The sequence below is a fragment of the Pantherophis guttatus genome, chromosome 4, assembly GCF_059756535.1.
Source record: "Pantherophis guttatus breed Tessera chromosome 4, ASM5975653v1, whole genome shotgun sequence".
Lineage (NCBI taxonomy): Eukaryota > Metazoa > Chordata > Lepidosauria > Squamata > Colubridae > Pantherophis > Pantherophis guttatus.
The window spans coordinates 138,858,455-139,002,633 of record NC_142066.1 but is presented as its reverse complement, the minus strand read 5'-3'; the positions used below and the strand labels follow the sequence as shown (position 1 = coordinate 139,002,633).

Sequence of the window (144,179 nt, the reverse complement as noted above, 5' to 3'; positions counted from 1 at the left end):
GCTGATGTAAATGCAAACCAGTGGCTTATGGGCCAAATTCCAATCACATAACTGGCGGGTATGACAGTTGCAACTTCAAAGACAAAGCAAATTGAATGACTTTTCCTCTCTCACACCAACTCTCCTCACAGGGTGGTTTTTGGGAAAATAGGAAGAGGAAGGTATAGTACAAATATTTGCCACCTTCAATTATTTAAAAATAACAAAGGTGGGATATAAATAAAATAAATAAATTGTAAATCAGTTTTTCTCTGGCACGCTGCTTGGAAGAATCCAAGAGCGTGGGTAATATCCCTCAGCTTGCCTGAAAACACTGAGTGCATGTCACTTTAAATTATTTGTTGACTCCTCCCCTAGGGACTGGCTGAGGCTCAGTTCCTTTCACTCAGTGCAGCCTGAATGAGTGTTTTTTGAGATTTCCTCCTTCCTTGCAATCCAATTCTGTATATTTTATTTTTAATTATTTTCATTTATTTTCCTGCCTCCTCCCACCTTCAAAACTCTGAGTTTTTTACTGCACTCCAACTTCCTCAATTTGTAAGGCAGCATCGTTCTGAAGGCTCTGGCCTTCCGACGCCCCTCCTGGGCTTCTCCCTGCCGCAGGGCTCTGCTTGCCACCTCGGCATCCCTGTGAGCTTGCTGCCTTGCCCTATATAGCCCTCGCCACCGAGCTCTGCCTCCAATTGGCATCTCTGCGTGCTTTACCAGCTGGGCGATCGGGAGACGTGATTACTTGCCGCGGCCTGATTCATCTGTCGCCCCCGCACTCTAGCTTCGCCTGATCGCAGGCACCTTTTGGCAGCACTTCGGGAGGCGTTAGGAGCGCTCGTTAGCGTTCACATGCAACGGGAGATCGCTTTCCGCGGCCCGATTTATCTGCCGCCACCCCGCTCTAGCTTCGTCTGATCGTGAGCACCTTTGGCAGCACTTCAGGAGGCGTTTGGAGTGCTCATTAGCGCTCACACGCAATGGGACGCCTTCTTCGAGCGCGGAGGCGATCCAGCAGTCCCGCAGCCTCTGACAACAACAGGGAGGCCTCCTTTACTGGAATTTTCGAAAGCAACGCTCTGCAGGATGTTTTTTCCCGCGCGGCTGCCATTTTGTGATCGCCGCCATTTTGTTTTCCTCAGAGCCGAGTCTCAGCGGCGCTCCTGGACGGTTCTGACATCATACCTCCATCTAAGTAGGAGCCGGCTGTTTTCTTGGGGCCTTCCTTTTGGGGCGAGACTTCTTTAAACTACTCTCGAGTAGCCCCTTTACTTACCTTGGATCCTCTGACTGCTCCTTCCTTCCCAATCGGTTCCTACCCTTGGAGGACTTTTTGTGCGTGGGGGTTGTAAAATAAAAATAAAAATTTTTCCTTACCATGGGGGATCCAGATCTTTCTTCCGACCTGGAACAAGGCCAATCTTCACCTCGGCCCAGGGACTCGGATCGGCCTTCGGAGAAGGCACCAAAGAAGGCGTAAAAAAAGTCATCACGTTCTTCAAAATCTGACTCCTCTAGAGGTCACAAACCTTCCTCGGCTGAGGTTAAGGCTGCTAAACGTCGCCATGATGCTCTTGAGCGTCAATTTCAACAGGCGTAACGCAAGGCTCCTACTTCCGCGCCACAAGTCAATATTCCTACGGAGGGACTTGCATCGCCACCTCACATCGATCCTTTGCCTCCTCCGGTTCCTTCTCAAGGGATGGCGACAGGAGTCGACCTAGCGACGCAGGGGTCCATCTATTCCCAACAGACTGAACCCCCTGCTATTCCTTCAACTTCAGCGGCAGTCTACCAGCCTTCTCATCTTCCTCGTGCGCCTGAGGCTATGTTCACACCCACCGCGGCAGGCCTCCGCCCCCTAGAAGGTGCCCAACCATCTTATTATGATATTCAGGCAATGATTACGGCTACAGTATCCAGAATGATGGCGGGAGGTTTTCCTCAGACTTTACCACCACAAGCCGCTTACCTCCAGGGGTCTTCTCAGCCATACATACCTGACCAACCTAGACCGGCCGCTCACCACCCCGAGGTCGACCCTGGGGACTATTCTATGCATGAGTCGGGCCATAGTGACGACTCTCAGTTTGACTGTGATGAGGCAGGGGATATGGAGCTCTTGGAGGACGAGGACGAACCACCTGAGAAGCCCTCGTTGGCGGGGCTCTTCCGGCCTTCTCTCTTCAAGGCTCTGCTCCGCAAGGCCATTGCTACAACACAATTGGCATCTCCCATGGCCTTGCCAGAGACTGAGGGGCCCTCTAACCCCCATGAAGCCCTCTTTGCCATTCCACAAACCGACCAGGAGTTCAATCCCTGTCCGCAACTGTTTTCTGAAACCGTCCAACGACCATGGGCCCAGCCGGGAGCGCTCGCAGCGCCCAATGGCATTGACAAAAAGCTGTTCTGCTCAGTACCCAGTTTTCAGGTATTACTTGAACTCCCATCGGTCGACGCCCCCATTGCCGCCCTGACGTCCTCCATGGTGTTATCCAACGACATCACGGACGGATTGCGCTCTGAGGACAAAAGGGCCGAACTAGTGTTCCGCAAGGCCCATCAGACTGCGGCTTGGGCCATACGCGCCACCACGTCGGCGTCTTTTTTCAACCGGGCCGCCCGCCGGATGATAGGCGCCTCCACCAGGACGTTAACAAATTGGTGGCGGCCACAGAATACTCCGCGGATGCGGCTCTTGCAGCGGCCAGGTTCGCCTCGCGGTCTCTGGCATCGGCCATTACCTCCCGCCGCCTCCTATGGCTCCGACATTGGCGTGCGGATGTAAAATCCAAATGGAAACTTGCCTCTGCCCCATATAAGGGATCTTGATTGTTCGGGGAGGCGCTAGATCCTATCCTCATAGAGGATAAGGACAAAAGGAAGATCATGTCCTCTTATCGCAGAGCGGATCATCGCTACTTACCATACAACCAACACCCTTCCTTTCGGGCAGAACCTGGTCCAAGTAGCGCCTCCACCTATCGCCCCTCGTCCTTTTCTTATGACCGCTCGTCTGACAGACAGTCCTTTCGGGACTGCACCAAGCGACAACAGTCTTCAAAACGCCCCTTTCGTGGAGGCACATCTCGTCCCTTCAGGAGAGGGAAATGACTGCTCCGAGACCTACCCTATCGGCGGCCGCCTCAACCATTTTTTCCACCAATGGTCCCTCACAACGACGGACGAATGGGTCCTCCAAACTATTCGTCTGGGTCTCACCCTGGAGTTCTCCTGCCCCCCTCATCGTTTCATCCGATGCCCGGTCTCCAGGAACCCCGAAAAGAGATGCCTAATGTCCTCCAAAATTCTCCATCTCTTGGACATTCGCGCTATAGAGCCCGTTCCCACAGAACATCGTGGGACCGGTTTCTATTCAATATTTTTCCTGGTTCCAAAGAACTCCGGGGGCTGGAGGAGGATCCTGGATTTAAAGGAGTTAAACAAATTGATCGCCTATCACAAATTCAAAATGCAGTCCCTTCATTCAATTTTGGCCGCCGTCAGTCAAGCCGACTATATGACTTCCATCGATCTCAAGGAGGCCTACCTCCATATCCCGGTCAGACCCTCCCATCGGCGCTTCCTCCGCTTCTCTTATGACAATCAGGACTTCCAGTACAGGGCCATGCCGTTCGGCCTCTCGTCTGCTCCCAGGACCTTCACGAAGGTCCTCGCAGTAGTGGCAGCTTCTCTTCGGCTCATCCCCATCAGAATCCTCTGCTACCTGGACGATATCCTTATCCTGTCCGACTCTTACCAAAAGGCTCTCAGGGACCTGGAAGCAGTTCGAAACACCCTACAATGGCACGGCTTCTCCCTAAATCTGGAGAAGAGCCACCTTCAGCCCACCGATCATATTCAGCACCTCGGAGCCATCATCGATTCGGCCTCGTGTCACGTTTTCCTGGCCCCGGATCGTCGTCTCAGCATTGCCACGGCAATTGCCCAGATTCAGGCTTCCTGGACAGTTTCTATCCTACAATTGTCACAGCTCCTCGGGAAACTAATCTCATGCATCAACATCGTACCTTGGGCTCGACTCCATTCTCGCACCCTCCAGTGGTTCCTTCTGCCTTATCAGAAGTCCCTGGGCAGCAATTCCAACTCGAGGGTCAGGCTCCCTGGTCCAATCCTTCGATCCCTGCGTTGGTGGACTTCCCCCACGATCTCGAGGGGGTGCTTCTTTCAGGAGCCAGAAAGAATAACTGTGACAACAGATGCGAGCCTACTGGGATGGGGTGCCCATCTGTCCGCCAAGATGGCCCAAGGTCTTTGGTCGCCCAAGTACCTACAACACGATATCAATTGGCTGGAGCTGAGGGCCATTCACTTAGCCCTCCGGCATTTTCAACCCGACATCCAAGGTCAACATGTGCTGGTCTTGACCGACAACACCACGGCCAAGGCACATCTGAATCGAGAGGGCGGCATGCACTCCAAACTGCTACTGGACGAGGCGATCTCCCTCCTTTCCTGGGCGGAGGGGAACATCTCGGCTCAACACATCTCCGGGACAAACAATACTCGGGCGGGCTGGTTGAGCCGATCTCAGATCGATCATGCAGAGTGGTGCTTGGACCCAGCTCTCTTCCGGCTTCTGTCAACCAGATTCGGCCGTCCTGTTCTGGACTTGTTTGCGAGCCCCTGCAACACGCAGCTTCCTCAATTTTTTTCCAGATTTCCCAGCCCGGGGTCCGAAGGGACGGATGCCCTGCGATGCCCATGGCCCTCCGGCCTGCTGTACGCTTTCCCTCCGATCCCTCTCATTCCGAAGGTGGTGCGCAAGATCCTGTCAGAGGGCGCGGAGGTCCTCCTGGTCGCCCCGCACTGGCCACGGCAACCGTGGTACGCGGATCTGCTGGAACTCTCGATATCCCGGCCCTGGAGGATCCCCCAGGACAGGGTCTCTCTCAGCCAGGGGGCCATCATGCACCCGGAACCGGAGTGGCTCCAACTGGCCGTCTGGCATTTGAGAGGGCCCTCCTGAGGAAGGACAACCTGTCGGGGCGGGTCATTACCACCATGCAAGCCTCCCACCGAGCCTCGACTGTCCGGATTTACAAGGCTACCTGGCAAGCCTTTCGCCGCTGGTGTCGCAAGAACAACATAGACCCGGCCGGAGCCTCTGTTCCTGTTCTCCTCGAATTCCTCCAGGACGGATTGGACAGCGGCCTAGCCCCAAATACCCTGAGACGACAGGTAGCTGCCTTGAACTCGGTTTTGTCAAAGTCAGCAGACCGCCCACTGTCCTTGGATCGGAGAGTCCGAACCTTTCTTCGAGGGGGCCACCAACCTGCGTCTGCCAGTAGTACACAGGTATCCGTCCTGGGATCTGCCACTGTTGCTCCAGGTCCTGATGTCTCCTCCCTTTGAGCCCCTGTCTTCTATTTCTCTTCGCTTCCTGACTCTAAAAGTCATCTTTCTCGTGGCGATCACGTCGGCAAGGAGGGTCTCTGAGTTTGCAGCTCTGTCTATCTGCTCAGACCTTTGCATCTTTCATTCAGATAGAGTAATTCTCCGACTTGACCCCGCTTTCGTGCCCAAAATTAATTCGCTCTATCATCGAGCTCAAGAGCTAGTTCTGCCGGATTTTTGTCCGCAGCCTCGCCATCACAGAGAAGCCCAATGGCATAACCTCGACGTCCGGCACGCTCTCCGGCACTACATCAAGCGGTCTTCCCCATTCCGGAAATCGGAAGCGCTCTTTGTATCTTTTCTGCCAGCTTTGATGGGGCACAAGGTCACGTCGTCCACCATTGGGCGGTGGTTCAAAGCTTGCATTTCTACGGCATACACCCTTCGCAACAAGGCTCCACCTGGACGCGTCTTGCCGCATTCAACAAGGAGCGCCTCGACTTCGGCTGCGTGGGCTACACAGGCATCCATCCTGGACATTTGTCGAGCAGCCACCTGGACTTCACTCACGCCTTTTGTGCAACATTATAAAGTTGACTCCTTTGCCTCGGCTGAGGCGTCCTTCGGACAGCGGGTTCTGCAATCTGTCATCTCTGCTACAGCCAACCGGGAGCATTCAGCCTCCTCTCCCATCTAATACTTGCTTGGGTACATCCCACACTCTTGGATTCTTCCAAGCAGCGCGCCAGAGAATGGATGCATCCTTTCTGGGCGCGCTGCTGAAGAATCCAACCCGCCCTATACGGCTTCTGCTTCTTGTTCCCGGATGGACTTGACTCTTCGTTAGGACATTTTCGTGAAAGAAACTGAGCCTCAGCCAGTCCCTAGGGGAGGAGTCAACAAATAATTTAAAGTGACATGCACTCAGTGTTTTCAGGCAAGCTGAGGGATATTACCCACGCTCTTGGATTCTTCAGCAGCGCGCCCAGAAAGGATGTTCAGGTAAGCAACATCCATTCCAAGGCTGTTGTAACTTCAAGCTGTCATTAAACGAACATTTGTAAGTGGAGGACTACTTATCTTATTTCAGCTGATATGTTCCATTTTAATTTACGTTATTACATCATTGTGGTTCTCCTAACTTATGTCCTAAGTGTCTTTGATTAGCAGTGGATACAACAATATCCAGAGTGCTGAAGTGCCTGGTATCTGACAATGTCTACATTTTGTATATAAAATAATCCAAAGTGGTTTTTTAGAAATAGATTTTTCTCATTGGATATAGCATGAAAGGCTATTCTTAAATTTTTTTTTTGTTGAGAGTATTTGGCCTATTACTACAAAATATTGTCATAGCCCAGAGAATGAATCTCTAGACACATAAACTATACCAACATTGTGTTCATACTAGTGATAGTGAAAATTATTAATCTGTACAAAGGGATTCCTTTGTTCTCTGTTTTTTGGGGAAAATTAACATTTCGGTAGCTTGGATGGAATGACCCAAGTTTGTTGATGGCTTTGATGTTTATTTTAATGAGAAAGTAATTGCCTGAGTCCAAGAGCACAGGTATCTGTGCAGCTTCTCATAAGTGAGTTGTGGGGTTTTTTTTAAGCACTGTGGAATCCTCTATGCATGCAAATATGGACAATGTGGTGCTTTGGATCATATACTTATAGCATCCAGAGGTTTGAATAAATGACAGAGACAATAAAGTCAGTTTTGCTAACTATGAAATTGACTGTTTTACAAGCCTCAGCAAATTGTATTGCATGGTTCTTGATAATTGTTTTTTTATATACTAAGTACAAATACCTGTATTGTATTTTTGCTGTTTTATCATTGTAAAACAATGTTAAACTTTTTATACTGCTGGATTCAGAGCAATACTTGAAGTTGTCATCGATTTCACTTAAACTGATAATGTGCCTGACATACAACTCTTTCACCAGAAAACAATAAATTATTGATAAAGTTTACTCAAGAAAGTTTTGGTTCTTAAAACACAACATCTTATTTTCCTGGTTTTCAAGTCATTTCACTTAATAAAACTATAAAAGTAAAATAAAATTTCTATTAGCTACTCCCCTATAAAATAATTATAAAAGATTAAATACCTAAATTTAAGCCACAGTTCTCTGGGAAGGAAAAGAAATGTATTAATCGACACCCACACGAGTCAATGCTACACTCATTAAAACTTCAATCTGTGATTTTATAATTAAAAGTTGAGACTAATTTTCTAAATAATGTATTGTTTTCCTATAATTCATATTCGAAGATGGGTCCAAAATTAAGAATCTAATTAGGAACAAGCAGTGTCTATTCCCACTGTGAATAAGTGCTTTTTCCTGCAGTTTCTAAGAATACTAATTGGTTTTGGTTGTGTTCTGTAAAAAGGGGTCACCTGCAAAGGCTTCTTGTCTAGTACTAGAGCAATGATGGCGAACCTTTTCAGCACCGAGTGCCAAAAAGGGAGTGTGTGCGCATGCATGCGCCAGAGCCACAACCTGGAAGAGGAGCTGCCCAGGGCACATGCGGATGCATGAAAATGAACTTACGGTTTCCAATGCACACATGTGCACCGGGCAGCTAGTCTTCTAGGTTTCTATCGCGCATTTGCACGCAACAACCAGGTGGCTGGTGTGCATGCTCATGCAGGAAAATGGAAGACCAGCTCTTCCAGTTTCTGGCACTGCTGCACGCAAAGAGGCCACCTGATTGTCACACGCGCATGCGCGCCAGAAACCCAGAAGAGGAACGGGCAATGCCATGTATGCCAGGCAACATAGCTCCGCATGCCACTTCGGCACACATGCAATAGGTTTGCCATCACGATACTAGAGTATAGTATTTTTATGTGCTGCGCTACAATAAAATATGCCTTTACATCAGCCAGGTATCATGGCTTTCTACCTATTTTCTTTGAATAGGTAGAGTAATACCCCCAATTTGAGATTACCTTTATTGTTAACCAGCTAGGAAATTCAGGTCACACATATATTACTCCATTTCCCATTTAAGGTGCATGTCCTTTGTGGTAGATTGCCGTTTAATCAAAGACTGATTTAACAATGTCCTTTGTTAATCAACCATTGCAAGAGATCAGATGAGAATTATTGTATTTCGCTGCTAGATGTATGGCCAAATTCTGTCCCATTTATGGTATGGTTCTTAAGAGATTCTTGGTAGTGTTTTCAAACCTGAATTTTGTATACAGCAATATTTTTAGAAATCACTTAATCTTGGGCACTTTTTAATTTTTGTACATTTTCTATAACTCTCCTACAGTACACACGAACAGCACAATGTGATTGCGGGGGCCCCCAACAGACTATCCAACATATAGTGAGGGAATGCTTTAACAAGGTATCCAGGAGATTTTAGGGACTTCCTCTGCGTAACAATGACAGCTACTGACTGGATCTCCAAACTCGACATTAAACTCTGAAATGTTATTTCTGTTTTCCTCTTAGGTTTTCTTACTGCTCTTTTTTTAATTGTTTTAATTGTTTTAACCTGTAAAAATGAAGTGTTTTAATATTGTGTGTGACCAGCCATACGCTAAATAAATAAATAAATAGTACACACACACACACAGTTTTTCCTATCATGTCCAACTTGAGGGTACTGTGCTCATCTCCGTTTCTTGGGCAAGGGAGCCAGTGTTGTCTGAAGACAATTTCTGTGGTCATATGGCCCAACATGGCTATTTGCCAAAGGACACGGAAGGCTGTTACCTTCCAACCAAAGTGGTACCTATTAACCTATTTGCATTTGCATGCTTCATATTTTTGGTTCTTGACTTCAAATCAAGTTGAGTTAGCCTGGCAAAGATACATATTATTCACAAGTAAAACGTTTAACAGAGCTTGGGAAACATAATAATATTTCCAAAGACACTGCATTTTCTTATGTTATTAAAACTGATGGAATTTGACAGAACCCAGGCAAAATATTTCTACTCCAAACTCAAAATGAAATTTGGGCAGCCTTTAAGGCAAATGTTTTTATCTTTTTTCTTTTAACAGGGACCTTGTATTATATATAGCATTGGCCAAATACAATGAAATATAAACCTTTGAGGAATTGTATTAGAAATAGGCAAAACATCAGCATGCTTAATTCTGCTTAGAGCTCATCTAAAGGAATCATACAATTTTAAGTTATTTTTTTGTAGCACTGAAGCGGAACAGTAAAGAAGGGCTGCCGAGTTAAATGTGCAGTCATGTGAAAGGAGTGTAGGAATGGAAGGATTTGGTTTAAGAGTTAGAAATGCATTTAATTATATATTTCCAGTGATATCTGGGATAGAAGTAATTTGTTCTAGTGGTTAAGGTATCAGACTGGAAAGTAGAAGACCATAATTGTAGTCTTGCCTTAGCCATGAGAGCCAGTTGGATAACCTTGGACCATTTCCTTCCCTTGCAGATTGGTGGTTGTAGGAAAATTAAGAAGAAGAAGGTGTGTTGGGATATGTTCGCAGCCTTGGGTTATTTGTAAAAATAATAAAGGTGGAATACAAAAATAAATAAATGTCCTGCCTGAACTATCTTGCAAATTTGATATGAGGTCATACTATCATGTGAAAAAGAAAGTGCATCCTCTTTTAATTCTATGGTTTTACGTATTAGGACATAGTAAAAATCATCTGGTCCCTAGCAGTTATTAAAAGTAGGTAAATACAATCTCAGATGAATGACAACACATGACATATTACACTATATCATTTGTTTTACAAAAAGAAAGCCAAAATGGAGAGGCCATTTTTCCCCCATATCACTCTTGCATCTTGTTATTTTAAATCCACTTTCAAATCAGTTCCACTCCTATCCGGAAAAATTGTATCTCTTCCTCTAACATCTTAAAAGCCATCTATCTTTAATGGTAGACACCTTTAAAATTAATTTCTGATCCATTGCTCACAAATATCCTCAAATATGTCCAATGTTAAAGTATTCCATTCTCTTAGTCCATTCTCTTCCATTCCATTCTCTTAGTCAAATTTAAGTGTTCTTGTGCTTTAATTATAATCTTTAGTCCTTTAGGTTCCCTTTAGTGTCCAGTGTTCAAATTCCCTTGCTATCGTGCTTTCTTCCAAGAATACAAAACAACAGAATTTTTCCATGGAAAAAATTCCCATCATAAATTTCCAAAATCAAAATCTTATTTCAAATCCATTTGGACCTCTAGTCCATTTTTAATTTTCCAAAATCAATGCTGATCACCCTTTTGTTGCTTATTTTAGAAAATTATGTAATTCAACTTATCTTTTTTTTTTTTTTTTTTTTTTTGGTTAAGGATTAGAGGAAGTTTACCATGTTCATCTTATAAATCTTGTTAATCAAGATGTTCTTTATAGTTGAAAAGCAATTAATAAGCTATTTCCAAAAGTGATTAAGAAATGAGGCTCAGCAGCACAGTGTATCCTCAAGGCTATGTTATACTGAGTTTGGTGGATATCCCTTGACTTCCAGCCATTCAATTCACAAATTGGCTATAGAAACTTCAGATCCCACAGTTTACTTACAAGGAGAAGCTGTCTGGAATGCAAGTGGGGATTTCACAATCTCTCCTTTATCCAGAGAGATTTGGTTGGCCAGAAAATGACAATTGGCCATCAATCACCCCTACACCATCTCCACTCCCTCAGAGACATCTAATTTACCATGACTCCTCACCAAATGTCCAAAGTACAATAATATTTTAATTCAGTGAACTAACATTTTTCTATTTGGATTGCTTATACCTTACCCATCCAATTTTTTTCTTCACTTTTCATTTCACAGCCATGGATTTTTTCCCCAACCATTTTCATGCTTCTCAGAAACCATTCCAAGTTGACTGATGGTTGATCTCTCTTTTTGTAAACTGCTATTTTCTGCCTGCCTTCCCACCTTCATCATGATGGTCTTCAATCTGCAAGAGCTAGTAGAAGATAAACTTGTCCCTTTGCAAATAGATGCAACTCGCTTTGTGCATTTCAGTTTTAAAAGGGGAGGAGGAACATTACCTGTTGTGTCGTGACTTCATGCAATTTCTTCTTTAAAGAAAACACATCTGCTAATATCCAAAGTAATTAAAACATCAATGCATCCTATTCTGGTTGGAATCTCTGAACAGTAACCATATTTAATTTATTGTCCCAAATATTGTTTCTAATTTAGCAGTCATTCTGTATTTATTCACCCATATGCATGCATACATCCACACACCCTTTACAAATCTAATAAAACATATTGCTAGTTGACAGTATGTCCAAAACAGCCTAGCAGACACATGCTAACTAAATATACTGAGCAAAGCTGACAGAAGTTTGGCCCAAGGAATGCTCCAAGCTTTATTCCTGTAACTATTTAAAAATAAGTGTCTGTGTCAGACACGGCCCTGATGTCACCTGAAAGAACATTTTGAGCTTGCAAAACTGACACTGAAATCCTCTGCAGTTGGAAAAAATTCTCTGTGGCTAGATCAACATTGCTGTAAATCTCAAAAGCTGTTTTGTGGAATGCAAGCAAGATGTAGTCAGAAAGGGAAAGTACACCTTATCCAGAGTGAGAACACAAATGTCCTGGTTTATTTGGAAAAGAACAGAGGAAAATATTAAAATAGCTGCTTCAACTGTACTTGGTAGGTTTGCTTTCTCTCCTTCCCTCACATAGAAGTTTATACTGCATTTTTTCTCAAGAGATAAGCCTGGAATTCTTACTTGAGTCTGCCTACTTTACAAAAATGTCCCATTTTTAGCTTGGCCATGCCAACTTTTGGCATATAACACTTTTCACTGCCGACTTGCAGAATCCAGAAAAGTGTTCATCTCTTACTTAACAAAACATGTCATTTGCCCTTCTGATCTTCACTTACTCTTGCTTTCCCTTTTTCATACCAAAACTAGATCAACCAAGTATGTTTTCATACTCTTGGCATACAATAAACAAAGTAGCTCCTTCGTGATCGTGTCTTGAGATGCAATCTTGTACTGCCAGCCTGTTGATCCATTGATCATTAATAAGATGCTACACTAGAAATGAGGAGCCTGAGCTCGGAAGCTCATTAATGACTTTGAGCCCGTTTTTCCCTCTCAGCCCAATCACAAGACACCAATTGTGGGTGAAATAGGAAAAGCACTGTACATCATTGAGTTGTTCAAAATACAGTACATAAATATAATAAATTGGTGCTGATACTTTCAAAGTCCGGAAAGCCATATCTCTCGACTGAGAAACGGTTGAGGTGGAAGATGATTCTGGTAGAATCCCATGCTAGGCCCAGGATTAAATGTAACTCTTCTATCTCCTTGTTTGGGAGCATAATGACAAGAATTAAGAACCAAAGCATGGAATATCCCAGCTGGAGAGTAAAAACAATGGGCACTAAGTCCCAGGGATGTTCTCCAAATGCTTTAAACTGTTCACTGTTTGCTTGTTTTTTTCCAGAAACTGAGCAAACTCCCAGTTATGTCCGCCAGACTGGACTTAGTTGCTGTATGTGCTCTGATACCAACCAATGTCTTATTCTATTCTTGTTATTTGTGTGTGCTTTGCTACCTTCAAGTTTTTTTGTTCTTGTTACTCTTGAATGATGGTAGTGATGGGAGTAAACATTTTAACCATTAATTAATGAGTAACATCTAAAATTTTGCAAAAATTAAACTTTTAAGGTGATGGGTACATTGTTGGAAGACCTAAAAGACCAGTTTTGTGAGACATCATCATGAAAAAAAAATTATATGTGGTTGCTAAAACGTTGATACCAAATTAATGGCACATAATCAGCAATTAATTTTTTGCTGATTATGGATTTTTTTTAATGTGTTCTATCATTGCTTTTAAATAATGACAAAGAAGTGAAAACACCCTCCCACAACGATGAAAAAAATGCATTGTCAAAGAAAAAAAATATAGTGTTTTTATTTTTAAAAAAGTGAAAAAATGTAACAAAAGAAAAAAGATATATAATTTTAACTAAAATTATAGTAATATAAATAATATAGTAATATAGTAATTCTATATTACTTATTTAAGGCAATTATTCAAGTACTTGCATATTTCGATTTGTATAACTCATATTTCTAACCTACTGTATTTTGTATAAATGAATCCCATATTTCATTATATTTACGCATACAAAGTCTATATCTCTAGATTATCCGATCATAGATCTTTAATCCATTGAGTGAAAATATGCATACCTCTATTTTTCCTGCTAGCCCCATCTTTTACCAATAGAAAGGGCACAGAACATTCATTTATAGTGTTCCGTTTCAAATGCCAAGTACTAGGTATGTGGTTCATCTGAAACTTCTAGCATTTGTTGCACAATTATAGATATAGAATCCAATACTTTCTCCCAAAACTTGGTAAACGTAAGACATTGTAAAAATATATGTTTTAAAGAAGTATTAATTTTATTACACCTCCAATAAAATGCTTCTTTTGATGGTCCTTTTTTCTACATAAACATAAGAAAGAGTCAAATAAAGTCTAAATATAAGTCATGGTTTTAGGTCCATTGACATTCTTGTTATAGAAGTTAAAATACTCTCCTATTGTCTAGGTAATATAAAAGGAAATTTTGATTCTTTATTGCATTCAGTTCTTAACAGCTCCAGATAAAATTGATTTATTGATAATAAATATCTATAGAAACTAATAGTAGTTTTTTAGTTTTAATAATTTAACTAATTGTTCTAATATCTCAGGTGCTAGAAAATGCTGCTGTTCCAAATGACGTTACTAACTAATGTTGTAATGGTAAATATTGCCATTTGTCTCCTAATGCATATCATGTTAAGAATTTATCTTCATCTATTGATTGTGTTACTATCCATACTTCCCTCCAATTTTTCCATATCACAATCAATTTGCCAATTTTTAAAGCTGGGTTTCCCTGTGCAGTCAATTAATATGGAGAAAGGGGTTGAATCTTTATTAGACATCCCATTGTTTTCTAATGATGTGATTGTTTCCAGAGATACTAGAGTTGTAGTATGTTATACTGTAATACTGTCCATTCAACCAAAGGTGCTATATGTATATTCCAAGGTTGCTCAAATCAGAAAATTAAGACCAACTGTTGGGTTCCAGATCAGTAATCAAGGTTTTTAATCATTTTGCTTATTAACTTTGGCAAAAAACTTTGTTACTTTTGGCACCCGAATTACTGCTTTGTAAAACAGGTCTAAAATTTCTGGATTAAAATAGTAGCCTGACATTAGAGGAACAAGTAGTTTTAAACAAAACATACTCTTTTTACTTTCTTCACTATGTGTGGAAGGAGAGGCACGTGTTTGTTTTCAGCAGTCTTCATCTTAATTCCCTAAGACACTTATGAAAATCCCTTAAAACCAATGTTGATATGAACCTGCACTATATTATAACCTCACACATTTTAAATGCAAGTAAAAACAGAATGAGTTTCTTGTAGAAATGTATGCAAAGTAAAATAAAATATACACCATGTTGAAAGAGTTCTGTAAGAAAGGATGTTAAATCAGGTTGTGCATGCTTCAGAAATGATTTAGCATGACTACAGCACATTTCTGCTATTAATTAAAGCATCTATATCTTATTTCTGTGTGAGCCTGAAAGAAGAGGCACAGTTTTATTTAGAGTTGCATTAATTTTCCCAAGTTAATTCCTTAAAGTAGTAGCATTTTTCCCCAAGACTTATGCTGAAGCCTAGGATAGATTGGGCTGCTTTAACTAAAAATAGAAAGATGTGTGTCTATCAAAGCATTTTGAAGCAGTCCTAATCAGGGGTGGGTTTTAATTACCTTTACTACTGGTTCGCATTGTGCCCACACGTGCATGTTCATTTTGCTTGTGCGTGCGCTCTCTCTTCTGCGCAGATCATTTCTGATGACATCCGGGTCAGTGGGCGGAGCCTCCTGCCAGGTTTACTACCAGTTCTATAGAACCGGTCCAAACCAGGGGCAACCCATCACTGTCCTAATATTTATTATAAATAGTCCTATTGTTATCATTGCAATGAGACTACCCATCATGATCATAACTGATTTACTCATTTTACAAACTTTTTCAGCAGATGTTGCCCGAATCACCCTGGTGGTTGGGTGACTCTGCAGTCATTAAGGACCACTTCATAGGTGTATTCACATTATTTGATTTTCCTCCTCTTCCTCCTGTTGAGCAAGTTTTATGGAATTCCTTGAAACATCCCTCCATATCTAGCAATTGGAATTCAAACTCAGTGAATTCTTCCCAAATTCATAGTTTTATTATTTCATGTATGACAACTTGGATAAAAATTAAACAAACCATGGTTAGCTTGATCATTTAAGCATGTCAGAAAAGCACGGTCTCAAATCATTTCAGTGTCCTAACATACCTTGTATTTTTAATACAATTAGGAACAAGTGTCTATTTGCTCCACATCGAATACATTATTTATATGTGTTCCATTTTTTGTAAAGTACATTCTCTTTCCATACCGATGAAAGCTTAATTTGATGTTCCTCATATAAAAAGGATAATTTTACTATCTGGCAAAAATACATTAAGCCAGTTTTACTATTAAACCTCCAATGCCATCATTTCAAGCAATTCAGAGTAAATAATTTTCTGGACCTGGTTATATGACTTCTCGGAACACCAGAAATAAACACTGAATAAATTCATATCCACATCTTCACTGCATTGCTGAGCACCCAGTGAAACAAGTCTAGGAGCAAATTACTAGGGCTCTGTAAACTCTTCAATTAAAAAAAAAAAAAAACACCATTAGATCTGGTTCTTTCAACAATAAAACAAGTAGCTGCCAAACCTGGAAGGCGTTGGCTCCTTCAGCATGGTAGCATGGCTCCAGTTAAAAAACTTGATTTATATGAGTTTTACCAGAAAAGGAAATGGGGGGGAGTAAATATACTCATATGGACAATTGGAATATCCATGGCAGAAACTTTAAAAAAAAATAACAGAAAGTTGGCTGAATGAGGAGTATCAGAATGTACACTATGCAGGGAGACACGTATTGTAACACTAAGTTCTGCTTTGGTTAAACAGTAAAAGAAACCATGTTGATAAAAGGATAACTTTTGTCCTGTAATTTGGCTAACTACTTGAGATAGATGTAAAGTAATGTGTAGCCTCATTTTTAATTTCCTTCTCTAACAGTGTACATCTGTCATCCAAAGCTGAGCGTGTTAGTATGGGGGCAGGGAGAATATGTATCCCTTTACTTTAAAATAATATTTCTTTCTGTTTTGCTTGACTGCTGACATAATATGATCAGGATGGTGATGGAAACCAGATACAACTGCAATAGATTTTTCCCCTCTCAGTAGCTGAACTTCATTTAACCAAGCTGCATTCAGTCCAATTTATTTTAGAACCTGTTTTCTTAGAGAAAATAAAGGTTGATTTTGTCATCACTGGCTGTGGTTGCACAACTACAGTTTCTGTTCCAGGTCAAGCAGTATTCAAAACATGCTCTTAAACCTCATCATATTTCTATTTATTACAAGTGGATCAGATATTTAGATTTAAAAGTCATTGGAGCTGGGGCTTTTTCCTCTTTCCCCATTTTTTTATTAAGTAAAATTTCTTGCCTATTTTCCTTACACGAGTTCTTCCCTCGCTTGCCATTTCTCAAGGAATACTTTGAACCATCTTTATCACATCACAGTGAAGTGATATAATGCATCGCTTCATTATCATTATTGTTATATTGGCACAACAATCGTTTATGTATTTGTTTGGTAAATTTGTGTAGCAGCCTATTTTACATATGGGATTCTGAGTCAGCTCCAAAGTTGTTGCTTTTTAAAAAAAAAACATCAAAAACAATATAACCAAATAACCAAAAAGTAACCACACAAATCATTAAAAATATTAATCTGTGAGGTAGCACACTCATATGTGGCTCATGGCTAAGACACTGAGCTTGTCCATCAGAAAGGTCGGCAGTTCGGAGGTTCAAATCCCTAGAACAGGTCTGGGTGAGCAGGGGGTAGGACTAGATGACCTCCAAGATCCCTTCCGACTCTGTTACTTTTACTTATTTTTCCTAGTAATACAGCTGTTTTATAGGTGTCACATCCCTGTTCCCAAATCCCCAGGCAGATAGCTAAGCCACTGTTCAGCAAGATTGGGACCAATTTGACACCAAGGGGGAATCTTATTGTTTTATTAAATATATATGCCACCAGTCTCATTGTTGAAGCAACTCTGAGTGGCTGTATAATTATATTCTACAGAGTGAATGCAGTAGAAAGGCTTTCATCCTGGTCCCCACAAATGACATTTCTTCATGGACAGAATCCACAACATGTCCTTTCTTTCAGATCTGACTTTTCCAATTGATGAGTAGAAAGAGCTAAAGATTACAAGCGGGGAGAACAAGCCATGCATTCTTTTAATGGCGTATGAGAATGATCTTGAGGGACAAAGGGAGGAGATGTTGCCTAGGAAACCATCAGACAAAAAAGAGAGGACTTAATGGCGGGAGGAAAAAATTCAGGAAGGACCACCCTAGTTGATTGGGTGGTTAAAAGGGATGATGGTAAATTTGTAATTTCAACTTGCAAGATTCTGTTAACGTAGCCTTACAAATAAAGGAGAATTAGCTATAAAACAAATTGTGAATGCCCAGTTTGGTTAACTGATCTATTTAGCAAAAATCTCTGTGAACTTCTACTAGTTATACATTCTACATTTTAAGTTCTCCAAAAGAAACAATATATTAAGAGGACCAGACCATTGTAAGGTTTTTGAGTGGAGCTCAGAATCTGATAAATCCAATGAAACTCTGAACACGAGGCAACTGATAATCAGTTTTATTTTTGATCAGAAAGCAAAACTGGGCAGCCTTTAATCTCCCACCTTAAATAGCAAAGCAGAGAGAAAAGCAGGCATGCGCGCTAACTAAAACTTTTTTCCTTTTTATATTCTACACATATTGTTTGCATAGATCCGTGATGGCAAATCTATGGCACATGTGCCACAGGTGGCACGTGGAGCCATATCTGTGGGCACACAAGCATTGCCATCGTGTGCCAAAAGCGGGGGGAGCGGGGGGGGTCTCATGTGCATGCGTAGGGGGCAGGGCGCATTGAATTATGGGTGTGGGCATGCGCGCACGACCCTTCCACACTTCCCCTGCTTTTGTCATGCAACGGCAAAAAGGTTAGACATCACTGACATAGATCGTCATTGCTATAGAAACATTATTTCATATCCATGGTTCATGCAAACCTCATGATTTTCTTAGTGCTCTGAAAACAATGGACCTCAGAAAGGGGAAGGATACATTTTCTGGCATATAGCCCAGAGCTTTGTTAGGGGTTGCTATCTCACATTAGGTTGCTCACAATACACATTTTAAGTTACAAGCAATACCCCCCTATTTGGCAATTAGCCTTTATCTAAAAGGCTTTATCTTTGCAGGTAGTACACTATGGAACTCAGCTCTTCAGGGAATTAAAAATTGAGTTAGGTACACTCTGTATATGCTCTAATCTTTTCACCATAATGCTGAAAAGAGATTCGTAGATTGTTTTTACAAAGGTGACCATACTGATTTTAATACCACCACTATAAGGCATGTTTCTATAGGTCATCATTCCATCAAGGACAGAAATGAATCTTCTTCAGCCATAATTTCCTCATTTGATCTTGTTTGTCACTCTCCTTTATAAAAGAGTTGCTGAAGTGATCTGTTTTATGAAGTCAATAGAGCCACAGAGCTGAGAAGCTGGAAAACAAGCACAAGATGCTCTTCTGATTTAATCTCCTTCTCTTTTACTGGTTAAGTTCTTCTAAATCACATTAAATCTTGGACACTGCATTGCCATGCATTCCCATCTGGAACCCATTTCTCCAAGTGTCCTGCAAAATCTCCTGCTCTGTCATGCAGAAGAGAAGCAACTGCCTGAGTATTAATAAATCCTTGATTTATTATCCCCCCAAAAGTATGTCTCACTTCAAGCAGGCCTTTTTTTCCCCTTGCAGATTGTTGAAGGCATCATCCCTTGGCTAGACAACTTGCTCAGAAAATCACATACTTTCCCCATGTCACACTAAATCCTACCGAAAAAACTTTTTTTCCCCACTGCAACCAACTTAATTCACAACTGAGACCATTTGTGTTTTGGTGTTCTGTCTTTCAAACTGCCATCCCAAACTGACTGTTCTTGGATGAGGTGGGAGTTCAACTCCTAGAATTTCCATCCAACAGAAGCCAAAGAATTTTCAGCAGATCCAACAGGTCAGGAATCCCACAGATTGAGAAATAGAGCCTTAAAATATTTGGGTCTGTTTGGTTCTTTGCTTTATTAAGGACCACAATAGTAACATCTGCCTATTTCTGAGAGATGCTGCTATAGGCCTAATTTTATAAAGATAAAATTAACTAAAGCTGACAAATGCATTCTTTTCTACCATATTTAGAAAATGTTTAGGATTAAATTAATTCAGCTTCCTAGTTAGTCAATTCCTGAGAATGGGCAGACCCAACTGATTCATTACTGAGTCTTCTCTGGTGTTTTTGAAACTAGCAAAGTGAGTGATTTCTAAAGAACTGCTATGACTCTACACAGTTTGAGGGCAACTTTCTTTCTTCTTGGAGGAGTCATTGCTTCAGTGTGCCTCTTAATGTCTTAATGTCTGATTTTAACTTTTTATGTTTAAACTTATATGTAACTGTAAGCCACCCAGAGTTACTCTATGGTAAAGTGGGCAGCCAATAAAATTTATAAATAAATAAACGAACAAACAAATAAATAGTCCCAGTCACCATCTTGACTTTTTTTTTTTTTTGCCTCCTCGTGAATGCCCTGAGGAATTCAGAGTGATAGGATTTTTGTTAAAACAGGGCTGGCACTAGCTCAGACATCTTCCATCTTCTATTTATAAAAGCTACGAAACACAGATTTGTTCCTGGCAGTCATTTTGAAGTCAATAAAGTTAAAATTAATAACAGGTCAATTTTAAATGCTTTATGAGGGGCTGAGATGGGAAAGTCCGTCCAGGTGGTTTTGAAGCATCCCAAGTCTGATGATCCACCAAAATCAAATAATTGAGCTTATTTCATGAGATGGTCATCCTGTGCATGTATAATACAATAAAATTCCTTCTGTGAAAGTAATTAATAACATTAAACCAGGCATGACATAATTCTTAATTAATTTAGGTAGTAGTCAGCTTATTATTGGTCATTTTATCAAAGTTACAACACCTGCAGAAGAGATGTTTTACAGCACTCTTGCCATGGTAAATGGCTGTGCTGATGATCATGGAATCGCATGTTGGGCAGGTGAGCGTTATGACTGGTTGCAGAGTTCCCCTGCCATGCGACTGTGATTTGTGATGCTTTTTGCTGGTTTCTGGCATTTTGTGTCAGTTTACAGCAAAAAAACCTCATTCAAATGAATTGGTGCTCTCTTGACAATTGCAACATTTGCTTGACAGCCACCACTGAAAGTGTGAGAAAATTATTTCCATCATGTGGGTTCCTTGATGTATGATCACGACTTAAGACTACATTTCCAGTCCCAATTCTGGTTGAAAGTTGAGGCCTACCTAATTGCATTTAGGCAATTGGCTGTTGCCAGATTTGGTTACAGCTAATGAATTAAAAAGTTAAAAAGATGAGAAGATAATAGTAATACAGTCCTACTACGTGCCTAAGGATATTTACCTATGTACTAGGGCTATATTACTATCATCCTTCTCATCTTTCCTATTACCTTCTCATATTGGTATCTTATGATTATATCACTTTGTTGTTTCTATATGTACACTGAGAGCTTATGCCCCTGGGAAAAATTCCTTGTGTGTTCAATCACATTTGTAAGCATCCAAGGTTATTTAGATACGTGAACCTTTTTGTCCAATCTAACAGCTTCATTTCATAAATGTGCTCTGATACGATTCTTCCTTGAAAGTGCTTTAAAAACAGCAACACTAAACCTAGTTTACTTAGGGTGTAACAGAATAAGCTTTAGGTTCATAATTATCTATATATGTACAGTTTTCCAAGAATGAAATATGTATGTAATACTACCACCTCATATATCAATTTAATTAAGATATTCTTTTATGACTGTTATTTTTGTAAGTGGGATTGAAATCTTTATATCAAATAAAACTAGGATCTGAGCATCTTGTAGTTTGATTAATTGTCTTGGGATCACATTTTCCCCAAAGCAGATTTACAAGTGGTTGATCTCCAAGTTGAGAGAGCTAAGATGGAGGACAGGCAGCAACGGCTGTAAAGAGCTCTTCCAAAAGTAAATCAGGTCTCTGTTTTTCTTTTATATATATACAAGTATTTTTATATTTTAAACTAATTTTTAATCTATTTTTAATCTATACTGGACTTTTTACAAAAGCACATATATTGTGGCTACCTTTTGTTTTATATACATTTTAACAATACTACAAGCCAGGATTTTTAAGAATGGGGAAAAGGAGAAAGAGACAGCAGAGAGTTCATCCAAGCCATTGAAGCAGCAGAAAATGGAAGGTTATACTGCAAACAGACAGTCTGTTCCAGTAAGTAACTCATCTACAGTCGCCTTATCAGATAAATTTAATTTATGTGACTCATTGGAATGGAACTTACAAAACGAACTTGAAAGCAAACAACATGTAGAACTATCTTCCTCTCTCTCAGAAAATGGTTCCCCTCCTTGGAACTCAGCAGCAGCTTTCCCTGCACAAGAGGGAGATATAATAAATTTAAAGGAGGGAAATGTGACAGATTTCCTCTCTAGACAATGTTTGTTTACAGCTCAAACTGTAAACTCAATCTATGAACTTTTATCACCTGTCATAAACAAGGTTGACTGCCTGAAAGAATCTTTTGCAAATTTATTAAGAGCCACCCAAATACTGCAGGATTTAGGAGGACAACCAGGGATAGATATGGGATGGTTAATTCAGGAAATGAAACTGGAAAGGCCCTTGTCTTCCTTCCAAAAATGTGAACACTCATAAAGAAAACGCTCAATCAAGTAAAGGCCTAAGAGGTGACCAATATAACTACAGTCTGCAGACTAACCAGGTTACCTTGCAAATTTATGACAACAAAATGAATAGAGGGCATTGGAGTGATAGAGAAGCTGTTAGGCTGTCCCTGAGCCAGCTGCTCCACTGTGAATTCCCTCTGATAGATCTACTACACACAGAGTGGCTGCCATTGAGAAGGCAATATAAGAGAATTCTCCTATCGTTCAAGCAGCCCACAATTCCCTCTATGGTCTTTAGAATGAAGCCCTTTCTGAGCAGCTTTTCAATATTTCCAATATTGGTTAAAGCTATAAAGAATAAAAGCATTAAAAATTATAAAATACTAAACTTTGATTGGAATATATATATATATATATATATATATATATATATATATATATATATATATATATATATATATATACATACACATACATACATATATACATATACAGTACATATATATATATATATAAAACATTCTATGAAGTACTGTAAAGATACTATCAGATTTATTGCAGTAAGCATTGAAATTATTGGTATAGTATTCTAAATGCTTCTATTTCATGTTGATAAATTACTTAAATAGGCTCTTAAAACACTTTTTTATTTAAAAAAAAAAACTTATGAAGCCACAATAACATTCTTGGTCATATTTCCAAGGTTTACATTATGGTTGTGCAGGTATTAGAAAATGTTTTGGACTGACCATTGTATACTACTAGAAAATGTTTATTGTTTATTACATTTATTGTTTCGTTGTTGACATTGATTCACATAGTACTGTATATTTTATATCTACCAGTATTGCATTTAGTTCTAAGCCCATACTAAATAACATTACTACTACTATGAACATGATTCTTCTGATATTAAATTCTATTGCTAATAACCTGATCTAATCCTATATTACTGTTATATCATGGATAAATGTTATGTTCTGATATTTATTTTTATTCTAGGGTGGGGAGGTTGGCAAAGTTGCTCTATTTTGGAAAAGTTAGCTATTAAGGGATCAATGTTTATATTTAAAGTTTAATATTATACGCTGCCCAGAGATGTTCTGAATGGTGTCATAGAAATATTACAACATAAATGTAATAGAAACATCTGAGCAACTGAAATTTCAGAAGCATCCCATGACCCATAAGCTCAGTAGCAGTCAAATAAATACTCAACAAGCCATAGAAATGTCAAGCAATGAACCAAATCTTAAATTTATCTTTAGATTTGGTGTTCCTTCTTTTATCAGTGTCATCTAATTGGGAACCAGTTAGCAAATCACAATCATCTGAGAAATCAAAAACTGCCTTCATCACTGGGTATTTTATTTCTTTGTCATTTTATCTTAAGCTAGCTGATAATGCAAAAATGTTTTAGATTTCAATTGTCATTGTTTTAGAGTGCTGCTTATTTATTTATCTATTTTTAAGGCTGACAAATGCATAACATTATTTTCTAGCTACGGCTTTCACTATGTACAATGTGCAGGCTGAGAAAAAGAAACCTGACTAATAACAGAATGGCTGCTTTTCTGGCAGAATATAATTTTCTTCTGATTATTTTGTCTTAAGGATTCCTGGGAGTACAGGGCCAATCAGCCTTGCTAACTGAGCATATTTGGGTAAACACATTGTAGGAGATCAGAATGAGGCAGAGAACTTAAATCTAGGCTGGTTTCAGGATGAGACTCCATGGAGCTCTTTGCTGTAGAGTGAGATGAAAAGCGATGAAGAGCAATATACTCGTATAAGGCTTTCAAGGTCATCATGAGTCAAGCAGTGATGAGCTTTATGCTGAGTGGCCCTTGTCTAGTTTTTTTGTGTCCTGATGTTTCAGTGGCATTTATGGCTGGCATCTTTTTATAAAGCAGAAATATATTATTTCAGACTTTTAAAATTGGAGTTAAAAAATTATAAATCTGAAGCACAATATTTTAAATTTTTTCTAAAGGAAATAAGCATATAAATATAGGCAGGCTGCTGTGTGAATTACATTTCTTCATCTTTATTCTATCTATCTATCTATCTATCTATCTATCTATCTATCTATCTATCTATCATCTATCTTCTATCTCTCTCATCTATCTATCTATTTGTAAAATTTATTGGCTGCCCATTTTACCACAGGGTAACTGTGGGTAATTTACAATCTTAAACAAGCTTTTTCTAACAAGCTGATTTACATACAGGCATTTGTAGCATTTGCTACCCTAGATGAATCAAAGAAAACTATAGCGGCCACCTCTGTTCTGAGTTTACAGCTTCCAAGAATTATTTTACTTACAAATAGATATAAATACTTGTACCTAATGAAGAATTTAAGAACTGTCATCTCTGCATTTTCTTATAACATTAGGCTTCAATTCTTCTGAATTCAGCCCTGTCCTTTGTGCAAGTAAATTAAATGCCAATCACTTTCTTATCAGAATGCAATAAGTCCTAAAACATATTTAAGTGGATTTCCATGCTTTTAAAGAAACTGGGAGGATTCATTTATCATCAGATGTAATGCAAGAGTTATTCAGTTATACAGAATTGCGCAAGATCTCCGACCTCCATGTATTTCGTTTTGCCCTCAAGACCCTGCTCTTCCGCCAGGCTGGGCTAGCAATGTAAATGATTTTAAATTGGGTGTTTTAAATTTTTGGGTTTTAATTTGGGCCGAAATTATTTAATAATTTTAATTATTTTTTAATTGATGTCTGTATATTTTTGTGTTTTTAATAGGCTGTACACCGCCCTGAGTCCTTCGGGAGAAGGGCGGTATAGAAATAAAATAATAATAATAATTCATAGGCAAAGCTTCCTTTTATGAAACTCTACTAGAGAAAAAAAGTGGGTAAGGTAATATATTTATATAAAAGAATTGGCAGCCTAGGCTATTTAACAACTTTATACTGCTCTATTTTTTTATTTAATTTTAGATCATATTCCAGTACAGCTAAATATAAATTATTGTATTTAGAAATCTGGGAAAAGAATGTAGATGGATTTTTGGGACATAAATCTCCTTCTGATTCCACATCATTCTTCCATATAAAACTTAGCAATGTATATATAGTCCTATATCAGCAGAAAGCTTCATTATTTTTATTTATTTATATATTTATATTTAGCTTAATTGTATTCATGTCAAAGTTCTATAAGGTTACTGTTATTTTGGCTGCAACAAACCTCGTATGATAGCTACTACTCTGAGGAACTAATTCTAATAATCATGGAAAGAATTTTCAAGGAAAAAAATAACTGCTTATTTTTGGGTAATGCAAATATAAATTATATATATAATTTATAATCACACCTAAAATTTCTTTAAAAAGCTACTGCAAGATTTAGAGCATTTGTAGATATAATAAAAGCTGTCATGTTATTGATTACTTTTAATTTAAACTAAATTTGTATATCAGTGATTGCGTAACCTCTGTAGATGCCATGAGCTAAATAAATAAATAAATGGTTAGTTTGAATGTATATGATACAAATATGAAATATAGCAAAATAAATTCAGTTTATTTTTTTCAATGAATACACTTTGAAGTTTGCTCATATTTTTTAAAAAAGAAAACAGTCTTGACTAAATTAGGCCCATTGTTGGGGCTCAAAAAAGTGTTCATTTTAGAATTACACTGTATTTTGTTGAGTACAGTTTAAAAAAGAAAAAAATATATTTAACTTGATAAGGATTGTTAATGAAATACAGAGAACTAACAAATATATGACAGAAAATGCTCTCATATAAGTACTTCTTTCAGTAAAATTAATTTATAAGGCAGTATTAAATATAGCAGATTTGTAAAATAGTTAATTGGAAATCATATTCCTTTGGCAATCCTATAAACATATTTAAGCTTTTTTAGAAAAGTAGATAGGATTTAAAAAGTTATAAATTTCATCCTGCCCCATATTAATGTTAATTTAAAATTATAATTTAAGTAGCATGTGTAATTTACAGTTCGAAAACAGTTATATAACAATTATATAATTGACTTATCTTGGGACATAAAAGACCATAGAAATATATCTTTTATTTTATCTTATTCTTTCCCATCTTTTTAAATTTAAAGCAGTTGTTTTCTAATTGGTTTGTATGTGTTTAGTCTGCTTTATTTTGTATGCCGCACAGAGTTACGAAGAGCCAAGCTCCTACTAATACTGTAGGACTGCCCGAATTAATCCTAGTTCTTTTTTCGACATGCTGCTTTTTAAAATATTTTGCATTGCAACGCCCCTGGCTCTTGTCCATTTGATATGCTGACCGGGGATCATGGGAAGTGCATTCCGTCTCACGCAGCCTCTGGCTTGCTGGCAGCCATGCCATTCGTTTGACGAAGTCACTGAAATAGAAGATAACAATAAATGTCAGTTAGGAAATCTGCAAAACAAGACAAAAAAACAACAAAAAAAACCCCTGCGTGAGCGTGCATGTAAAGGCGAGAGGGAGATGATTGACAGCTCAAACAGTCGGTTAAGGAAGAAAGGAAATATGATGGAGCCAGACAGTCCCGAAGGCGGCGGATCCTCGTCTGGGTAGAATCCAAAACAACCAATGAACGCCGGGGAAGAACTCCGGCACGAGACAAAGGGGACGGTCCAGCCTACCACGCGCGTTGTTTACTACAGGAGAAAGCTCCTAGCAACCGAAGAACTAACGTCCCCATGGCAACCAGCGGCGCTAGCTCTGCAACAGAAAGAGTGGGGGACTAGGCCGTATCTTCCTAGATTCTAACAATTACGGAGCGAACCGGCAATCGGCTCAGTCTGGTAAGCAGCTGCGAACAAGTAGGTGTACTGTATATTCAACATAACACACTTTGGTCTGCAATGTTTCTTTTCTTGTTTTTAGCATCTTTCTGCCAAGACTCTGGGATGCTCAAAAGCCATGGGAGTAGCCTTGACTAGAGCAGCTCAGTGGACCGCGGCTGGATCTGGAACGGGCACCTTAGAAATTACTCCCCTGAACGAATCTCTTTTGAATGAAATTATCAAGTTCACAGAAACGTTTAGTAGCAAGCATCCCCAGGAAGCAGCTTTTGTCTTTAAAGAACCTCTTGAATGGCAAACAAAACTAGAACCATCTGCATTTGAGGCAGGCTATGAAGTCAGGTAAGACTGTTGGCCAGATCACTCTTCTCAGAATGTACAGTATAAGAACAAAATAAGTCTTCAAGATACCTATAAAGATTTTTTTTATCGGTGCAGATTTTGTTTCCCCCATTTCCTAATGGAAATATTAGGATGCGATTTGGATCTTTTTGTCCTGTGATGTCTTAATAGATGTGCCTAACTTTGCATCTGCAAATCTTCAGATTAGCAACCTGTTTTATTGGTCAAGATAATTTGAAGGGATGTAAGGAACATAATTATAATAATAGGTGGAGTTTGACAAAGAGACAGTTTGATATAATGACTAAAATGCTGAGCTAGAAATCAGAAAACAGCGAGTTCTAGTTCTCCTATAGGCATGAAAGCTGACTGAATGGCTTTGAGCCAATCATGCACTCTCAGTCCAACCCATCTAAGAGGGTGGCTTCAGGAGATAGAAAGAGATAGGAGACAAGAGATAGAAACATTAAGTATGAATGCTACAGCTAGTCCTAATGTTACAATGGAAATTAACGTCAGGATTGCCATCACTAAGCGATGCATCATACAGTGTCACATCACATGACTGTGTTGCTTAGTAATAGTAATACTGGCAATCTCCATTGCGTTATAACCCCAGAATCATCCAAGTCAAATGGGAAGAGGTAAGGAGTGGGTGGATGCCATGGATGGGAAGGCAACAGCAACAGACAGGTACAGGGAATTTTGTGTGTGTGTGTGTTGTGGGAGGGAAGAGTTTCGCAACAGAGGATAAGAACCCTGGGATCTTCTATTCCATAGTGGAAGAAAAAGCAGCAGGAGCAACTTGTGATCTTCCCTTCAGTCTCCCACTGACTTTGCTTGTGGGAAGCTTTACTTTAGAATGAATGAGCTGGAAGGGACCTTGGAGATCTTCTAGTCCAGCCCCTGCTCAAGCAGGAGAACCTATATTATTTCAGATAAGTGACTGTCTAGACTCTTCTTAAAAACATCCAGTGATGGAGCGCCCACGATTTCTGGAGGCAAGGTGTTCCACTGTTTAATTGTCCTCACTGTTAAGAAGTTTCTCCTTGATTCCAAGTTGTTTCTCTCTTTGATTAGTTTCTAACCATTGTTTCTTGTCCTGCCCACTGGTGCTTTGGAGAATAATTTGACCCCCTCTCCTTTGCGGCAGCCCCTCAAGTACTGGAATATTGCTATCATGTCCCCCCCTAATTCTTCTTTTCTTTAGACTAGCCAAACCCAAATCCTGCAGGTGTTCTTCATATGTTTTAGCCTCCAGGCCTTTGATCATCTTAGTTGCTCTTCTCTGAACTTTTTCCAAAGTCTCAACATTGTGAGCAAAATTGGTTGCAGTATTTCAGGGGTGATCTTACTAGAGTTTTATAAAGCGGTACTAATACTTCACGTGATCTTGCTTCTATGACTCTGTTTATACAACCCAGGATTGTATTAGCTTTTTTGGCTGCTGCTGCACACTGCTGGCTCATATTCAAGTGATCATCCACTAAGACTCCAAGGTCCCTCTCACAGTTACTGTTTTTGAGCCAGATCTCTCCTAATCTATACTTAAACCTTGGATTTTTCCTGCCTAAATGTAAAACTTTGCTTTTCTCCGCATTGAAATTCATATTGTTGGATAGGGCCCACTGTTCAAATTTGTCAAGATCTTTTTGTATCTTGAGCTTGTCTTCTGGGTTGTTGGCTACTCCTGCCAGTTTAGTGTCATCTGCAAAGCTGGTAGGGAAGGTTGCGAATAGCAATTACATGGCCACAATGCATTGCAATGTTATAATCACAAGGTGGGCCCAGGCACCCTGATCACAATTGTGACTGTGGAAACACTATGTTGTAATTTGTGGACCAATCACAAGTCCCCCTCATTCAGCATCATAGTGATTTTGAATTGTTGCTGAACAAGTGGTCATAAGTCAAGGACTACCTGAAAAAATAAAGTGGGATAAAAATCTAAAAAGAAATAAATTTTAACTTTGGCTACATATGCCTACGATGCATTTCTGTGTACCATGTATACATATTGAAGAGTTCCTAAATTAAAAGAGACTTATTGCCTACAATGAACTGTCATAAAATATTGCCAAGAAGGGGACTTCCGGTTGGCGATTTGCTGTGACAGGGTGTGAGTGAGTGCTTACTGCTCCTCAACACCCTTTAGCATCGCGTTTTGGGGATCCCCTCGGGGGACGCGGGACCCGGAGAGCCCTGCGGGCAAAAGAGGAAGCCGGACGAGCGGGAGGTGGGTGCGATCACCTCTCGCTGGACCAGGCGGCTCTGCCTAGCCAACGCGGTGAGCGGCCATTCATGGCGGGCACGAAGCAGCAATAACCAACAAAGACGGGAAGCTTAGAAGAAGATCGGAGGTGCGGTGACGGATTTAAGCCTATTCCCCTATACCTGAGATCGTGCGGTAAAGAGGAGGTCGGTGGAGCTGGGAGAGGAGCGCTCAGAGCGGCGAGAGGCAGTGACAGAGAGGACAGAGCAGCCTGTACTCCCGGCGATCTGATCTGATAAGCTGAAGAGCAGACGAGGGAGTGGATCGTATCTGTAAGGAGTTTTGGAAGGTGCGGTGTGGCGAGGGAGCAAAGGAGAAAAGAAAGTCCATTGCTGGGACTGGCTTTTTATATCGGGATCGAGTGGAAGAGAGCAGGAGCAATACAGTGACTGGCTGTTTGAGGCTCCTATCAAACAGGAAGTACGTCCATTAATCCGGAAGAGTGGAAGAGCAGTGGTTGAACAAGAAGACGTTCTGGCAGAGACTAATATCATAGAGTTTGGCTGGATCCCAGCAAAGCGGGAAATTGAAGAAACTGAAGACCTCCTATTTATACCCCATAACTCCGTAAAATAACACACTTATACCCACATTTCCATATATGTTAACATTTTCTTTATCCTTCTCTTGAATATCTGGGATAGTAATAATTGAACTCTGTTTCTCTTTTCAAATTGATAAATATTAAAAATTAGATTTGTTAAGCTATCTTATAGATATAAACAAAAGGGAAAAATTACAGATATATATATATATATATATTTAATATAAAAAAAAGGGGGGGGGTTGATTATATATGAGAATTCAGACCTCTATAAGTATTACTAGATAAAAAAAAAAAAATAGGGTCTGATCATATACAAGAATCGGGAATTGTATCCTACTAATTAATTATTATATAGTGTTTATATTCATAGTACAGTATTATATAGTATTTCATATTTATTTATATTTATTGTAATCTATTCCTATTTATATTTATCATATTTATCTATATTCAATTTTTATTAAGACCTGAACTCAGACTTCATTAACTTATTGTATTTACCTACACCAATACTCTTTACTAGGATTAGAACCTAGAATTTATTAACTTAAAATAATTATTTGTACAATCTATTTATATTACTTATTTTATATTTTTATTTTTTATTTTTATTTTATATTGGATTTCTATACCGCCCTTCTCCCTGAGGACTCAGGGCGGTGTACAGCCAGATTAAAAAACATGCAGAACAAATATTAAAAACAATTAAAAGATATATAAATTTGGCCCAATTAAAACTCATTTACCAATTAAAAACGTTTAAAACATTTAAAAACAGTTAAAAATTTCATCTTAAGCCAGCCCGGCTTGTTTAAATAAATGGGTTTTAAGGGTGCGACAGAAGGCACTGAGGTCTTGGATTCTCCTTATCTCTGGGGGGAGCTGATTCCAGAGGGTGGGAGCCCCCACAGAGAAGGCTCTCCCCCTGGGGGTCACCAGCCTACATTTCTGGCTGATGGCACCCCGAGGAGGCCCTCTCTGTGGGAGCGCACGGGTTGATGGGAGGTCGTTGGTAGCAGCAGGCGGTCTCGAAGATAGCTAGGCCCTATGCCATGGAGCGCTTTAAAGATGATAACCAACACCTTGAAGCGCACCCGGAAGACAACTGGGAGCCAGTGCAGCTCGCGCAGGAGCGGTGTTACATGGGAGCACCATTCTGCTCCCGTCACTACCCGCGCTGCTGCGTTCTGGACCAGCTGGAGCCACCGGGTGCTCCTCAAGGGGAGCCCCATGTAGAGAGCGTTGCAATAGTCAAGGCGAGAGGTGACGAGGGCGTGAGTGACTGTGCACAGGGAATCCCGATCAAGAAAGGGCCGCAACTGGCGAATCAGGCGAACCTGACAAAAGGTCCCCCTGGTTACAGCCGTCAGATGTTCCTCCAAGGACAGCTGCATATCCAGGAGGACTCCCAGATTGCGAGCCCTCTCTGTGGGGGCCAATGATTCGCCCCCAATAGTCAGTGATGGAGTCAACTGACTATATCGGGATGCCGGGAGCCACAGCCACTCAGTCTTGGAAGGGTTGAGCTTGAGCCTGTTCCTCCCCATCCAGATCCGTACAGCCTCCAGGCACTGGGACATCACTTCAAGGGCATCGTTGGGGTGGCCTGGGGTGGAGATGTACAGCTGGGTGTCATCAGCGTACTGGTGGTATCTCACCCCAAAGCCACGGATGATCTCACCCAGCGGCTTCACATAAATGTTGAACAGGAGAGGCGAGAGGACCGATCCCTGCGGCACTCCACAAATGAGAGGCCTCGAGGTCGACCTCTGCCCCCCTGCCAACACAAACTGCGACCGGTCGGAGAGAAAGGAGGAGAACCACCGCAACACGGTGCCTCCCACCCCCAACTCTTCCAGCCGGTGCAGCATGGTACCATGGTCGATGGTATCAAAAGCCGCTGAGAGGTCTAACAGGACCAGAACAGAGGAACAACCCCTGTCCCGAGCCCTCCAGAGATCATCAACCAACGCGACCAATGCCGTTTCTGTGCTGTGCCCAGACCTGAAACCCGACTGGAACGGATCTAGATAAGATGTTTCCTCCAGGAATTGCGGAAACTGTCGTGCGACCACACTCTCAACAACCTTCGCCATAAAGCGAAGGTTGGAGACAGGACAATAGTTGGCCAATATTGCCGGATCCAGGGACGGCTTCTTGAGGAGAGGCCTCACCACCGCCTCTTTCAAGGCGGTGGGGAAGTAACCCTCACTCAACGAAGCGTTGATAACACCCTGGAGCCAGCCTCGTGTAACCTCCCGGGAAGCCAGTACCAACCAGGAGGGACACGGGTCCAGTAAACATGTGGCCGCACTAAGTCTCCCCAAAATCCTGTCCACATCATCAGGAGTCACAGCATCAAACTCCTCCCAGATAACATTCTCAAGACTATTCCTCGTCACCCTGCCCTGATCTACCCAGTCAGAGTCCAAATCCCCCCGGATCTGGGCGATTTTGTCATACAGGTATTGTCCGAAATCCTCCGCCCTGCCTTCTAAGGGATCCTCCCGCACTCCCGGATGGAGCAGGGCGCGGGTCACCCTAAACAGGGCGGCCAGACGATTCCCTGATGACGCAATAGAGGCGGAAAAGTAGTTAGACTTTGCCGTCTCTATCGCCACTAGGTAGGCCTTAATATGCGACCTTACCAGTGTTCGATCAGATTCAGCGAGACTGGCCCTCCAACCGCTCTCCAGGCGTCTTTTCCGGCGCTTCATTTCCCTCAGCTCCTCAGTAAACCAAGGAGCCGCACGGGATCGGCATCGGGTCAGAGGCCGCAAAGGCACAACTCGGTCCAAGGCCCCACCAGCCGCCCGATCCCAGGCGGCTACCAGGTCCTCGGCCGAGTCATGTGCTAGATCCTCAGGAAATGGCCCAAGCTCCGTCTGGAACCTATCAGGATCCATCAGGCACTTGGGGTGGATCCATCTAATTGGATCCGCCTCCCTGCGGCGAGGGGTCGCGGTTCGAAGATCTAGGCGAAGGAGTGAGTGGTCAGACCGTGACAAGGGTTCCATGTCTATATCCCCTATAACAAGACCACTCAACCACTGGCCAGAGACAAAAATCAGATCCAGAGTGTGACCTCCCCTGTGAGTAGGGCCATGAACTAACTGGGTCAGGTCCATGGCCGTCATGGAAGCCATGAACTCCCGAGCCACCTCAGACGCTTCACCGACGGATGGCAAGTTGAAATCACCCATGACTAGAAGCCTGGGTGTATCTACTGCCACCGTGGCTATCACGTCGAGTAGCTCAGGTAGGGCTGTTGCCACGCGGCAGGGAGCCAGGTACGTAAGCAACAAGCCCATCTGAACCCCACGGCCCCACCTCACAAGGAGGGACTCACATCCGGCTATCTGAGGCACAGCGGTCTCCCTCGGATCCAGATCCTCGTTAATAATAACCGCCACCCCCCCGCCCCTCCCCTGAGCCCTCGGCTGAGGGTTAAGAGTGAATTTAGACCTTTATAAGTGATTAATTGATTAGGATTGATATTCTGTTTAATCTATTTAGAGGAGAACTATATAATTTTAATTACATAATTATATAATTAGTGACTGTTAATCGCTGGAAAGTGTATAGTAGTCTACCACAGTAACTTAGAAACTTAGAACTTACTATTAAGTGGGAATTATTGAGAGTGTAGGGAGGACCAACAAAGGAGTGAAATAAAGATATAAGAAAGCTCCTCAGAGAAAAAGTGGCTAGGGCCACTGGATGAGAATCTGGAGAAAGATAGAGGAGATATTAAAAGACCAAAAATCGGTCCTGAAAGATATGGCAAGTTTGACCTCCACAATTGCGAAAACCGGTAAAAAAGCGACATCTATACCTACCCTAGCAATGTCTTCCCCAGCTACCCAGAAATCAGTGGAAGGTCTTCAGAAACTAGACAAACCCCCTGCAACTCCTACATTGCAAACGGTGCAAACATCCCTTCAGTCAATCCAAGAAACAATGCTTGCGATGCAAGAAAAACTCTTGAATAGCCACTCTGAACTAAAATCAGATATCCATGCTCTTGATTTTAAAATGAACGAAATCCAAAATGCTATTGCTAGTAACGAAAACAGAATTCTAAAAGCAGAACAAAGAATTGAAAAAAACGAGAAAAAACTGGACACAGTGGACCAAACCTTGTCGGCACAAAATAAAGAAACAGAAGATGCGCTGATCCAACTTGAGATGGATAAGGCCTCGTTTTACTTGCGTTTCCAGAACATCTCGGAGGAAAAAGAGGAGGACTTAGGTGATAAGATGGCGGAATTGATTGCAGAAACTCTGCAGCAAGATAAGCAGGAAATAATTCGTGAGATTGACGAGGTGTACAGAGTCCAGACGAATTACGTAAGAAGGAACAGACTCCCCAGGGAGGTCCATGTGCGTTTTGCTAGGAAAAAAGTTAGGGACATCCTGTATAACATAGCCCGGGAGGAAAAAATTACCTATGGAGGAAAAGAAATTAATATTCTGAAACAAATTCCGAGAAGAGTGAGGGAAAGGAGGAAAAATTATAGGTTCTTGACAAACCATCTAAACAGGAGGAATATAATTTTCAGGTGGCTTTTGCCAGAAGGATTGCAAATTTCCTGGCAAGGGAGGAAAATAAGAATTGACTGTCTAAGTGATGCTCAGGACTTTTTAGAACAACTAAGGGGAGGAGAGGAGGAACAAACTAGTAAGGAGGATAACGAGATAGTAAATACGGAAGAAGAGATATCCCAAGAGCAAATTACTAGAGAAGATATAGAAGAGGAGAAGAAAAAGGAGGATACTGAGGAAAGAGGAAAAAAATCAAGACCAGTGAGAGCCGTAACTTTAAAAGGCAAATAAGAACAAGAGACTAGAAATTAATTTTAGAAATGAACGATACTAAGATCATATCGGTAAACGCGAACGGTTTAAACGATTACAAAAAAAGAAGGATAATATTGTCAAAATTGGCGAAACAAAACCCTGATATTATCTGCATCCAAGAAGTTCATATAAAAAAAGATGAGGCTGATTATCTAAATTATTGTAAATTTGGTAAAGTATTCTCCTCATTAGCTGAGAAAAGAAAAAGTGGGGTCGCCATCTATGTTAAGAAAGGAATAATGGCAGAATGCAAATATAAAGATGGAAAAGGGAGAATACTTATAGTTGAAATAACGAGAGGCAATGCTAGGCTGTTATTGGTAGGGGTTTATGCACCGAATAAAAGACAAGGGAAATTCTACAGGAAATTGCAGGAACAGTTGGCAAATTGGGCACATCTTGAAATATGTATGCTAGGGGATTTTAATGGAATTGTGGATCCAAAGCTTGACTATAAGAGCGATACAACAAAAAAGAATAAAAGATCTCCCCTACCAAAGACTTTCTTGACTTAATAGATGAGATAAATTTAATTGACATGTGGCGTACCTTACATCCCCAGGACAGACAATTTACATTTTATTCCATCCCACAGAACTCCTGGTCCCGAATTGATATGGTTTGGGCTACCAGAAAATTGGCTTTAGAAATTAAGAAAGTTAATATAGGCTCTAATACTTGGGCAGATCATAAGCTCCTAGAAATCAGTTGGTCCCACGATATGAAGAAAATACAACAGAGATGGAGTTTAAGGACCAATCTCTTAAACGAAAAAGAGTTTACACTAAAATTGAATGAAGAAATCAAACGCTTCTTCTTAGAAAATGGGAATCGAGAGACAGCCAAAGAAGTGGTGTGGGACACTATGAAGGCGTATGTCAGGGGAATAGCTATTTCATACACTGCCTTTAAAAATAAGGAAAAAAGAAAGAGTAGAGAAGAACTTACTCAAAAATTATTACAAACTGAGGCCGAATTACAGCAACGACCGGGAGACGAGGCGACGAAACAACAGTGGTTGATGTTGAGACACCGATTGAATTTATTGGACCAGGAGGAGATGGCTCAAAAAATAAGAAGATCTAAGCATTATTGTTTCGAGAATGCTAACAAGTCGGGGAGATGGTTGGCGTATAAATTAAAAAAAGAGAAGGAAAAAAACCAAATACTAGCTTTAGAAGACCCGCAGGGCATCTTGTTGACAAAGGAAGAAGATAAATTAGAAAGTATAAGAAAATTTTATGAGTGTCTTTACAAAAACGAAGGAATTGAGCTAAATAAGGTTGAACAGTATTTGTTGGAAGCCAACCTCCCTCAAATTTCGGAAGAAGAAAAGGAAATGTTAAACGAAAAGATCACCATAGAGGAGTTAAGATCTGCCTTATCTAAAACAAAGAAGAATAAACCCCAGGCCCTGACGGTCTCCCTGGGGAACTATATCAAAAATTTGATGATGCCCTGAAATTGGAACTGCTAGAAATTTTAAATGATGTTATTGCTGGTATAACAATCCCAGACTCCTGGAGGGAAGCCTATCTGACGATCATTCTGAAAGAAGGTGCCGACCCGAAACAGATTTCCAACTATAGACCCATCTCACTGCTCAACGCAGATTATAAATTATTTATGACTATAATTGCGGAGAGATTTAAGAAAATTCTAAACCGATGGATACACAAGGATCAAAATGGTTTTCTCCCTGGGAGACAGATTAGAGACAACTTGAGAACAGTCTTAAATACTATTGAATACTATGAACAACACCCTGGAAAACAGATGGCTTTAATGTTTGTTGATGCCCAAAAGGCATTCGACAATTTAAACTGGACCTTCATGATAAATCAAATAGATTTAATGGGATTTGGGACTAACTTTAGGAGGATGATAAAGAATATCTATCATAATCAGAGGGCAAACATACTAGTGAATGGAGACAGAACTCGGACATTTCAGATCCAAAGAGGAGTCAGGCAGGGATGTCCCTTATCCCCCTTACTTTACATTCTAGCACTAGAGGTCCTGCTTAGAAAGATTAGAGCAAATGAAGATATCAAAGGCCTAAAGATTAGGAAGGAAATATTTAAAACCCAGGCTTTTGCGGACGACGTCGCCTTTATAATTGAAGACCCATTAGACACCGGCTCAAAATTAATGCAGGAAGTCCAGAACTATGGAGAAGTCGCGGGCCTTAAACTTAATAAGAACAAAACTAAAATAATCGTGAAAAATATGACAAACCTACAAATGAAAGAATTAGAAGATCTATTAGGCCTCCAGGTAGTTAAGAAAATAAAATATTTGGGAATATGGATTACCGCAAGACTATCTTCATTAAAAGATGATAATTATATTCCCCTATTGCAGAAAATCAATCAAGACCTTGATAGGTGGAGGAGACTTAAATTGTCCCTGACTGGGAAAATTGCGGCGATCAAAATGAATATTTTACCAAAATTTCTATTCCTATTTCAAAATATACCGGTATCATTGGATAAAAAATTCTTCCTAGATTTGAACAAATATATCAGGAATTTCCTGTGGGAGGGTAAGAAATCAAGGATCTCTCTTAAGACACTTCAAGGGAAAAGAAATTTGGGAGGGTTTGGGCTCCCTGATTGGGAATTATACCAAAAGGCGGCAAAAATAATTTGGATAAAGGAGTGGATTAAATTACAAGAAGGGAGAACTCTGACACTAGAAGGACATGACCTCCATGAAGGATGGCACGCTTACCTCTGGGATATAAAGGATAGGAGGAAAACGTATTTTCATAAACATAAAATAAGAGAGACATTGATTTGTACGTGGCTGGAAATTAGACAGAAGATATATACCAAGGTTCCTAGTTGGTTGTCGATTATAGAAGCTCTAGTGGCCCCAAATAGGAGAGGAAACTATAAACTGGGCACATATAAGGATATCTTGGACGAAGAAGGGAAGCTCAAACCTTTGGAAGCATTGAGGGACCAGGGGTTCAATCTGGATTGGTGGAACTATCTCCAAATTAAATCTAGATTTCAAGAAGATAGAGATAGAAGGGGTATTGAAATGAAATATGGATATTTTGACAAAATTATTTGGGGTCCAGAAAAGAAAATGCTATCCAAAATTTATAACTTTATATTAGATGAGGATAGAGTGGAGACGATAGCCAAAAAACAGTTAAGCATTTGGGAGAAAAACTTAGGATATGCCCTCAATTTCAATGACTGGGAGACAGCTTGGAACAGGAATCTCAAAATAACAAAATCAGCAACATTCAGGGAAAACCACTACAAAATGCTGCATAGGTGGTATCTAGCCCCGGACAGGCTGGCTAAAATATTCCCAAACTCTTCTGCTTTATGCTGGAAATGTGGAAAAACGGTCGGCACCTTTTATCATCTTTGGTGGACCTGTCCTGAGACCAAAAAGTTTTGGTTAAAGATCCGACTCTGGCTCTCTGAAATAATGGGACAGGAGATAGTCCTGGCCCCGGAATCTTTTCTCTTAGGTATGACGGAAGATGGTCTCAACAATAATAAAACCCATTTGGCAATCCAAATTATTACTGCGGCTAGAATAGCCTTTGCGAAACTTTGGAAATCTAAATCTACCCCCTCTGAGGAAACATTAATAAATAAAATCCTAGAGTGCGCAGAGATGGCTAAACTGACAAACGAGCTAAAAAATGAAGAAAATTCAAAGCACTATGAAGTATGGGGAATTTGGTATAACTGGTTAAAGAATAGGATAAAAGTATGATAATAGGCTATAGTTGCTTAAACACCAGAAATGGACTCAATTGTATAGAAATGTAGAGAATTATATAGTATTGTATAATATAATGTATAGTGATAGTTATGGATGGAATCCATCCAATATTTGACTTATGAAATGTGTATACACCGTACCCCGGATCAAGATTGAGATTGTATTTTGTCTTTTTAAATACTAGAAAACTCAATAAAGTATATTAAAAAATAAATAAATAAATAAATTATCTTTCAACTGAAGAAGGAGTTGGAAAAGTGCACATGAATGTGACAGAATAAATAATATTTTGGAATAAAAAAAAATATATATTGCCAAGAAATACTGATCAAGGATCATGAGAATTATCATCCAAAATTCTGAAGAACCCAGCATTAGAAAAGCTGATCCGGTATATTCCTTTTGAAAAACCAATAAATGCTATGTAATTTCTAGATTCTGTATAAGAATTAATGGGATATTCAATGTTTTGTTTAATGAATCTTGCAATATTTCCTGTTCAGAAATAATCATCATTCAAGGCTGTTGACACTGACAATAATAAAAAATACAGAAATGCAAAATACAAAAAAGAGCAAATTGAGGCAATTTATGTTTTATTATTATAAAACATAATAATGGATAATCTCTTAGTTTAAGAATGCATAATTTTATTGCATAACCTATTCTTAGCAAACTTAATAGCATTTAACATGATCAAAGCAAAGAAAATAAAAATCTAGTATGTAAAAAATAATGAATTTAAAAAGTTAACAATAAACATGATGGGTATTCATTCAAAACTAAGCAAACTAAATTAAGGGCCAATACACACACACTGGAATAAGATTGATATATTTATGAAATGTTAGCAAAATCAAAGTCATCTGTACCTCTGTGCGGACCTTGTTCCACAAAGTGGAAGTAGCTACTAAAAAGAATTGTCAATCCTTGCCCCATGGACCACATGAGGAACATGAACCTAAGTAGGCCTATTTTTTATTTTTCTCCTACAACAGGAGAGAATTCCATTCTGGCAAGTTGCTGCCTGATATATCCCATGATGTTTTTTAAAGATAATGACCAGTATTTTAAATTGAATATTCAAAATTTGAATATTCAAATTGAGTATATTGAGTATTTGAATCTCAGACGCCAACTGGCAACTTAAGCAGTGACCTCAAATTAGATTTTATTCTAGCCTGATGAAATTGACCCCTAAGGAGTAAAGCTTATGTATTTTGTTCCTGCTGTAGTTTCCACGTTGTATTGTGGGGAAAATATTTCGACTTCAAACATGTATATTCCAATAAGTAAATAGGCACTAAGAATTTTCTTTGTGAAGAAATATTTGGAGAGAGAATGTAAAGGCAAAGGGCAACCAATTTAGAATATGCTGTAAGGAAATGTTACTTCCCCTGGAGTATATAAAATAAAGATGTTCAGATGTTGATTCTGGTTTAATTTGCTACAAAAATATCCCTTATTAAATTAATGTAATCCAAGCTATTAAAAGACAGCTCACAATATTTAATAGATTAATTCTGTTAAGTTAATAAAAGAATTAACATTCAAACCTAACACTATTTTATTGGAAGGCAAGATCCTACTGTTAGATGGATTAAAATCAGTTTGAGAAAATGATTTACAAATGGCCATTGAGAAAGAGGATTTGGATTTATGTTTCAGTTTCCAAGATTTCAGTTTTACATCCTCTGCCCAAATTAGAAAAAAATTACATCAAAAACACTATAATGTATATGACTGATGAAACTGGTATATATGGCTAAAAATTGGAATAACTGCAATGAAAAATAAGCTATGTTTATTTATTAAGAATCACTGCATTATAAATTATTACTTTATTCTTTCAGTGAAAAAACTGCTCAGTCTCAAGAAAAAGACAAAAATGGACAGCCACTTCTCCTCCTTAAAGGATCAACTATTAGTGTTCGCAGTTTTGGGCAGCTGTCTCATTTACTTTCTTTTGCTGGGAAAAAAAGACTAAAAGAAGCACAGGCATGTCTTGAAGGTATTCTGTATACTCTTTCTCTGGATATTTCTGAATTACATGATAATTAAGATGCCTGTTCCCAGTTCTTGCCTTGTTTGGCCTTGTTCTATTTCAATAATTAGTTCAGAAGGAGAATTTGTTGCTACTCAAACCTAGGCGAGGTAATTTATCATGATTCAAAATCAGAAATAGGCTAAATAATGCTAAAATTAGGTGTTTTACAACTAATGGGATAATGTTCCATTCAAATTCATATTTATTTGTAATTAACCAAGACCTTCAATAACTCAATCTGAGTTTTTTATGTAATGTGAATTACTTATAGCCAATAGAGATCCTATTGTGAAAATTCTTGGCCCTGGATATGGAACAATTGAAGGAGAGGATTTGTCCATGCTTCGTTTACTAGACAAAATTAAAAAGGATGATACATCAGACAATGAAATTAAAATGAAAATTTCCCTACTACTTCAGCAATTGGATATGCAGTTGCTCAACAGCTCGCTGAAACAGATATCACAGTGAGTCTATTTCAGATAGTATTTGTTTATCTAAAATGAATTATGCCCTCTCAGAGGGCAAATCTTATATTTTTACATTTTTAAAAATAAGATTTATTTTTGCATTTACAGTATTAACTGAAAATTCAAATAATTTCCAATAATTTGAAAAGGAAATGTAATAGAAAATAATTTTGAATTTGGAGCTTCTGCACTTTACTCTTCAAATATTGTCACATACAGGCTTTCATCTGAGAATAAATTAAGAAAGTACATATAAAGATTTCTGTCTTGCCCCTTTGCCTTCCTCACAAGTAATTTGGGGACATTGGGTGCTATCATAGACAATTAGTCAGAGGAAAAATGGAAGGTTGTCAGAAAACAGGAAATCGTTTTTCCAAAATGTCATATGTTAACCTGAAGTCTAAGCCTAATTTTTGGTAGTTTCCTCTTTGCCCAACAGCCTTGCCTATTCTTTCCCAAACCAAATGGTCCAGTTTTATGTATGAGAATTTCTGCCTTAAAGCTAATTAGCCAAGCAGTTAATACTCTTTCTGTGGAATATGGAATTGCTTTGAAAAAGAAACCCAGCATATTCTTTGATTGAATCTTTAAATATTGTTAGAATGTAATTAATTTATTCTAATTACAGAGAAGTGAGATTAACACCAGCTGCTGTGAAAAATGAAGTAGAATTGCTTAAGCATTTCTGTGGACCAATGGAAGATGCAGTCCTTGAATCACTAGACTATATATCAGGTTCAAATTGTGTTTTTTTTATTCTTACCATTTTTTAAAAATTGTATATTAAATATATATATATATATATATATATATATATATATATATATATATATATATATATATATATATATATATATATATATATATATATATATATATATAAGCGAAACCCACTCATGCATTAATCACGAAATCTCCAGAACCGTAAAGCCTACAAACTTGAAATTTGCCACGTATGTTCCTCTTGGCTTCTAGGTGCTCACTAAGAAAGGATTTTTCAAAATGACCATCAGAGCATTAGTATTTCCTATATTATTATAACACATTCTGGTGCTAATTAGTTAGATGTTCTACTCCCCTTCCCAACTTGAAAATAACTCTGGAGAGAATAGGATAGCATAGGACAGGCTTCTGTGGAGAGAAGGGGTTAGAAAGCCTGAGGAAGAGAAGGGTATAGGAGAGGAGAGGATCTATGGGGCCAAGCCTGAGGGAAAGAAGGGGAGAGGCTTCTATGGGCAAGCCTGAGGGAGAGAAGGGAAGAGGAGAGTATCTATGGGACCAAGCCTGAGGGAGAGAAGGGGAGAGGAGACTATCTATGGGGCCAGCCTGAGGGAGAGAAGGGGAGAGGAGAGGGTCTCTGGGGCCAGCCTGAGGGAGAGAAGGGGAGAGATCTATTGGCCCAGCCTGAGGGAGAGAAGGGGATAGGAGAGGATCTATGGGGACAGCCTGAGGGAGAGAAGGAGAGAGGAGAGGATCTATGGGGACAGCCTGAGGGAGAGAAGGGGATACGAGAGGATCTATGGGGCCAGCCTGAGGGAGAGAAGGGGAGAGGAGAGGGTCTATGGGTCCAGCCTGAGAGAGAGAAGGGGAGAGGAGCACTGGTGGGTCTGCCCGGTTCCGCCGAGCCGGTAGCCATGACGATATGATGTCACTGAACCGGCTCTGCCCCACCGCCCTCCCACCCCCCGTGTTATTCTTACCTTTTATTTGGCCCCACCCCCAATCTGTTGCTGCCTCCTGAGTCCCAGCTGATGGGCTATAAGGAAAAAAATTGTTTAAATTCTTGCCGTGGGGCTTCAAAGGGCCGCTCTACAGCTGATCAGTGGTAAAAGGCAGTTTGGTGGTAGACTGGTGCCTCCAAAAACAAATGAGTAGACCAGTGCCTGCAAAAATAAATGGGTAAACCAGTGCCTGCAAAAATACATGAGTAGATCAGTGCCTGCAAAAATAAATGGGTAGACCAGTGCCTGCAAAAATACATGAGTAGACCAGTGCCTGTAAAAATAAATGGGTAGACTGGTACAGCTCTGCAAGCAGTTAAAAGCCTGGTAGACTTCAAAACAGCTGCATTTCCCTTACCTCTGCTAAATCCTAAAGAATTGTCACATTACCATCAAGCCATGCCCACAAAATAAGCCATGCCCACAGAACCGATAATAAAAAATTTTAGAACGAGTTTTAAATTTTAGCTCACTTAGGGCTGTAAAGCACTGTGAAGCAGTATGTAAATCTAACTGCTGTTGTTATTGCTATAATCCATAATATAAACTAGGAAAACTTTACAGACAATGTAAATGTAAATTTAATGGGCTCTATATTTCCATGGATCCCCGGGCCTGACAACTTCACCCAGTATCTTTTATATGGTTAATGTTAAATAGGAGCAGACAGAATACCAAGCCTGGTGGCATGTCACATAGTAGGGGTAAGGGAATAATCTGTCATTGCCAATAAATACTGACTGGAACCTGCCTCAAAGGAAGAGAAGCAACATAATACGGTGCTGCCCACTTCCAGCTCCCAAGGCTGCTTGAGATAGATACCATGATTGATATATCAAAAGCTGCTGAGAGGTCATCCTTGAGCAAGGATAGATGCATGACCTCTATCTTGTTCTCATTAGAGGTCATCAAAAAATACAATTAATACTGTCTCTGACCCATGCCCAGTTCTGAAACCTAATTGAAAGGGCTGAAATAATTAGCCTCATCCAGAATTCTCTGAAACTTTTGTGCCACCATCTTCTCAGCAACCTTCCCTAAAATAAGAACATTGGATACTGGACGAAGGTTGTTCAGTATGGTGGAATCTAATCATGGCTTCTTGAGGAGAGGACGAGCTAACACCTCTTTGAGGGTCGGAGGAACAACTACCTGTCTTAAAGAAGAATTCACCATCTCCAACCACAATTCATTAGCTTAGCAGCCTTATCCAGTCAGGAAGTATATAGATCTAATGAGCAGGTAGTTGAGCTCACAACAAATGTAAATCTAATAAATAATTAGTTCTCCCTTTTTTACTTGTAAACTTAGTCTCATTTTTTTCATTCTTTTTCTTAACATCCTTGAAAAGAACTTGCAGATTCATTATATTTTCAGTTATCAATACAGTTTCATCAGTATAGCACAGTTTATTAAATGTTTCTTCCTTCAGTATTAAAACCACCCTCATATCTTCCCTAATATGGCACCAGACCTAGAGATAGTGCTGGCATACCAACTGCCTCATTCAGCAACCATTTAAAGTTACAATAAAAATAACTTTATGACCATTACCCTCATTTATGACTTTTGAAGCATTTCTCAGGCACATGACCACCATTACAGTCAGTATGCACTGTTCTGTGCCTGATATATTGTTTTTCTTGTGATTCCCTCTTTGCAGAATAGAGAGATTGGAGAGGAAGGGATAACAAAAGAATAACACAATGGGGAATACACCAGTCTGTTTGAATAGAGTGTGCTGCTCATGGCTGCTGGTACCAGCACTTGATTTCATTGTGCATTCCCTATTGTATGCCTGCTTAATCTCTTGTAATCTCTTCCTCTCCAATGAATCCAAATGGTACAATCATTAATTCCTTTCTTGTTAATTTTCCCAGGGCCAGAGTGAGCATTCTAAAGGTTGGGGGAGTGGGGAGGAAAGTACAATTACATTCACTGGATTTCCCCCTTAGTGACAATTTTGGTCAACGATGAAGTTGCTGGTCCCAATTGTAGTCTCTAAGTGAGGATTATCTATAGATGCTTCATGCTCAGGCTTGGTATATTACCTATTTTACTTGATATTGTTAATTTTTATTCTGCAGGGTCTTAAATTGTTGATGACTTTTTTACCATTTTTTAACATGTATCTTAGAATCAGTGTTAACTTTTGACAACTGCCTAGACAACTCACTGCAGTTGCAACTCACTCACTTGCAACTTTTTGCAAGATTTCAGAAGTTGTTTGCCATTGCTTCCTTCCTAGAGTTGACTGAGAGTGATTGGCCAAAGTCATCAAGTTGATTTAGTGCCTAAGGTGGAACTGGAATTCATAGTCTTATAGTTTCTATCCTACTGCCTTAACCACTACATCAAATTGGCTCTTTTTTACTAATCTGCACTGACTGAATATGAAATGTTTCATTTGCACTAACATCACAGTGGAAGTTGATTTACTACCTTTTTTCCCTCTGTCGGGTAAATTAAAGTGGACTAAAACATTGCTCTTGTTTTTTCAGACTATGAATTCTTCAATGGATGTCGCGCCCCACCTTGGAGACAAGTACATGGGGAAATTTGTTATTTGTCAATTAAACCACGTGACACAGATGTTATGTTTGTTACTTGTAGCACAGCAGGAATATTCTTAAATGGAGTAAGTAATTAAAGCAAAGCATCGTGGTATTTATTTCAGAGATTGGGTCTATGATCTAAATAAATGTTTGCTTGCTTACTGATTAAAACTGTTGGGCTAATTGGAAGTCAATAACATAAATACTTTTCTTTTAATAAGATATTCAAATGCATAATTATCTTAATCTTCAATTTTTGCACCCAAATAATTTTCTGGTGGTCCTGTGCACCTACATTCTTTTTTTTTTTTTTTTTATATACTTTATTGATTTTTTTTTTTTTAAGGCAAATAAAATATAATAGCAATTTTGTTTGACATCGGATTCGCAGTGTTTATACATATATACATGAAAAAAATATCTGGTGTCATTTATACTATACATTTCTAATTAATTTCCGCACCTTTAACTCCTTCCTTGATTCTATCATTTATCCATTCGTACCATCTTCCCCATATCATATCGTAATCTGAGTTTTCATCATCACTTATCTCGTATGTTAATTTACTTGTCTCTGCACACTCTAATATTTTGCTAATTATAAGGTCATCTGGTGGTAGGTCTTTCTTTTTCCAGTATTGAGCGTACGCCAGTCTGGCAGCTGTAGTTATGTGTATTAGGAGGTGGACCTTTTCCTTTCCATGCCCTTTCTTTACCATTCCCAGGAGAAATATTTCTGGGTTCAAATCAATTTCTTCTTTGAGTATGTCTTTCAACCATCTCTGAATTTTGCTCCAGTATCTTTTGGCTTCGGGGCATGTCCACCACATATGAAAGAAGGTGCCCTGACCATGACCGCATTTCCAACAACTTGGGTGTACATTGGGGAACATCTGTGCTAATCTTGCAGGTGCTAAGTGCCACCTATGAAGCATTTTGTAATGATTTTCCTTGTACGTGGCTGCTCTAGTTAATTTATAGTTTTTATTCCACGCCTCTTCCCATTCGTTGAAGTTCAAACTATGTCCGATATTTCTCTCCCACGCTCTCAATTGGTTTCTGATTATGTCCTCATCTCTATCCTCATCTAATAAGTAATTATACAGCTTGGCCAACGCTTTTTTTCCTGGTCCCATCAGAATTTTGTCTAATCCGTTGTATCCTAATTCTAAACCAAATTCATCCTTGTCTTTCTGGTATCTTGATTTTATTTGCATGTAAGTCCACCAATCTAGAATTATGTCTTGGTCTCTCAGGACATCATTTGATTTAAGGTTTCCCCCTCCGTCGAGGATGTCTTTGTATCTGCACAGTTTCTCCATTCCCCACCTGTTGGGATAAATCAATGCCTCTACCGTAGAGAGCCAATTTGGGACTTTTGTATAATATCTCTGTCTAATCCCCGCCCACGTTTGTATTAGGGAGTCCCTGATTTTATGCCTGTGGAAGTAGGTTTTCTTTTTCTTATCTTTATCCCATAAATACGCACCTACATTCTATTCCTGCTGTTCCTTTATATACTGATATATGTAATTTTTTTTTTTTTTTTTTTTTTTTTTTTTTTTTTAATTTGATTTATATGCCGCCCTTCTCCGGAGACTCAGGGCGGCTTACAATGCGTTAAGCAATAGCCTTCATTCTTTTGTATATTTTTATACAAAGTCAGCTTATTGCCCCCACAAACTGGGTCCTCATTTCACCTACCTTAGAAAGGATGGAAGGCTGAGTCAACCTTGAGCCTTGGAGAGATTCGAACCAGCAGAAATTGCAGGCAGCTGTGTTAATGACAGGGTGCACTAAACCACTGTACTATCAAGGCTCTTATTCATTTTAATTATGAATTAGAATACAAATTGTTTTCTTTTATTGTAGAATAAAAGTCATTGTGAACTGGATCACCATTATGCATATAGAGAAATAACACAAGACATTTTTAATATAATGAGCTATAATGCTGCTGAAAGAAATAAGGATTATAATTATATAATAGTATTGAAACAGAAGAAAATAAATAATAAATAAATTTATTGAAATATAAATAATATTGAAATCAATGTGATAGCTTCACTCACTCTAAATTTTAAGAGATGTTTCAAAATAGAATGGATTGAACCAACTTAAATCATGCCAGAGGTGAAGATTGCAATATGTAAACCACCTGGAAATAAATTCCATTAAACTCCGTATGACTTACCTAGAAATGAGTATAGCTCTGTGTTTCTGAGAAATGTGTGGAACAGTTGAAAATTATATAAAACTTGGTTTTCTTATAGGGAAGGAGCAATGAGAGAGATGAAATTGATTATGAGAGGAAGAGTGACATATATAAAGATCTTGTCACATTTTTAAGAGAACGATCAGCAGCATTTGTAGATAATATGGTTAAACAGGTATGCATTTCTTGTTATTATACTTCTAGTTCTCATCTATACTTGAAAGCTCACATATCTAAGTTATTTTTATGTGATTTTGTATCTTATTTTGGTTTGGTCTGTTTATGCAATATATATTTATACATGCACACATACTGTACAATCACACATTGGACAAGTTCACACATATTAAGTCACAGTCTGTTGGTTTATTATGTTGTGTGAATGTTGGATTAAATGCAGGAAGACTTAGGTTATAGTCTATCCTCATCAATGGAACTCACAGAGTGACTTTAGGTCAGTGATTCTTTCTCAGACCTCATATAAGGTTGTGGGGAAAATCTCTGTTGAGAGATTAGAATAGAATAGAATAACAGAGTTGTAAGGGATCTTGGAAGTCTTCTAGTCCAATCCCCTGCTCAGGCAGGAAACTCTATATCATTTCAGACAAATGGTTGTCCAATCTCTTCTTTAAAACTTTCAGTATTGGAGAATTCACAATTTCTGGAAGCAAGTTGTTCCACTGGTTAATTGTTCTAACTGTCAGGAAATTTCTTCTTAGTTCTAGGTTGCTTCTCTCTTTGATTAATTTCCATCCATTGCTTCTTGTCCTGCCCTCAGGTGCTTTGAGAATAGTTTGACTCCTTCTTCTTTGTGGCAACCCCAGAGATATTGGAACACTGTTATCAGATCACCCCTAGTCTTTCTTTTCATTAAACTAGACATACCCAATTCCAGCCGTTTATATGTTGTTTATATGTTTTAGCCACCAGTACCTAATCATCTTTGTTGCTCTTCTCTGCACTCTTTCTAGAGTCTCAACATCTTTTTTATATCGTGGTGATCAAAACTGTATGCAGTATTTCAAGTGTAGCCTTACCAAGGCATTATAAAGTGGTATCAACACACTTCATATGATCTTGTTCTATCCTTCTGTTAATGCAGCATAGAACTGTGTTGGCTCTTTTGGTAGCTGTAGCACACTGCTGGCTTATATTTAAGTGATTGTCCACTAGGACTCCAAGATCTCTCTCACAGTTCCTACTATTGAGCGAGCTCCCGCCTATACTGTACCTGTATGCATTTGGTTTTTCTTGCCTAAATGTAGAACCTTATTTTTTACCATTGAATTTAATTTTGTTAGGTAGTGCCTAATGTTCAAGTCTGTCAAGATCCTTCTGAATCTTAAGCCTATCTTCTGGAGTGTTGGCTATTCCTGCAAATTTAATGAGTTCCCCATCTATCCCCTCATCCAAATCATTGATGAAGATGTTGAAGAGTACTGAGCCTAAAACAAAGCCTTAGGGTACTCCACTGCATACTTCCCTCCATGTAGGTGCAGTTTCATTGAGGACTACTTGTTGAGTACGGTTGAGAGCCAGTTACAAATCCATCTGGCAGTGATGTTGTCTAACCCACATTTTTATGTTATCAAGTAGTAGATTGTGGTCTACTTTATCAAATGCCTGGCTGAAATCCAAATAAATTATATCCACAGCATTCCTCTGGTTCACTAATTTTGTCACCTTGTCAAAGAATGCAATAAGATTTGTCTGGCATGATCTGTTTTTGACGAATCCATGTTGGCTTTTTGGTTATGACTTTGTTTGCCTCTAGGTGCTCATTGATTCATTGTTTGATAATCTTTTTCAGAATCTTCCCAGGTATTGAAGTCAGGCTGATAGGGCTGTAGTTTCCTGGATCTATTTCCCTCCCCTCCCTTGTTTTTTTGAAAATGAGAACTATATCAGCTCTTTTCCAGTCATCTGGTAGTCCCTGGAGTTCCAGGGAACTGTGTGTACTTGGATTCAGTACCCCCCAAAATGGCATGTAAATTCAATAAAGCATTGTTAAACAACTATGGCTCAATGCAACATGTAAGTCCACCGACAGGTTCTTTGACTAAGTTCTTTTGGTGATTTACAGTATATATGAAGACAAATTTTAATTATATCAGGAGCATTGCCCAGAATTGTTAGATCTGGCTGATACTTATATTCTGCTAAAGAAATATACCTTTTTAATGGTTTGAATCATTGTTATATTATAGACTGCCTTATTTGTGCTTTCCTAAACATGAACGCACTGATCAAAAATTATATTTCAAAATTTATTTAGATGATCTAATGCTGAACTAAGTCACTTAGAAGTGAGAATAGAGCAGATAATATAAGATATTCTGAAAAGCTTTATAGAAAATTGGAACTTTTTTGATGATGAAAATCATTGGTAAATACAATCCTCATTTCACTGTCAATAGCCAAATGTAACAAAGTATTTCGAATGAAATTATTAGGAATCAGTTTTTAAATATTTTATCTATAATTTTTTTTCATTTGTGCATGAACCATAAAAAATATATATGGCTGGTTCAGGAATTTATCTATAAGTCTGGAATTTTGCCAGTAAATTTATTTCCTAGATCCTTAACACACTTATTTGGAAGCTGTTTTGATTTTAATGGAACTTATTTCCAAGCTTAGGACTGCAGCAGTTGGCAAAAAGTCTCTGCTCATCTTTCTACACATGTTTTTCCTTTAAGCAGTAGTATAATTTTAAAGCAGGAAAATATCATATTTTAACAAAAAAGGTCAACTGTCTTTGACAATGCTTTAAATAATCAGAACCATTCCTCTTTCTAACTTCATCTCTTATTATTTGAATAAAAAGAATATTCATTGTTTTTCAGTTTTCTTTTGATTTCAACATTAGGGGTACTTCAAACTGACACAGCACGTATGGCTGTTGCAATGTTGCAGCTCTAGGATTTTAATATTGCTGGCAAATCAGAATAATATTTTTAATAAAATATAGCAGCTATATGGCATTTATGGCAAATCATTCTCGCAGAAGGCTGCGGAGTGGGTCAGGAGTGGGATGATCCAGTTGGTCTGGCCAGTCATTGAGTCGAATAGTTTTGGCCACGCCTCCTCGTGCCTCCGTCGCCTCCAGTTTTATTTGACTCAGTGATCTGACCAGACAGAATTTTGAGTCTTCTCACTCCTGACACACTGTCAACATTAATTTTTCTTAAAATTGAAGATTGAGGTTTCTGCGCTGTGCGAGCTGGCCACTTCAGTTTTAGGCTGAAAACGCCACCGCTGCTGCTGCTGCCCGCCCGCTCCACAGCTGATTGGCGCTAGTGCTCCCATCGCTTCGCCGCTTGCATTAAGTGACGGCTATTTTTGCAGCACCAGCAGGCGATTCGTTTCCTCAGCGGTTCCCTCAGCCGATAGCTGCTGGAATCTCACCAGCGGTGGCCATTATCGCGCCTCCTATATCGCGCCAACGGTCGCCATTTTGAATTGATGTTTTCGGCGGCCATTTCTTTGTAGCGCAATCTCGAAGGCTGTCACACTCCTACAAAGGAGTTCAACCCATATCAAGGGGTTCTTACCTTGCTGTTGTTGGCGGCCAACGTAGCCTTTCGAGCTGGGAGGTCAAGCCTTATTCCGGAGTGGCCATTTCAAGGCACGGTGAGTAGAATCACCGTGGGCGGCCACCTTGCTTCCTTTGGGGCGGCCATTTTGTTACCACATCTCCATCTCAGGCAGCCATTTTAAACAAAAAAAAATTAAATTGCAATTCTGCCACTGCAGTTTGCTTTCGGGCATTCATCAGCCCCTCTGGTACAGGTGTGTCCAGATACCTGGAGAAGCCGTCAGTTGTTCATCAGGAGCACAGGCTTTTGTCCTCGCCCTTTTAGCCAGCATCTCAATGGTGGAATGGTCATCTGCTAACAATACTGAGACCAGCCGCAAGGCCACATCAAAGTCTACTTCCAGCAAAAAATCTCAATCGCAGACTGAAATTAAAGACCTCCAATGTTGCCAAAGGGCACTGGAACAACAATATTTGCAAGCAGAAAGGGATAGAGCTGATCTTGAAACTTCCACTGCAAGTGCCCGCTTTGGTTCTATTGACCCGGACGCTGATGATAACCTTGACCTCTCCAGAGCTTTGTCCCCAGAGAGAACTGACCAGCAATGTTCTGATTCTCCACCTTCCAAGAACCAGAATAAAGGGGACCTCTTCGCTTGCGCAATTACCCCTCAGGAACCACCGGCACCACCGCCTGCCCAGCGTTCTAACTCGCTGGAATTGCAAGATCTGCCGGAGGCGGTCCAAAATCTGATTGCCAGGGCCATCTCACATGGCATTGCTGCGGGCATCCAGGAACACTGCTCAGTTTCTGCGGTTTTGGAAAGCCTTCATTCACAACACACCCGAGTTTCGCCTTCTGCCAGGCTCACTGGATCCCCTGATAGGTCCCCAACGAGATCTAGCGGCAGCGCTGACCTCGGCCTGGATGAGGAGCCACAGAGAGATAATGATCTCTCTGATGACGAAGGTGCTTCCCTGGATGTTCCGGCCTTCACGGGCCTTTTTCCTCAGGGACTCTTCAAGTCACTGCTGCACAAGGTAAAGGTCACTTCAGGCCTATTGGATCCCATTACTGATTCTGCTTCAACTTCAACCGGCCACAGAATCTTCTCCGAACCAGTTGCCAAACAACTTTTCATCCCGGCACCCAAACTGTTTATGGACATGGTCCGAAACCAATGGGCCAATCCGTCATCTCTTCCTATGCCCAGCGGCACTGACTGTCGCAATTACAATATGGAGCCTTCGCTGACACCATTCTACAGGTATCCTCTGTGGATGGCCCTGTGGCTGCCCTTTCCTCTCCTTCCCCCTATATCTTGGATGACACGTCTGAGGGCCTTAAGCCTGAGGACAGGAAATTTGAACTGTCCTTTAAGAAGTCACATCAGGCTTCAGCCTGGGCAATACAGGCCGCGACTGCAGGCTCTTTCTTCACCCGTTCCTCACTACTATGGCTGCAACAACTGCAATCACGTTTACCCACCCAAGAGGTCCGAGTCCACCAGGACCTTAACAAGATCATTGCAGCCACTCAATTTGCATCCGATGCCATTCTCAATGCTGCCAAATACGCATCAAGAGCGATGGCATCATCAGTCACCTCGCGACACCTATTATGGCTACGCCAATGGCCAGCTGACCTAAAAGCATCAGCCCTGTTCACGGGTGTCTAAGTTATTTGGTGACTCCCTCGAACCTTTATTAGTTGAGGACAAGGACAGAAAGAAGGTTTTGCCTTCCGCCATTAGGAGGGCGGATCGCAGGGCAACCCCATACTACCGCAGGCAGTCTGCCCGATACTTTCCCCAGGAGGGCTCTAGCCAATGCCCTTATTCCCAGGGCTCCTTTTGCCAACAGGACGGGTTCCTTTCGGGACAAGCCAAAGTCATACGGCTCTTCAAAACAGCTATTTCGCGGGACTGGCAACTGCCAGTTCCGTTGTCAGAAATGACTCACCTCCCTCTCCCCCCATAGGAGGCAGGCTGAGCCTCTTTGTAGACAGGTGGGCTCACATCACGACCGACTAATGGGTCCTCCATACCATCAAATTTGGACTTCCATTAGAATTCCTTTCCAGCCCCCCGAACCGCTTCGTACCATGCCCTGTCTCCAACTCCCTTCACAAGCACAGACTCATGGAGCTTGCTATCCAACATCTCTTAGACATCAAGGCCGTGGAGGAGGTCCCCCCAGACCAATGGAGGCAGGGATATTACTCAATCCTTTTCATGATGTCGAAGTCCACAGGGGACTGGATAATAATAATAATAATAATAATAATAATAATAATAATAATAATAATAATAATAATAATAATAATAATTTTATTTCTATACCGCCCTTCTCCCGAAGGACTCAGGGTGGTGTACAGCCAATTTAAAAACACAGGACACAACAATGATTAAAAATTAAAATAATTAAATAGATTTGGCCGATTTAAAACCCCAAAAATTTAAAATACCCCAATTTAAAATTATTATGTTGACAGCCCTGCTGTCTGGAGAGCGATACTCAACTTAAAATCACTAAATACCCACCTTGTCTACAGGAGATTCAAAATGAACACTCTGAAGTCCATTCTAGAGGGGATCAGGCCAGGAGACTTCCTAGCTTCTGTAGACCTTTCCGAAGCCTACCTACATATTCCTATCTCACCGGTCCACTGGCGTTATCTCAGATTCTGCTACTCAGGGTGACACCTGCAATATCGTGCCCTCCCATTCGGCCTGGCATCGGCACCGTACAGCTTCACAAAGGTCCTAGCGGCCCTGGTGGCGCACTTACGCTCCGTCCCGGTACGCTTCAAGCCTACCTGGATGACTTATTAGTTCAGGCCCACACTCTTCCAAGGGCGCTAGCCGACCTACAACTAACCTTGCAGGTCCTACGAGAACACAGGTTCCTAGTCAACTTACTCAAGAGCCAATTGCAACCCCGAACCCGCTTAACACACCTCGGGGCAATAATCGATACCCAGGCGGGACAAGTGTTCCTCTCTCACGAGAGGAGAGATAATCTCAGACTACTCATCCGTCAAATCCTCCTGGAGCCAACGGTGTCCAAACTCACCCTCTCAAAACTGTTAGGGAAACTGGCATCTTGCATAAATATTGTGCCTTGGGCCCGGCTCCATGCACACAGTCTCCAATGGCTCCTGCTACCGTATCAACGGAACAAGACTGCTGCTTCTCATACCAAACTGAAGGTGTCTCTGTCGGTTCGCCGGTCATTACGCTGGTGGATATCCCTAGCCCTGGACAGGGGATGTGTATTCACAGACATTCGCCCGATAGTCATTGCGACAGATGCCAGCCTCTAGGGATGGGGAACGCATCTGGACAAGCAAGTAGCTCAGGGTCGTTGGTCCTCCAACGAGATGCAGTACAACATCAATCTACTAGAGCTTCGAGCAATTTACATGGCCCTTCAGACCTTCCAACCGACCATATAGGGACACCATATTTTAATATTTACCGACAACATGGCGGCGAAAGCCCACATAAATCACCAAGGAGGGACGAGATCCAGGTCACTCATGCTGGAGGCTCTCAAGGCTCTCGCTCAGGGTGGATCACATTGCCAGCAAGGACAACCTCCAAGCGGACTTCCTCAGTTGTAATATGGTGGAACCATCGGAGTGGCGTCTCCACCCCGGTCTCTTCCAAGAGGTTTGTTACCGATTCGGACAACCCCACGTGGATCTGTTCACTACATCAGCGAACACTCAGTTTCCACGCTTTATCACTCGTTACCCATCGTTGGGAGTGGAGGACACGGATGCTCTCCATTGCCCCGGACACTGGGGCTCCTCTATGCGTTTCCGCCTCTAGCATTAATTCCTCAAGTGATACCCAAGATACTAGCGGAGGAAGCAGACATAATTCTCATTACCCTCCACTGGCCGAGGAGGCCTTGGTTCTTGGACCTTGTGGCCCTCTCCATAGCGCGCCCTTGGTGGTTTCCAACCGAGAAGGTGTCTCTCAGCCAGGGGGCAGTCAACCACCCGGAGCCCCAATGGCTCAATCTCACCGCCTGGCGATTGAGAGGCTCCTTCTGAGACAGCCACTCTATTCCGAGGACGTTATTCATGTCATGCAGGCAGACAGGAGACAGTCCACCATCAGATTCTACAATATCACCTGGAAGGTATTTATTTCTTGGTGCTCTGCACGCGAGATTAATTCCCTTTCAGCTTCTGTTCCTCAGGTCCTGGAGTTCCTCCACGATGGCTTCCGTAAGGAACTGGCGCTCAACACACTTAAACGCCATCTTGCTGCGCTTTCCATGGTACTGTTGCACAGGGATGGAGCGCCGCTGTCTCATCATCCGTCCATTCACAGGTTTTTACTGGGGTTCGGAATATTCATCCCCCAGTAGGTCAATGGTATCCCTCCTGGGACTTACCACGGGTACTAAAGGTCCTCACCGAACCACCATTCGAGCCTTTACACACATCGAGTCTCAGGTACCTTTCTCTAAAGGTAGCCTTCTTGGTGGCAATTACTTCCGCCTGCCACATTTCGGAGCTGGCGGCCCTCTCTATCTGGCCTGACCTATGTATCATCCACACGGACAGAGTGGTCCTCCGACTGGACCTGTCCTTTGTTCCTAAAATTAATTCATGATTCCATCGGGGACAGGAAATTATTCTTCCAAATTTCTGCCCCAGACCAGCTCACCCACTGGAACACAAATGTCTGCAGAGCTATTAAGATCTACATCTGGACTACTGCAACGCTCTCTACATGGGGCTCCCCTTGAAGAGCACCCGGAGGCTCCAACTGGTCCAGAATGTGGCCGCACGGGTAGTCACGGGAGCCGCATGGCGCTCCCATACAACACCTCTCCTGTATGAGCTGCACTGGCTCCCAGTGGTCTTCCGGGTGCGCTCCATGGCATAGGACCTAGTTATCTTTGAGACCGCCTGCTGCTACCGACAGCCTCCCATCGAACTGTGCACTCCCACAGAGAGGGCCTCCTCAGGGTGCCATCAGCCAAACAATGTAGGCTGGTGATCCCCAGGGGGAGGGCCTTCTCTGTGGGGGCACCTACCCTCTGGAATCAGCTGCCCCCATTGATAAGGAGAATCCAAGACCTCAGTGCCTTCCGCTGTGCCATTAAAACCTTCTTTTTCCAGGAAGCCGGGCTGGCCTAACACTTTTAAAAATGTTTTTAATTGTTTGTTATTGTTTTTAATCATGGGGCCAAATTTATATATATCTTTTTAATTGTATTTTAATGTTTGTAGTTTATGCTTTTACTTGGCTGTTCACCACCCTGAGTCCTTAGGGAGAAGGGTGGTATACAAATCTATAAAAAATAAATAAATAAATAAATAAATAAATAAATAAATAAATAAATAAATAAATAAATAAAAAATCTCACGCACGGCCACTTCCAGGCGCTCTGAGGCGCTATTTGTATAATTTCAACCTGCCTCACTGAGATCTAAGGTATCTTCGGCCACCATAGGTCGCTGGCTTCGGGCTTGCATTGCCTGGGCATATGAAGCACAGTCTATCCCTCCTCCGAGGCGTGTCACTGCTCACTTCACTCGCAGTGCAGCTACCACCGCTGCTTGGGCCACGCAGGCCTTCCTCGAGGAAATTTGCCGGGCAGCTACCTGGACTACTCCTGTTACATTCATTAAGCACTATTGTTTGGATGTCTTCGCATCTGCGGAGGCTTCTTTCGGCAGAAGGGTCCTCCAACAGGTACACCGGGCCTCGAAGCCTCCTAGTTCGCAGGCTTCCCACCCGTAGGGCTGACGAGCTTGGGTATGTCCCACTCCTGACCCACTCTGCAGCCTTCTGGGAGAAGAGGCGGAGGACTTACCGTGAACACCATTTCTCCGGGGGCTGCGGAGTGGGTCAGCCCTTCCCGCCTGCAACTCTTCCACAACTTCTTGCTAACTCTTGGCAGAGGCTGTCTTTTAGAACTCGCTTCGTTGAACAAAACTGGAGGCGACGGAGGCACGAGGAGGTGTGGCCAAAACTATTCGACTCAATGACTGGCCAGACCAACTGGATCATCCCACTCCTGACCCACTCCGCAGCCCCTGGAGAAACAGCGTTCACGGTAAGTCCAACGCTTCTTTTCTTCATATTTTTAGATGTCGCATTTTCAGAGGAACATTCATTGCAAGTAAACTAAAAATGGTTAGGTTTTGAGGCAAGGGAATAAAATGCTAATTCTCATAATCCATAGAGAAATAATGACATCAACAAATAAAAATCTAAAATAAACCTGCACACTGACTGGAAGGCAACAATTTATTCAAAGAGAACTGACTCAGCTAAAAAGAAAGGGGTGTTTCATAGAGCATGGAAATCCTGCCAAGAGTGTTTTGGATAACAATAAGAAAAACAAAATACAGTAATAAGAATTTGTTGTAGACCTCCTGAAAAAGTAGAAAGTAGGGATGAGGTGTGTTGTGTCAAATGACTAAACATTTAAAGGGGCTCATAATTGTAACAATGGGAGATTTGAACTTTCCTGACATCTGCTAGAAATATAACTCTGCCAAAAGTCAGAAGTCCAACACATTTCTGCCCTTTCTTGCTGACAACTTCATTTGTTAGAAGATGGAAGAAGGAACAAGGATTTACTATCCCAAATCTAATTTTTACTAATAGATAGAAATTTTTTGAATAACTGAGGAATCTGGGGTTGCTGTCTTTGATTTCATGATAGCAAGGGGAGGAAGAAGAGTCTTGTATGCTGGGCTTCAAAATAATAAATTTAAACAGATAAACAGTAAATTTAAACACATGGTAGTCCAGTTTCGATGTCTTTACATCCTGAAAAAATAATGTGTTAGGGAGGGATGAGAGATCCTCCAAAATATGATATTGCAGTATAGGTTTATCTGCAAACAATTCCTATTTAAAAGAAAAATGGAAGATATTTATTGGGACCATTCTGAATATACATAGTACTTTCCAAATTGATGCAAAGAAATCGACTTGTATAGCAAATGGCCAGGGGGTGTTTATTCTATAAAGGACACAAAGCAGTTGTCAGGTTCGATAGGGGCTGAATCAAAAAAATGTAAAGTGAAGAAATGTCCCAAAGAACTCAGAAAACATTTTCAGAAACATCAGAAAGAAATGATTGGTAACAGGTAATGACAAGAAGGAAGCATTCTTAACTTGTCTTTTATGTCTGCTCTAAGAAGGGAAACAAATCTTTAGTTGGTCTCACTTCCAATAGAGGAACTCAGGCTAATCAAGGAAAAGGTAAAATATCACCTAGATAATTCAATGAATTTATGTCTCCAGGGTCAAATGAATTGCATCCTATCATACTGAAAGAACTAGGAGAAGGGATTTCAGAAGTACTAATTTTATTTTTCGGAAGTCCCGGAGAAACATAGAAGACTGAAGGAGAATAAATGTTAACCCAGTTTTCAGAAAAAGGAAAGCAGGGTTTTTACAGGTTGATAACTATTCTGGCCAAGGTCCTCCAGGAGATAATTAAACAGCTTATTTGTGAGCACTTAAATAGGAGTGCAACAATTAGGAAGTTAGCTAAAGGTAAACAAATTAACCTTGTCTCATTTTTGACAAAGTTATTAAGTTGCTTAAATTGGGTGAATGTTGTGTGCCTTGTTCTTACCAAGAAACACCAAGGTAATAAACTAGGCGGGGAAGAAAAAAATAGTCTCATTAATAAAATGGTGAAAAATGGCTAAGTGAATAATTTAAATAGCTCCTTGTTGGATTGGGAGGTAGAATTGAATCAGCTATGTCTTGGGCATGTTCCAACATTTTATTAGTGACAAGAGTAAGGGGATGATAATCAGATTTGAAGATAATATAGTATTAAAAGGTATAACTACTCCTTTGGAAAAGAAAATAAAGATTCAAAGAAATGAGCTGGGACAATGAAATAAACAATATGAAATTCAGCAGGGATAAATGTAATGTCTTTCATCTGGGGTGAAAAAAATGAATGGTAGAAATATAGAATGGCAGAGATCTGATTTGGTAGTAGTACTTGTGAAAAGGATCTGGGTATTCCAATAGATTGCATTAACTATGAGCTAAAAGATTATGAACTGAAAAGTAGGTAATGTTCTGAGATTTCTTGACAGGAAAATATTTAAATAGAGACTGAACAGTCATTGTTTAAAATCAGATTATGCACCAAATTCAGAGTTTGCTTAGACAATCTCAGGAATTCTTTCCAGCTTTATGATTTTATAAGTATGTTCGCCACCTTAGGGAGGGAGGGAAGGAAGGAGACAGACAGACAGACAGATAGACAGACAGACATTAACTTTGTCTCAGTTTTTGACAATTTGGTTGAATGCTATGTGCCTTATTATTATATATTAAAAACACCATGCATTATTATATTTAATATATCAAATATTGATATCAAAATATAAAAGAAGAACATATATTTAAAATAGTTATATATAACTTAGTTCATTATTAATATTTCAGAAAAATGCAACATTTGCAATCTCAGTTTTTATGAGGTTTAAAATAGCTTCCTTGCTAGCCTTAAGTATCCTATAGAAAATACCAACTTCCACTTGTTTCATAGACAAGGAAATTGAGATTTTCTTGGTAGGTAAATAATACATTCAATATTGCAATATTGCAAATATTGAATGTTGCATATTCTAGTAAAATCCTTAGCAATATTTAGTGCAGTTTTTATTTTCAATAAGTGGCTCACATTTGTTTCTATTACAGATTTTTCCTACAGTTCAATCTTTTTCTTTTGAAGACTTAAGATTTTAGTAGCAAAGTGATTATCTACATAAATATCTGCTATGTAGTTCATACAGCAAAAGTTATTTAATATATTCATTTTCAGACCATTAAATAGGATTTTAGCTAATAATTGTGTTTTTTAAAATACAGAATTAAGTATACATTTTTAATCAAAATTTTAGTTTCCTTATGGCTTTCTTTTTTAAAATCAAGAATTGTGATTGACAACTTTTATATGCTAAGAAAATCAAACTACCTAGCTATCCTCTGATTTACTAATTTCTTAGCATGTTTTACTCATTTGGAAATATGACTTTTTCCTAAACATTTTCGTCTCTTATTAGAAATATACATTTTTTGATGAACCAAAGTATGAAAAGCATTATCAACATATGGAAGCAGTTGAGGGAGATGAATATGGCCAAGCCCCAAAATTTTACGACTATGCGGAAAAGAATGTATTTGAAAAGCCTAAGAGTCCTCTTGTAAAAAGTAAAACTCCTGACAGCAAGAAATTAGAACCATCTCTTAAGTGGAAGGCTACAACAGGCACTCGAGAGTATGTAATTCTTTTAGATTTTCTGACAAATATAATTAATTAACCTGAATTTTTGCAATGTAATATTGTTGTCATTATTTTTTTTTTTAAAAAAAATTGAATTTAAATTTGCTTTAATTTAAAAGCTTTATTTAAATAAATTGTCCTTTCCAAAATGTTATTTTTCCTTATTTTGTGACTTCCCAGCAACTAGAAAAGTTTGTATTCAAATCATATTTCTTCAATTTAAGTATATGCCTCATAAACAGGCACAGGATTTACAAATGTAGGTAGAAACAACTGTATCTGTATGATTTAGAACGGAGCATTTAGGATCCAAGAGGTAAGCTTGTGGCTCCAAATTTTCACATTTGATAAGCAACTTAATGATACCTTGAAATTGTAATGCTTTGTATTTGGCCAGTATAGCTAGTTGTTTCATTTATATCATATTTTCTTTTGACAATACAAGGCAGAATATGTGTTTGTTTCTTTCCCTCTAAGACGTGAGGGCAAGATGGAGAAGAATAACTGGACAAGACAATAATTATTTTAACTTTGCTTCTGAGAATCTGAAATTCTAATGATTATACCAGAACAGGTTCTTTACCAATTACCATTTCACAAAGAGAACAAGATATGTGCAGATAATAGAGGCAGTATTTTGCTCAAACAGCAAGACTAATGTTGATAATTGGTGACTTGGCTATTCACAAGCTAGGTTGAGGTTCCACCCAGAACCAATCAAAGTAGAAGACAGGAGGAACTAGTGGCTTGGGCTACAAGCTCAAAAAAGAACCTCTGAATCAGAGCCACTGGGAGTTGAGCAGCATACACATTTAATACATTATTTGTAGTTGGTTACACAGATGATGATAACTTAGATATGTGCCATTTTTTCTCTGGATCTCTAAGATGTTTTAATTCCATTTGATTGGTAATATATACAGCATAGAGAAAAAACCAAATCTAGAAGCCCAGTAAACAGTAAAATTCAAATGTATTGCTATTGATTGTATATGTTAGCAGGTAATTAAGCAAATATACTGTATCTTCATTGTGGTTACTCTTATACAAAGTATTATTTTATTGGTCCTTTTGAAACTAAACGTTTAACAAATTCAATATTCTAGGACTATATGAAGATTGATATATCATAAAGAATTCAGGTAGAGGAGAGAAACAAGTGCCTCTCAAGATCTCTTGGGCTCCAGTAACTCTAAAGTCTGCATATCTATGGTCTTGGGAGTGAAAGGAGGTTTTAAGGACCTCAGTTCTTCCAGCTCAAGCTTGTATATCTTTGAAAAAAGGAATTGAGAGGATTAATAAAGCAAGTCTTCTGCTAAAAAAGCACCATTCAGAGGCTTTAGAACAACCACATTTTGTCTATGATATCCAATTGGCTTGCTTAGTGGAAAAAGGATTCTGTATGCACTGCACTTAAAAAAGTAGAGGTAGTTGTTGATTTACAACCGCAACTGAGCCCAAAATTTCTGTTGCTAAGCAAGACAATTATTAAGTGAGTTTTGCTCCATTTTATGACTTTTCTCACCAAGTTATTAAGTGAATCACCGCAGTTGTTAAGTTAGTAATATGATTGTTAACTAAAAGTTAATCTTGCTTCCCCATTGACTTCGCTTGCCCGAAGGTTGCAAAAGATGATCACATGGCCTTGGGACACAGTAGCTGTCATAAATATGAACCAGTTGCCAAGCATACAAACTTTGATTACATGACCATGGGGATGCTGCAATGGTTGTGTAAAAACGGTCATAAATCTATTTTTTCAATGCTTTTGCAATTTCAAACAATTACTAAATGAATGGTTGTAAATTGAGGACTACCTGTATTACAACATTTAATTATGTGTGCAATCTAGATTTTCACTGTGACAGTATATTCAGCATCAGTGATCATTAGTTGTAATGGCCCATCAGCTAAATTCAAGAAAGATCAGAGAAAGGATTATAGGAGGTGCTTATGCAGGGCCGGATTTAGATGAAAAGAGGCCCTAGGCTATTCCACTTATGAGGCCCTTTCACCTATAGTGAAAGTGTAATTTTAATTTTGCTAACAATTTGAATGTAGGGAATGTAGGCCCCTCTTGATCTTGAGGCCCTAGGCTGAAGCCTAGTTAGCCTATAGGAAAATCCGGCCCTGTGCTTATGATTCTTATCAGAGATATATTATTTATTGCAAGAATTGCAATAGTTATCCATACAAGTTGTGAATTGCATCATGAACTGAAATGCATTACAGTATTAGAACATTAATATTTTCATTGTAGCTCTTGCTCAGCTTCACACAAATGTCTGTTAAAAGTAATTTTGAAAAGTCAAATCAATAGCTGCAGTAAAAAAAAAGTTTAAAGAAGAAAAAAGTCTGAGTCTGCTTTTAATATCAAAATGCCATAACCGCAATCCAAGAGAGAATTAACTGTGCTTAGGTCCATTGAAATCATTAGGTTTATTCTTTGCTGCACTTAACTGAGCTGAATTATGGCCCATTTATAATTCTAGATTCAGCAAATTTTGCTGATAATTTGTGATGACATCAGTTCTTTATGCTTCTTTAACACATTATTCAATCTAAATGGTATGACATTAATCAGTTTTAGCCTTTAATGGACTTAGTTCAGAAATTAAAACGTTTTTTATATATTCATTATATCCTTAATTGTCAAAGAACAAATGTTAAATCTTTTTAGAGGCAAAGCAGCAAGAAAATCCGATGAAAAAGAAATCAAGCATGCCACTCCAGAAAGCAAGAAAAGATCCAGTGGAACACCAACTGCTTCTCTTAAAAGGTACAGAGTCTTAATAATGCATAATTTTCTTTTGCTTGAATTAAAATCACAATTTTCCAACATGAACAAGATAACAACAAGTAATTCCAGCATCGCATATGAGCAAACTGAAATGATTGAATTGTATTTGATGGATTTATTTTAAGGTTGTTTTTTTTTTTTACTATTTTTATGTACAGGAGTCTGTAAAATCAGTGTTAGTCTCAGATACGAATCATACTTATTAAGTTTTCAAATGGAAAATTTTCTGGTGTTCCCACTTCTCTGCATGATCAAACAGGGAACTCCCAAGCTGAAAATATAAACCTGTTGGTTCTGGCAGAATTGTGTTATATTTGCATCTGCTACCATTTTTCCAATCACAGACAGAGAAATGATGATTGCTTGGCTTATTGTTCTAGTAACTTGGCTCTTAATAGACATTTCCTTAGCTCACATTTCTTAAGCAGTGTACAGCAACAGATCTCAGTTTTGAACAGTGTGCCCTGAAATTTAAATACCTGTTTGGAGAGGTTTTTGTATTGTTTCGTTTTTATTTTTAGTAATCTTGCTTTCTCTCTTCTTCAGTGTTCTGGAACCAAGTTAGTATCAAAATTTGAAAAGCAAACAAATACATCCATTCCAACAACTTTCATAATCACATTGTTTCTCCAATTTCACAGAATTCCATCAGCAAAAAATCATGCAGGTTCAAACAAATGATTTTAATTTTTTTTCAACTCTCTGTCACTTTAGTGGATTATGTAAACATGATGTAATTCAGTTCATTATAAAACTTAGCTAATTTGTTTATAATTAGATAAGAATTGATATCTATTAATGAGGATATTAATACACAGTTTTGCATGCTAATTTTATAAAATAATAGCATAATACAGTGAGAACATATTACATATGATACATAGGACACATATAATGTCTTCTGATCATTTTTTAATTATTACTATGTTGCAAAAGATTGTTCCAAATATAATTGAAACCACAAAGGTTGCTTCATCCTTCTTCTTTTACAAGCTGTTTTTATACTGAAAGTTGCACATATATTAATTCTTCAGTTGTTGTTCCACATGAAGAAGAAAGCATACATTTAGCTTCAGAGATAAGGTGCTTGCTTAGCTTTGAAAAATTGTTCAAAAGGGAGAAAAAAAATACCTTTGGAAAAGGACTCAACCCATTTCCCAAATTCTTCAATCTACAACTATACTAAAAACAAAAAATCAAAATTGGAAATGTTTTAACATTTAGTTTGTTCATATGAGATGATAAACCAGTCTCTGTAATTTCATCTCACCATGTGGAACGGGGTAATAATATTGATCTATCTTATACTTTCTTAACAGTGTTTTAGTTGAATAATTTCAGGAAAATTATTTTACTTTATTGTTCAATTTCTATAACATATTACTCTGGGCAGCTAACAGGAAATAAAAACAAGATATATACCTTGGTGTTCAGGAGGAAATGATTCAACGGCATAAGTGTTTTCTGATTAAATAGATGCTATTTATTCTTTATGAATTGTATGCAATTAAAAATGATTTGTGAAATATGAGAGCAGGTGCATAGCTTTTCTTTAAAACAGTGGTTTTTTCCCAGCATCAAAATCATATGTGACTATTTTAATGAAATGTTTTAAAAACACAATTATATTAATAAATTGGGTCATTAAAGAGATGCATCTTGTATCTTGTATTCTGACTTGGAAAACTGAAAAAAAAAAGACTGTTTTAAAAGATGCTGCAATCATCAGTGGAGCAACTCGTCTCCAAAACTGGTGGATGCTCCAACACTGGAAGTTTTTAAGAAGAGATTGGACAACCATTTGTCTGCAATGATATAGGGTTTCCTGCTTGAGCAGGGGGTTGGACTAGAAGATCTCCAAGGTCCCTTCCACCTCTGTTATTCTGTTACTCATATTGTCAACTGTTATGGAGCACATTTCCAATATTTTTCAATACATGCATAGGTGATCTTAGTGTGGCTTGCATTAAATTTTTGTCTCTTAATAATTTCAAATTCATATACTTATGTATTCTGCTTTTGGTTTAATGTAGTTATCATTTCTAGCTTATTCATTGTCCCTTTCTTGCTCCACTTTTCCTTCTTTTTTTGTTTAGTAAACTTCCACCGAAAAGTGAAGATGTAAGTGAAAGTTCTTCTGAGAGTGAAGAAGAGGATGAACAGCCTGAACGCCATCAGGAAATTAACACTGATTTGCCATCAGAATATTGGCAGATTCAAAAGTTAGTGAAATATATAAAGGTAAAAAAATTAATTTTGAGGAAAGACTGCAAAGGATCACATTGCTTCTCTTCTGATTAAATTATAAATTCAAAATTATTATTCCACAATCTCTTCATTTTGTTTTTATTTCACTAATCAGTCTGCATCCTACAATCTTTTTGAACCTTTTGAACCTCTGTTGTAGTAGATCTATAGAATACAATTTAGTTTAGTCATAACAATACCCTTTCAGCCCAATGTATTGCAAAACAGACAGGTAATCCAGTGCAATTTATTATAAAGTGGCAAAATATTAAATATTCTAAATTCCATGTTACTTATTTATTGAATTTATATAGACATCCATCTCAACGAAATGTCTCAAGCATCCTTCAAAGTTGTGACATAAAAAAAAAAAAGAGAGTAAAAACTTGACCTAAAAGTAACCATATCATGTCTCTGTGCATGATCGCCTGGTCAATTTTATTTTATTTTATTTTCACTTTGTTGGGATTTATTTATTGATAGGTCTATAAATTTAAGAGATCATTTATGGCTTTTGTTTTTATACACAGTTCCCTGCTGGGTTATTATGTTTGTGCATATGAACCATGTTATAGAATATAGTACATAGAACAGAATTGGAAGGGACCTTGGAAGTCTTCTAGTCCAACCTCCTGTTTGTGTAAGAGACCCTATACTATTCCAGACAAGTGGCTGTCCAGTCTCTTCTTAAAAGTCTCCAGTGATAGGGCCCCTACAACTTCTGAAGGCAATGCATTAATTGTTCTCTCACAGTTAGGAAATTTCTCCTTAGTTCTAGGTTGCTTCTTTCCTTACTTAGTTTCCATCATTGTTTCTGTTCTTGCCTTCTGATACTTTGAAAAATAGGTTATAATTTTGAAAATAATTTTATAATTATAATTTTGAAAATAGATTATAATTTTGAAATTATCATATTTATGCAATAATATAATTTCAAAAGACTAATTCTGAAAGATTTAATCCTACTCAAATACCCCAAAGAAGCAGCTTGATTCTAATAGTTCTTGCTTCTGAAGTGGCTCTTCCAGTAACTACAGGGATTCATATAGCCACATTAGGTACAAAAAACTTCATTCATTTATTATATAATAACATATAAAAGCAAAAAGAATATTTCCATAAAAATAAAGTTTCACATCACATCAATTTAATTGCTCTAATGGAAACCAAAAGAATGTTTAAAAAAATAGCAAATCCTTTATTTGTTTCATTTTACTGAATTGTCCACAAGTTGCTTATGAAAATGCTATAGAATAATTTCTATTAAATTTAAATAATATGACATATTTGGAAGACTAGAAAAAAACAGTAGACTTGTTTTCTCTTTGTGTTTATATAATTAATTCCAGAACACTTCTGCTTGAATATGAGAAATGTATTAAAATAGCATTGGATTTTGAGTAAAACATTATCTTGTATTAATAAGCTAGCAAATAACATACTGTGTACCCATGGGTGGTCATTTCATCCTTTAATTTTTTTTAAATGAACCTTAATGCTTTTGCTTAATGCTTGAATATTGTTTTAGATTGTTTTTATTTAGATTGTTTTTGGCTGTTCCATTGTAAATCACTCTGGGCACCATCAGAAGGAAAATTAGTATACCATTATTATCTTCACAACAATGTAAAATCACGACTGCCAATTCTGTAGCTAGTGTTGGCTTTCCTACACACTGAGTTCTTCTCAAGAACCTAGGGTATCATAATGTATCAGCATAGCATATGTAATCATCCAAGTAGTGTGGTCTTTTGCAATTGACAGATGGAAACGCACAAATTTTTCCAAATGCTGTCTAAGATGTTTTGATATAGCAATTAAAACAATAATATTATTATTAACAATCTCATATAAACTGAGAGACAAATTAATAATCTGCAAATGGACACAAATAAAAATGTACATTAAAAATGTACATTATGAAGAAAGATCATCTCCTTTTCCTCTATAAATGCAATGCAATATATGTAATGATTTATTAGCTCCAAGAGAAAAATGGCAATAGTTATGTTGTAAGGTCTTTGGAGTTATTCAGTGTTTCTAATTAGGTGATGTATCACTGAAGCTTTCCAAAATAAATATTTGCCCCTTTTTATCTATTTGGATGAAGAACTTCACAATCAAGAAGTAGAAGTGAATTGCTTTAGATTGGCTTACAAAAAAAATTTAAAATAAAACATCAGACATCTCTTATATGCGCCCATAAATGTCAACAGTTACAAAAGGCTTTTTAATTTGTTTCATACTTTTGTTGGATGAACTTTTTGAAATAATGTTGCTGGATCAAATTAGTTATTCAGATAACAGCTGGAAAAGTGACTTATGGAAGGGTTGTATTAGAAAGAGTTCTTTTTATGATCTATTAACGATAGAAAATAAGTATCATTGATCGTGAAAACTGTACAGGAAAAGAAAAACAAACTTGGAGACAAAAAAGGGCTGCTGGAAGGGAAAAATACATATGAGAAAAGAAAAGGGATATATGATAAGTAAATATAATTAATAATACACCAGCTGAACTATACACCTAACCAAGCAACTGTAGCCATGTTGACCAAAAACCTAAACTTTCGGCACAGATATAACCTTACCCTTCCTTTGAACCATCACAATTCTCCTATGCATACAAGAAACTAACTTACTCATAGCTTCCCTATCATCGGCAGCAGTAGCATGTTTCTGTGATGAGAGGCTATAGAAAGGAAGGCCACCTGTTACAAAACAAAACATCCAAATGCATCATCTGTTTGTTGCATATAAAAAATTTCAAGAGTGAAGTGATAATATACCAACAAATTGCAATCACATATAAGGCTGGCAGTATAAATAATATAAATAGAAGTAGGATGGTGAATTTCTACCATGGCAGGAAAAAGTTGGAGAGAGAGAACCCAGGAGCTGGAGGGAGAGAAGGATTACTTGCAAAGCTACAGTATTTCAAAGGAATATCAGCTTTCTTCAGATTCAAATAAACCTCAACAGACTGAGAAAAAAAATAAAAATTGGCCATCAAAAAGCCAGGCAACATCATGTGATCAGCTCCAAATTGCTGTAAAACCTTCATACCCAGAAGTCTGATATGGTTACTATTAGGTCAAGATGTTACTTTGCTGTTCTCGCTGTCACAACTTCGAAGGTGCTGGAGACATTGGCTTAGTTCATCAATAGAAGAACTAGAATAGAGAGCTTGCCTTAGGTAATAAAAAGATGTAGTTTTTGAGGTACCGGTGCAGACTGGTGCTTATATTCTATTTATGCAGCTGGTGGTGAAGGGGACTTCACAGTCTTACCCCCCTGCCCCCTGTGTTTGAAAGACAAACTATTAAGCAGCAGATGCCAACTAACCAAAGTATTACCATTTCCCTGGACAGACCAAAAACCACATAAATTACAACCCATAAAGTAGTAGCTCGATATCTTTATCTATAGGTCTGCATTATGGACTCAGTCTTTTATTTAACACTTACCTGCTAGTCACTCCAAAGCCTGCATGCTGTCTTTTAGAAATTATTCACCTTGCTGGAATGTATGAATAACACCCATTCTGTGAATTTAAGACATTTGCTTGCTGATCTTGTTTATTCTCTGAAAGCATTGCTCCCCTCATATTTGAATGCTCTGTTCATATGGTTTAGTTTTTCTTTGGAAAATCTGTTGGCTTTACTGCAACTCAATTGCCCAACTTTTTATTCAAGCTCAGCTGCTTGTTGTTTTCTTGACAGTCTGAAACAGTGATGGGTCTTCCCAGATTAGTCTTGTTAAATGTCTTTTGCAGACATTATTTCAGGCCCAGCCATGACCCCACACCCACTTGTAGCAGCTGCAACTCTTGCCAGATACTAAGAGCAGAACTTCCCCAGATTCCACTCTATTATCTGCTCTATTTTGAGAAGAATTCAGCACTTTCCTCTGGTGTTTGACATCAAGCAGAAACACGGCCAGGAAATGATGTGCCTTCCATACGTTCTGGTCCTGGAGAGGGAGGGAAGGTGGAAGAAAAGAGGTTACTGTTAAAGATCTATTCAGTGTAGCAGCCATGCTGACTGGTGCAGTTTCTATATGCCATGTCCTACAAGTTATGGGTAATGTATACTTTAATTGTTCCTGTAAAATGAAGACAGGCAATGTGGATATTTACCTCCTTTCTAATACTCTGTGATGACAAAGAAGAGAGTGGAAAAAACAAACTGAAACAAAGGAGAAAGCAGCATAATTTTGTGTTTTGCTTTTCCTCAAAGTCCATTGTGTCTTTTGAATGTTGATCCCTTCTCACTTAAAAAACAATATGGAATTGATGGATGGGCATAGTGAGGCTAACTTTACTTATTTATAGTAGCTCTCATTTTTTAAAAACCAGGCTGAATGAGTTTGTGGCTTTCTTGATAAATAAAATCATTTTTATTCACTCTGGGCTGGATGTTAATTTGGTAGAGCCCGTGGGGTGAGTGGGACAGCATTTTATGATGTAATTTACATTTTTTTTTGCACAAGTATAAGAGTTCTCTGTAATTTGAATGTTGCTATCTGTTGGCTAGACCCCACCTCTCCTCCCCTTCAAGGTGTTTAACAGGGTATGACCAGCTAACTCTAAGAGGTAATCAATGTGGTGGGTTTTTTTTTTTTTTGGAGGAAGAGAGCTATTCAGCTTTGTTTGAAGGAGGAAGTAATCTTCTTAAAAAGGTAATTCCTTAAGACAGCTGTGTTTGCCTAGTCTCTAACTCTTCCCTTTGAAGCAGGTTTGGTATGAAGGCATTGGGAACCAGTTACAGAAGATTACAGAGGAAACAAATTACCTACATGATTTTCAGTCAGGATTCAGGCCAAATCATGGGACATAAACAGAATTTGTCATTCTAGTACAGGGGTGTCAAACTCATGTGGTCACATTGGTGTCACGTGACATATGGGAACTTTTTTCCTCTTGGCTAAACTGGGCATGGGCATGGCCAGCTCGTGATGCATCCAGTCCATGGGCTGGGAGTTTGGCAGCCCTGCTCTATTAGCTGACTTAGATAGGGGAATACATTTTTTGATCCTGTGAGACCTTTCAACTGGGAGTATCCTGGATCACCTACAAGGGTTGGCAGTAGTGAACACTGTTTTACAATGATTCTGTGGTTCCTTGTTCATATATCCTGGAGGAAAGTGTTTGAGATCATGAGAGGCCTGCAAAGAGTTTGACAGGCATCAGAACTCTTTCCCGTGTTGTTTTAATGACTTGTAAAACTACTGGGAAAGATCATCTATCAGATCAAGGTGATACGTTATTAGTATTACTAGACTGATGATACTTACTTACATGTTGCTACCTTGGGCCAAACCAGCAATGCTCTGGAAGCTCAGAACTGGTGTCTGGAGGTTATAAGGATCTGAATTGGACAAAACCATTTCAGATTAAACCACATCAAAACAGAGTTACTTGTTTTTAGCAAGCAACTAGTAACATTGGATTATGTGCTAGATGACACTCTTTTTCTGTAGAGGCCGATACTGTATGGAACTCTGTCTTCTCTTTTCACAGAACTATATTTTGATACCTTTGAGCCCTTGGCTCCTGGTGGTCCCAGTGGTATTATTCACCCTTTGTATTTAACTTTTGGATTTTAGCATTACATATTTTTATTTCGTATGTGGCTGTATGTGTGTGCCTAAAGACATCAGAGATTGGGCAGATCATAAGCATTGTAAACATTGTACCAAAAAACAGGGAAATAATGATTCAAAAAAGAAATAGCAATTAGGAACAAGATAGATCATGTGTCAAATGCTCCAACAGCAACATGGGTCAGTATTCCAATGGGATGTAGACTCAGATTTTGCCTATATAAATACATTTGCAGCTTTACAAAACTAAGAGGTCAGAAAGTCAGGATGTAAAGAAAATGCCTGAGAGAAGTTTGAGCAATAGTGCAAACGTACACTCTGAACCAAGTCTGGAATTTTTTCCCCTGTATCATGCAATTTTGTTTTCATTCTTCATTAAAAAAAAAAACTGGTGATGGTTTTAATTTGAAGTTTGCTCCATGTATTCCTTTGTTACTGAGACATACCAGGCTTGACGGTGTCAGTGCTTAATTAGCTCTTAAACAATACTTATTTTCCACGCATTACAGACATGTAATGTGAACATTATGGAATCTGTGATTTTTATCATGGTTATGATTTTCCACTGGCCCTGGTTATTTTAATCTCTGTGTTTCATTCACTGCCAGGCTATAACCCAAGAACTGCAGAGGATTCAGGAAATGGGACAAGAAGTTATTCCATAACTCTGTAATACTCCTCTATAACTCATCACTAACAAGTTGCAGCTTGACCTGTGTTGTGTAAAACAAAATGAAAAGTTGGATCAGACAATGAATATTTAATAAGATATTATTCCTATTAAAAAATGCACCATAAAACCATAGCTGAAGTAATTGTGCCTTTATTCTAGCAAGTAACAGAAGCATATCCAATAAAGGAGACTAGATCATCACAAGCATATCCACCTGCTTAAATCAAAGTTATGTAGGACAACTAAATGAGAAACCAATATGCTCATAATTTTAATACAATATATTCGACTTAATAGTGTATTTTGTTTCAATATAATGAATGGAAACTGAATTAAGCTACCTACAAAAATTCATTTGTAGACAACAGGTAGTCACAAGTTAGATTTCAAGCAATAATCTAGATTTTTCAGATTCATTTGTAAGTTTAGCTTAAGACAACTTGACATTAAAATTGAAAAAATCTGGTAGTACTGTAATAGGACTGCTTGGGAGGTTAGAATGTGAATGAACTGAAACAGTAGAATTATCTGCCAGGTTTTCTTGGCTTTAGTCCCCAATTGAGTCAAATACCAAGGAACAGAGGAATATCTGTTTCTTTCTTGGGCTTTTAAAAAATGGCAGATATTGTAAGGATAAACCAATGGTTTGTAATGTATTCCTGCAAACATTTTGTATGTTTGATGCCCCCTTTTAATAGTCTTTGCCTGGCAAAAGTAAAATATGACTAATTATGGAACTTGTTTTGTACTAGGGGTAGAAAGCTGAGGGCAATGTGGTTGAAAACAAGACATTTAATTTCTTTTTTGGATGGGATTTGGATGTTAGATAATACCCTAAACAGAATTCTGCAGGAGCCATATGGACTCCAAGGAGTCTGTGGAGCTTGTGAACTAGTCCCATTGTATTAACTGACAGAAATTTCTGTAAGGAGAAACAGGCCTCTTTTTTCTATTTCCCCCTCTTAGTTTGGCTTTTTCAGAAGAAAAATAAGTAGGCCAAATTTAGATTTGTAATTGTTTTATATTAACTAATGTTTGTGATGTTATCATACACCTACCTACTTTTTTTTTGTTTTAGTGGAATCTTTGTTATTGTTCTTTAAGCTCAGTGATGAATCAAATGAAAAATGTTATAGATCTCATCTCAGAAAGGTGGTTTTTCTTTAGTTATGGCTGTTACTTAGTATAATTCTGAACTTCATCTATCATCTAAAAAGTGCCTAGATTTTTTTTCTCCAAATATGCCTTTAATTATTTTTTGAGTTTATATTTTCTTTTCATTTCAATTTGTGGATATTTGTGCTGAAGCATCCTATAAGTGGAGCTAGATTTTTAGAAATAAAATCTGCCTTTAATTTAAAGCTTTAAAGTTAAATGTTACAGTGCCATAGAACCTATTTCACATCCATCATATTATATCTAGTTTCAAAGGTTTTAACAACATGATGCAATTTTTGTGTACATTTAATAGGGAACTAACAGTTTCCATGTTGATTAAAATCTACTGTTGAAAACTTTCTCTAATAGCTACTAGGCAGAAAAATAATTGTTATGGTAATCAGTAGTAATGGTTATAATGTAGCACAAATGTATGAGAGTATATGAAAAATATTTTATGGGTTTGTTTTAAAATGTATATTAAACAATGGAAGCAATTTTTTGCATACAAATTTTGTACAAAAAATCCCCAGATTCAGTCTTACAAATGTAAAATTAAAAGAAACTTTCAAAAGTTAGAATTGTATCTTCTCTTCTTCAGTTTATTAAAATATTTAGCTGATTTATCAGTGATAATTTAACAGAAATAGGCTTTTCTTCTATTTGCCTCACTAACAAATACCACCAAATTGAAATATGCACATTGCCCTTATACTTTTGCTGTATATATTTTTTTATCTTGGTGTGTATATTCAGTAAAACCTATAGTAAAACCTATTTTACTCTATATTATATTGATGGTCTCATTTATAGGCAGGTAACCAGACGGCTACTGTAATTGCATTGTGTTCAATGAGAGATTTCAATTTGTCTCAAGAAACATGCCAGTTGGCAATTAGAGATGTTGGAGGTCTCGAAGTGCTAATTAATTTACTTGATACTGAAGAAATCAAATGTAAGGTGAGTTAGTTGCATAGTGAGCATTATTTTTAAGGATTCTACTAGTTTTCACACAGGGTGTCCATTTTGACTTCTAGATCCTTCTCTTTCTTTTAAAAGCTCTGTGACTATCACTCATCTTGTAACACTGTGTAATTTAATTGAAGCCTCATAAAGAGTCAACATTTAAGTCATGGGGGAAATTTAAGGAATTAAAACAATTAAGAACTTATGCATGAATTACAGAGAAATTTTGAGAATCCTTCTAGCTTCCATGTAGAGAGATAATGGAAATCCCAAAGATTTCTTTGGCTATTTCCTTTTTGCATCCTCACATAAACTTTCTTTAGAGGCTTTTGCTATCATATCTAGGAAGCAAAAGAATTTCCTTCTTCAGCTTTGTCATCACTTGCACTCATCCACATCATAGTCATGATCGATAGTAGCAATTTTCTATTTGACGGCATGATAATACCTTCTTTTCATCCCATGAGTGAAACAATCATCCTTAGGAATACTTAAGTTTTAAAATAATATATTACACTTTAAATCAGTACCATCCCAGCTCAGCTTCAAGGTGTATGAAATCTGTAATGCTTTGTTACCCATTATCTCAGAGGCAAGGTCATCTGATAAGGAAGATTATAGGAGTGTTTGGGTATGGATCCACTCCCAATAATCTGCTCATTAACCAGTCCCTGCTACAGCTACTTCCTTTATAGGTTTTGCCCTTTTCATTGGTATTATGTTCTTTTCATCCTTGTCACTATTCCTCACCCTTACCTTTCACACCAACTTTTCTCCAGCTTTCTAAAAGATAGAGCAAAGAAGAGCAGACTGCCAGTATTTCATTTTCACAAGAGAGGATGGGTGTTATTTTGTTTTCATTTGTCCCTTACAATAACTCTTCCACTCTTCTCTCAAACTAAGAGTGTGGTCAGTTTCAATTAGTCAATTTCAGTTCTTTGGCAATATAACTTCTAGCCAATTCTACAGTTCCAATGGGCCCTGTGTCGTCTTTTCTGTTATTATTTCTGTGCTGGCATCATTCTGTATTTTATATTATTCGCTATTATTTTAAATTTGGGAGATAATTTAATCATGTAGGAGGAGTAGACAAGGATAAGCCACAGAAGAGAAGCACAAAACCTCTGTTTTCTCTGCTGGCTGGTTAAATTTTATAAGGGGAGAGCAACAAAACCAGAGAAGAAAATAATCACCCTGCCTACAATAAATAGCACAACCCCCAGTCAGAATAACACCACTTGGTATTGATTTAGACGAGGTGCTGTAGAAGCAGAATATGAGTTGGCAGTGCTACCATTGTTCGACTCCTGGATGGGTGGTTTGCCTTCCTTCTTTTCCACTCTGTAATCAACTTGCATGGAACAAAGAAAGACAATTAGCATCTCCTGTGGCATGAACATCTGTGTATTACAGGGAGTCTTCAACTTACAACAGTTTGTCTAATGACCATTCAAAGTTACAAAGGCAGTGAAAAAAGTAACTTTTGACCTTTCTTCATAGTTACGACCTTTGCAGTATCCCCATGATCATGTGATCAAAATTCAAATGCTTGACAAACTGGTTCATATTTACGATGGTGACAGTGTCCCAAAGTCATGGGATAACCTTTTGCAGCCTTCTGACGAGCAAAGTCAATGGGGAAGCCAAATTCACTTAACAACCGAGTTACTAACTTATCAGTGCAGTGATTCACTTAACAACTGTGGCAAGAAAGGTCGTAAAATGGGGCAAAACTTACTTAACAAACATCTCAGAAAGATGTTTTGGCTTCAACTGTGGTTGTAAATAGAGGATTACATGTATAAAAAACTTTTTTAAAAAATTAACCTGTACTCTAAAAGAAAGCAATCCATAACCATGCATTTTTTCCCATTAGATTGGTTCATTAAAAATCCTGAAGGAAATTAGTCAAAATGCTCAGATAAGACGTACAATTGCTGATCTTGGAGGATTGCAGATCATGGTTAATATACTTGATTCTCTAGATCAAGATCTGAAGTGTTTGGCTGCTGAAACAATAGCTAATGTAGCTAGGTTCAAACGAGCCCGAAGAACAGTCCGTCAGCATGGTGGAATCAAGAGATTGGTAAGTTGTTTATATACTCATGTAAGTTTTGGTTTCAGAATTTTATCCTAATTGTGTCTTATTTCCTCTAACAGTAATGGCAAATTATATGTTATATACCAATGTGGTCAAATAATTTCCTTTTTCATGTGAGAAGGTCACTCTGCTTTTTTTTTTTTTTAAATGCCACTATAGGGCATTGCATGCCAAAACTATTAGACATAGGAACAGTTTTTTCCCTTGTGCCATCACTCTGCTGAACATCTAATGCCACAGCACTGTCTTATGTCTAAAGATATTTACACATGTGCTAGGGCTGCATTACTAATATCCTTCTCATCTATTACCTTCTACTACTGGTATCTTATGATTATATAATTTTTTTGTTGGTATGTACACTGAGATCTTATGAACCAGAGACAAATTCTTTGTGTGTCCAATTACACTTGGCCAATAAAGAATAGTTCTGTTCTGCTCTCTTCTCTTCTCTTCTCTTCTCTTCTCTTCTCTTCTCTTCTCTTCTCTTCTCTTCTCTTCTCTTCTCTTCTCTTCTATCTTCTATTCCATCCCATCTTATCCCATCCCATCCCATCCTATCCCATCCCTACCCTACCCTATAACAGATATTAGCAGAGCTGTGGTGGCGATGTGATTAGAATGCAGTATTGCAGGCTAATTCCGCCAACTGCCAGCAGTTTGATTCTCATCAGGTCAAGGTTGATTCAGCCTTCCATCCTTCCAAGATGGGTAAAATGAGGATCAAGATTGTTGGGGGCTATATGCTGATTCTGTAAACCGCTTAGAGAGGGCTGTAAAGCGGTATATAGCTCTAAGTGTTATTGCTATTGTTATGTTTGTGTAGCATTCCTTTAAAAGAAAAGAAAATGAACAATCCTCAATCAGAACAACAATTATTTTTAAAATGAATAATAACAGAAGCATCTCTCTGAAATTCTAAATATTCTGTTTAAACTGACAAGATCAGTATAGCATTTCAGATTACAAATATCTCCTGAAATAAAGATAGTTTTGCTTGCATTCTAAGCCAACTGAGAAGTGCGTTAGCAGGCATTCCTTCCAGCAGTTTGGAATAACTGATTAAAAGCTCACCAGATATACTTCTCACTTAACTGGGAGATGTAGGAGGGTTTGTCATGATTATATAAATGGAAACATTCCCAAACTTACCCATTTTTTATAGTGCTAGTAGTGAGAGAATCCAGGGGTAAACCACCTTTTTGTGGTATTGAAGAGTTTTTTTTATTTTACCACAACTGCTGAAAATCACCAGGGCTTTACTTGCTATTTTGAAGTGGAATACAAACAAAAACTCTAAAATAGACCAAAGATAATTTTGTAGAAAAAAAGCCTGCAACCCCCAAAAAACTATAAATTTCTTATTTTAATCCACGTGTGATATATACCAAAAAATCTGCATCCTTGACCAATCTACAGTCTCTTTGCCTTCCCTCAAAATCTCACACGGAACTGTTCTCCCCCTGCTCCACCAGAAGATTACAGACTTCTTTACAATCAAAATCTTATAGGCAGTAAGATCTAAAACAGGAGTAAGACATTCCCTTTCATTTCTAGAATAAGTGTTGCAGGCAGAGTGGTATCTTTCAGTACCAGGATGGCATATTTGATTAGTGCACATTAGCGTGTACTTGGTCAACTTTATTTGATTTTTATTTATTACCAGGTTGGACTGTTAGACTGCTCTGCAAGTCTCAATCAGCTTCAGGGAAAGGAAATTGAAGTAGCACGCTGTGGTGCTTTGGCACTTTGGAGCTGCAGCAAGAGTGCTAGGAATAAAGAAGCAATCCGTAAAGCTGGAGGCATCCCCCTGCTGGCTCAGTTACTGAAGTCTCCTCATTCAAATATGTTAATACCTGTAGTAGGAACTTTGCAAGAGTGTGCCTCTGAGGTAAGCAATGTCCCTACACTTGAAAATTCAAAAGACTATCCTCCGCAGGTCAAATAGAAATCAAAAGTAGACAATGACTTTAAATTTCAGGTGCATATGAAACAATATTCTGTCTGTCTATCCATTCATCCATCTATATTCATCCATCTATATCCTCTTCAACACATTCTTCAGTTCAGTCTTTGTTAACAGCAATAGCTCATGCCCAGTGGTGAAATCTGAACTGGTTTGCCACCGGTTCACTGGCCGCGCATGCGTGCTGTGTGCCAAACGCTGTGTGTGATGCACAGTACACACCAAAAGGAGGCTTGGGAAGGTAAGTACAACAGCGAGGGGGGAAATCAGCTGCGCCGCGTGATTTAGATTCACTAAAAAGCAGGATTTCTTACTTTCTAGCGATTTTAAATCGTGTGGCACACTGATGATCGGAAATACTGGTTCGGGGGAACAAGTAGCTTTTTTTAACTACTGGTTTGCCCAAACCGGTAGTTTTTATCACTATCGATTCACCCAAACCAGTGTGAACCGGTAACATTTCACCACTACTCATGCCCCACATTTCCTAGTTGTACCACAACTAATTGCAATGATCTACTACATATTGATTTTACAGAAGATAACGTTGAAATGGCACTACACAACCTAAAACCATCTATCTATTGGCCCTGATGGATTATGTGCCTACTTCTTAAAAAAGCTTTCCACTGCCATAGCACATCTTCTAAGCACAATCTATGAGTTATTTTTCAGAACCAGCTTCTTGCCTACCCTATGGTCATTAGCCACGGTCATTCCTATCTTCAAAAAGGGAGACCCCAGCCTAGCTGAAAATTACAGACCAATCTCACTGTGTTGCATCACCTGCAAAGTCATGGAATCAGTCATAAACCAATCCATTACCTTCCACTTAGAGTCAAACAACCTACTCTCTAACAAGTAGTTTGGTTTCAGGAAAAAATTGTCCTCTAATTTGCAACTCCTGCACTGCAAAAATATATGGACTTCACAAATCGACTGGGGTAAAGCAATTGATACAATTTTCATAGACTTCCGCAAAGCCTTTGATTCAGTGGTACATGACAAACTACTTCTAAAACTAAACTCTTATGGCATTTCCGGATGCCTTCATAAGTGGATAGCTGCGTTCCTGTCAAACAGGCAACAAGTAGTCAAAATAGGGAGAGCCCTATCAAACCCTGCACCTGTTGTGGTCCGCTGGCAGCCTGCAGAGCTGGCAGCAGAGTTGAACAGTAAGAAAACTGGGGAGGAACATGAGCCACTCCTGGAGTCTGGGGAACGCTTGGACGAGGGCTCTGCGTTGGAGGCACAGATGGGGCCATCTGGGAGTTTTGTGCTGACTCTGGAGCCTCCAGAGTCTGACATCAGTGAGGCAGAGGAACAAAGGGAGCCTGTTCCCAGCGCGCGTGTGCGCAGAACTGCCAGAAGGCAAGAACAGTTAAGACAAAAGGGGCGACTCGGGAGTAAGGCACATGAGCCTTTGCCACAACTTTGTTCATGCTGGTCAGTGTAAATTCTGAAGCTCCATTTTGACTCTGTGCTCCGTGTGGCCTTGCAAAGCTAATTGCCAATTAGGTCTTTAGCAGCGTGTCAAGGGAGATAAAGATGGGTGCTTATCAGCCTTATCCCGAAGGACTGTGGCAGACTTCTGTCAGACTCTTTATAACTATGTGTGACTCATCACGGGCTGTCAATGAACAGAATTCACAGCCATTGAAATAAAAAGAGGGTTTTTGGAACTAATTGTGTGCTTTTTACTGTCTCAGGAAGCATAGGTCAGAAGAGCACCAGTTAACAGTTGTGTCCCCCAAGGCATCGTTTTAGGACCCACACTCTTTATACTTTATATAAATGTCATTTGCAATCATATTATAAACAGCTGCATCTTCTTCACTGACGAAGTAAAACTATTCAACACCATTGACAATGGTGCTGCCCTACAAAGCGACCTTGTCTATGTGTCAGAATGGTCAAACAATTGGCAACTCCAAATCTCAACCAAAAAATACTCCGTCTTACACATTGGCAAAAAAATTCAGTACACTAAATACAAGCTAGGTGGATACGACCTCATAGACAACCCTCACTCCGCAAAGGAACTTGGAGTACTCATCTCAAACGATCTAAGCACCAGAGCTCACTGTAACAGCATTGCCAAAAAGGCATTAAGAATTGTAAACCTAATCCTGCAAAGCTGCTCCGGTAACATTATACTGCAAACTAGGGCATACAAAATCTTTGCTAAACTAATTCTCGAATACAGCTCATCTGCCTGGAACCCGCACTGTATATCGGACATTAACATAATTGAGCGAGTCCAGAGGTATTTCACGGGAAGAGGACTCCACTCCTCTGCTCGCAACAAAATACCTTATGCCACCAGGTTTGAAATTTTTGGGCTTGGACAACCTAGAACTACACCACCTAAGGTCCAACTTAAGCATAGTACACAAAATTATCTGCTACAACGTACTACCTGTCAATGACTACTTCAGCTTCAACCCCAATAATACACGAGCACACAATAGATACAAACTCAATGTAAACCGCTCCAAATTCGATTGCAGAAAATATGACTTCAGCAACAGAGTGGTCAATGCCTGGAATACACTACCTGACTCTGTGGATTCTTCCCCAAACCCCCAAAACTTTAACCTTAGACTGTCTACTGTTGACCTCACCTCATTCCTAAAAGGTCTGTAAAGGCCATGCATAAACGCACCAGTGTGCCTTCTGTCCCTGTCCTACTGTCCCCATTTATTCGTCTCCATTTCCTGTATTCATATCTATGTTTATACATATTCCTGTTATCTCTTTCATGTTTGACAAACTAAATAAAATAAAAATAAAATAAAATATATACTAACCAATCACAGTGATATAATTGACTACAACATAAGGTAGTTTCAGTGAACTATCATTATATAATAGGAGCCTTGGTAGTACAGTGGTTTAATGCACCCTGTAATTAACACAGCTGCCTGCAATTTCTGCAGGTTCGAATCTTACCAGGCTCAAGGTTGACTCAGCCTTCCATCCTTTCTAAGGTAGGTTAAATGAGGACCCAGTTTGTGGGGGCAATAAGCTGACTTTGTATAAATATACAAAAGTATGAAGGCTATTGCTTAACGCATTGTAAGCCGCCCTGAGTCTCCGGAGAAGGGCGGCATATAAATCAAATAAAAATAAATAAATAAATAAATAAATAAAAATATTCCATTATATTTTAATTCTTCTTTAAATTAATACAAATTATGGTATTTACCTGAAAGGAATATAAGTTGTTCATTTCCAAATAATTACAAATAGAAATAATTGAATTTTATGTTTGTGTGTGTGGTGTGTGTGTGTGTATGGAGCAGTGGTGGGTTTCAAATTTTTTTACTACCGGTTCTGTGGGTATGGCTTGGTGGGCATGGCATGGCTTGGTGGGTGTGGCTTGGTGGGCGTGGCAGGGGAAGGGTACTGTAAAATCTCCATTCCCACCCTACTCCAGGGGAAGGTTCCTGCAAAATCCCCATTTCCTCTTGATCAGCTGGGACTTGGGAGACAGAGAATAGATGGGGGCAGGGCCAGTCAGAATTTTTACTACCGGTTCTCCAAACTATTCAAAATTTCCGCTACCGGTTCTCCAGAACTGATCAGAACCTGCTAAACCCACCTCTGGTATAGAAGGCTGGAGGATGTAGTAGTCACTCTCAAGTGATGAGCTGATCAGTCAATTCCTATGGCAACCAACAGGTCCACACTTAGTTGATAAAAAAACAAAAGTGGATCCTGCACTTGTAGGAAAATGCTAGTGGGGAAAAAAAATCACCATCCCAAAGATCTTATCTCCAGATTTTGTAATCAATCTATCTGAGCAATAACAAAGTATTTGTAAAGCAATATGGGTGCAAGTGGGAGATCAGTTAATTTTGAAACTGGGTTGTCTTATTTTATAACCTATGAATTGTATCAATGTTTTTTGGCCCAGTACTGCTTTTTTCTTTTTTTAAGAGAAGTTTCTGACCAATGTGTACCGATAGTCCTCAACTTACAACAGTTTATTAGTGACTGTTCAAAGTTACAATGGCACTGAAAAAAGTGACTTATGACCATTGTTCACAGTTATGACCTTTCCAGCATCTTCAGGATCATATGATCAAAATTCAGATGCTTGGCAACTGGTTCTTATTTATGACTGTTGCTGTGTCCCAGGGTTATGTGATCACCTTTTGCGACCTTCTGACAAGTAAAGTCAATGGGGAAGCTGGATACATTTAACAACCAGGCTACTAATTTACCAACTAGAGTGATTCACTTAACAATTAGTGGAAGAAAGGCCATAAAATGGGCAAAATTCACTTAACAAATATCTCACTTGGCAACAGAAATTGTGGACTCATTTGTGGTCGTAAGTTGAGGACTACCTGCATTACACATTCTTATGCACAGTTATACAGTAGGGAGACAGCTAGACATATAAACTCCCTGATTGGTTTTGACAGGAATTGTCAGCCTTAACTCACAAGAAAAGGAAGCTTTGCAGTATAGAGGAATATTTGCTGGTTTTATAATCTTCTTTTAATTTTCATTGGGGGGTGGGGCGGGTGGAGGGCAAAGACAAAAAAAACATTTAACTTTGTCCACATTGGTAATTCATTTTCTGAAGGTCTTTTCAAAACCCTTTCTAATGGGTGTTTATTTGTAGCCCAGCTACAGACTAGCAATCAAACACGAGAAAATGATTGAAAATCTTGTGAAAAATCTGAACAGTGACAAGGAACAGTTGCAAATGCATTGTGCCAGTGCAATCTTTAAGGTAAGCATTAATCTTCTGAGACAAAAAAGGTTCTCTGCACACTATTTCTCTTTAAAAAATGGGACAAACTGGATAATTATCTAAGAAAAAAATAGTGGGATTTCTTCACCTGCTCTTTATCACAAAAACTGAAATAACTGAACTAACACAAGAGCCTAAATCATTGTTACTTATGAGAAAATATATACAGATGGGCTAGAGTGAGAAGGAGCAATAAAGAAATACTAGGTAATTGAATTTGTAACATGCCAAATTTTACTATAGATCAATTTATTGATTTTTGAAGGTATTGCGAGTTATCTTGCATTGGTGGCACAGTGATTAAAGTGCAGTATTGCAGGCAGTGGTGGGTTTCAAAAAATTTTACTACCAGTTCTGTGACTGTAGCTTGGTGGGCATGGCATGGCTTGATGGGCATGGCTTAGTGGGAGTGGCTTGGTGGCCATGGCAGGGGAAGGATACTGTAAAATCTCCATTCCCTCCCCACTCCAGGGGAAGGTTACTGCAAAATCCCCATTTCCTCCCAATCAGCTGGGAGTTGGGAGGCAGAGAATAGATGGCGGCGGGGCCAGTCAGAGGTGGAATTTACCGGTTCTCCGAACTACTCAAAATTTCCGCTTCTGGTTCTCCAGAACTGGTCAGAACCTGCTGAAACCCACCTCTGATTGCAGGTAAACTCTGCTCATAACCTGGAATTTGATTCTGACAGGGCTCAAGGTTGACTCAGCTTTCTATTCTTCTGAGGTCAGTAAAATGAGGGCCCAGATTGTTGTGGACAATATGCAAATAATGTGTATATTGTAAACCACTCAGAGAGTGCTGTAAAGTGCTATAGGGTGGTATATAGGTCTAAATGCTATTGCAATTTACTGTAGTTACAAATCCTCTAACATAAGTATAGCCTTATATTTATAAAGTTCCTGTTGCATTACAGTCTTACTATCCTTGGGATTGTGTTCTAAGAGTGCTTAATTTGTCAGGATCATCCCCATGAAGTTGCATAGAGGCCACTACATCTGCATTGGAAAATGCAGTCTTGAATAACTTTGTTTACCACCCTCTATCAGCTCTGATGTCTCCAACTCTGATACCGCGAAACTTTCAAAAGAAAATGATAATAAAAGCTTTAGATCCAAAGGAAAACTAGCCCTTTAACTTGGATAGTATTAACTCCAAACTCACCCCACAAATTAACAATTTAAAGAGGATGATGAATTCTCTATTATTCTTCCTATGTCATTCTAGTTATTACTATAGGATTGCTTTGTAAATAGCTTGCCATGTTTTTTTCCTGCTTATCTCCAGTCATATGTTTGCTTGCTTATTTATTTATTTATGAAATATATATGGCTATTCATCTACCTATAGGAAAATTGGGATATTGAACAAAAATAAAAACACTATAGACACACAGAGAGTTTTAAACCATTAAAGCAAAAAAGACAATGCTGAGGCCCCAATGAAACTTACATCTATGGATCAACCATACCATGCCAGCCTCATCAACATCCTGGCTCCAGTATCTGGAGGAAAAACCATTGTTTTTCTGAAGGCCAATAATGTCAGGCCATCCATATTTCTTGATTAAAACTGTACTTGCCAATGTTCATTTTGAGACTTTTCACTGGAGTGATGAAGAAATGGGCTTGAGATCTATTTATTTTAATAGGATTTAAGCCTATACCATTTCTTTGCATCCTTCTAATTTAATTTAGGAATCTAAATATTGCTTCTAGGATTTTAAATTTAGTCCATTTAAATCACAGTGCTGTCTCTAAACTGAAAAGGGTAGGGATTGATCTGGATATAAAACGTGTTTTCAATGTATCTTTATCTTTATATTTTCTTTTGTTTGTTTGTTTTTACATAGTGCGCTGAAGATCAAGAGACTCGTGACCTTGTTAGGCAACATGGAGGCCTGAAACCTCTTGCTACTTTAGTTGCTAATTCTGGAAATAAAGAACTTCTGGCAGCAGTGACAGGAGCAATCTGGAAATGTGCAATCAGCAAAGAAAATGTGACAAAGTACTTGCAATATTTGTTGTCTTGAAATATATATATTGCAGTTAGCACCTCCTGCCTATAACTAACCATAAAATTTTACAATCATTAGGATTTAAAAACCATTAGAATTTAAGAATATGTGTGAGTAACATCAGGCTATTTAAGTGTTGTGTATGCGCTTTAGATGGGGCTCTATCTAACTGTCATACTGAAACTTAAAACATGCTGAAATATTTATTGGATTAGTTGGCAATCTAATAATATAAGTTTAAGCCAACATTTACTTCGCTAGAATACCTGTAGTTATCATCGACTCTATTCTCTATCTTAATGTCAAACTAGATATATTAGAGTAAAAATTAGTTTTTGTGCCATGTTGGGTAAGGATAATGGGAAACACAGTCTAATCCATTTTACAGATCACTAAATTGAGGAAGGATATCCAAGAGCTATTGGTATCTGCAAGCAATGACAGGTCTGCTTTTTATGCATTTATGTGCAGTGTTGTGATACAAATATGAAAGGGTGGAATTTGTGTCATGGGGCATGATGGACAGTTTGGCATCATAATAAATAGGAACAGATGTGCCTGGAAGTTAGAGAATCACAATTTGTGATGTTAAAGCAAGCAAAACACCCTTATAAAATAAGCCATATCAGAAGTAATTATGGCAGTAATGTCAAGATTTGGCTGAAATCAATTTGTGTATACATATATTGCCAGTTTCAAATCTGTTTACGAATCTTGAATTCCATGATTCCTAATTATAAGACACAGTCATGACTCAAAACTATAAATTTTGGAAAATACAGAAAGCACAAAACTTCTACTATATTTATTTATTTATAAACTTAATTCCTATTGTATTGTAGAATGATGCCATTAAACCACCCAAAATATGAGACAGAATAATAAAATCCAAATTCTTTGAATTTAATTAAACTTGGAGTAAGTCTATTGACAAATATTATATTTATATTTATAAATATTTATATTCATAAAACTTTTATTTTTAGATTCCGGGAATACAAAGCCATAGAAGCTTTGGTTGGCTTGCTAACAGATCAGCCAGAAGAAGTTCTTGTAAATGTGGTAGGTGCCCTTGGTGAATGTTGTCAGGAACAAGCCAATCGGACCATTATCCGTAGATGTGGTGGAATCCCATCTCTTGTTGCCTTACTCACTGGAACAAATCAAGCTCTTCTTGTGAATGTGACTAAAGCTGTGGGGTCTTGCGCAACTGAACCAGAAAATATGGCGTAAGTTTTTCTCTTTAGTATATAATATATACACATTGCCATATTTGTCACATTTGAAATTAGTGCTATGAAATCATGTCATAAATAAGAATTACATTTAGCAAATAAAGGATTTCAAATAAACAACATTTGAAATATTTCAATAGCTAAAACATTAAAATTAAACTATAAACTAAGCTGCACAATATTTTTGAGGCTCTTTTTCTGTATTCATTGATGATTTTATGGTGGGCTGAATATGAAATTACCCTCCTTGCTTTGAATATGGTATTAGCAGAATGTAGTCAATGGAATTTTAAATCATGATTTTTACTTATATGGGAGCATCAAATGCCACAAGTTGTTTAGTAAACTCATGTTGTTTCAAAGTCTTTTCTAAAATGACATTCTAATGAATTCCTGCTTCTGGTTTCAGAAACATTACTAGAACTGTGGGATTTTGTACAGTTTTTTGGATCTTGAACTTTTATGTTAATTATGACTTAATATAGGGGTTGATAACTTGTAGTCTTAAAATCATAAAGAGATCTTGATATAATGTAGCTTTCAGTTAATTTCAGAAGCTTTTTACAAGAGTGATTTCCTCTTCCTTGCTGTGACCAGTCTATCCCTCTTTTGGAGTCTTCTGTAAGGGGACAAAAGATAATCAAAATAAGTTATCTTTGACAGTGTTTTGTGTATGAGAGGGAGAATGAGAATGTGAATGGATCTCGGTGGCTTTTCAGCTCCACCATTTATTTATATGTGTTGTGTAGGAATTAAGAAGAATGAAGCCACAATGACAAAAAACAGGTTGTGTGTCCTTTCCTTAATAAAATCCTAAAAACTAAATTGGTCTCTTAATGGAAAGGTTTGGGCAGGCCAATAATAATCTATTTTATATTCTGTATTATTTTATTATGTTAATATGGAATCATTTCAGTTATAGTGATATCAAGTCTCAATTTTAAAAATACTGAGTAGATTATACCATTTTTCAAAACTCTGTATTCTTTGTATTCCGTAATATATTACGGAATATACCTATATTTCATAATAGGGAAAGGTAAAGGTTCCCCTTGCACATATGTGCTAGTTATTCTTGACTCTAGGGAGCGGTGCTCATTTCCGTTTCAAAGCCAAAGAGCCAGCGCTGTCCGAAGACATCTCTGTGGTCATGTGGCCGGCATGACTAAACGCCAAAGGCGCACAGAACCTTCTCACCAAAGGTGGTCCCTATTTTTTCTACTTGCATTTTTTACGTGCTTTCGAACTGCTAAATTGGCAGAAGCTGGGACAAGTAACAGGAGCTCACCCCGTTATGTGGCACTAGGGATTCAAACTGCTGAACTGCTGACCTTTCGATTGACAAGCTCAGCATCTTAGCCACTGAGCCACCGTGTCCCCCTTTCAATAGTCACATATTTAGAAATAACTGTATAGCAACTTTCAAAGTTTAAATAGTTTAAGGCTGATAAGCATATGAATGATCCTACATTTTCTTCCGAGGCAGACCATCAGGCTCATTTAGAACAATTTCACTTCTAAAGTTTGAGGTAGAAAGTTGGATTTCTGGATGAGATTCCAGGATCTTCTGAATACAAACTCTATCCTTCACCAACAAATTGTCATTCCTTCTTTGATAATATTTGAATCCTAACTCCCAAAAACAATTATATATTTCTTTCAAGGTGTTTTAGGGCAAAATATGTTTCTCCTGCTTCTGGCCATCTAGGCTTTTAAAAAACTTTTACATAGTTGGCATTATAAGAGTTTTCCTGAAGTATTTAAAAATTTAGTAGCTGTGCATGGAAACTAAAAAATATGAAACCACATTTTCTTTTTCTTCTTCCCACATTGCACTCTTACACGTAAACCAAGTTATTGGTTTTTGACTTTTATAATGTAAAACTTAGATCTGAGATTTAAGCATTTCCTTTTTGGATAAATGTTTCATTAAAAGCTTCGAATAATATTTTGCTTTATATGGAAAAAGTCTTGACAAGGGCATGTAGTTCTTTGCTTCTATACAGCCAAGACCAAATGCATACAGCCCTTGTTTGCTCCCACTGTTTTATTTTGCCTCACTTGCTTTTCTTAGTGCAGTGATTTAATTTCCTTGAAAGCACCATTTGTTTTCATGCTTTGGCTGTCACCCAGTGGCAAGATAGGGCAGAAATGTAAATATGGCATAGAATGAATGAAGCAAGTTCAATGGAAGAAAGATATGCATAGAATTAATCATTATTATATCATATCTCATAAATAATGGTTAGTTCACATGTAATTTTTGTATTAACTGAATACTGGTGGTAAAGTCATAAATTGACAGTGGAATCCAAACAACATATTGTAGAGCATTAAGCAATAACACACTGCTTGGAGGCTACTGCTTTTGTCTCCAGTTTTATACTAGAATAGACAACATATGACCTGCTTGAGCATCATTTCAGAAATATTTTCTTACCCAGTTCCTCAATATCTTCAACAATGGCTTCTAATGTATTGCCTTTTCTGAAAAAGTTCTTAAAGATTCTGGAAGATATTGAGAGATAAATTGATCTTGAAAATAGCTCATGTTGAACTGTATAGGATAGTCATACTTCAGGAATTAATTCCAGGATTTTTAAATGATATTTTGAACTACATCATAAAATGTTTATGATAAGTTTTATGTCATGAAATGTTTTATAAAATTTGCAATATTACAATTCTGCAGGAGTCGGGGGTTCTGGATTTTGGACACATTCTGTAAGCCCATTTGAGGTACCTTGGTCAAAAACGTTTTGCCCCATGATATACTGTTTGCCCAGTTAAAGGCAAATTTTAGTAGTGAATAAAAAGAATGTTAAAACATGGTAGTGAATCCAAATAAATACCTAAAATTGTGATCTGAAAGATATCACTTTATTTAAACAAAAGGAAAGGAACTGTTGAACATTTGACTGGAATCAAATGATTCTTGAGTTAAAGTATGTATTACTCCTTAGTTTATTTTGTTCTTCCAATTTGATTCTTCAATGCAAGACCATTGCTGAATGCTACCTCCCCCCCCCCACCTCTAATGATAGCTGAAACTTTAAACAAAAGGTACAGCAAAGAACATACAAAGGAGAATATTCAAACATCCTTTAGTTTGTGTCATCAAGAGTGGTTGAGTTAGCTATGTTTAGCATATTCTCAGAGGCCCTACTCCAGATTCTCTCTCATGCTGTGATGTAGCAAATGGTTGTCAAGGAGTAGGCCTTCTTGGTGGTATTCCTTCAGTTTGAAATGGCTTCCCAAAGAGTTTGTCTGGCTCTTCTGGTTAAAGGCAAATATATTTTATTTCATGCTGCTAATATATTATTTAAGTTTTATTACTGTACTGACACAAAGGGTGTTTTTTATAATCAGTCTGTGTCTAGGTATCTTGTGTTAACATATGGTAAATATGCAGTGGTGAAATGTAAAATTTGTTACCAGCAGTTCTGTGGGCATGGTTTGGTGGAGGGTGGGAGGTTAATGTGACTTCGGCTGAAGAGGTTGCAGAAAAAAAATGCTTTTAAAAGCCTCTGACGATCCCAGCTGAGCCGCACGATCATCGGAGGCTTTTTTTTTTTTTTACTTTTAAAAGCATTTTTTCGGCCGAAGAGGTTGCAGGAAAAAATGCTTTTAAAAGTAAAAAAAACAGCCTCTGATGATTGCGCGGCTCAGCTGGGCATGGGGGGGGGGCAGGGATCTTTGCTACCGGTTCTCCGAACCACCAGCCGCCATCGCTACCAGATCGGGTGATCCAGTCCGAACTGGGAGCATTTCACCCCTGTAAATATGCAACAACAACAGCAATAACAATAATCATTTGGCTTAGAGAAATGTACTACAACTGCAATAAATCAGGGTAAAACCACAACAGTAATGGAATTGAAATACTGAATGGCCAAATCATCAGGAGCCATCAGATGAACCCCTCAACTATTTGGGCATTTTACAGTTGGATAACACCAAGCATAGATAAATTAAATTTTTGATGAATAAAGAATACACCCAAAGAGTGAGAAAAGAAAAAAATGAATGGTGGAAATACCATCAAAGTAATCAATACTTGGAATCATTGACTGTGGACAAGCTGAACTGGACAGTTTGAACCACAAAACAAGAAAGTTAATGATTATTCACTATGCATTATATCCCTGTAGTTATATTGATTGATATGAACGGTGTGGTGGCCTAGTGGTGAAGACTCACATTTGAAAGATTGAGAGTTCAATCCTAGATAGCAGATGTTTCTTTCCTAGGGTGCAAAAAAAAAAAGTATCCGCTGCTAACTCCGCATGGCATCAGGAAGGGCATCTGGCTAATAAATACTCAGATCCATCCAGATCCATCTCTGACTCTATCCCAAATTAAGGGATTACAGGGTTGTAAAAAGGGAGTTATATTGATTGATATATCTGCCCTGCAGCAGTGGAGGCAGAGGTTTACTTCAAATTAAACAATCTGTCCAGAAGAAACACATGCATTGGCTTTTACATAAAAACAGTCCAGAACAAGATTCAAAAATTGAAATTTACTAAATGTGCAGGAAACAAAATATGAATTTCAAAATAAACTAATAAAGCCACAAATAGAATGCTGTCAATGTTTTTATGTTTTGATTTTGTTTTTTAAAAAATAAAAAAAATTCTTTAAAAAAAAAGAATGCTGTCAATGAAAAGTATTATGTGATCAATTTCTAAAAAAAGAATAAAGGGAAAGCAGATAAAGATAAAAGTTGATAATGGCTTACAACTGGAACATAAAAAAGAAAGAAAGAAAAGAAACTGAAGACTTGATTTTGCCTGTTCAGGCTATTCAAACTAATGCAATCAAGGCCAGAACTGAAAAATCATCGAACGATTCAAGATACAGATTCTGCAAAAAAACAAAAAGAAACATTGCATTATTTGCTTAAATCATACAAGGGGATCACAGAAGGTGATTATAAACAACAATATAAGACAATTACCAGAATTTACTGGAACATCTATAAAAATTATATTCCAGTAATGAAAAATTGGTGTAAACATAGAGTTAAAAAAGTATTCAGAAATGAGCAAGTTACAATATTGTGGGATTTTTGAATACAAAATGATAACGTCTTGGCTCATAACTGTATTTAATTGTAACTGAAAAGAAAAAAAGGATGGGTAATTGATGTGGCAATACCAGAAAATAGTAGACTAGAAGACAGAGTTGGAGATCACAAAGTATTAAGAACTGAAAATCAAAATTGAAAGATTTTGGTATAAACTGGCTATGGTTACCCCAGTGAATCTCCTGATTAGCTGCTGCATGAAGATTGCACAACAAGCAATGGCATGACAAAGTAGCAACAACAGTGCATTGGAAGATGTATAAGAAATGCCATTTGCCTGCAGGCAAGAACTAGTGGCATCCTAAAATAGAAAAAGTCATAGAAAATGAAGAAGCTACCATATTTTTCGCACTATAAGACATACTGGACCATAAGATGCACATTAGCTTTAGAGGAGGAAAAAAGAAAAAAAAATCTGCCTCTGTCTCCCAGCATCCATCTGGTATTCATCTGGCTAGCTTCCTTGCAGCAAACAGCTTGGTCAGGTTCAGCACGTTACTACAGCCCCAGCACATGGCTTGTCAGGGCTCGTCTCCGTTGTGCCCACCACCGGTCAACTGAACTGAGCTGCTGCCACCGCCGGAGTACACTGGAGCTTTTGCTGCCAAGCAGCTGACTGATGGTTGGATCAGCCTCCTGGAATACCACTGATCAGCTGTTCTAGGCGGCAGGATTGCCATCGCCGCTGATCACTGCCGCTGCTGATTGCCGCCATCACCGATTGCCACCTCTGATCGCCGCCGCGACCACTGATCGCTGCCAAATCTAGTCTAAATATCTAGCTGACTGTGCGATGAACCAATAATAATTCACATAACATAGTATGCAATAAACAATTTGTGACAGGGTTCAAACATTGCACTAAGCCAAATGAAAAATGCACATTATTTCTTAGTACAATATGTGAATCAAGCCATAGCTTGTCACATTTTTTCTGGATTTATTAACTTTCCAGTTTTAATTTAAGAAGGATTTTAAGAAGGGACTTCCGGCTGACATCTTGACACTACCAGTCACATGCTGGCTTCTCCCTGTTTCTGGGCTCCAAAAGGAGCCAAAGCCGCCTTGTAGGGGTGGCAAAGCTAAGGAGGGGCGCTCTGAGAGATCGCAGGAGAGATCTCCTCTCCTGCTGAACCCCAGAGCTTTTTTCCTTCTATGCCACGGTGAGGAGAAGAGGCAGTCTAAGATGGCTGCCACAAAACTGAGACAGCCAAGGAATATCTAAGAATTGTGCTGGAGCAGAGTTGGTGAACAGTGTCTGGAACTGGATGAGAAGAAGAATCCTTTTTATTTAAATTTTAACCCCAAAAGAATATCCAGGAAAAGAGAGGTTCATAACTATTTTTAAAAGCAGCAGCGACTTAACACTCTGAGGAAAATTTCAAAACTGAAGGCATAAGAATTAAAGGGGAAAAGGCAAAAAAAAAAATCATTAAAAATATAGAAAATTGGACTTTTAACTTGGACAGGCATTGTTTTGGATAGGCACTTTGAAATGCTGGAATTATCTACTTAAAAAACATTATTTTTATATTGTGGAAAACTGGAAAAATTGGTTAACATTGAAATCTAATCAAAAAGTGCTACCTGCTGACGAAAGGAAGTATAACACATTCCCAAAATCTTGGAAATACTTGATTACAAGAGACTTAAATGTGAGAATAAGAAAAACATTATCATTAAAATGACCCCTGAAGATTACAACACAAGACGGAATCTATAGAGGGACTTAAGGAGGTTCTGGAAAACTTATGGGACTATCCAGAGGAACAGGTTGATCAATTGTGGGATACAAAGATTTAAGAATATTGAATTTTTTGAGAAGTGACTTTAGGCTTGAATATATGGTTTTTGGATTATTGGACAAAACAGGGACACAATAAAATTTAATGAGATGCTTCATCAAGAAGAAATGAGTGGAATTTGGGAAGAGATGGCATCGTTAATTCAAAGTACAAGGGAGATACTGATGAACCGAATCGAGAGCATAGATGAAAAGTTGGGAAATATAATACAAAGGGCAATGAATGATCAAGATGCCCAGGAAGAGGAGGAGCCAAATGAAAGAGTAGATGAAAAAACAGAACAGACAAAACAAATGAAACAAGATGATAAGGAGGAGATAATAACAAAAATAATAAGGATGATGAAATAAGCCAAGGGGAGAGTATTCTAAAGGAATTAAAAAAGGAACCGGAGAACGAGGAAGATTTTTCTGGAAGAGAGATAGGGGCAAGAGTAGATATTTTGAAAGCTAGACAATGGAAAAGGGCAGAGAAGGGAGAAATGTTTAAAATGAGTAGTCAAGATGTGGAAGTAGAAGAAGGATTTAAATCATGGGATTATACTAATCTTTTAGAAAGGATACTTTACAAAATACAGGTAGTTGTCAACTTACGAACCACAATTGTGCCCAAAATTTCTGTTAAGTGAGATATTTGTTAAGTGTGTTTTGCCCCATTTTATGACTTTTCTTGCCAAAGTTGTTAAGTGCATCACTGCAGTTGATAAGTTAGTAACCTGGTTGTTAAGTGAATCTGGCTTTGCTTGTCAGAAGGTTGCAAAAGATGATCACATAACCCTGGGACACATCAAAGTTTATAAATATGAACCAGTTGCCAAGCATCGGAATTTTGATCACATGATCATGGGGAGGCTACAAAGGTTGTAACCATGATAAATGGTCCTAAGTCATATTTTTCAGTGCCATTGTGACTTTGAACAGTGACTAAATGAACAGTTATAAATTGAGGATTACCTGTATCCACAAAACCTGTTGCTCAAAATGCTAAGTGTCTCAAATTCTGGATCTGGAACTATTTGTTGTACATGCATACATGCATGTGCTCAAAAAATGCAAAGAGTTGGAAATGGCCACAATGAGTCATTGGTAGGAAGTGACAGCTCAATACTTTGGGTTTAAAGAGGCGTATGGTGACATTTTCCTCCAATAGTATGCACAATCCTACTAATTGGAATATTTCAGCAGAGTAACAACTTTATCTGAATGCCAGTATGCGAAATACAGGCTTGAATCTGATGATAATATCTTTTGTTACACAGATACCTCAGGCTGATAATAGAGCACAGGCAATAGTGCATGTTGTTATTAATTCAACAGAATGCTCTTTTGATTTATAAAAGTTATATAACTCACCCAGCTTTCCGTTAAGTAGTTTTTTACAGAGACCAGCCTTCTCTAACCTGGCATCCTTCAGACTTCTCCTAGCATTCTTAGCCAAATTGACTGAAAAATCTGGGAGATTTTGTACAAAGCATTTGGTGAGTACTAAATGAGCATTTAGTGAGCATTTGGTCACTATAGTCTAGAGGCTGGTCTAGACTATGTAAAACATGTTCTTAGAAAATGTTCCCCAGTGTATTTGTTTGAGGGTGTTTCTGTTTGTTTACCTATCCTGCACAATTACACTGTAAATTTTTAAAAATGCTTTATGTTGTATTTTATTTAACTTCAAACCACTTTATCAGTAAGTCTTATGCACTAAAATTTAATATTCGCTAAACCAACCAGATGTAGCTTGACTCTCAGATTTACAATACTATTTATCAAAGCAGCTTGTAACTTTTTGTTTAAGTTTACAAGAGTTGAACTGCGGTTTTCCAAAAGATGAGATTGTGCTTTGTAAGACTTGAAACCTGTAATCTTACCAGGGAGCGCAATATATATATTCAGTATAACACTGTTTACATTTGTGTATGTGGTCTCAATTGGCAGGAGATGCAGTCAGACTTCTTGAGAGTCCTGGCATATACTGGTGTAACAAAAAGGATGATAGCTATAAGAAACAGATGTTGAGTGTGTGCATGTGTCTTTGAGAAAGTCTGAGGCTTGTTTACCCTGGAAATATTCAATATCAAATTATTAAAGCACAAAACTGGCTTGCTTTAGATTCACTTAGAACTGTTACTTTGGCAGTAAAACAAATGTAACCCTGCAATCCTTTTTTTTTAATGAGCTCATGTATTAGTTTAAAAAAGCAATTGCATAACCAACAATAATCAGGGTCTAGCAGACATATTCCAGTATCAATTGCAAAAGTAATCAATGTGACCAAGATTGTTTTACATACACAGTATTTTAGGAAACCATTAGTGTTTTGTAGAATGACTGGCCTCCAGATTTACTGTTCAAAAAGTTTGTTTTCTCTTCTTGTTTAATGGTTTTTCTTGTGTGCAAAAGTAAGGGCGGGAAAACACAGGAGTTACAATTCTGAGGTTATAGTGGATCTCTCTTGAAGATGATTATACTATAGATGGCCCTTCTGGAAACAACTTCACCCAGTGAGAATGATAGAAAAGTAATGGAAAGTAATCAAACTAGTCTTAATGGGAATAGCACAAATTCTGGAGAATAATGTTCTAGGAGCTCAAACATGTACATACGATTAAGGAACAGCTCAAGCTCTTTAGGAAAGGCAAACAGATACTGTTTGTCATAGCTATGTATTCAGGTTATACAATCAGATCAAATGAAAGCAGCAGAGATAGATCCTTTACAGTCAAACTACTGGTAGCGCTCCTTTAATGATCATTCATTCAGTGACAGTTCAAAATTACAGTGATGCTGAACAAAGGGACTTATGATCCTTCCCTAAAGTTATAACCACTACAGGTTCCTGCGGTCACATGATTGCAATCTGGGCGCTTGGCAACCTGTTTGCATTTAGGACTGGCTGATATGCACCCCATGATCATGTGATTATCATTTGCAATCTTTCCTGTCAGCTTCCCTAGAAAGTCAGTAGGGAAGCCAGTGGGGTCACAAGCCATGATCACTTGCTAATTTTCAGTGGGCATTCTTGACTCTGTTTAGTATTACAATCCAGACTTCAAGATTCCATCTAAAGGGGTGTCCTTTCCTTTCCTTTCCTTTCCTTTCCTTTCCTTTCCTTTCCTTTCCTTTCCTTTCCTTTCCTTTCCTTTCCTTTCCTTTCCTTTCCTTTCCTCTCGTTTCCTTTCCTTTCCTTTCCTTTCCTTTCCTTTCCTTTCCTTTCCTTTCCTTTCCTTTCCTTTCCTTTCCTTTCCTTTCCTTTCCTCTCCTCTCCTCTCCTCTCCTCTCCTCTTCTTTCCAACATTCTTTAATTTTTTTGTCTATGACCATAAGTAAATGAAAATTAATAATCTTTCAATTCCTTAAAAATAGCTTCTTTTTTGCAATCTAAGAATATTTTTGTCCATTTCTTTTTATAGTATTTGTCTCTTCATGCTTAAAATTCTATAGCTGGGTCAACAGGAAAACATACGACTTGTATTAAAATATGTTTTGATTTTGCTATGGCTTTCAGCATAGATCAAAAGCTGCCTGTCACTTGATGCTTATATAGGAGACAGTTCATTCTAAAACCAATCAAGCAAATTTGTCATTTTTGTCTTAGAGGAACCACTGTGCTTGGCAAGGCAACAACTTTTCCTTCTAGTCAAGTAACAATGAGCGAAGGATTTTAGCAAAGACAAGGTCAGTTAGCAGTTCAAGAGTCAGCTGAGGTAGCAAAACTGTTCCATACTCTAGAGTGCAAAGAGCGAACTGAGTCTGCTGCATCCAAATAATCAGACTAGAAAATGAGTCAATGTTTCTGGCAACTGGTCATAAGAATGTCAAGATGAAGACATTATTTGTAGCATTAGTTTATCTCTAACAGGCCAGTTGGACAATTCAGGGTTTGAGCTTCCATCTTAAACCATCTGGATTGTATTGCTGGTCTCAATAGCAAGGCCAGCATAAATCATTTTAAGGAGTCTTTCTGTTGAAAGCTTGTGGGTTCTGTGCCTTTCAGCCCTCTGGGTCTTACCATTACCTTTGTGAAACGTAAGAATTAGACCTCCAAGATACTCACGCCTAGATAAATGGGTAGAGAGTAAATGATACCTTAAGGAGAGTGTTATGATTAAAAAATGAGTAGGAAGCAGGAAACTAGGTTCATCAGAAGCAATTCTGGATATCTTACTTAGCCTGATTGCATTACTTTTTTATTTAGTGTATGGCATATCATACATGGACTACCAATATATATATTAACATTTCACCTAGAATGGCAAAACATAGTAAAATATAAATGTTAAAAAGATCTATATTCAAATACCAATGTCTAGGCCGTCTAAGTGCAGCATTGTTTATATTTTTTTAAAAATCAGTTACTGGTCCAGTATGTGCCCTTAGCATACAATAGGTCATAATATGATCTACAGTTTGATGTGGGACCCCACAGTCACACTGAGGGGAAGATACTATGCCCCATTTATAAAGTGAGCCCCAGCGGATGCCGTGTGAGATGCAAATCCTATTCAGAATTGCTGGACTTGTAGTTCAAAGCTGATTGCAAATGAACTTGTACAGATAATGAAAGTCAAAAATGTGAATAGAAAACAGTGGAGATAAGGAAGATAGAGTAATGTAATGCTGTACCAATAGCAACATAATTTTTCAAATCTGTAACTGGATGGGCTGTAACAAATCAAAAAAGTAAATCTTTACCTTATTAAATAGTAATATGGTACAGTAGATATAATGCAGATTTTTGATTAGAAGATATATCTGGAAACCATTGTCATGTAGGGCCTTGTTGAGAGATCTTGATCAGATTACTTGTCAGGCTTGGCTGCCTCATTCTAAACTGCTAAAACTAAGATCTGGATTTTAGAAGTAGAATGGTTTAAGAGATAATTAAACAGACATTGTAACAATGCTATTCAATGTGTGTGTGTGTGTGTGTGTGTTGATTGTCAAATGTTACAAAATATATACATGTTTGTAAAATATTATCAAACTATCTGAAATATTGGACTAGAATTAGAATTCATTAAATAGATTTTAGTGTTCTTATTTATCCTCTATCACATGTTTCTTAAATAGCTTTTAATTCTATTTCTATCAACTTTTTAAATTATTTGTTAGCCTAAAGTTTTATTTCCTATTTTTCAGGCAAAACTTTTTTTTTTTTTTGCATTATCTGTGCTGGCAATATAAATTTGTCTGCATTATGTAATGTTTGAAATTGACAGTAGCTCTCTCCAACAAATTAATATTAGTCTTTTCCAAATTACCTGAATGTTAGAAACAAAGTTATATAACCAGATTGCATTGATTTAAGTAAAGCTGCAGTTACATTAGACAAAATTGTGCTTCCTAAAGCATTCTAGCTGGGTTATAATAAGTGTATGATTATCTACTAGGTTGATTCTGTGCTTTTCATTCCTTGCAAACTCATTTTACATAATGAACATAAATTTGATGTTCTTATTTGAGTTCTACATAGGTAAAATATCTATTTTATTTCCAAAATAATGTATTCACAATTAGAGACATGGACGAACCTTAAAATTAAACATGAGGTTATAAATCAAAGTGTGTTGGAGTCTTTTTATCTTCACCTCATCTGCTTTGAATTTTGCATATCTTCCTGAACAAAACTAAGTTTGTAAAGGATATTAAGTTTTGTTTGGTCTTCCTCTCCATTTTAAAGTACTCTGTGGATTTTAATATGAAGTTATGATCCCCTAGACTGATTGATATATAAACATAAGACAGATGGTTTAAAGATGGCTCTGATGATAATTCATTTTTCAGCTAGACATGAAGATACTTTGATTACAGTATGTTTAAGCAATTATAACAGAGTATTCAGTGTTAGTCTTGTCTTAGGGAAAGCATGAGAAACAAGTTGTACGTTATTCATACTCAACAAAGAGTGCACTGTGGTAGTGTGACCCATTTTCATTCTGAATGTTAGGTGAGCACATAGATATTTAAAATATGTCATAGAGCAAGTTAAATAAATTAAGCATAGACTCAATATAAAGTACATAGCTTTTTGGCATAAATATTTGTTTTGGAAAGTATTTATTGCTATATGAAAGAAACCAGTATGTTTCAATTTTGGTTTGACTTTGCATAAAGCTTGTTAAAAAGTCACATGGCTTGTTTGCAGTTTACTGGAGTCCATCTATATAGTATCATTTTATTTTTATTTTCATGAGGAATTATTTTTAAGGCAAACTATTATGAAATTGTATATCTTACTTATCAGATACAAAGTATATATTTTTGAATACCTACAATTATATTTTTAAATGATGTATATACAACCATCCAATTATTAAAAAATTAATTTATTTCTATTTAAAAATTACTATAATAAACCTATTCATAAAGAATATCCATAGTCTTAATGATAGAATTGAATAAATTGAACTTGGATAAATAAGCTATCATTCAATTAATCAAACACATATTTTTATCTTCTAATTTTCAGTTAAATATTTTCTATGTTTCTGTTTGATAGGATAATTGATCGCTTGGATGGCGTTCGCTTATTATGGTCATTGTTGAAAAATCCTCACCCAGGCGTTCAGGCCAGCGCAGCCTGGGCTATTTGTCCTTGTATTGAAAACGCAAAGGTAAATGAATACTTTGAAATTCAAATCTAAATAACCACCAAATGTTGTGAATTAAATAATAAACAACCAAAAAATTAGTTTATTTCCTAGCAAACCATTTGACAATGTATTGGTGATATTCTGATTAGCAAGTTACTTAGTGTTGGCTGAATAGTAAGACAATTAAATGGGTACATAACAAAGATGAACTGTGCCTTATCAAACTGGAAATAGTTATTAAAATATTGAGTAGAGTATCACAAGAGTCAAGTCTTGATGCTCAACTAGCACCTATTGCCAATATTTTCAGTTCATAATCTTTATTTATTTATTTATTTATTAGATTTATATTGCCGCCTATTCGCCTATGGCGATTCAAGGCGGCTTACAGAATATAAAAAACCACATTTAAAAAACAGTAAAACTCACAAAAAAATCAAATAAGTTAATGTAATAAAATCATCCCTGACCCCCACCTCTCGTCCCAGCAACAGCCGATCACATGAGCCATTTAATGGGCTCCATCCTGCTCTGGGTTCCCCAGGCCCGCTGGCAGAACCAGGTCTTCAGCACCTTCCAGAAGAGAATTAGGGTGGGGGCCGTTCTAATCTCTGGGAGAATGATGTTCCAGAGAGAGGGAGCCACCACACAGAAGGCCCTTCTTCTGGGTCCCACCAGATATATCTCCCTCGGGGATGGGACCTGCAGCATTCCCTGCCTCCCCGCTCGAATGGGTCAGGTAGATGTGACCGGCAAGAGACGGTCCCTCAGATAACCTGGTCGCAAGCATGAAGGGCTTTAAAGGTGACAACCAGCACCTTGAATTGTACCCAGAAGCAAATCATCAGCCAATGCAGCTCCCGCAGGAGAGGTAATATATGTGCACACCAGGGTCTGCACAAAACCGTGCGGGCCACTGCATTTTGCACCAACTGGAGCTTCCAGATGCTCTTCAAGGCCCCATGTAGAGCGTGTTGCAATAGTCAAGATGGGAAGTGGCATGAGTGACTGTGAGTAGGGATTGCTGGTCTAGGAAAGGGCATAACTGGCGCACAACTCACAGTTGCGCGAAGGCCCTCCTGGACTCGACCGTCACCTACTCTTTGAGCAGGAGTCGTGAGTCCAGGAGAACCCCCAGATTACACACAGGATCTGTTTGGGGTATTGCCACCCCATCCAAGACCAAAGATGCCAATTCTCCCTGAGCCAACGAACCCCAAACCCAGAGCTACTCAATCTTGCCAGGGTTTAGTTTCAACCCATTGTCCCCATTAAGCCCCTAACAGCCTCCAGGCACTGGGAGAGGGAGGACATCACTTAACTCACCACAGGCTGAGACATACAGCTGAGTATCATCAGTATGTTGGTGATACCTCAGTCCATGATGACCAATGATCTTACCCAGCGGCTTCATGTAAATGTTGAACAGAGGTGGAGAGAGTACCGAGCCCTTTGGCACCCCACATAGCAGTGGGTGAGGGCTGGATCTCTCCCCTCCTATCAGCACTGACTGAGAGCAGCCGCAGAGGAAGGAAGTGAACCAGGATAGCACAAGGCCTCCTACTCCCATCCCCCGAAGCCGCTCCAGGAGAATACCATGGTCAATGATATTGAAAGCCACCGAGAGGTCAAGTAGAGCAAGGATGGATGCAAAACCCCATCCTGCTCCCACCAGAGAACATCCAAAAGAGCAACCAATGTCGTTTCTGTCCCAAATCCAGGCCTGAATCCTGACTAGTAGGGGTTGAGATAATCCATTTCATCCAGAAACCTCTGGAGCTGCCATGCAACCATCTTCTTGACAACCTTCCCCAAAAAGGGAAGATTGGAGACAGATCGGAAATTATCCAACTGGGTGGAGTCTAGCGATGGCTTCTTAAGAAGAGGGCAGACCACAGCCTCCTTAAAGTTCTGGAGCACTGCCCCCTCCTGTAGGGAGGCATTAATCACTGCCAGACTCCACCCGCTTGTCACCTCCTGGTAAGGTTTCACAAGCCAAGAGGGACATGGTTCTAATACACAGGTGCTTGCGCGCATATTCCCTAAGATCCTGTCCACTTCCTCGGGAGTAACAAAGTCAAACTGTTCCCAGATAATAGGGCAAGAAGTTGCCTCAAGGGCTTCCATCGGACCAGCAACCACGCTGGCATCTAACTGGGAACGAAATTGAGTGATTTTGTCTTCCAGAAAATCCGCAAACTCCTCAGCTTGTCCCTTCAGATGGACCTCAATCTCCTTTCCCAGGAGGAGATGGCCCACCTTAAAGAGAGTCACTGGGCGATTATCTGCAGACGCAATTAGTATGGAGAAGTATTCACACTTTGCTCCACGAATCACCACGTGGTAAGCCATAATAGCAGCTCTTACCCGTGTTCAATCGAGTTCATCTCCTGTCTTCCAACAGTGGCGCTCTAGATGTCTCCTCATGCGTTTCATCCCTCTCAGTTCCTCTGTATACCACGGGGCACAATGGATTCTTATCAAACATGTAGATGGTAAAAAAGGGGAAAGATAGCTAATAATCTAAAAAAAAATACAAAAAATTCAGAATAATATTAAGTTACAGAAATGGCTTAAAAATAGTATAATAATTTGCCAGAAAAATGCACATTTTAATATAGGGGAAAAAATGCACAGATACAGGATAGGAGATACCTGGCTTGGTAACAGGATTTCTAACAAATGTCATTGACTGCAAACAATTGACTGCAAACAGAATATGAATTAGGAATATAATATGGCTGTTGCAAAAAGACAAATGCAACTTTAGGCTGCATGAACACAATCACAGTATTATAGTTCTATTTTATTGTGTTTTGGTCATACTTTTAATAAATTTGATTTCTCCTCCCTCTCCAAGGTGCTGTTTTTTGAATCATAGGTTCTCTAGAATTATATTAAAATGTTAGCTACACTAGATGAAACAGCTAAAAATCTCTTTTGCTGGTTAATTAAACTTTAAAGATTCGCATTAGATTGATTTTTTTACCCTACTTTATTGCTAAATTATTTGCATCCTGTGTCAGTGCACTCTGTGTCTCTGAGTTGGTGAGATGCAGATAATATCATATTGACTTCCTGAGTTAGGGATTTTAACTTGCATGGAATAACATGAACGTATCTGGAATAAAATCAGGCTTTGGGTTTACTAATGATGTACTAAACTACATGTGCTAAAACTGACCAGTATTGACCTTATCTTAGTAGGGAAATTTACATATGGGACAGGTGTGATTAAGACTAGATATTAAGTCTATATTTTTACTATTTTAATAAATGTTACATGAAAGCCTCAGTTAATCAAACTCATGATGGATCATGGAGATTAGTAAGGTTTTTAGGTCCATCTGGTGATGATCAAAGCACATGGAATATTGTGTCTTGGATATAAGAGAAGTAAAGAATATGAATTAGCTAATTAAATGAATAAAGAAAATAGACGTAAAATTAAGGATTAAATAGAACTGAATGAAGATGATCTTATCTTCTGGAGAAATGTTGTCAATCATTTAGTCTTCTCTATGGATTAGTACTACGTGGAGAAATACATAAGTATAGGATCAATTGTATGAAAAAATGAATGAAAGAGCTAAGATATATGTCTAAAGTATGAATTGATATCATCTGGGTTATATTGTACTTTCATATGTACATACTTTTTCCTATGCATGATATTGGAGATATATGGGTATGATGTTCAGCTTTTTTTCTGTAAACTTATATATTACATAATACATGCAATAATATTCTAACTTTATTCTGCTTAAAGGATTAGATATATAGTATTAGCAGGGGTGAAATGCTCCTGGTTCGGACTGGCTCAGGAGAGTAGGTAGCGATGGCGGCGGGCAGTTCGGAGAACCAGTAGCAAAAATCAGTGCCCCCGCCCCCCATGCCCAGCTGAACTGTGCGATCATCAGAGCTTTTTTTTTTCTTTTAAATGGCTCTGATGATCCAAGCTCTGACGATCTCAGCTGAGTTGCCTGCTAATCAGTAGCAAAAATCCCTCCCCTTCCCCCCCTCAGCTTGCTTACCTTAGCTGCTGGTTGCAACGCCTTGCTGTAATCCCTGCAATCCATTGCATCAGCAAGCAACTGAATCTCCCTGCCTGCAATCAAGGAGGCAGGGAGTTGTGGACTTCAACTCCCAGAATTCCTCAGCCAGCAAAGCAAAGCTGGCTGAGGAATTCTGGGAGTTGAAGTCTACAAGTCTTAAAGTTGCCAAGGTTGGAGACCCCTGTTCTATTGGGTAAGTTTTTTTCCCCTTTGGGAGCTTTAAAAAAAATAGTTAATTGGGTTTTTTTTTTAGTTGTTCTTTTTTTAGACCTAGCCATTTAAAGTTTAGGAAGTTTTAAATTTAGCTGCTTTTATATAAAAATAAAAATAAATTAAAATAAAATAATATTTGTGCAGCTTTCTGAGATTTAGTGTGTTTCTGTAGTGTTTCACTCTAACTACACAAACACACAAAATCTCACAAAGCTGTATGTGGAATTTTGTGTGTGTAAAGTGTGAAAGTTGGTTTTTTTGGGCTTTTTGTGGCTGTGTGAGGTTCCTGCTTGTTGCAGGGGCTATTTTGGGTCTAGCACAGCTGCTTTTATATTGTGGGTGAGCCAGTTGTGTTGTGCTGTGTTTTGTAGGTTAAAAAAGGGCAAAGAAGTGACATTGACTTGGCCATACCCACCCAGTCACCTTACCACCAAGCCCCACCCATTAATTAAGCCACACCCACAGAACCGGTAGCAAAATTTTTAGATTTCACCCCTGAGTATTAGTCACATATATTATAAGATTCCTCTGAATTATATTTTGGATTTGCACATATTTTATATGGGTGGCAGTTGATTTTCATATGAATTAAATCTTTAGTTATTTCTTTAATATGTCCTAAATAGGAGTTCAAGTCTATAGAGCTGTTAATCATGCTTGATCAGAGTGTCACATCTATAATCATTCTCTTGCAATGATCACATTATTAGTCATACTAAGTTTCTATCATGACTACATCACTGAGAAAATAAAACTGGATATGAAATATTCAATTTTGATTCATATAACAAATTTTAACAAGAAGGGAGTTTATCATTTCCCAAAAGGGACAATATTTGACCAACTTGCTAACTTGTAAATTGAAATTTCGTGATTACCAAATTCAGAATATGCTTCCAAATTAGAAAATAGTTTATTTAGATTTTATTCATCTATTCATATGTTTATCCATACACTGAATAAAAATATTGAGGGGGGGGGGACTATTTTGAATACAAATAAACCATAGCAAATTTGGCAAGGGCAAAAAGGGAAATGAGCAGCAAGTCAAAGACACGCGCACTTGAAGAAATTGGATATGCTGCTTAGTATAAGAATAATTACCAGAATTCTGATAAAACATGCACCACCTCCAAGAAACAGGAGATGGAAAGACACAGTGAAACATCAGTTGGATGGAAGGATGGAAATGTTAGGGTGTGTTGACACAAAAGAAGATGAGAAATTAATATAAGCCAGATACACATGAAGGAAACAGAACAAGGTTAGGAAAAGGGAGCCAAAATGTAAGTAATACCATGCCAGAGTCAACAAGGGTAATGTTTAATGAGTTAGGCTGAAGACGAAAGACAAGGTATGTTCAAATGGCTATTGGCTTCTTTCCCAAATATCAGTGCTGTTTACACACTGTTGAATGGTACTCTACATGTTCCTCCCACCTCTATAAGTTGGCCAGCACTTGCTCCAGCTGTCCAATGTAGGAAAACAGTGGCTAGCTGATGCTCCGCCCCTTTATCTTGCTCCTCCTTTGTTCCATTTGCTTCACATGATTAAAGAAAAAAAGAGGAAAAAGAGGGCAGGGCAGATGTATTCCTCCCAGCAGAGGGGAGGTAAGTTGGGTTGAGAGAGAATGACTGGCTACAGTCATCCAGCTGGCTAAGGTAGGACTTGAACTCATGATCTCCTGCTTTCTAACCTGGTGCCTTAACCACTAGACCAAACTGGCTCTCTTTTGCTCAGGAGGGAAGTGGAAATCCCTGAACATGGGATGAATTGGGAGTTCTTGCAGTAAATAATTGCCTGTCCCACATTGCAGAGGAAATGCAGCAAATGTAGCCCTATTATGTTTCCTCTGAAGCTCATTAACTTCTGAAGAGAGAACATATAATTCTCATACCAATATATACAGTATCAGCATTGCCCTCCAGTTATAGAAGGGTCCAGAATTTGGGAATGGAAGCTAGAGTATGAAATTTGTATCTTTTAAGATAGAGGCTTTTTTTCGCAAAAATCTATTAGGGAACACAGGAATTTATCACTGGGTTTGTTTATCTTATTAGTTGGGAATTATCTTTAATCTTACATAGGAATATGCAATTTACTTTCTATAGGCATTGCCCATTGAGTGTCAAACATTATAGGACTATTGACTATTGAAACCTAAACCTGAGTTCTAGTCAAATGCTCCAAGATAGTACAAAAAGAAAAGTGAGGAATTGATTTTCTTGATGAGCAAAGACTAAATTTATTTTTACTTTAAAAGACATCATTTTAAAAACTTGCTTTAAGGTTAGCAGCATCAACAGTTGGGCTGAATAGGGTCAAAAAGGATGTTATGGCAACACAATCCAAGCTCACCCATTTTATGTTCTTTATCTGTTATTCTGTATATTCTGCATTCTGTGTATTCCCCATGCTTTCTGTATGTTATTCTTTATTTTTAGAGCTCTGAATTAATAAGTAAGCAAGGAATATGAAGTTTATATTTTCCAATATCCCTCAACTGCTAAATAGAGAATAAAATCTATGCTTCTTCTGCATTAATATAAGAATTTTGCCATTTCTGATACTGTCCTTCTCTATCTTAGACAGCAGGGAAAATAGATTCTATGAAGGTACTAGCAATGCCAGAGGAACATACTTTCTCAGTATCAGAAAAAAAGAAAAACAGCTTCCTTTTGCCCTTTATTAAATGACTTAACTAATAAAATAATTGCCCTATTAATTTTCTTTAATATTTTAAAGTATTTAGAGTGTGCACATAGCTCTATGGAAAATCACTGGAGTCAGTGGATCTCTAGTTGTCATCACTTGTCCCTCTTTTTAATTTTAATGTAATTATCATATTACATCGTATTTGAAAATGAACCATCTTTGGAAGACTTTATTACAATCCCACACAATATATATATATATATTTGTAAAAAAAAAAATTTCCCACAAACATAAACATAAAATACATCTTTTGAGAACAATGTTTTGATCCTGTCATTGAGAGGTACATCACTTACAATTTCTTTAACAGCTCTTTCCAATTTCTTCTATTACTTCTTTCAATATCAAAATCAAAACACAAATTTTAACAAATATTCTAGCATCATTATTTAAACATTTACCATTATTTTATCACCACTAATCTAATTTCCAGATAAACACAATTCTTATATCCATTTACAAATCCCATTCTATATATCCTCCTTCATCTCTAAACCCATTTCATCAATTCTATTAATTTTAAACTCCATTAATTAAAACCTGATTTTCTTATATTTATCATCTATTACATTTTCTATTTAACACAGAATCATTTTATATTCATCTCATTTCATATTAAATAAATTTCTCCTCTTTATATCTCCCATTATTTATTTCTCCTCCGTACCTCCAACTATTGTTTGGCTGATTCCCAGCATTTTCTATTTTGGCTGATTTCCAGCATTTCTCCTCCATACCTCCCATTTTTGTTTGGCTGATTACCAGCATATTTGTTTTGGCTGTTTTACAGCATGTTCTCCTCCATACCTCCTACTACTGTTTAGCTGATTCCCAGCTTCCCAGCATATTTGTTTTGGCTGTTTTGCAGCATATTCTCCTCTATATCTCTACCTATTGTTTAGCTGGATCCCACCATATTTTATTATAGCTATCTTCCACCATAATCACCTCAGTATTTCCAATTGCTTGGCTGATTCTCAGCATATTATAAAAAAAAAGAAAAAGGGGTAAGAGAGTGGAGGGAAAAAAAGAAAAATAAGAATTAAAAAAGTTGGAGAGAAAGAGAAGAAGAAAAAAAGAAAAGAAGAAGAAAAAGTAAATAACAAATAAAGCACATCTTCACCCTACTCCTTCTGGGTATTTCCCAACATCTTCTAATAATAATCAATTCCAAAGTATATCAGTCTTATTTTACTACTTAAATCTGTGTTACATATTTGCCTTCCACCAGTACATTGAACATTTAGTATTAAAACATTCCATTCTCTATTTTAGTTACAATATAACATTGAGATGTTTTACATCAGATTTATTTATTTATTATTATTATTTATTTATTATTCGAATTTCTATACCGCCCTTCTCCTTTCGGACTCAGGGCAGTGAACAGCCAAAATAAAAACATTTATACATAAGTACAATTAAAAATAGATTTAAAATAATTAAATTTGGCCCATAGTTTAAAATTATCAATTTAAAATCCGTATCAAAATTTAAAACCAACCATAAAATCAAGAGAGACCGGCTAACTGAAAGAGATGAGTTTTTAGGGCCCGATGAAAGGTCCGGAGGTCGGAGATCACTCGTATCTCTGGGGGTAGATTGTTCCAAAGGGTAGGTGCCACCACAGAGAAGGCTCTCCTCCTGGGGGTCGCCAGCCGGCATTGTCTAGCCGACGGCACCCTGAAGAGGCCTTCTCTGTGGGAGCGAACTGGCCGGTGGGAGGCTATTGGTGGCAGAAGGCGGTCCCATAAGTACCCTGGCCCTAAGCCATGGAGTGCTTTAAAGGTGATCACCAACACCTTGAAGCGCACCCGGAAGTCCACCGGAAGCCAATGCAGCTCGCGCAGGAGAGGAGTCACATGGGAGCGCCCAGTCGCTCCCATAATCCCCCGCGTGGCCGCATTCTGCACCAGTTGGAGCCTCCGGGTGTACCCCAAGGGGAGCCCCATGTAGAGAGCGTTACAATAGTCCAGACGAGAGGTGACGAGTGCTTGAGTGACTGTGCATAGGGAGTCCCGATCCAGAAAGGGGCGCAACTGGCGTATCAGGCGAACCTGATAAAAAGCCCCCCTGGCCACGGCCGTCATATGCCCTTCTAAAGACAGCCGTGCATCCAGGAGGACGCCCAAGTTGCAGGCCCCTTCCATGGGGGCCAATGATTCGCCCCCAATAACCAGCGATGGCGTCAGCTGGCTATACCGGGACACCGGCAACCACAGCCACTCGGTCTTGGAAGGGTTGAGTCGAAGCCTGTTTCTCCCCATCCAGACCCGCACGGCCTCTAGGCACTGGGACATCACTTCCAAGGCATCGTTGGGATGGTCTGGGGTGGAGATGTACAGCTGAGTATCATCAGCGTACTGATGGAACTCCACCCCAAAACCACGGATGATCTCACCCAGCGGCTTCACATAAATGTTGAACAGGAGGGGCGAGAGCACCGACCCTTGTGGCACCCCACAAACAAGGCGCCTCGGGGTCGACCGCTGCCCCCCTGTCAACACGGATTGCGATATATCATCTTATATTCATTTATGCTCTTATTCTATTAAAAGTAATCTTTCCCCACCTTAACAATAATTTTAAATCATCTTGTTTTATTTTCCATTTGTATTATTCTATATATGCCTCCTGTTTATATTAAAAAAAAAAAAATTAAACATAGTGTTTCCATTTAATCAAATTATTTTATATTATTATCTCACAATCAAAAATATTTTATTTTTTCCCTTTCCTTATCTGTCCATAGGCACTCCATTTCAAGTTCAATATTGCCAAGTTTAAAGTTCTATAAATCTTTTTAGTTCTTTAGTTGTTTCTTATTCCATGCAAATTCATCATTTTTTCTTCTTTTATTGCTGCACCATTTGCCTTCTTTTGTTCCTACACCACTTCCGATTTTAAAAACTCCACTTTATTTCTTCTTTCTTTCATCAAGTAAACCACCCACAGACAGAATAAAAATCTCCACAATTCAAAAAAAGCCTTTAGTTGTTTTCAAAGTAATCCAAATTAAACGACCAGTCACTTTATTTCTTTTTCAAACAAGAGGCAAATCTTCGTAATCAACACTTTCCCTTAGTCTCGGCATTCTTCATTTTGTTATAATATGTAGCAGTTTTCAGCCAGTCATTGAGCTCTCTCTGCTTCTAAATTTTAAAGGTATTACATCTTTTTTCCCCTCTTTTCCTTTCTTCAAAAGAAAAAAAAATCCATCCAGTTTCAATTTAAAAAGGGTTTCTCCTAACTTCCAACATGTCTCGATGTTCAATTATTCCGAATCAATCTTAGGAAAAAAAAAACCAACCTTAACGGGTCTTTGTTCCTGTTGTTACTTTATTGACTCTTCATGCCCCACTAATCCACAGCCACTATTTATGGCTAGGGGTCTTACAGTAATAGTCTATGCTCTATTGTTGTTTCACGTCTGGGTTGGTGTCACTCACCCGGCTTCAAGCACATCGTTCTCGTCTTCTCTCCTCCTGCACTATTCTTTTTGGTTTGTCCCAGCTTCGTAGCAGCCGCCGTGGCTGCCGCCCCCCCCCCCCCGCCGATTCACAGAGGCTTCCCTCTGACCTCCGAGGAACTTGCCTGTTCCTCTCAGTCGTCCAAGGCACCCCTCTTCTCCCCCCATCCCTGCAGGATGGGTTCGGTCCGAAGACCCATTGGCGGCGGTTTGGCAGCCGGGGTTTTCGTGGGACTCCTCAGAGCCCGCTATTTCCCTGACTGTCTCGCCGTGACATCAAACCGGAAGTCCACCATCCCACACAATATTATTGAACTGATAGATCTCAAAGCTTTGAATGCAGGATTATATAAAAAAAACATGGAAAGTTGCATAGTTGACTTGTAGAAGTTGCTGGATGCTAAGATTAATTTACAGGATCACTTCCTTAATGTCAAACTAGGGAATAGAGCCAGTGTTATAATAAATGATACTTTGTGTTTATGAGGAAGCTTTCCTTTTTCATCACAGTCAAGCAGATCCAGGTGTACTTTGGCTGCTTGCATTGGGGCATTGAGGAATTAAAAGGCATGCTGCATGGGCAATAGAAGAGCATATCTGTACATCACGGCAAATGTTGATCCTGCATGGCATTAATGATTGTTTTTTGCAGTGGTAAAGTATATATCAGAATTAATCATGTATGTGTGTGCTTAAAGAGCAGTATTGAGGCAACAGAATCTTCTTAACAGAAGTAGATTTAGATTAATTAGCCGGTTAATTCAATAGCTACAAACCATAACGGTAGAAGTAATTGCTGTGACAGAGTGGAAGTATATTAGCCAATCTAAGCAAATAATTATGAAGAATTGCAGTGAAAAGTGTTCTGAGCTCTGTTGATATTGGAAAGTCAATTTGTAGTCATGATACTACTTATTCCCTGTGGTGAATAATGTAAACATTAAAAAAAAAAACATTCAGGGATTACAAAGTCTGCCTTGTTAGAAGAAGGTTGCCATGTTGATCCTAAACAAAGACTGATAGGTTCCAAAATGATTCAGGCACTTTTGAATGTGGATAGCAATCTGATAAATTTTAACAAAGACCTTTATTTAAGACAATAAAGAAATTTATCACAACCTGCATACACAAAACAATTTTAACAGTTACTGTGATTAACTTTAACTTTGTGGATCTTCAATACTTCATAAAGCTATGAATGAAGATCTAGTTTGTGGTAAGAAGAGCTATGTTTGACAGCCTGGGCACATGTAATTGAAAGGTAGAGTATGTAATAAATTTGTAATCTGATTATTAAATCTTATGAAAGAAATACACATTTTAGCTATTAAAATTATTAAAAGCATATGTGCTAAATCTACAGTGAAGTTTAGGGGCAAACAGAACTATGTTTTTGTTTATGAATAAATAGCTACTGAAGTGATACATGAAGGAACTCAATCGTTCATTGGGCTCTTAGAATCTCAGAGAATCTCAGAGAACTATACTTCAATTGAAAGAAGCAGATCATTGTTCTGATCAGAGCACTTTGTTATTACTATATATAATAAATATACTTTATCTGACTTCATTTATATATTTCTTCTCATAGAGTTTTCAAATTATTTATTCTTCTCCTTGTTTGCTGTCCCCATGTGACTGAAATGTAAAACTCCCATTACATTTAAGTTTTTAAGTACAGTAATATCTTGCCATGATCAAGTTTTCTTCAGTTCTTCTTATCTAATAAGTGTTAACTAACCACCAAATCTCTTGTTGCTGTCTTACTATTGTTAGAAATAATCTTGTTTAATATTAGAGAGTTGTTATACATAATATATATGGCAAAATTATTTTGTGTGTTTGTATTTCATTTGCCAATATTTTTGTGTTAATTTCCCTGATTTTATCAAAACCATTGCATTAAAAAATATGTACATTATTTAGGATACCAAAAATACTCTACATTCTAAAGCTTATTTGGTATAAAGTATTAGTAGGTGAATTAGGTCAAAAGAAATTATTTGGGGACTGATATAAATGTTTCAACTAATCCTTAGTATGTGAAGGTAACAGAAAATATATTTTTATTTTAAAACATTAAAAAGATGCTGTAAAACAATAATTAAGTTTAATAAATTAAAGGCTGTAAACTAAAGATCTTGATTGATCGTATGGTGATGGCCCTCCTGCCTTGTTAATTGAGAAGTCTTTTAATTGAGGCTTCTAGCTGAAGAGAATATTGGTTTACTTAAATTGAAATTCTAAGCTGTTCCAGAGACTTAGAATATTTGGAAATAAACTAAAATTAAATATAAGATAAATTGAACCAATGATAAAATGATGAGAAATATATGTACAGTATTTCTGATTAACTCTATCTTGAGCCTTTTCTGTACATGATTGGCTTTAGCTTTTGCAAGCTGGGACACAGACAATGAATGCATTAAATTAACAGAATTAGTACATTCATTTTTAGCTGTTATTACCCAACAATAATATTTTTAAGGACCAGAAAATGAATATGTGTTGTTCTGATCTGTGGCAATTGTACTAAATCTTAATGAAACTTAAAATATTTCCCTATAATTGTACATAAAATATTTACTATAATGTTTGCATTAGTAGAAAATCATATGTATTCATGTTCCATAATGGTGAAGTCTTTATAGGTAGACAGTATTAACCTTCATAATAGAACTCATTTTGTATGGCATCAGTCTGGACTAACAAAATGTTGCTTCAGAATTACATTCCTCAGATGTGTACATAGTCTTTTCCAAGATGGTTGGCTCACATATTAATTACTTATTTTATGTTATAAGCTCATTTTCTTATATAACAGTGTTTTATGAAATGCAGAAAAGACATGCTGAATTTTCTCTTTTTCCTATCCTCCTGTAAATGGACTTTAAGATGTAGGCAATGGAATTGGACAAGGACAGGTTCTCCAGAAGAAATCATAGTCCACAGAGGATTCTTGGTAACTCAGGTTTATTTGCACAGCCACACCATCACATTTTTGGGCAAAAGCAACCACAGTTGATAAATTGGCTGTGACATCTTAAGCTTTCTAAGATGCTCCAAATGGAAAATACTACTATTTTTTTGGTATGCTTTTATCTGTAAGGGTATAATGTTTATAAACAGAGTACCTTTTCAAAGCAGCATTTAGTTTATAAGAGTTCAGACTAATATGAGATGTAAAATTATGATTCTGAAACATGAAAGAGATACAACACTTTAGTATTTTGGCAGATAAGTATGTTTTTCATGGTATGTTCATTTGAAAAGCAGTAGCTGTAATGATCTGGTATCATAAATCACATGCAATTCAGAGGTGTGATTGTGAAGTACATAGAGCTACCATACTTTTGAAGGTAGAAAGTAATGATTTCTGCCATGATGCTAGAAAAACCTGATCATCTATGAAGTAGATATTTCTGTCATACCTAATTGCTGAGATTTAGTTATAAAATTGCTCACAGAAATAAAATTTTATAATTTGTCTTCTTTTCACTTAGGATGCTGGTGAAATGGTTCGTTCATTCGTTGGTGGTTTGGAACTAATTGTTAATCTTTTAAAATCTGAAAATAAAGAAGTTTTGGCAAGTGTGTGTGCTGCAATCACCAACATAGCAAAAGATGAAGAGAATTTAGCTGTTATAACAGATCATGGTGTTGTTCCTTTATTATCCAAATTAGCAAATACAGTAAGTAAAATTTTGTTCTTGTTGCTAATATTCTGGAATACACTGTATGATGTCATCTTTTATATTTCTTCTGCAATTAGATAAAATGTTATTTCAGAATCTTTATACTCTGATAAAAATATAATTGTTCAGAGTTCCTAAATATTTTTTTTTTAAAAAACTGATGTTAATAACCAATAAAGCATTGAGAACAAAGAAACCAATCCTTTTTAAGCTCCTTTCATATTTTTAATGGTTGCTGTTATGTGAAGTATCTTCCATTAAGATATCAGGGGATGCATTTTTTTAATAATTTATTTTGCCTCTTGGTTTAGAACAATGACAAATTACGACGGCATTTAGCTGATGCCATTTCTCGCTGCTGCATGTGGGGAAGTAACAGGATTGGTTTTGGAGATACTAAAGCTGTTGCACCTTTGGTACGTTATCTGAAATCAAGTGATCCAGAAGTTCACCGAGCTACTGCACAAGCATTGTATCAACTGTCAGAGGATCCCAACAATTGCATTACCATGCATGAAAATGGAGTGGTGAAGGTAAGATAGATAGATAGATAGATAGATAGATAGATAGATAGATAGATAGATAGATAGATAGATAGATAGATAGATAGATAGATGGTAGACAGACAGACAGACATTCAACATCATTTATCCCTTTTATAATCTCTTGGGATTCTTTAATGTATTATTAAAAATAGTTTGAAAAGTGCAATAAGCTAAACTAAAGTTATTAGGTCACTAACTTAGATTGATTAATATGTTTTGAAATGCTAGAACTTTATAAGCTGAGTGGCTGGCTCTCAGTCTCTTCTAGGACTAGTTCAAAGAACTGGTATTATCTGAAGATCCAAGTACTGATTCTAAAACATCCCCTCCCAAATGCGCCTAGCTAGCTCTTTCGTTCATCTTTGGTGGTCCAATGCACTTAGGTAAATGACTATCAGAAATGACATTCTCTATGGTAGAATTCAAGTTACACAATATTCTTGCTCCCAGGCACTTAACAATGTTCTCTTTGTGCCTATCTACTTGGCATTTTATACTTAATGTAGTATACCTTTTATGTTAGCTTTTACCTTTTTAGTTTCTCTGCATTTAACTAGAAAAAAACAAAAATAAAATATGTGACTCTGCTAACCCTCAGAATTCCTCATTCCATTGTAAATTAGCTAAACTGTATTGCACTATATTGTCTCACAGCAATATTTTCATACTTAAATGTCTGAATAGATGTAAGTAATTACTGTAAGTAATTACTACTAAAAGAATTTTATAATTGACTCAAAGGCTTAAAATCATGTTACATAACATTCAGCTTTGGAAGACTCAAAATAATGAATAAGTCCTTTTATCCTACTCTCAATAAGAAAAATGGACTTTATAGTATACATGTAAGTGATTTTTAAAACTTTTTAAAATGTGAAAATCATGGTTTCTGGCACGAGATAGGATGACGATTTTCCACATTGTTTGGGAATTATTTAATTTTAATACTTTTATGCCTTCTTTTGTTTGCTTTAAAAAGTTACAGTTGGATGCTGCATATAATTTGGGAGACTTTTTGCAATAAAACATACCAGTAGCTATGAACATTGTATAATAATGGACAGATAGTGGTGCTGCTGTCCTACGTACTAACAATATTGATAAGTAGCAGTGATCTGTCATTTAGGCTGTGAAACAGATGGATGGTTGGCTGAAAGAATTGATGGAGCAATAAAACTATAGGAATATAAATTATACACAGAATAATCATGCCTTATGCAGACCTCTTTTTAATTCAGGATTCAGTAGATGGCAGTAGCAAATGACTTTGTCTTATCTTTAAAAAACTCTGCAGGGTAATATTTGGTTAGTACATAGATGGGAGACTATGAGAAAAATCCTAGGATTGTAGCTTAGACTAGAAAATCAAGAAATCATCAAGAAATCATCAAAAGAAGGCAATGACAAATCCTTTTCACATTTTCTGGAGAATATTATACAGTAGTGGCCAAAATTGCGGAAACCTTTTGGGAAAAGTGTATTTTTGAGGTTTGATGGCTAATAACACCACTTTTTTTGACTAGTACCATAAAATTATATATCAATGGAAAGATAATTTAATGAAGAATGTAATACAACAAGGTTTGTTCAATTATCTGTATTTTATGAAAAGTTATAGCCAAATAACCAGAAAAAGTAAGCACAACTTGGTTGATATCAGGTAGCTTTCCTTCATCTGATTGTAGCCAATGAGCACGAGTGTTTAGAGAGCCAATCAGGTGTCATCTTGTTTTGACAATGAGCCAATCAGATAACAGTAGGATTCAATTATTGATGTCATGTATTGAAGCTGACTGGAGGACATTTGTCAGTGTGTTATGTGATCACTATCAAGTTGGTTGGGTTTTTTGTGTTCTTTCATTTAGTGAGCTTGTAAAACATAATAAAATTAAAGTAATGGTGCAAAGAGTTGACTGGTCGCCCAGAAAGTGATGTAAAATAATATTATTAAGGCTACAGTTATAAAGAAATTAGGAGAAAAATTGGTGGAAATTTAACCAAATGTGGCATTTCTAAGTTTTTGAAGAGGTATATGGAGACTCAGTCACTACAAAACCACACTGGTAAAAGCAGGAAAAGGTGCACAACAGCAAGTGATGACAGAAGAATTAAGAGACTGTGCCTACATGACAGAAGAAAATCATAAGGGTGTATTCAAGATGAAATGGTGCAATGCAATGTGAAGTTGAGTGAAGTACTGCAGGAATTTGGCCTAAAATCTAGAATTCCATGAAAAAAGCCACTTTTATCTCTCAAATAAAGGTTGAAAAGCATTAAATTTTTGATTAAATTATCTCTCCATTGATATATAATTTTATGGTACTACTCTAAAAAAAAGTGGTGATTTAGCCATCAAACCTCAAAAATACACTTTTCCCAAAAGGTTTCTACAATTTTGGCCACTACTGTATATGTTTGGGTACAGTAATCACAAATTAAGCTAAATTTTGAAGAATTATGTTGTCATATTTTTGTTAAGTATATAACACATCCTAGAATTTTTCTCATAGTCTCCCATCAAGTATTCATAGTAATGAAGACAGAAGACAAATTCTGTCTTTATTATTATTATTATTATTATTATTATTATTATTATTATTATTATTATTATTATTATTATTATTTATTAGATTTCTATACCGCCCTACTCCCGAAGGACTCAGGGCGGTGCACAGCCAAACAATAAAAACACATACAATACAAAATTTAAAAAATAGAATAAAATCAAATTAAATAATTTTGGCCCCGACAAATTTAAAACCCCAAACTTTTAAAACCAATTTAAAATTGAATATATAAATACTAAAAAATATTTAAAATTTTAAAAATCTTTTATAAAAGAGGGGGAAAATTAGGCCAGGCCGGCCTGGTGAAATAGTAAGGTCTTTAAGGCGCGGCGGAAGGTGCGCAGATCCGGGATCCTCCGTATCTCTGGGGGGAGCTCGTTCCAGATAGTAGGTGCCCCCACAGAGAAGGCTCTCCCCCTGGGGGCCGCCAGTCGGCATTGTTTGGCTGACGGCACCCGGAGGAGCCCTTCTCTATGGGAGCGTACCGGCCGGTGGGAGGCTATTGGTGGTAGTAGGCGGTCCCGCAAGTACCCGGGTCCTAAGCCATGGAGCGCTTTAAAGGTGGTAACCAAAACCTTGAAGCGCACCCGGAAGACCACCGGGAGCCAGTGCAGCTCGCGCAGGAGAGGTGTTACATGGGAACGCCATGTCGCTCCCATTACCACCCGCGCGGCCGCACTCTGCGCCAGTTGGAGCCTCCGGGTGCTCCTCAAGGGGAGCCCCATGTAGAGAGCGTTGCAATAGTCCAGGCGGGAGGTGACAAGGGCATGAGTGACCGTGCGTAAAGAGTCCCGATCCAGAAAGGGACGCAACTGGCGAATCAGGCGAACCTGATGAAAAATCCTCCCGGTCACGGCCGTCAAGTGCTCTTCTAAAGACAGCCGTGAGTCCAGGAGGACGCCCAAGTTGCGAGCCCTCTCCGTGGGGGCCAATGATTCGCCCCCAATAGTCAGTGATGGCGTCAACTGACTATATCGGGACGTCGGAAACCACAGCCACTCAGTCTTGGATGGGTTGAGCCTGAGCCTGTTCCTCCCCATCCAGATCCGTACGGCCTCCAGGCACCGGGACATCACTTCAAGGGCATCGTTGGGGTGATCCGGGGTGGAGATGTACAGCTGGGTGTCGTCAGCGTACTGATGGTACTCCACCCCAAAACCACGGATGATCTCGCCCAGCGGCTTCACATAAATGTTGAACAGGAGAGGCGAGAGGACCGACCCTTGCGGCACCCCACATATGAGGGGCCTCGGGGTCGACCTCTGTCCCCCTGTCAACACAGACTGCGGCCGGTCAGAGAGAAAGGAGGAGAACCACCGCAACACAGTGCCTCCCACCCCCAACTCTTCCAACCGGTGCAGCATGATACCATGGTCGATGGTATCAAAAGCCGCTGAGAGATCTAACAGGACCAGGACAGAAGAGCACCCCCTGTCCCGAGCCCTCCAGAGATCATCAACCAACGCGACCAATGCCGTTTCCGTGCTGTACCCGGGCCTGAAGCCCGACTGGAACGGATCCAGATACGTCGTTTCATCCAGGTGCTGGGGGAGCTGTTGCGCGACCACACTCTCAACAACCTTCGCAACAAAGCGAAGATTGGAGACCGGATGATAATTTACCAACATTGCCGGGTCCAGGGAAGGCTTCTTGAGGAGAGGCCTCACCACCGCCTCTTTCAAGGCGGCGGGAAAGTCACCCTCACTCAGCGAAGCGTTTATAATCCCCTGGAGCCAGCCTCGTGTCACTTCCTGGGAAGCCAGTACTAACCAGGAAGGACACGGGTCCAATAAACAAGTGGTCGCGTTCAGTCTACCCAGAATCCTGTCCACGTCCTCAGGGGTCACAGGATCAAACTCATCCCAGATAACATTCTCAAGACCCGCCCCTGTCTCTCCCCCTGAGACTACCCAGTCGGAGTCCAAGTCTTCCCGAATCTGAGTGATTTTGTCATACAGATACTGAACAAAATCCTCGGCTCTACCCTCCAAGGGGTCCTCCCGCGCTTCCTGGTGGAGCAGGGAGCGGGTCACCCTAAAGAGGGCGGCCGGGCGATTATCTGATGACGCAATAAGAGCAGCAAAATAACTACATTTCGCTGCTTTTATCGCCACTAAGTAATTCCTAATGTGGGATCTTACTAGTGTCCGGTCAGATTCAAGAAGACTGGCCCTCCAACTACTCTCTAGGCGTCTTTTCCGGCGCTTCAACTCCCTCAGCTCCTCGGTAAACCAAGGAGCCAATTGAGATCGGTGCCGGGTCAGAGGCCGCAAAGGCACGACCCGATCCAGAGCACCAGCAGCCGCCCTATCCCAGGCGGCCACCAGGTCTCCAGTCGAGGCGTGTGCCAGAACCTCAGGAAATGGCCCAAGCTCCGTCTGGAATCTGTCAGGTTCCATCAGGCGCCTGGGGCGGAACCATCTGACCGGCTCCGCCTCCCTGCGGCGGGGTGCAGCGGTTTGAAAGTCGAGACGAAGGAGAGAGTGATCTGACCATGACAAGGGTTCAGTAACTATATCCCCTATATCAAGATCCCTCAACCACTGTCCAGAGACAAAAACCAGATCCAGCGTGTTTCCCCCTGTGTGGGTAGGGCCATGAATTAACTGGGTCAGGTCCATAGCTGTCATGGAAGCCATGAACTCCCGAGCCATCTCTGACGTCTCACCCACGGACGGCAGGTTGAAATCCCCCATAACCATAAGCTTAGGGGTATCAACCGCCACCGCGGCGATGACGTTGAGTAGCTCGGGCAGGGCTGTTGCCACGTGGCAGGGAGCCAGGTACGTGATCAGCAAACCCATCTGAACCCCATGACCCCATTTCACAAAAAGGGATTCACAGCCGGCCGTCTGAGGAACAGTGGCCTCCCTCGGTCTCAGACCTTCTTTAATGATAACCGCTACCCCCCCGCCCCTCCCCTGTGACCTCGGCTGATGGAATGCTTGGAAACCTGGCGGGCACATTTCAACGAGGGGAACCCCCCCCTCCTGGCCCAACCAGGTCTCCGTAATACCTGCCAGGTCCGCACCCCCCTCCTGAACAAGATCACAGATGAGGGGGGCTTTATTTACTACGGACCTGGCATTGCACAGCATCAGCCGAAGGCCTGGGTCCTGAGGGTCTATGCAACCTGAGGAGCGAGTAGAGCCTTGGGGGCCGGAGCACGCCACCGCTCGTAGACAGCGAGTGCGCACTCCCCTAACACGATATGGCCCCCTGCTCCCGCCATATCTACCCCTCCCACCTACAGTACTGATGTTCAAAAAACTATCCGGACAAGCTCTAACCCCCCCCTCGATCCCGGGTCCTCCATCCCCCACACCACGCTTCACTGCCAGACCCGACCCTCCCCCTTGTGGGTTATCCCCCATACCCACAGCCCGAATTCCAATCTGACCCTCCCCCTCCCTAGGACCCCTTAAAAATTTGACTAAAAATTTTGTTAAAAAACCCCTCAATCCCCTCGTTTTCACATGCCACCTCTCTGGGTCCCAAAACCCTTCCTTGAGGTGGGCCCTCGATAGTGAGGAGGGCCACATCTGCGAGAAGGGGGAATCTCGCAGCGCAAGAAGATCTGCAGTCGTATACATCTCCAAAATGCAGCGATGGAGGCCCAAAGCTCAGACAGGGGACTTCACAAAAGATGTAACACAGCCAATTGTTCATCGATGTGCTGTTGGTGTCTCAACTGTCCTCCCACAACAGCAGGAGGGTCTTATTTTTACAAGATAAAATTCTATCATTACTTATGCTTGTGGGGGGAGCTATTGCACAATTATAATTTGGTAGAAAGAAGTACAAAGTATTACAACAATGTATTTTTGGCAACTTCTTGGTATTTTATTAATGCTTCCTTTAAACAGTGGGATGTCTTGAATAATACTACTAGCTTTTCATCCTTTGTCTACCCGTTTCCTTTTTTAAAATTCTCATACAATGACTGAAATGTTGCTGTCTGCATTACTGCTAGATTCATATCATGTAGATAGTGATTAGTTTAGTAGTTGTTGAGGATCATGGCTTGTGACTAAGCAGTTTACTAAGCAGTTTAAATCTGCCTAGCCTATCCATAAATAAAACCACTGTGACCATGTTCATGACCTTCAATGAGCAGAAAAATCTTTCTAATGCAACCCAGTGCTCCGCATTCATTAAAACAGATTGATGATCACTGACCAAGCCTTGACACTGACCACATGTTTAATTAAACCAGTTCAGTATTCATCTCTATTGAATATTGTTCGCAGTATTCAAGATCAGCTCTGAAGATCAGATTTCCAAGGGATGTATATATGGTAAATTGAAGATGATTCTGAAAAAAGAGCCAACAAACAGCAAAGATCAAGAAACCAGTGAATAGATTTGTTCCTTGGAAACATTCCTGATAAGGAAAGGATGGAAGATTGCCCATATGTGTTCTGGATAGCTTCTTCTCATAACGAGAGTACAGGACAGTATACACCCAATTTTACGATATTTTTTGCTGCTGTCAGTAAGCGAATCAGTTGTTAAGTGAGTCATGCAATCATTCAACAAATGCAGCCTCCCATTAACTTTGCTCATCCAGAACCCCCTGGAAAGGGAATAAATATCAATCACATGATCCCAGCACGTTGAGATCATCGTAAATACATACCATACTTGTCAGATAAAATTTGTTCTATCTTTCTCATTTCTTCAATAACATTTACAGTATAGGTAAAGGTAAAGGTAAAGGTTCCCCTCGCACATATGTGCTAGTCGTTCCCAACTCTAGGGGGTGGTGCTCATCTCCGTTTCAAAGAGCCAGCGCTGTCCAAAGACGTCTCCCAGGTCATGTGGCCGGCATGACTAAACGCCAAAGGCGCACGGAACGCTGTTACCTTCCCACCAAAGGTGGTCCCTATTTTTCTACTTGCATTTTTTACGTACTTTCGAACTGCTAGGTTGGCAGAAGCTGGGACAAGTAATGGGAGCTCACCCCATTACACGGCACTAGGGATTCAAACAGCTGAACTGCCGACTTTTCAATCGACAAATTCAGCATCTTAGCCACTGAGCCACCACGTCCCTTATCTACAGTATAACCTATCTATAGAAGCAGCTAACTTAACTGACATTGTTAATATTGTGGCTACTAATTTCTGACTGCATTGTTCCAAAATCTCTTTCAGCATTTTCACTGTAAAAATGTTTCATTGTAAAAATCCATTGTAAACTTGGATATTATAGGTTTGTATCTTTTTTTCTTTACTTCATATCTTTAATCCCCAATAATGTCCAGTTTTCAAACCATAAAATTGCCTATTTCTGTTGTATCTTCCAAAAATCTGAACAGGTTTCCTATTATAAGCTGTGTGTTCTTTATAATTAATTCCAAAATCTTATTGTAAAAGGTTCAATATTCCAAATTTATCTGGACTCTTAGTTAATATAAAACCCTTACTTTTATAACTCTCTTAGATCAAATTTTTATTTATCCTTTTGCTATTTATTTCAGATTTTTTAAATTCTTAAACTTATAATTATTTTTTCTTTTGTTCAAAATTGAAGATAAACTCTCACTTAATGAATAGTTTTCAGTCTTATTGTTGTGAAGAGACAATTGTTTGTAATGTGGGAGGAAATATACAAAGAAGTGACTTCCAACCTTCATTCCAAACAGTATAAACATTAGTGACTTACTAATGTTTATACTGTTTAGAATGAAGGTTGGAAATCACTTCTTTGTATATTTCTTTTCTCTATATTTTTACTTCTTTATTCTCTCTTCATCTTTTATTTTTCTTGCAACATTTTTCTTCTTTTCTCTTTTCTCTATGTTTAGTTTGCATTAGATTTTGCTATTATAATAAAAATTCATATATATAACAGACATGCCAAATATTTCATTAAACTTGTGTTGCTGTGACTAAATTATGTGTTTCAGTCAGGTTTTGCCTGTAGCTATCACAGATTTTGCACTGATAAGCTGACAAATACATTTAGTATACATCATTATTATTTTTTTAATGATAACATACCTGGGGATTGGTTTACAAAAAATTCTTCTATATTAGATAGTGGACTTACTCCAGCTCCCTGCTATTAAATGTTGATAAGAGTGAAGAAGTGAGCATTTGCCAAGCTTACTTCTACCATATAGAACAGCTTCTCCCTTGAGATACATGTGTGTGTGTGTGTGTGTGGAGTGTGTAGATGTGGATGTGAGTGTGTGTATGGCTTGCACACATGCTGTTATTCTTTTCTTCTAGAAAGCTTTTAAGACTTGGCTTTTTCCTCCAGTATTGGACCAGGATGGTGAAGTCAGAACAGCATTTTTGCCATTGATGGTCTGTTAAGAGGTTTTAAGAGATTATAATTTTATCTATTTTATTATTTGTATACCTATTTGTTAGCTGTGTAACAAATATGGGTGGCCATATAAAAACTATTCTAATCAATAAATTAATAAAGTATGACTCAAAGCTGATTTACACAAGCAACTAGGCCCTTTCAGATGTAATTCTATGGAGAGAACATTTGCATTAAATATCATCTTTAAAAAACTTTCTTTTTGGAGCAGGGTTTAGAGGGCAAGTTTCAAGTAAACAGCAATAAGAGCATATGTGAGACACGTTATTTCCAGTTTAATTCCTAGTAAGGGACAATAATTTTGATGATTTTATTATTGTTGTTAGTTTCCCCTTTGGTAACTTTTTAATTTAGGAACATTTGGGGGGGGGGACCTGAATGTTGGCATCCTCTACTTGGCATGTTCTGAATATCTTTTAGTCTTCTAAAAAGAAGCCCATCCCACTAAGCTGTAGGTTCGTTGGAGCAGTTCAACAGAAGCTGTGCCCTGCAGCTCTTTTAGTGATAAATGAGCCATTTCAAATAAGTGGAGCTGCAGCCAATTTATGCAGAAGGAATCATTAAAGCATTTTTAAATAGATAGTTTTGAAGGTTCAAAATGTATAAACAAGGTATGCTAAACCCCAATATATACTCCGAATTTTAATGGAAAAGGTTGTAGCTCTTTGACTCTTCCAACTTTAACAGAATTTGCCAAAAAACCGAAGAATCTGGCATGAGCCATAGATAACAGTTCCATCTTTCATCTAGGTTTCTCTTCTGTATTTATCTTGCTTTAGAGAATGCAGGGAATGTCCTTTTTTCTGACTTGGCACTTTTATCCAAACCACAAAAAATACATTGAGCAGCTTCTTGCAATTGTCTAAAAACAAATTCCAGTTCAGGAGACTTTGTAGAAAAGTCAGGCTGGGATCCAGAGATCCCAGTGCACAACTGGAAAACATTTCTACACATCCATAGAGTCACTGATTTTCCATACAGCCACAGAAAATCCCCTGGTCCACATATGTAGCTTTTTAGGAGCAAAAAGGAATGTTAGCTATAAGAAAACCCACTATGCAATTGGCATGCCTGTCTCAATTAACCTGAGGTAGGTGAAAAGCAAAACTCCCTGAGGAATACTATGTGTAAACAGTGCTACCTTAAAATATAATTGTACAGCTAATAAAATGAATTTCTTTTCACTGGCAGATAGCAGACTAAGCACACTGAGGCAAGGTGCCAGGTAATTATTTTTGGCAATGAGCTGAGCAAAAATAGGGAAAAAAAGAGCATTCACAGAAGCTGAACATAAGAAAAAACAATAATAATGTATTTCAGACTTCTTGACTAGCCTTTTTGGCAATCATTAAAAATATGATACATTTCTGCCTGAAAACAGCAAGTTTAATTTTACCAATTAGCTGAATATTGTATGTATTGAATTAAAGGTTTGGCCGCTGGCTGTAGTAATTAACCATCAGAACACACTTGTCAATATCTTCTTTCAAAACGGCTTGCTGTGTTCTTGGTAACATTCCTATAGACACTAGATTTTACCATTTATTTGATAGTACATCGTATTATAGGATATTTTTACACATTTCAAATGTTTGTTTGTTTTTATGTACCAAAAGCAGCTGTTAGACATTTACTTTTATACAAAGGAAACTGGCGAAGGAAGAGGTTTTATTTTTTAGAAAAATTCTTCATGCCTTTGTAGATGCAGAAGAAAGGAAGGAATGCATTTCATTCCTTGTTGCTTCTTTGCCGGCTTGTTGTTTGGCAACTCCAAGCAAATGATGGATGTACATTTATTTGCAGTCTTTCGGTCATGCAACATCTTTAAAAATCTTCAGTCTTGTATGAGTGTTGAAATGCAGCAGCTGGTAGGGCAATTTAGGGCTGAATAAGGCCACAAGATGGATTTTGCAATGCTTCCTTTCAGAATTAGTCTACAGATGGCAGAATTTTCTCATAATATTTGTGATCCCTTAAAGTTGGAAAACTTCACAATACCTGAATTTGATTTTTTTTCAACTTGTCAATTTTGCATAAATTTAAATGATTTTTTTTCCCTTTTCCTTTCTTTTAGTATCAGGATTTTTTGATGTCATAATTTTGTTTATGCATATTGCGGGGTCAGATACATGGTTGCTGATTATGTGCCCTCAAATCAATGTTGAATTTTATTTACCATGGAGATAGAACTTCTTTAGTATCCTCAGTCTGCCTATTCAGTCTTCCAATAATGCACCATCACTGCTTCAATCAAGACTATAACATCCTATTGTTAACTGAGCTATTGATTGAATCACCACATATTGTACACCATATATTTTAATGCAGGTTTTTACTGATAGTTTTGTTTTAAAAATTGTTAGTTTAATATTTTACCCAGTTGCATATTTTATTATACATTGCTATAGGGCACCAGGTAATAAAAGTAATAAGTGAAAAGTAATTGTCCAGCTTGAACACAAATAATATTTTTTCTTAGCTTTCAAAATTCCTGAATCTCAAGTTTTAGAAATGAACCTTAATTCACTTTTACCACCATTAGCAATATTAGTGAACATTTCTTAGCTCATAAGAAAGAAAAAAACAGAAGGCAACCAGCCATCTCCTGCTTATTATAGAGTGAAGAATTAACAACATTTTGGTTTAACTGTTCCTTAGATTATATGCCAAAAGTTAGGTTCCAGCCCACATGGGATTTTCCCCGTGTCCATTTTCAACTGGAATCTGTTCACTTTTGACCATGATATTTCAAGGCCAAGTTCTTTCAACAACATACAATATATATTCCAAATATTATGTTATCCTTTTATTAGTTGAGAAGAAGAAAAAGAATGGAGTTAACTAGCAATGAAATGGTAACTCAGTTCTAATCCTTTTTAGTTTTGGATTATGCCACATGTATTATTTATCATTTAATTGAAACAGAAGCTTTTAAGGAGCAAATCATATGTGTAAAATAACATATACACTTGGATGTCTCAAATAATTCCAGGCTTTCGTTGCTGAAAACAAGCACAGACTCTATCTAGATTGATACTTCTTTGGATGGATTTTGACCATGTGTTTTTATTCAAGGCAGGTTTTTTATGTATGTAACTTTTTGGAATACAGCTAAAAAGTCCATTTCCTTCCTAATTAGAAAGTCAAGGAATTCAACATCTTTGAGCAACAAGCAATCATTGAATTGAAAAAGAAAAATTAATATAGTAATTCCTAGCATCACTTAAGAATAATAAGCCTCAATTGTATCTATTTTAGGCAATATATATAATATTATATATTTATGAAGCTTTCTATTTATAAATTTATAAATTCCTTGATGAGGACATGGTATTTATTTAGGTAGCTAAGTTACCTCTGATTGGTAGTTTTCAGAAAAGAAAGTTTGTCATACAAAACAGAGATTCCAAGGGACTAAACTGGGAACATTTTGCATGTAAAATCTGTATTTTCCAGGTTATCAGTGGTTCCTCTCTAGATTCAATCTTTGCCTGTCAAATCAAAACAAACAATTTTTAAATTGTATTAAAACAATTGTTTTTTTAAATAAATGCATTTTAGTTATGCATATAATATGAAAAGTAACAAGAAAGTGATTTAATCTGCATTTCTAGTTTATAACATTCTCAATCTCCTAATATCTTGGATCCAAGCTCATTCCACAATAGGCAGACATAATTCCTTTGAAATAAAGACTCCTTTAAAGCAAATCTCATCTCAATTTCTCTCCCCTACCATTGCATTTGTTCATTGTTTTAGCAAATTTAACAAAAGAGACTAATTCAAATTAGAAGAGATTGGACAGCCATTTGTCCAGAATGGTATAGGATCACCTGCTTGAGAAGGGGGTTAGACTAAAAGATCTTCAAAATCCCTTCCAACTCTGTTCTTCTACATTTTGTAAATTGCATTTATTCTCCCATTTCCTCACAGAGTTTATTTAGCCATAAGTGGAAATTTTGTTTCTAAATTTTTCTTTAACATTAGGATTTATAGATTGGCTCTAACATTTTACATATAAAGTTATGGTAGTAGTACCCAAATATATTTCCAGCTCTCTATATAAAATGAATTCATTAATGTATAATCTATATAATGTGTATAGATCTACAAAAACTGTAGAAGATATAAATGAGGCATGTTATTTTGATAAAGCTTCACACCAACTAAAGGTTGGCAATTTTTATACAAATTTATTAGATGACTTTATCAATTAACTCTGGTTGATACTCTGTTAAAGAATAATCCCTGCTGAATGCACCACATCACATGCTCATTAAATAACTTTTTCAAAATTCTAAAATACATTAGATGTATTTTTTTAAAAAAACCTGGTAATCTGGAAAATAAATGAGATAAATGGAATTATTTAAAAAAGACTTGTCTGGTAGTCCCAAAAATGCTTTTCAAAATGGATTTTCTTGGTTTTTCCTTGAAAATATTTCACTTCTCTTCCAAGAACTTCAGTTCTCTTCTTCTTTTTCTTCACTTCTTCAGTTTCTTGGAGAAACAGCGAAATGTTTTCAAGGAAAAAAAACAAGAAAGACCAATCATGACTTGGATGATTGAAAATCTCCATAGAGACTTGTCAGATTTTTTTAAAAAAACATTTCCTTTAAATGTGCTAAATAACATGTTTTTAGAGGAAGAGAAATAATAATGCTTTTGATCACAAGAATATGATAAGAATATTTTAATCCTGAATTACAAATATTCTCTTTTATTGGCACCACAATATATATAGCAGAATGGATTTATTATCAAGCCCTCAAACACTGAAAAGAGTATTATTCCAAAAGTTATGTTTGAGATTTATTAAGATACTAAGAAAACAAAAGATGATATCTGAATATACAGTCTATAATCATAAATAGTATTTTACTTGTTGCATGTCAAAGTTTATGGAAATCATTGTAGTTACTCTATGTACATACATAACTTTGGTTTTAAGTCAGACATATGATTATATTTCTGCCTTTAACTCATCTATTGGATTCATAGGGAAATTGCTTCATGAAGCAATATGCAGCAGTTAAAAGCTCATCAGAACTGCAGATTGTGGCAGAAAATAAAAACAGGAGGTGACTTTCAGGAACTGAATGGAGGAAGGCACTTCAGAAAACACAAGTTGTGCCTTACATTATCCATCAAGGAAGCATAGCAATGCCAGGCTCTTAAAGCACCATATTCATGTCATTGATAAAATTCAATAGGCTCTGTATTTGGTAAAACTGATTTGCAACTCTGGAGTCATGTTCATTCCATAATAACAACAAATTATTAACAGCTGTGCCTTGATTAGGAGCCTGTTAGTTGGGTTCATATAATTAGTGTCAAAATCAATTTATTTGTGTATTGCATTTTTCACAAACATATTGAGTTTGAAGGTTGTTCAGGTACAAATACCACCATGTATCAAACAGATTACTTTAATGTAATTACTGTCCAGTTGAAAGCGTATCAATGTTAAATAATCACAAGACAAATCAGTAGGCCAGTTAAATATTTCCATAGCAATAGTAACATTGTACTCAAAATGCAGTTCATTCAACTCTTCACATGTTGAGGTTTTCTGCATAAAGAAGTTAGGTGAGCCATGGAATGCTTAGTTAACTCTCAATTTGCATACCATCTCCATGAGACAACCTCCCCAAGTTTAATGATGATAAAGTTTTCTGTAATTGAAAACATGCAGTTTTCCCCAGTCAAGCACACCTCTTGTAGGCTTCTTGCAAGTTGTATCATTCCCAGTCCTTGAGGGCAATACTACCAAAAGGTGAGGTCTATGCTAACTCTGAGATCCAATTTTTCCTCCAAGGAGTTTATTTTTCTGTGAGTGCAATAAAGGGCTGTACTCAAACCCCCATCTCAAACCTTTTCAAAGATTAGCTTCAAATAACTGAACCAGGTTCCATAGGCTGTGTGCACTTCTATACAACCATATTGTTCTTATTACAATTACCTTATGTATCAACAGCTTGATCATACATGTGTAAAGGAGAAAGAAACCAACTCCTTTCTTTAGAGATGAGTATTGACTGTATAAGGATATATTGTATATACTACTCTATTCTCCGTCATTTACCAAATCATTTTTCAATAGACATATTTTGTGAACAGTTCAAGAAGGGAGATGGAGAATAATTAATGAATGGTTATCTACAAAGGACCTTATAGCTATAGATCATAAATCAAAGTGTCTTGCTTTACATCTCAAAATATTTCAATATCAGTAATTGGGAGAAATTTCAAACACAAGTAAATGAATTGCCTGATAATCTAAGAGTTTTTGACCTTTCTTTATCAAGAAGAATATAGAAAGGAATAATTTATCCATTAGCTGAAGCCAGAGTTGGCCGATCAATTCCTGATACCCATCAATTGTCACTAAGTGCTTGGTGTTGTTTTAGGCTCATATACGGTAAATAACATTTTTAATCACTTGATTTGATGCTTTGACTCATCTGAGTTTTGTAATTCTATTGCTACCGTAGTATCTTACTTCCTTATAGTAATGTTGGCATTTGCCCTTGAATGAAGTCTGCTGTTGATATTTGGGATTAGAGCAAAACCTGCTTTTTCTCATTCAAATTAATTCAGCTGACTCAGGACAAACAATATCTTGTTCTGAAAACTTCGCCTCTCAAAATCCTGTGATTCTGTGAACTGCGTTACAGAAGTTTGTAACACATGTAATACAGGTAGTCCTTACAATCGTTCAAAGGCACTGAAAAAAATGGCTTATGACTGTTTTTCATACTTACGACCATTCCAGGATTCCATGACCATGTGATCAAAATTTGGGTGCTTGGCAGGTACTCATGACATGCGCGGTCCTACGGTCATGTGATGTGTTTGTGACCTTCCCAGCTGACTTCCAACAGGAAAAGTCAATGGGGAAAGCTGGACTTGCCCCATTAAGTGAATCAACAGCATGATTCACTTAATAACAGTAGTGATTCGCTTAACAACTGTGGCAAAAAACCATCGTAAAATCAGGCAAAACTCACTTCGCTGCCTTGCTTAGCAATTGAAATTTTGGGCTTGGTTGTGATTGTAAGTCAAGGATTATCTGTTACAATTCTGTGGTAAACATGTACAAATTAAACAAATGGAGGTGAAGTAAAATGTTTTACAGGTGACATCTAGAGTTCAGAGAATGAGATGTGACTGACAAGATGCTCACATTCTACACAAATACTTCCTAAAATATAAAATTGATCTTCATAAGCATATCACAGATGTGTGCAGTTAGATTTCCTGTCTCCCAACAGTTGTAAGGCTAATGAATGGTAGTGATTAGTATTTACATTTGTGTTAACTTTCTGCTTGCATATGTAGCTGCTCATAAAGTTACATAATGCAGCACTATAAAAAATATGCATAAGCATTGAATGGTAACATGTTTTTGTGGTTGAGTTCAATGTTGCTTATATTCAGAACACTAAAAGCTACAGATTGAAAAATAATTTTTAATTAAGGCTACATGCTTTAAAATCCTGCGGTTGCCATAATAAAAATTTAGGAGACTTTCTTAAATCTGAATTGACCACACTGCTTTCCACGAAATGTTTATATTGGGTGATGAATATGGCACACAGTTGCAGTGCATGCCTGAGATTATAATGGATAGCTGATTTAAGCAGAGTCCCTCATAATCCTTATTCTTGTACTCTCACCCACTCCTGTGAAGAGCTTGTTTTGGAGGTGGGCTGCTACTCTTTTTACAGAGAAAATCTCTTTGTGTACATTTATTCAGGAGCAAAAGAGTGGAAACTTACCCTGTTTTCTTGCCATTGTATAGCCAGCAGAGGGGCTAAATTTATAGGCTTACATAGGTAAGTCAAGATAGTGGCAGAATAATGGGTTTGTTCCTAGATACACTAAAAAGTTGGAAGCTAAATTCCCAATTGAATACAAAGGTTTTTGTTTTTTTTTAAATTTAGAACTCAGCTGAGATTTGAAGAAAATGGGAGAAAATATTCTCACTCCTGCAGGCCTTAATTCATAATCTTTCAGGAAAAAATGCACACAAACATGCTAAGCGATAAAACAAAATAAATCTAAAAAAAGAAAGAAACAGTTCATATCAGACTATAAGATAAATTTATTTCCTTCTGATTTTCCAATGTTTTGCTGGTTTGGGGTTTTTTTTTCTTCTTACCTACCTGGAACAGACTGATAAACCCCACTATCTTCTTTCAGAAAGAAAGACAAAAATAAGATAACTGGGTTTTTTTGGTTATTTTGTCATTTTTTAAAGGTCCCTTTAAAGATTCCTAGTCCTGACAGATTGTTCAGAGTTTGAACAGAGTTAGTAGTCTCTGTACACTGTCTAAAATAGATTTAGGTTTTGAAAGATCAGAATGCATTTCAATCTTTGAGACTATTTACTCCCCATACACGACATAAATCTATTGGCCAATGTTCTAACAAAAACCGGATTGAAGTTCTATTGCTAAGAGCAACAGTTTTTTAAATAGAGCGATTAATATACAGGAGCGTCTAAACTCTCAGAATGTTTCCATTGGAAGTGGGAAAACTTGGAACTTTGTTGAAAGGCCAATATTCAAAATGATGCTGTTTAAATGCCAATCCTGAGCATTTGCCACTACAATACCAATGTAATATTTTGATTATGTCTTTGTGAATAACAGGATTGGTCTGAACTTTTTTTCCTGATACGCTTATCTTAAATGTATCTATTCCATTCTTTTTAAAACGTGTTGTGCTTTTGGCTAGTGTATTTTCTCTAAAGAGGCTATTGAGAATCCAGCTTTGAGCAGCTGATTCCAGAATGTGGAACACATGGCTATTTTCATTCATTATTGGATGGATTTCTGCAGGCGTGTTATTTTAAAATAATTTATTTTTAGTGTAATGTTTTTGGTTTGGAACCCTTTCTCATTTTTTTTCCCCTGCACTTTTATTTTTAACAAGCTTCTGCTGGGTATGGCAGGCTCTACGGATGAAACTCTTCAGGAAGCAGCAGCTGGTTGCATAGCAAACATCCGCAGGCTGGCTCTGGCTACAGAGAAAGCTAAGTATGGCTGAAACTCCAAGCGGCTTTTATCAGGGCCCTGTCAGCTTTTTCTGTCTAATGTACTGTATGCTAGCTCAGATTGATGGGCAAATGATGATTGAGAATGTCTCAGAAATCTATATTTTCAGTTATTTGTACTAGTGTGGCATACCTAATCAAAAATAAATGGCTGCAAAAGTGAAATATAAAGTCAAAAGGTGCATGATATTTTAGCATTTTCCCTTATTATTGTATTTTAAAATTTATTTTTATTATATTGCTTCCACTGGATATATTTGGCATAACCGAAATACATCACTATATGTCCAAAAGTGTTGTAAATCTAATAATGCTTCCTTCTTGTTTGGAATGCTATAACAAATGTATTTCCTTTCATTGTATGTGGCTGTACAATTTTTTGTTAATGTGTTGAGCTAAGTCTGTCTAATCATTCCATTATTATGATTTTCCTTAGTTAAGGAATCTCAAGAGGACTACATTCACATAGGCCAGTTTCACACCTGGAACTATACAAGGACTTCAAGCACATGGGCTTTCCGACATGCTCCCAACATTCCCTCAAATACCTGTACTTTAATACTAACTGTACCAACAAGGTCAATTAATTTGATTAGAAATACATACCCTGTTTCCCCTCAAAACAAGACATCCCCTGCAGGGGTGTGTTCCACTTACCTTTACTACTGGTTCACAGCGGGATAGCAAATAGGCATTTTCTTCTTCATTACACTATCTTTGGTGATGTCCTGTTTTTAACTCATGGTACTGCTACACTGCAAATCCAGTGCAGTGATAATCAATTTTAGAATCATGGCTTTTCCCAAAGAATGTTAGAAATTATAATTTGCAGAAGGTGTGTACAGATCGTTGTTCCATGTTTCTAGATTCCCTCAAATTTCCAAGATCCCTTAGGGATTTTCTACCGGTTTCAGTCTGTGATGTAGCCATATCCATAATTAACTTCCCTATGGAAGTAGTTGCTACTGATACAATTCCTGTTGACTAGCCTTTTCTCTATATTGTATGTAGGGAAAATTATAAATATCACTCTACATTAGCAATTCTTCCCTAAAGACTTCAGCCTTATCAAATATGTCAAATGGACTGTTATTCGCAAACATTAATTTCCTTTTCAATTGCAATAAATATTTTTTCTTTATCAACCTTGTCAAACCATTGAAAGCCTAACTTTTTAATATCTGCTGTATAAAGATTTGTATCAGATCATATACTTTTTGTCCCCGGAGATAGTTTAAGTATTTGGAAAAAGATGAGTAAATTTTGCAAAATGAAATACAGTAATAAACTGGCCTTGACTGGCTGTTTGATTGATTTATTCTCAAACCATATATCAGCCTTCTCTAAGATCATGCCCTCCAGAGTCCAGATGTCTTAGACCTGTAGCTCCTAGCTTCTGGGCACACTGCCTGAGAATTTTGAGTGTTGTGATCTAAATATATCCCAAATAATTGCAATGGTCAAAGCTGATGTGTAGATTATAATCCATATAAAGTATACATGAAAGGAAGTAATTACCCAAATATTTAAGTTTTATAGGCTCCTGTAAAATTTTCCTTCTGTTATAGCAATCTTGAGGTCCAAAGCAACCTATCTTGAAATATATGACACTCTGTTAAAAAAAAATACAATGCCTGATCAAGAGGCAATTTGGAACATGTGTGTCAATGGCAGGTTGGCAATATTTTATTTTTCACTTGGAGCTCAAGCTTTCAAAATGCACTTAATAGCTTTTCCAATTTGGTCATGGTCAGCTTCTCAATGAGTGTAAATCAGCTACTACCCTCCTGTAGATGTCAAGAACACTAAAGTGCACTTTCGTTAAAATGCTCATGGGGGAAATGACTTTACCCAACCATTCTGCAAGGGAAGTTCTATCCACTCCAGGAAGAAAGCTGAGAGAGAGAACCTGCCTTTCTTTGAACTGAAAATATAAAGTTTTCCCTGCAAATGTCTGTCAGCAGACAAAAAAGGCTTTCTTTATCGTTTCCTGAATGTATGATTTATTGCCTGATGACAGACACTTATTATCAACTAATCAATTGTCCCAGGATGCTCAACTAGGCACTGAAATGTGAGCTTTATATTCATTTCCTGCTAAAGTTCAAGTGAATGAAAATATATGTTACAGGCCACTTACACATTGTTTTAGCTTCCCCCCCTTCCCTCCCCCAGTCTTACTTGTTAAGCAGAGCCCGAATGTCTATGTATAACAATGTATAGGTTCACAGGCACTAAATTGTATTTAATGAACTATATTTTTAATTTTTAAAACATTTGGTTTTGTTCTGTTTCCTGAATGCATAGTATGATGGGCTACTAGATATTATGCTTTATTTATTTATTTATTTTGGGTTTTTTATTTGTTTGTTTCCTGCCTTTATTATTTTTACAATAACTCAAGGCAGTGAACATTCCCTATAACAACTTCTTCCTTCTATTTTCCTCAGATTAGCAACCCTGCGAGGTGGGTTAGGCTGAGAGAGAGTGACTGGCCGAAAGTCACCCAGCTGGCTTTCATGGCTAAGGCAGGATTTGAGTTCAAAATCTGCTTTCTAGCCTGGTACTTTAACTACTAGATTAGACTGGCTCTTATATATTGCTGGCTTTTCCATGCTTACACATTGTGTAATAAGTCATTGCTTAATGATTTCTTCACTTATGGATAAACATGGCCTGTACTTATATAGCTACGGAATTTAAGTGAGATGGGAAGGCTGAGCTGTTCGTTGTGGGACAGCCAGATCCAGCACCCATTCATGGGAGGGGGTTCACCTTTGGAGGCACTTCTGGGTGTCCTCAACCAGCAGACAGTCATGTCCATCCTGGTTGTAACCTGGTTATTTCCCCAGGTAAACTTTTCTGGCACCCAAATAAAGTGAGGCCCTTTTTTTGCTCCTTATTACCCTTGATGTTGTTGTTGTATTTTGAACTGCAGAAGTTGTGGGATATAAATCTCTAAGAAGAAAAAAGAACAAAGTTTTGTTTGAATGAGTGGCCGCAAAAACACCATCAACAACCAAAAAAAAATTGTCTTGACAAGGATTTTTTTTTCTTTTACAACAAAAATACAAACTTGGCTGCCCTATTTAATTACTCCTTTGGGATAAACCAGTATTTTTTAAACTTGGCAACTTTAAGATGTGTGAACTTCAACTCTCAGAATTCCCCAGCCAGCATGCCATAAGTCAGATGGATACATGGATAATATGGATGAGATACACGGAGAAAGCAAAATAGAAAAGCCTTTTTCTGTTCCAGACTGGTTATCGGCCCACTGATCCATACGTTTTCCCTATGCCCATGGTGGCGAACGTATGGCACGCGTGCCACAGGTGGCACGCAGAGACCTCTCTGTGGGCACGCCAGCTGTCGCCCCAGCCCAGCTCCACTATGCATGCACGCACGCTTCCTGCCGGCCAGCTGGTCTTTGGGTCTCTGCTGTGCATGCGTGGAGGGGGCAGGGCACATGCAGGGATCCACACACATGGAGATTGCATTCGCATGTGTGTGGGGTGGATGCATGCATGGGATGCATGGGGATGTGCACGCACGTGGGAGATTGTGAGCATGCGTGGGAGATGTGCGTGGGCGGGAGATGTGCGTGGGCGGGAGATGTGTGGGAGATGCTCACATTGCATTTTGCAGATACACACCACATGCATTCACACACATGCACACACACTTTGGGCACTTGGTGCCAAAAAGGTTAGCCATCACTGCCCTATGCTTTTGCCTAACCCCATTTTGCACCCATTTCAGAATGCTGCCTTCATTGCTCCTAGGAATTGAATGCCCCCGCTATCCCCTTCCCTAGCCATTGTACCCAGCCTTCTGTTTAATCTTTCCCGGATTCCAAATGTGTTCCATCGGCATTAATCTAGTGCACTTCTCTGACTTTTTTTTTTACTTTTAAATAACAAAGTGGCAGTCACACATTGCCTATAGCTGAGGCATACTGAGACTACTCCACCTTAGTACTTTGATGCTGATTTTACAGATTTGAAAACAGACTGTTCCCTCACTCCAAGTCCTGGTTTCCTTGTCTGTCAGCTCCTCAGCTTTCCAGCATGCTCCCTGGGACACAGGAACAGTAGATGGAGTAAGAGATTGAATAGCTCAGCCAGCCCAGCAAACTCTAGAGTTTTGATGACCTCCCATTTACCTTTAAGGGGCCAAATCCTAGGTTAGTCTCACTCCACCAAAACAAAAACATTCCCTCTTCTGGAACTAAGCCAGGAGAAATTTTTGGCCCAAATGTAGCAGGCAATTGGGAACCATTTCTGTTGCCGTTACTGTTGCGCTATGTATATAAATATTCAGAATCATATTTTACTACTTTGGCTCACTATAATGTTCACTGCTACTCAGCAGGGTTTTTTTTGGGTTTTTTGGTGTCTTTTTTTTTTTTTTTTTTGTGCTATTATCAAGATGCTGATGTGAGTACACTGCCACAAAGCAATTGGCTCCTCTCAATAGGTAAACCTTAACAAGATGGTTTGGAGTCGTCTTTCAATATACAGTCTCCAACTTTAGAAAATTTGCAGGAAACATACCTATCGTAGGCACTGGGCAATCATGCTTTGCATTAGTATTGTGTTTTTATTCTGTTTCTTTGCTCGGTGCCTCTGATGGCTAGTTCTTAGCCAGTTCCTGCTGGTTATGAGAAAAAAAAATTTCTAACCAAGTCTATACTCAGTTGTGTTTAGAGCCACAAATTTGCTTTTCTTCCAAAGGTCTTATACTCCACCCCCACCCCCAGAGTATCAGATTGCTTGATGCTGGGTTGATATTGACCAGGCCCTGTGAAGGCACTCAGAGGAAGCATAACTGGGGCAGCAGGGAACAAATCTACAAGATTATTTTGAGGGGGGCGGGGTTTAAAATCAAAGCAATTCAGTGGCTATATGGGAAAGTTGTCTTGTAAGCAACAGTTAAAAATAAAATTCTTTGGCATGAAAAAAAACCTGGGGTGGGGTAAAGCACGTTCCTTTGCATCAAATGGCATGGCTTGATCTATACGTTAGGAAACCCACTGTCTTTAGTGGCTTACAGCAATACCCAAATAGTGTAATTCAACTTTTCCTTGGCATGCTAGCTGAGAATGATGGACATTGCATTGTTTATTTATTTATTAAATTTATTTGCTGCCCGTCTCATTTCAAATGATTCTGGACAGCTTACAGTAAAATAAACATTAAAAACAATATCATCAAATATAAAACGAAGGACAGATAAAATGTTTGAAGGATACCCAGTTGAAAAAAGTTGTGGTTAGTTTCTCCTCCTTTCTAACCTGCCTTCTTTAACCTTTGCTCTTTTAACACAGTTTATCCTCTTACTTTTTTAAGGCTTCAGTTTGAATATTAGGGCCACACAGAGCTTTGGTTTAATGCCATAAAAATATTTTGTGAGTACAAAAGGTATGAACAGCTGTTCTCTGCAGCTCTTCTCCAATGGCAGCTGTGGAAAGCAGGCTCACAATCCCAGACAAAACACAACTGCTTTAAAGAGTTGTAGATATGTGCTGCTTTTGGCATAAGATGCTTTCCAAAGCACCCTTTTCTCATCAAATCCAAAGAACTGCAACAGCCCTATTAGATACTGTGATTTGGATCCTGACATCTATTCATGGCAAGCATTGCAGAGGAAGACACATTACTGCACATTGGCCACACACAATAAATTGCATACTGTGTTTACAAGGCAAACTAGTATCTTGTGTCTTGTGATGATTGTTATGAGAAAAGTAGCAACAGCTGAAACAAAAAATATATAACATTAATTTCATCATTTCTGTTTTTAACTTGAGTGTATGACATGAGCGACCTACAGAAAGCAATTGTGGAAGGAAATTGAAAGAGGTCAGGCTGCTGAGCTGCTGTTTAAGAATGCAGATTTCTTTGTGGAGGTGATTAAGCCTCCAGTGCATTTATACGCTCAGTGGAATTGAATATATTTATACCTTTAGTTTCTCCTTCATCCATGCCAGTATGCCAGTCTTCAGTTTTTGACTGTCTGATAAATACATTTACAGGTATAAAAATCAAAAGTTGGATCCATAGATGCCTGCAAATTCTCTACCTCCTCTTTCCCCCCCAACACCCCTATTTGAGATAAAGATGTAAAAAAGGTTTGCCAAAAAAGTTCTCTCACTTTAAACCCAATCTCCATGGTGAGCTATCAAGTTTTATGTCACTAAATTAGCACACAAATAAGTCAGTCCCCTCAGGAAACAGCTATCACTGAAAATGGCGAGTAAAAGGGAATAATAGCACCCAGGGGACATATCGGAGAGAGTGTCATGTGAGTGAAGCAGATATCACTATATTGGGATAAAAGATGGGCCCAAAGTACAACCCCATGCCTGCTACTTGCTCATGCCTGGTTAACAATTCTCATTTTAATTCAAGAAATGAGATGTTAACAGCTAACGCTGAAGCACTTTTTAGCTGCAGTGAAAATAATTCCTCTGAAAAAATGTTGCTCATATATTAAATGGACCCTCAGGCTGCCACTGCGCCTTCTGCTTCTAATAGAAAAAATAGTATCCAACAGAGAATGTGTTCATTGTCTGGTGCAATCAGCCCAAGTGTTCCTTCCTTATGAGCTCCCTAAATTCTTATGTGGCACTGTTTCTGTTTTAATTCCTCAATGAACAATTCTCTTTTGTGTTCTTCTCATCCTGTTTGGGAAAACAAACATGAGAGGGAAGGAAAATGGTGTTTGTGTATATTCTTTCCTGGTATTTGCATAGGAACGGAGCCTCAAACACTTAAGTAGTTTGGAGAAAATCTGATGAATGGGTCAGCCCTCTTGCTGTGAAGAAGTTTAGGAACAGTTTTAATAACTTGGGGCCATTTATGGTTATGTTTTAATTCAGCCTTCAGACAAACACACTCAAATCCTAGGGGGTGCACCATCAAGGATAAAGGCAAGAAATTTGATATCTCTGTTTTGAATTTAAATTCAGCACTTTGCTTGTGACTGTTGTGTCAACAGAGAAATGAGTGCAGTTCAAAGAAGGGTAAAAAGGATGGGAGAATCACATATGTAGCTTTCATAACCCTTGTTTCAGGCCACATGGGAATATTCTCAGGACCCCCTCTTTACTAGAGCGAAGTATAAAAACTACACACAACAACTACTAGATACTTGGAAGTACATAGTTCCTCTTAATATGTAGTACAAGACTTTTGATGATCACTGAGAATTTGTCTGAGAAATAAAATAAAACTTTGCCAAAGAAGGTAGTGACGAACATGTCCAAGACAGAGGCAAGGAAACTGTATAGATGTAATGACCAAACCCTGAGCCCAATTTGAGACTGACTTCTTTACTTTTAGGATGTCATCCAAAACATTTTGAATCCTTCTTTCCATCTATAACATTTCTATCCCTACTCCCTGAATTATTTTCTGTTGTGAAAGAATGTATCCTCCTCAACCTGTTTTTGAGGTACCACCCCAGACAATCCAATATGTTCCTCACCCCTGCCCTGTTGTGAATATCATGTGCATAGTTCTGGTTTTAATTAATGGTCTCAGACAATCCTATTACAGATTGTTGTTCTATTTAATTTTGAAGCTCGCTAAAACAATGGCTGCCTCATTAACTTCTAAGGAAATGTAAAAGGCAGGTGGATAGCTGTCTGTTCCTTAAGAAAACTTTTGACTCTGTTGGACTGTCTGTATTTCTCCAACAGTAACAAGAGGTGGTGCTGTCTCTTCCTGAGGGATGATTGTCAAATTATAGTTACCAAATAACAGTGCTTAGAATAAGTATTATGTATGCCAACTGCATAACTTTAGCAGATTGTTCAATTTTATTTGAAAAATTGTTTGGTTAAACTTTAGCAATTTATGTTCATACCCCAGTCATTAAATAAGTATTCAAGCCAAACTGGGTTGACAGAGCAAACAATCTTTGTGAAGAAGTTGACAATAGGATACAAAGGATAGGATGCCCATAGAAAAGTGTTTTGGCAATTAACACTTGATTTCATGTTTGAATTTTTTAGTTAAATAATAATAGTGCTGCAAGAAGATTGCACAGACTAACTATAAACAATGGCAAGACAAGTAGCAACAATAATGCCTTGGAAGATCTGCAAGAAATACCATTTGCCCCGTAAGCAAGAACTGGTGGGACCACAAAATAGACAAAGTAATAGAAAATGAAGATGCTAAAGTGATCTAGAATTTTAGAATTCAGATAGACAAGCACCTGCCTCATAAAAGTCCAAACTTATAATTGTTAGTAAGAATGACCAAAAAAAAAAAAAATCTGGTTAGAGACATGGCAGTACTCAGAGACAGCAGAATAGAGGAGAAAAACGGGAAAATTGCAAAATAAAAAAACCCTGCAAATAGAAATAGAATGATTGTGGCAAAAGAAAGTAAAGATAGTACCACCTGGGTGCAATTCCAAAACATTGGGAACACCACTTGAATACTATCAATATTGACAAAATCTCACCTGTCAATTACAAAAAGCTTTTCTTGGAACAGCTTACATTCGGTGACTATACCTTTACCATTATCAATAACATCTGCCTATCCCTAGTCCTTGGGAAGGACTCAATAAGTGGATAAAAATGCCAGGTACACTCTAAAAATCTGGCTATAATAATAATAACAGGAGGTGATGGTGATAATTGTAATAGTGAGATAATGGCAACCTGCAAATCCTAGGGGTTACCAAATTCCAATATATTTTTTTAGAAAAATGTTTCAAAGTTCCACATAAAACAAAAATGGCATTGCTGAATTGGTAGTTTGAAAATGTGCCTATTTTTTAGAAAGTAAACTAGAGAACCTCCCAATGGGGTAAAATGAGGAATGGTCAGCCTCATCAGTTTCAGGATGTTTTGTAACTGATGATAAAGTCTTTCCTGATGTGTTTACTAATCCATGGTTTGCTGATGTGTGGTTAGTTGAATAAGTCAACATTTATTGTATTCTCAGAATACAATGCATGCTAAGCCATAAACTGTGATTTGGATAGATTCACAGAAAGGAACAATCTTTAGAAACAACTGATGAAACTTCATTTTCTTCCTCAAGGGAAAAAAAAACCCTGTCCAGTTGCCTTTTGAAAAAGCACCTCTGAGAAAACTATCTTTAGTGTGCTAGAACCCATCCAGTAAATAATTGAAATAGCATAGTAGGGGGAAAAAATGGAGGTGAATGTTTTCTCTTGTTGGTATAAAAAGATCCCGCACCGTTTTGGATCTAAATGATTGTTCTTCAGGCTTTAAAGCACCTTTAAAGCCTTGGTGGCACAGCATACTAAAGTGCTGTTAACTAGCACCAGCTGCCTGCAATTACTGCAAATTCAAATCTCACCAGGCTCAAGGTTGACTCAGCCTTCCATCCTTTCGAGGTAGGTAAAATGAAGATCCAGATTGTGGGGGCAATTAGCTGACTTTGTATAAAAAAGAACGCCTCTTTGGGGGGGGTGCGAAAGCCCTACTAAGCAGGTATATACAAAAGTATGAAGGCTATTGCTTAACGCATTGTAAACCGCCCTGAGTCTCCGGAGAAGGGAGGCATATAAATCGAACCAATAAATAAATTAATAAATAACAAGGCCTCAAACAGTACAGGGGTTGTCAATGCACATTCCCTGCTTTACTGAAGGCATACTTGTAAAAGTGTGGAATTCATAATATGGAATTCATGACATGATTTTGATATCTTTGTTGCTTTATAAGTGGACAGAAATCAGAAGAAAAGCAAAGGAAAGTCAAACAAACCACAGGAAATGAGGAATGGATGGTGAGCAGAACACAGCGATGTAGATGTCAAAGAGATGGAATACCAGGCTGAACCAGGAAGTTCTTGTAATAAATCAATGACATCAGCCAGTTCAGGTTCTATACCATAGGAGTTCTTGGCTGAGCCTTTAATAGACTCTTCTGTTTTTCACCGAGAGAGAGTGTTGCTTCACAAGCTTTAACGGAACAATGCTGGAATTGCATAAAAGATTACTAGGTTTTAGAGACTTTATAAAGGCCCATTTGGCGGGACCTGTCACTCTGTCACTTTTTTTTCCTTTCCCAGGTTCAGCATCTTGTTAGATAACTAGCAGCCAGAAGAGAACAGCCTGATGAAAGAAGGCATGATTTATAACTTGGGACTTTGCATAACTCTGTTTCCTTTTTCCGAATATCTCACTACCCTACAGGCACTCATCATAATATTTTTCTTTTATAAAACACTTAGGAATCCTTACTAAAAAACAATAACAATAAACCGGAGTTGCCATCCTGTTGAGCAGTTGGAGGTGTTGGGATGAGATTTCTGATGAGACATTATCAGGAACTTAGAATCGTAGGGTTAGAAGGAGCCTTGGAGGTTTTCTAGTCCTATTGCCTCCCCAGTGCAGGGAACCTTATACTATTCTGGATAAACAGCCAACCAGTCTTTTCTTGAAACTTGCAGTGATGGAGCACCCAAAACCTCAGAAAGCAGAATGTTTCATTGCTTAAGAACTCTCAGTCAGTGGTAACTGACTGATTTATACATAGTCCTAAACTTTGGGAGAATTTCCAGCAAATACATCTGAAAAACATCAGCCTGGGGAATATTGCAATAAGGCTTCCTTAAAATGGAACCAAATAAATATATTCTTGGAGATCATCTGTTTGAAGATGTATGAACATTTGGTGAATCAAATTAATACTCTACTGGACTTTTTATGGCTCTTTTCCATTGTCCTGTTCCTTGTTTAGAATGAACATTATATTGTACTAGCATCCCAAACCATAGACCAGAGTCACTCACCCTGCTAAGCCACAGTTTGCTTAACTATAATTTATTTCTTGAATAAACCACAATTGACTAGTTTGCTGAATACACTAAATCACAAACCAGGGTGGTAAGTTCACAAGTCACACTAAGCCATAATGTGGTTGGTTTGGCCTACTATGATGTGAAAAGCCATCTGTAATGTAGATTGCCAATTACATTATGGTTTGAAATAAGCACACTGTGGGTCTTTGACATATTCAGAGACTGTCCTGCAATAGCTGTTGTGACATGTCTTCAGTGCAAAGATTTTGCCATAAGTAGTAAGATTTATACAAGTTAATCCTTGCCACAATGCACTGAATAAAAAATGCTATAATTCAATTCCAGTAAAGAAATATTGGTGCTGCTGCTAGCCAATAAATGGAGTTCAACTGGGAATAAAATAGCTATGTTTAATAGCACAGTCATGCCTGCCTAATGGATGAAATGATATACAAAGTTCAGTTCTCACCTCTTTACCCTTTTAATAAGAACAGTCATTTGCCCTTATCTTTTCTAAGTATTAGCAAATTAGCACTGTAACTCATATGCCATGTCCTGTTTTTCATTTTATAGTGCTTCCCCACTAGGTGTCCTGATTTAAAAATAGTTATTTCCCCCTTAAACCAGAATTATCCCACCATAATACATCTTCGAAGTGTGTTAAATCTGGAACATGTTGTCAATCAGTACCTTTTAGGCAAACTTAGCTACCTTATGTTGGGTTTGATCAGAGTCTCTTGCCCAACATGTGTTTTTGCCAAGGGTGCTACAATTCCTGAGGGACTTTCATACTTGTTGCTCCTTCCTCAATTTCTAGAAGAGAAGAACTCTACTATTTTATTTAGAATAAAAGAGGGATAGCACACATACACACATACGCCAACCTTCAACAGTATTCTGAATTATATTTTAAGATGCAGCAGTCTTAATTTTTCTCATTGCAATATCCAGAAATTATAAAAAATGTATTAAAACTTTTCCAAAGCTTGTAGAGAGTCTTTCAAGCTTTGAGTTC

The 144,179-nt window shown here is 38.2% G+C and overlaps 1 protein-coding gene and 1 long non-coding RNA gene across 3 annotated transcripts; one reads left to right on the top strand and one right to left on the bottom strand.

Annotated features, from left to right (window-relative positions):
* Positions 1–25,808: 25,808 nt before the first annotated feature.
* Positions 25,809–69,480, bottom strand: LOC148114367 (uncharacterized). Its single transcript, XR_015734077.1, has 2 exons — positions 69,212–69,480; positions 25,809–26,653 (listed from the first exon to the last, which is right to left on the bottom strand). It is a non-coding gene; the product is annotated as an uncharacterized LOC148114367 (long non-coding RNA).
* Positions 26,939–133,523, top strand: ODAD2 (outer dynein arm docking complex subunit 2). 2 transcript variants are annotated; one of them, XM_087892907.1, is made up of 21 exons: positions 26,939–27,080; positions 27,163–27,422; positions 40,708–40,865; positions 41,173–41,368; positions 42,000–42,106; positions 45,594–45,730; positions 47,921–48,037; positions 60,477–60,691; positions 63,378–63,476; positions 65,594–65,738; positions 73,993–74,139; positions 76,022–76,231; positions 77,913–78,137; positions 82,849–82,959; positions 84,830–84,984; positions 85,981–86,223; positions 99,619–99,733; positions 113,668–113,856; positions 114,171–114,392; positions 132,248–132,351; positions 132,805–133,523. In XM_087892907.1, the coding sequence occupies exons 2-21, from the start codon at positions 27,199–27,201 to the stop codon at positions 132,806–132,808; spliced, it is 3,123 nt and encodes a 1,040-aa protein (XP_087749033.1). In that variant the 5' UTR covers positions 26,939–27,080; positions 27,163–27,198; the 3' UTR covers positions 132,809–133,523. The 2 variants fall into 2 exon arrangements, with proteins under 2 accessions (XP_087749033.1, XP_034258266.1); XM_034402375.3 differs by lacking the exon at positions 132,805–133,523 and having other exon boundaries at positions 132,248–132,533.
* The last annotated feature ends 10,656 nt before the right edge of the window (positions 133,524–144,179 follow it).

Coding starts and splice junctions, on each gene's coding strand:
- ODAD2 (XM_034402375.3), top strand. CDS start 27,199: ATGGGAGTAGCCTTGACTAGAGCAGCTCAGTGGACCGCGGCTGGATCT. Junction 86,224..99,618: donor ACTGAACCAGAAAATATGGC/GTAAGTTTTTCT, acceptor TCTGTTTGATAG/GATAATTGATCGCTTGGATG. Junction 114,393..132,247: donor ATGAAAATGGAGTGGTGAAG/GTAAGATAGATA, acceptor ATTTTTAACAAG/CTTCTGCTGGGTATGGCAGG.